The 144,179-nt window shown below is 39.7% G+C and overlaps 2 protein-coding genes across 4 annotated transcripts in view; both read left to right on the top strand.

Moving 5' to 3' along the window:
- Positions 1-992, top strand: part of LOC143026729 (uncharacterized) — a 31,760-nt gene extending 30,768 nt beyond the window's left edge. The window contains exon 3 of the mRNA XM_076187499.1: positions 1-992. This exon is cut by the window's left edge and continues 224 nt beyond it. Coding sequence (XP_076043614.1) covers positions 1-589 — 589 coding nt within the window. The 3' untranslated portion in view covers positions 590-992.
- A 37,198-nt stretch (positions 993-38,190) lies between these two features.
- On the top strand, positions 38,191-107,831 carry LOC143026985 (putative ATP-dependent RNA helicase DHX35). Of its 3 annotated transcripts, XM_076187788.1 has the most exons (14): positions 38,194-38,715; positions 40,403-40,436; positions 40,821-41,035; positions 58,152-58,388; positions 60,807-61,050; positions 64,514-64,678; positions 65,694-65,837; positions 65,949-66,090; positions 83,785-83,891; positions 98,367-98,546; positions 99,331-99,449; positions 100,919-101,102; positions 101,948-102,098; positions 107,681-107,831. In XM_076187788.1, the coding sequence occupies exons 2-14, from the start codon at positions 40,403-40,405 to the stop codon at positions 107,802-107,804; spliced, it is 2,046 nt and encodes a 681-aa protein (XP_076043903.1). In that variant the 5' UTR covers positions 38,194-38,715; the 3' UTR covers positions 107,805-107,831. The 3 variants fall into 3 exon arrangements, with proteins under 3 accessions (XP_076043904.1, XP_076043903.1, XP_076043906.1); XM_076187789.1 differs by lacking the exon at positions 58,152-58,388 and having other exon boundaries at positions 38,191-38,715; XM_076187791.1 differs by lacking the exons at positions 38,194-38,715; positions 40,403-40,436; positions 40,821-41,035 and adding an exon at positions 46,981-47,756.
- The last annotated feature ends 36,348 nt before the right edge of the window (positions 107,832-144,179 follow it).

Raw genomic sequence — 144,179 nt, forward strand, 5'->3', positions numbered from 1 at the left:
TCTCTGCGAGAGGCCAAACGACTTCAAGGGAGACCCTTACAACGAAGAGGCCTTTCTTTTCTGCGAGGAGGTAGAATCCGACCCTGTGATCTACCGGTGCCCTGAGGGCATGGTCTTCGATGAAGAGAAGAAGCAGTGTGTCAACCCGACAGGGCTTCCACCATGTTCGAGCATCGGGGTCTTTGCCAACCAAGACAACTGCACCGAATACTACACCTGCATCTTCACCACCGACGGTTGGGTCCAGAAGACGTTTACCTGCGACAACGGAAGCCAGCCATTGCTCATGTACAACGAGGACGATGGCGTATGCGAGGACCCGTGCACTTGGGAGACGGGAGAGTTCGAGTGCCAGGAAGAGGGCCGATTTCCGAACCCAAGAGACTGCCAGCGATACTTCGTGTGCATTACCGACCAGGATAGGCTTTCAGGGTTCCGCAAAGAAGAGCACGAATGCCCAGTGGGGTACGAATGGGAACAACGACTGAACACGGGGAGTGGTCGTTGTGTGAAGTTGGGAACCGGTAAGTCCGAATGCACCAAAGTGGTTGCCAGCAAGTGCCACATTCCAGACGACCTTTGCCAGTAAGTTCTTCCCTTAGCCTCCCTCCCATAGCCCCCAATACACAAATCAGACATCCAGCTAAACAAAACAGATTCTGTCGCTGCCACCACACAACAAACAGGACATAATAACAGACACCAACACACCAGATGACACATCCCTTTTGCAGGTTGCTTCACATAGTCACACACACCTTCACAAATTGTACAAAACAGTAATAGTATACAGACATGAAAGCAACATATCTCGGGTGGAGGGCCTCTGTCGAGATCCGAGGGGCCATGGAAGGTGATCGGTTTCCTTGGCGACTGGTGTCACAATCCACTGTCGCCATGGACTACTCAACAACGACACCACGACCGGAGGTATACCGCTGTGATCCAAGCCCCTTCTTACACCTTGCTGGCGCCTGCCACGTTCCTGGGGATTCCTGTGTTTACATTTGTATACTGATGTTCGCTTGCCGAGTGGGTTCGGGCGTCGCTACTAGCGACGAAGGTCGATGTGATGGCGGTTCGCACCCTGCCACCGGCGAGTTGATATAAGGGCATGGTTCATTACAATTTCACCCTACAAAGTCCTCTGAAAGGGGCACCGTCCTAGACTCTTGGTTGGAGGGTGGGGGGGGCTTTGCGACGTTAAACCGACATCACAATGGTATATTACTAGGCATTAATGGAAATAGGTAACTACAGATATGCCACATCATCGTTCAAGATTCATGCTCGTAAATTATATAAAATGCTTTCATTAATACAGAGATCGAATACACAACAAAAATGAGAAATGTGTGACTATTTGCCATAACCCCCTCCACCGTGCATCCCCCACCCCAAGATCCATTACTGCTGGAGAATACCAGAGAACTAAAACGTAATTTCAAATTTTCAGTAATTTACTTTAAAATGTTTAGACACGGTTCTCTAGTTAGGTATTCTATTGAAACCGCGATAAGGACGATCAGTGTATACAGTTCTTTCTATTGGGAATTTCTAAGATTCAGACTTCTGATATATTCGGAACGAAAACTATTTTTGGAAATATAGTAGAATTATCGAAAAGTTTCCTGATACAGATGCTAGTTGGCCGAGCGGCTCAGAGCGTCACTACTAGATTGGTCGAGGGGATGGTGGTTCAAACCTTGCCACCGGCGAATTGAGCAAAAGGGTATAGTTTATTAAATTCCACGCTACAGATTCCCCTATAAGGAGTACCATCCTAGCCTTCTGGTAGGAGGAGGGGAGGAGTTTCGCCACATTAAACCGAATTATCATCAAATCACTTCTGGTACCAAGAATTGTCTAGATTTCGTAAGTTTTCGTTCCAAACATTGGACATTCATTACAGAGATTTCCAATAGAGAAAAACATGTGCACAATGCCATACCATTTCCTTTGCAGCGAAAGTCATCAAATTGCAAAAATCAAATTCGACTTGATTCAATGAGCCATGAATACATCATCAACTTAGAATACCGATTCCAGTTGTCAGCACTGTAAAAGGAATCAACCATCTTATCAAAGGTAATTGCATAATTGAGGCGTCCAGAGAAAGGGATGCATCCCCGCCGCCTATACTGGTCTTGAGTTAAGCACGGATATATATATATAAATATATATATATATATATATGTATATATATATATGTATATATATATATATATACATATGTATATTTGTATATATGTATATATATACATATATATACATATACATATATATATATATATATGTGTGTGTGTGTGTGTGTGTGTGTGTGTGTGTGTGTGTGTGTGTGTGTGTGTGTGTGTGTGTGTGTGTGTGTGTGTGTGTGTGTATAATATATATATTCATACGTACGTCCATACGTACATGTACCAAAGGGTTTTTCCCCTTTACAAAGGAGGTAGCCAAAAACAAATGCATCAAATCCATTCCCACCCATTCCATCTCCACATATTCCATTCTCATTCACCCTCCTCCCTCTTATCTTGGCTTCTCCTGAATGACGGGTCTTCCCTGCATCTTCGTTGTGCTCTTAGGAAGAAACCTATCAGTATACTAGCCTTGGTTCTGTTACTGTGGGCACTGAAGTATTGTATGTATTCGTCTTTGTTTGAGGGTGTTCAGTAAACTTTGAATTTTGCTGTATTATTGTTTCTGATGATTAAAGTGTCAAGTTATGGGGGAGAGTCTCTTTCCTTGTTCTATTGTTAATTGTATTTTCTGGTGTGATTGGTTTAAATTGTGTAGAAGGATGTCAATGTCTGTGTCTTACGGTATGATGAGTAGATAGTCGTCTACATACCTGAACCAGGTGATTCCATCGGGGAAGAATTGTTTGTAGCTGTTTTGTTCTAAAACTTCCATTGCTAAGCAGGCGGCTATAGCACTGAGGGGCGATCCCATTGGTAGGCCGTCGTGTTGCTGGTAGGTTTTGCCAATGAATGTGCAGAAAGCGCACTTAAGGCACTTTTCTACTAATTGTTTGTAGTCTCTTTTGTTAATTAGGAGGACATTTTCGTTTATGTTATTTATGACTTTGTTGATGGCTGAAATGGCATCTTGCAGCGATGTGTGTGTATAAGGCGATAACGTCCAGACCGATTTTTTTTTTTTTTTTTTTTTTTTTTTTTAATCTATGGTGTTGAGTTTTTGTGAGATCAGTAGAGTTTTTGATGTGTGTATGTGGCTAATTGTCCCAAGAGCCGAGGTAAGGGGTTTGGCTAGTATTTTGGCTAACTTGTGATGGGAGCTGCAAATTCCGTTGGTGATGGGCCTCATGGAGATTCCTGGTTTATGGGTTTTGGATATCCCACGTATCGTTGGGGTTTTGGGATCTTCTTCTAGGAGATGAAGCAGGTATTTTCCTTTGTTGTGTGTTTAAGGATTTTCCTAATATCGCTGTTGAATCTACGAGCATCTTCTTTGGTATGTTGTTCTGATTGTGGGGTATAGGTCCTTGGGTGTGAGAGGAGGTCTTCCATTTTCTTGACGCACTCTGCTCTGTCCATTATGACGATTTCCCTTTCTTTGCAGTAGTGATAATCATGTCTTCATTTCTCCAGATTTCGCCTATATGTATGTATGTATGTATGTATGTATGTATGTATATACAAGTATATATATATATATATATATATACGTATATATTTATATGTATGTATATATGTACATATATAGATTATACGTATACATTATATATATGTATGTATATATGCATGTATATATATGTATATATATATACATATATATATATATATATATATATATATATATATATATGCTGGTACATTGTGACAAGTTGATGAAGGATATGAAAAGATGTCACAAATCTAGTTCCGAGTTTCTGAATTTATTCCTGACCGGAATAGAGCGAAACCGGTCAGGAATAAACGCAGAAACTCGGAACAAGACTCGTGACTTCTTTTTTTACCTTCATCATATATATATATATATATACATATATATAATGTATATATAAATATATATACATATATATATATATATATACATATACACAAATGCATACACACACACACACACATACACACACACACACACACACACACACACACACACACACACACACACACACACATATATATATATATATGTATATATATATATATATATATATATATATATATATATACAGAAAGAGAAAGAGAGAGAGAAAGGCTTACGTCTTTCATAATCTTTGCTAAGTAGAAATAAACAAACAGCGGGGATGCCCCTCTGTTTCCGGACGCTATCACGAAGAATCACTCTGACAACACTCACAAAAAATCTGCACAAATCGAGATGAACACAATGCAGAAATCTAAAATCGGAGGCAACATGGTATTGGTTTGTTATCCTGTTATAATTTATGAACATTTTATTTATATTCGCACAGTGGCCGTAGAGGTATTTCTACCTTCCATTCCTTTGCTACGATGATGTGTTTTGTCACTTTGTTCTGGATAACCGCAGATGGGGAAAGTTCCTGGGAAGGGTGACCCTGGGAAGGGACCAGATGCAATTATCATAATTTTACTTTATTTTATTTTATCTTATTTCATTTTATTTTATTCTCTCTTCATTTATCTATTTTGCCTGGGTTCATGTTTATTTGTTTTATTATTGTTTGCAAATGACCTGTCACCTTGCTATGGGTCGAATTTCTATCATTACGGTTTGTTATGGTATTCCAACCTAAAACTTGCCAGGCGAAAGCAGCCAGAATTTACTTTTGCACTTGTGATACTCGGTACAGAAAGATAAACTTTTTGGTTGTAAGATTCTTCCCTCGGCTGAATAAAATTGCATAGGAATAACCAGAAAAAAATAGACAAAATGTCATCATCGCAAATACAAACTTAATTTGTAGTTTCATGGCCACTGACAGCTTGTTTGTTACTGTTGGTTATTTATTGCATGTATTGTTGGTGTTTTTGTGTACTTGTTATTTGTATTATTGGTTTAAATTATATATCATACCATCTAGGTGTACATTTTTATTCTGCCTGTTTTTTCGATATTTAAATTAGTTATGAGTGAACCAGTGTGAATGCTTCACCTTAGAGTGACATTACACTCTTTCGCTGCTAAGGGGAGTGAGCTACCCTTCGCTGAATAAAATCCCTTGGCGGCAGGTAGAAGAAACGACCAAAGCTTTAGAACGAATCGAAAAGGATCAAGAACTGGTGTGCTCTTTCCCATACACACTTGGATTCATTTACAAAAACAAGTGAAAGCAATACAAATCATATCTATGTAAATACCGAGTCATACAAACAACAGAGAAATGCAAATCACAAGATAAACGTATCTTCATGTTATGTTTGTGCACAAACATAGAAATAAGGCTTCTTTTAATCTGTTTGGGCGAATTACAGTAACTTTTATGAGTCGCATTGAAGAGAAACTCCTCTCACATGATGCTGAAGCTGGTGGCAGTGGCAGTACAAAATTCACCTTACACAGATCTGGGAATGCCTCCTTATGAATGCTGAAAGTTCAAATAGGTTGTCAACAATAAGTTTCTTGTTTTTCTTCTCCACAAATCTGAATGCATGTCGCATCTCTAAATCGATGTATTCAGCGTTCACAGATCCACATTTCTTTACACATAATTTCAAAAGTCGGAGAGGTTTTCAACAACTCCTCTGATTCCACTTAAAGATGGCTGACTCTCCGACTTCAAGTTTATACCCTGTGACGGAACCGCCATGAATAGTCTGTGGGTGTAGGGTGCACCTGGGGGACACGGGCATTTAATGATGAATACGTGCACCCAAGCCTTACATGGCTATACTACAAGTCAATTATAATTTATCAATATACGTTAACTACAATAGTACTGCGGAAAAATGAACTAAGTCCACGAGGTACTGATGGATGGTGAAAAATAGATTCCAAGAATAAAGAATAAAACTAAGAAAATACCCCCGTATACACCGAAAGTTATGGGATTTATTTTTGATAAGGAAATTATGAACAATTACTTATAGGTACTCAGGGATTAGTCAACTGATGATGAAAATATCATGAACAAAATCATTAGCTTTGCCGTGTTTTTTTTCACTAGAATACATTCCATACATACATATACCAAAGCTTTTTCCCCCTTACAAGGCAGGCAGCCAAAAAGAAAAAGGCATAAAATCATTCCCACCCATTCCATCCCTAAATACACTCCACTTCCCTCCACCCTCCCTCCCATCTTAGCACCTCCTGGATGACGGGTCATCCCTGCACCTTGTCCACTGCCCTGGGTCAGAGGCAGTGTCGCAAGACACAGCACATCCACAGCAAGGCCGCTTCATTAAATCGCCGACCCCTCCCCCCTCTCCGTCCCCCATGCATAAAAGGAGAAGACGGGGAGAAATCCCTTCGGGCTGCGTCAAATTTTGCTCACACATACTACCTCACCCCCCATTCCACCTCATGCAGCACAATTGAGGCCTTTCACCACTTCTTCCCTGTAAAGGATTTCTCTGTCCATCACTCTGACGCTCCTTGGATGACACCACATATCAAACGTCTCATCAAACAACGCAACAAGGCATTTTACACCGACCGAGCCCAGTTCAGGTTCCTGAGGAATAAGGTCATCAGAGAGATCATTACCGCCAAATCCTCTTACTACCCAAACAAATTGCAACACCTCAAACAGCAACGCAATAACACTCAGTGGTTCAGCAAGATCAGGGCTCTCTGTGGCCTGCAGGGTTAACAAGACCTCCCACCTCCCTTGCATCTCGCACCTGTCACCTGACCTAGCAGCCCAGGAGATCAACTCCCACTTCGCCTCTATCTGTCAAACATTACCCCCTCTCGACCCTTCCCGCCTACCTGCCTACCTCCCTTCCCCCTCACCCCCCATTCAAGTTCAAGTTTCCGACGTAGCTACTAAGCTGGGTAAACTCAAACAAAATAGTTCCACCAACCCCTGTGACCGTCCTATTAAAATCTACAAGGAATTTTGCCCCTGAACTTGCCCTCCCACTCTCCTCCATAATTAATGCCTCTTTAAGCCAAAACACCTGCCCCAGCGACTGGAAAATATCATATGTTACTCCCATCCCCAAAACCCTCAGCCCACAATCACTAAGTGACCTTAGGCCCATCGCCATCACCCCTATCCCAAGCCTTATATGTGAAGACTTGGCTTTTTAATCCGTTTACAGCAACAAACAACACTCAATAGATGCACAACAATTTTGGCAACATGAAATCCTCCTCTACCACTCACTGTCTCATTGACCTACTCAACTTCCTTCACAGCAACCTAGACAAGCGTAACACATCCCTAGCTGTTACCTTTGTAGACTTCAGGAAGGCCTTTGACCTTGTTGACCACAATGTTGTTCTCTCCAAAGCCATCCAACTGGGGATCCAGCCCCACCTAATAGCATGGCTGGCAGATTTCCTCACCGGACGACGGCAGGCGGTCAGGTACCAAGGGTCTACTTCAACCCTCCTCCCTTTTAACTTGTGGGGTCCCCCAGGGTACCAAAATGGGTCCCCTATGCTTCCTCATCCTTATCAACGACGCCCTCATGGACACTCCTCACAGATGGAAGTACGTGGATGACAGCACCATAGGCATCCCCATCAACACCAGGCGGCCTGATTACGCACCACTACAAAACACCCTGAACAAGCTCATGATGAGGACGGAAAACAACAACGTCACAATCAACACCAACAAGACCGTAGTGATGCACTTTTGTACCTCCACCCAAGCAGTACCTCCTCCACAACTTTCATTGGGCCCCCACCCCCTCCAATTGGTGCAATCCACCAAGATCTTGGGCATCACACTCGATGCTCAATTAAATTGGAACCAACATATCACCAATATAGTCAGGACAGCGTCTTACAAACTGTAATGCTGATTAGGTTAAAATCACTAGGAAAACCTACATCTGAGATACAGGAAGTCTAAAAAACTTTCATACTCCACACCCTCATGAACGCAACAACAGCCAGGTGCAGCTCACTCACACTCACAAATAGACAAAAGCTGGAGAGTGTACAAAAGTGAGCGTGCAGGATCATCCTGGGCGTGGAGTACAGCAGCTACGACGATGCTCTTCCCACCCTTACTCTATCAAGGGTTGTCCCAGCGGCACGGGGAGGCACTAAGGAAATTTGGGAAAGCCTGCTTTCCCACCCTAGACACCGTCACCTCCTCCCTCCTGATGCTCCACCAACTCGCTACGCCACTAGACACATAAATAGACTCATACCAATCAAAGCGCCAAGGACAGACCGCTACAAAAACAGTGCTATCCCATCTATTGTGCACATAATTAACTCATTATAAAATTGCTCCACGTATATATTCCAAGTTTTATATCTTTAATCAACTTTTCCAATGTATTATTGTCAGTGTACCACTGTATATAGAAATAAACCTTTTATTATTATTATTATTATTATATGCAACCATTTTCCATTCACCCCTGTCTTCTGTCCTCTCCCGTCCTTCCTCAACAGACATCCCCCTCTTCCCCAAAGCCCCCTTCACCCCATCCATCCATCTCATTCTAGGACGTCCCCTCATGTTCACTCCCTCCACATCTGCCTTCCACACCTCTTTTACTAGTCTTTCTTCACTCATTCTTTCCATGTGTCCAAACCATCCTAATACTCTCTCGTCAACCCTATCTCCCAACTCCCTTTCCACCCATGTTATCCTCCTCACCTCCTCATTTCTCACTCTATCCAGCCTAGTAACCCCCATCATACTTCTCAGACACCTCATCTCAAACACATTCAAACTCCTTCTCTCTTCCTCTCTTATGTTCCATGTTTCTGCCCCATACAGTGCTGTTGGCACAATCACTCCTTCATACAGTCTCCTCTTAGCATTCATTCCCAAATGTCTATTCCTCATTACACTTTTTAATCCACCAAGGCATTTACTCGCTTCTCTCAATCTACATTCTACCTCCACCTTCACTCCACCTTTTCCTGCCACATTTGCACCCAAGTATCTAACACTATCCACTGCCTCCAGTCGCTCTCCCTTAATGCTCACTTCCAGTCTGATGCCACTTTCACCCCTTGTACATCTCATCACCTTACTTTTACCCACATTTATCTTCAACTTTCTTCTTTCATACACTCTCCCAAACTCTGTCACCAACTTCCTCAATCCCTCCTCCGATCCTGCCACAAGCGCAGTGTCGTTCGCAAACAACAGCTGGCTCACCTCCCACTTTTCTCCATTTTCTTTAACCATCTCCAATCCCTGACCCACCACCCTTGCATTTACCTCTCGCACCATCCCATCCATGTAAAGATTGAACAGCCAGGGCGAAATAACGCATCCCTAACGAAGTCCCACCTTTACCTCGAACCACTCACTCTCTCTATTTCCAATCCTGACACATGCTCGACTACTCTCGTAAAAACTCTTGACAGGTCCTAGAAGCTTTCCTCCTATCCCGTATATCCGCAAAACCTCCCCCAGTGCCTTCCTGTCCAGCCTGTCGTAAGCCTTTTCCAGATCCATAAAAACCCAAAAAACATCCTTCCCCTTTCCTATAGCTTTCTCACATATCTGTCTTACCACAAAAATCTGATCTACACAACCTCTACCCGTCCTAAATTCACACTGTTCCTCATCAATTACTACCTCTGTTCCTCTCCTAATCCTCTCAATCAAGATCCTCCCATACGCCTTCCCAACTACACTTAACACGGGACTGCTCGAACAGACAGTCTAGGGAACGACAACAACTACTCTTAACAAGCTAATCTCTCTGAAACTACTACACTCACACTTGTCCCCTTTTCCCTTGTAAAGTGGAACTATACAGGCACTCCTCCAGTCCCCCGGCACTCTACCATCTCTCCAGCAAACATTAGATAACCTCACCAGCCAGTCCACCATCACTGTACCTCCTTTTGTTTTTAGACATTCTGCACGGCATCCATCCAGACCAGGTACCTTACCTGCTTTCATCATCTTAATAACTGCCTTCACTTCATCCTTCCTTATTTCTCCTCTATTTTCCTGACTCATCACTCTCATTTTCTTAGCATTTCCCACTGCAACTATCTTTCCCTCCCTATCCTCCTTCACATTAAGCAACTCCCTAAAATACTCTGCCCATCTTACCCTTACTGCCTTCTCTTCCATTATTATCTCTCCATCTGCACCTTTTACCTTTTCTTCTCTACTTGATTCACCTCCTCTTCCTCTCTTAATTTCTTTCCAAAACATCTTTCTATTACTTTCAAAATTTTCTGTCATACTCTTACCCCATTTCACATCTGCTCTCCTCTTTGCCTCCTTTACCTTGTGCTTTACTTCTCTTCTCTTTTCTTTGTACCTCTCATATGACTCCCTCGTCCTATTTTGTAACCAATCTGTGAAAGCTCGCTTCTCTTCTACAACCTTCTTTGTTTCCTCATCCCACCATTCACTACCCTTTCTTCTATTTCCTCCTGTCCTTCTTGTTCCACACACCATCCTTGCACACTTTGGGACTCCCTCCTTGAACCATCCCCATTCCTCCTCCACTCCTAGCTCTACTCTATCCTTCACTCCCTCCCACTCCTCTCTCAGCCTCTTCTTGTACTCCTTCTCCTTTTCATTTTCATTTAAAGGGTTCACTCCTTTTCCTTTTCACTTAAAGAGTTCACTCGAAGCACATCCCTACCTTTTGTCCTTTTCCTCTTTCTCCATCTATCCTCCACTCTCAACTTACCTTCCACCAAAAAATTATCTGATATTCCCCCATCTTCTCCCCTTAGCACATGTACATCCGTAACTCTTCCTATTATACTCCTATCTACCACTACATAGTCCATTAACGCTATGTCTACCACCCTTCCATCCACCACCCTCTCCCATGTGTACTTATGCTTGACTGTCTTCCGAAACACTGTATTTGCTATCATCAACTCTCTTTCTAGACACATTTCCACCATCAACTCTCCACTACGATTCTTTCCTGGAACTCCACATTTCCCAACCACTCCGTCAATTGGTTCATTTCCTACCCTAGCATTAAGGTCTCCCAGTACTATTACATTAACATTTCTCCCTAATCCCTCTATGCACTCATTCAAATGTATCCAAAAACCTCCCTTTCTTCTACACTCTTCTCACTACCAGGCCCATATGCACTTACAAAAACCCACATCTCCTTTCCCAGTTTCACCTTCATCCACATTATCCTTGAGGAAACCTCCTTCCACTCCACTACACGTTTACCTATCTCTTCAATTACTAGTATAGCCACCCCTTCTCTCCCTCGCCCTCTCTTCACTCCTGATAACCTCCCACTTACACTCCCAAACTTACACTCACCCTTCCCTCTCAACTTAGTTTCACTCAAAGCCAACACATCCATCTTTCTTCTCACAAACATACTACCTATCTCTTCCCTTTTACTCTCATCTGTACCACATCCACGCACATTAAAAGACCCAAACCTTAGGGTGCTGGTTGGAAAACTCCTAGACCCTCTTATGCCTTTACTTTTTTTAGGAATGTCCCCTGTGGGGCTACAGGGAGAAGGATGCCTGGTCCCAATCCCCGTCCCTTTTTTCTTGCCTCTTACGATCCAAGTGGAAATACTTGGTGGCAGTATTCTTTTGCCCCCACCACAGGGTAGGTAGGCGAAAAAGGAAATGAATATTCAGAGAAATTGTACAGGACAGTAACAAGAGGTTGGGGGACAGCATAACGGAGGGACAGTCGTAGTATAAAAGTGTCATCATTTCTCTATGAACAGAGTTTTCCTCTATCACAGACAAAATGATGTGTGGCTCTGGTCGTTAGGGGCGCCCCATATAGACCCTAAAGTATCAACTGCATGCTACTTTGCCACAATAACATGCAGCCAATACCCCCAGACGGGATACATTCCAACCACTTTATGTAAAATAGTTACCGTTAAAGTTATTACGTTTTCTATAAAATATTTATAGTAGTGCTGGGCAGGATCCGACATTTAAGGATTCGTGGGATTCGGACCCGGATCCGAGTACCTGCAGCGCGCTGGGAGACTAACGAGAGTGAGGGATCCGCGTGGTACTCGGGTCCCGGCGGTACTCGGGTCCTGGCGGTACTCGGATCCCGGCTGGTAATCGAATCCCAACCCGCTCGCTGATCCCTGCCGGTACTCGGATCCCGGCGGTAATCGAATCCCGGCCAGTAATCGAATCCCAGCCCGCTCGCGGATCCCTGCCTGCTAGGCTCCGACGTCACACATGCCCAGCCAATCAGTGTTCTTAAAATAAGACACGCACATGGCAACACTAAATTTCTGCTATACGTCGCTAGCCAAGATATTTTTCATACGTATAACTAAAACTGTTTTTTACTCATCAATGGTAAAATCGAGTTCGTTATAAATATGATGGTCAGTACAAATAACGTTCATATTGAATATCGAAGCTATAGGGAAAAAATCCTGAGTAATCGTATGAGTATTCGTCTCAGAGAGTGGATTCGCCAATGGATTCGAGTACCAGCGTCGGTAATCGTATTCGTCAGCTCTCCTCGGATACCCGGGATTCGGGTCCGGTACTCGAATCCCCCCCCAGCCCTAATTTCTAGAGAATGTATTACTTTGAGTATTTTCTTCAGAAAAAAAAAACATTAAAAAACTATGGAAACACATAAACAGCTTAAGGCCATACAGCTCAAACAAAAATCACAAGAGACATTGCAGTATATAATGAAAACAAAAGCAAAATAAATAAACAAGAACTAGAAGAGAAAGTATAACAAAATTGGAAAGACAGTTACCAACGACACGCAAACCTCACTGAAGACGCCTGAGTGTAGAAGTTGAAATCAAATACAGAAAACAACATCAAGAGGAAGTAGAAAAGGGCGTCTTAGCCACAGACATAGATCACACAGTTAACATCCCAGACATTCTAAAAGAGCACTATGACTGTGCCTTCAATATCACTGAACTAACTACCAAACCTATGAGCTCAAGGGACATCAAAGCAAAGGAACTAACAAAACAGATAAGAAATATTAAAAATGCGAAAGGAGCAGGTCCAAACAGCTTAAGCATTGAAATGTTTAAAGAAATTATAAAAGACGCAGAAGCCACAACAAATATGTTGCAACCTGCTACTCAATAATCAAACAAAATAGAGTACCGCAAAGCTGGAAAATCTCAAAAACAAAGCTCATCCCAAAAACATAAACTCCACAAATGAAAAAAATCAAAAAAATCAAACCAATAGCCTAGATGTGATGTAGGATAATTTCCTAAAACAAGTGATTACTGATCCTACGAGGGGAGAAAATACTCTGGACTTAGTTTTAACTAATAATGAGCACCTAATGAGCAACGTAAAAGTAGGAAATAGTCTAGGCTCTAGCGATCATCAAGAAATAAGATTTAATATTATTTGGGAAGAATTAAAAAGTACGAATAACGTCCAAGTACCAGACTTCAGGAGAGCAAACTTTGACAATATAAAAACCTATTTGAAATTGAATATGAAAAGTTATACGGACTTTTCGGACGTTTCAGACATTGTTGACGGGGTCAGGTCTAGGTACTTGACCAGGGGTCAGGTCTTGACCAGGGGTCGGGTCACGGAGGGTAATATGCATACCTTGGGTCAGGTCACTTGGGGGCGGGGGCTCAACAGACAGGTCAGCAATTTGGATGAAATGTATAGCAATCTAACTGATCTAATTATTAATGCACAAAATACATTTATCCCCCCGAAGTCAATACGGAATAATAGTAATACTCCCAAATGGATGACGGACAGATTGAAACATGAGATCGAAATGAAAAGAGGTCTTTACGTAAAAATAAAAAACGGGGAATCACACCTTAAATCAAGATATAACGAAATGGCAAAGCTGGTTAATTAGAATACACGTACAGCGAAACGTAATTATGAAACTAAGGTTGCTAGTCAAGCAAGATCCAACCCAAAGGGTTTCTTTCATCTCTATAGAACAAAAAATAAAGAAAGAATAGGACCAATTAAAAACGATGAAAATGTCATGATAGAATCGGAGGAAAAATGAGTGAGGAGTTTAACAATTATTTTCTATCGGTGTTTACTAATGAGAGGTTAGATAAAGTGCATGACTGCGATCTGATTTTCAGAGGGGATAAAGAAAGTAGTCTATCTAATATCAGCATTAGTAAAGAAGTAGTCAAGCAGATTGAAAGACTGAAAGCTACAAATCCCCGGGTCCAGGCGAAATTTTTCCGAGAATGCTAAAGGAATGTAAATTTGAAATCTGCGACCAGTTAACTGAAATATTAAATAAATCAGTAGACACTGCTTTTGTGCCTACTGCTTGGAGGCAAGCAAACGTTGTTCCTGTTTTTAAGATGGGAGATAGATCGTTTATATGCAACTACAGGACAATCAGTTTGACATCGGTTATAGGAAAAATGTTTGAATCAATAATAGTAAATAGACTCAGAGAGCACATCGAAAGACATAAATTAATTCGTGATTCACAGTATGGTTTCTCCAAGGGTAAGTCATGTGTGACTAATTTTCTATACTTTTACACTAAATTATATAAGGCGTCAGATAACAATGATAGTTACGATGTTATTTACCTTGACTTTAGCAAAGCGTTCGATAAGGTGTCACACCAGAGACTACTAAATAAAATCAAAGCCCATTGCATGGGAGGAAAAGAGTTAGAATGGATTAGAGCTTGGATTAGTAACAGAAAACAGCGGGTCACCATAAATGGAGTAAAATCTAGGTGGGGCAATGTTACTAGTGGGGTCCCCCAGGGCTCGGTTTTGGGTCCCTTGTTCATTATGTACATAAATGACTTAGACGATGGGATAAATAGTGATGTTAGTAAGTTTGCGGACGACACTAAAATAGGACGTCTAATTAGGTCAGGAGACGACGCAGAGATTCTGCAGGATGATCTTAAAAAAAAATTCACATGGTCGGTGAAATGGCAAATGGACTTCAATATCTCTAAATGTAGCGTGTTAAACGTAGGGCTACACAACCCCGAAAATAGATACAGCTTAGATAACACGCTTTTAAAGAAAACTGAGTGCGAGAGAGACTTGGGAGTTCCAGTGAGTCCGGACCTTAAAACCAGGAAACAGTGCATTAGTGCCAGGAATAAAGCTAACAGAACATTAGGTTTCATTGCTAGGACGGTAACGAATAGAAGTGCAGAGGTAATTATTAAACTCTATCTAGTGATAGTTAGACCCATCCTTGCCTATGCGGTACAGTTTTGGTATCCGTCCTACAGAATGGACATCAATTCACTAGAATAAGTACAGAGAAGAATGACCAAAATGATACATGGATTCAGAAATTTGCCTTACGAAGAGAGGCTTCGGCACCTTAACTTACATTCTCTGGAAAGACGCAGAGTGCTGAGTGATCTAATAGAGGTGTTCAAGTGGATCAAAGGCTTTAACAAGGGTGATGCAAACAAGGTCATCATATTAAAACAACAGGGCAGGTCTCGCAGTAATGGTTATAAACTGGACACATTTAGATTTAAGAAGGAAATAGGAAAGAATTGGTTTACTAATAGGGTGGTCGACGAATGGAATAAACTTAGTAACCATGTAGTAAGCGCTGAAACTATCAGTTGTTTTAAGAAACGATTAGACAACTTTATGGATGGGGATGACAGGTGGTGATGGATACAGAGCTGCCAAGTGTAGGCCTTATGGTCTCTTGCAGTCTCCTTCATTCATATGTTATGTTCTTGGTAGACACATCTTACAAAATACTAATGGGTATTATCAAAGAAAAACTGGAAAAACACATCCACCACAACCAAAACCTATTTGAAACAAAGCATCACAGAAAGTTACAATAACAAAAAAACTCTGATCATCATTCCAATAGATTTCAAGAAGGCCTTTGATAGTGTGAGAAGGGAAACCCTAATAAAGGTAATAAAAATTCCAGACATTCACCCAAACATCATATCATAAATAACGAGGAAACGTGCAAAAATACAAATCACTAGTGGTATCAGACAAGAATGCAAAGGCTCCACCACACTTTTCCTTTAACATATCTGATCATCAACTACTTAGACCTCCATCTAGTAGACCTCAAAATCCATATCACACAAATTACATAATTTTGTTGTTGTTGATGACGGACTCCTAATAACAAACCCTGTAGCACTCACATTACTATCCGAGATTGGGGAAGAATGTGATTTAAAAATAAACAAGGCAAAGAGCAATATTCTAACCTACAACCTAGCAGAGTCCCTAAAAGAAATTAGTGGAACAAAAGTCATGGAGTCCATAACATAGTAATAGAAATAACGAGTAAGGGAAAAATGCCTCAAAGAACACATACATCTTCAGCAAACTAAACTCATTTGATAATCAAACAGCCTTAATAACGGCAAAAAGCTGCAACAGGATCAGCATCGGCAAAGTGTTCTGGAAAAATGTCGCCATCCTTAGTATACTCCACTCAGTTGAAGCAATCTTCTTCACAAAGAGCGAACTCAACAAAGTACAGACAATAGAAAACAAGGCATACAAAATAATATTCAGCAGCAGCCCTGAGAGCAGAGGTTGGATATTCCTCAGAATACACCAGAAACATGCAAAACAAGATGTCATACGCCAGACACATCATTGGAGATGGGGAAAGCTAGTCAAGCTCATTTTTCAAGACCTATATGAAAGAGAAGGAAATTACTGGGCCAAGCAACTACGAATGTACTTGCAAAAGTTAAACTTAAACCTAGAGGGTTTCAAAATGACAAAAAAAAATCAAAGCTCGGATAAACGATATTGACACAGGAAAGCTGAATTGGCAAGTAAACCCTCTTTACCTTGAATTTACCTTGAAGCTCTTCTGCCTCAAGAGGGTGTTGCTCCCCCGATGGAACTTGAGGCAAGGCCACGGCGTAGCCGCCACCTTTCAGTTTGTTGTTTGTAGTCCAGCTGGTCAGTAATGGAGTTGGAATTCGCTGGACGTGATGCTGCATAACCTGGGATGCCCGGCTGATCTGGTAGGGTTGACAGGAATTTGTCAAGCTCCCTTTTGAAAACTTCCGTTTTAACACCTGTAATGTTCCGTAGATGTTTAGGTAAATGATTGAACAGTCGGGCCCCCTTTCTTGAGATGCTGTTGTGTTGGAGCGTCCTGACTTTTAGCGGGCACTCTGATGGCAGGGCCAATTGGGTGCATTTTCTTCCGGTTCTATTTTCTTTTGGGGTGATATGGGTTTTTACTGGTTTAATAGGTTCTGTTTTGGGTGGAGTGATCTCTCCTTCTAGGATTTTCCATGTATATATTATCAGATATCTCTCTAGTCTCCTCTCTATTGAGTAGAGTTCATTTTCAATCAGTCTTTCCCAGTAATTGTGTTTGTCCACATCTTGGTGAGCTGGGGTTCTTTTGATTGTTGAGGTAAAGGTTCTCTGCAGAGCCTCCAGCTGCATGATGTGGCCTTGTTTGTATGGAGCCCAAAGTTGTGAGCAGTAGTCGATGATAGGGATGACTAGGGCTTTCCATAAAGTTAGCAGGGTTTTTGGTTCTCTGGTGTGGAAGGTTCTAAGTGTGTATCCCATTCGTTCTCTGCATTTTGATACTGTTTTTTCTATGTGTTGATCAAAGGTAGCATCATCCGAAAGTATAACTCCTAGATCTCTTACAGATGTTTGTTGTGTGATATGGTTTCTTTTTTTGGATCTTTATAAAAAGTTTCGTGTTCGTTCTTACCGAACTTTATAAATTCAAATTTGTCCTCATTAAATTTAATGTTATTCATTTCTGCCCATTTGTATATTTTATTTAGGTCTTTCTGTAGTTGGGAGCTATCTTTTTTGCTAGAGATTGTTTTGAATACCCGAGTGTCGTCTGCAAATGATAGTAGTGGGCTGGAGATATCGGTGTTGATGTCGTTGATCATAATCAAGAATAGTATAGGGCCAAGGACAGTACCCTGCGGGATGCCACTTATCACTGTTTGATGCTATTCCCTCCACATAGGTAATTTGTTTCCGATTTGTAAGGAATGACTGAATCCACTCCCCAAGCTTGCCCCTTATCCCTAGTGATTTGGTCTTTTGAATGAGGATCATATGGTCAACTTTATCATAGGCTTTTGCGAAGTCTAGATATATTGCTTCGACATTTTCGTTCTCTCTAATGGGTTTTAGGATGAATTGTGGAAGTGCATCAATACTGTTAGGCATGAACGTTTGCTTCTAAAACCGTGTTGGAAGTCTCTTATTAATTGTTTTTTTCTCTGGGAAATGTATAATATGGTTTTTTATGATTCTTTCAAAAATTTTAATGATATCTGAGGCAAGTACAATTGGCCTGTAATTTTTCGGTTCCTTTTTGGATCCTCCTTTATGTATTGGAGTAACATTGGCAAGTTTGAATATTTCTGGTATTTCACCTGTGTCCAGGGACTTTCTCCACAGTGTAAGGAGGGGAGTTGATATTGTCTTTTTACATTCTTTGCATCCTTATCACACTACAGGCCATGGACAAAAATTAATAAAAACGGAAGAAGAAATTTATGAAAATAACCTAGAATCTGCCATTCTACTCCGCGCCAGGACAAGCACCCTGAAACTAAATCGGAGAAACCGTCACACCAACCAGGACAGTAACTGTCTCCTGTGTGGTCGGAGCGAAGAAAACCTCAAGCATTTCTTGCTAGAGCGCAACGAGCTATCATCGATCAGAGCCCGAGACCAGAGATCGAATCTTCCTCATCATACGCAAGAGCAGTGGTTCTTAATCTTTTTTAGTGCCCGTATCCCGTGATTATCTCAGAAAAAAAATTCGTACCCCCATCCATTATAAATACAATGCAAACATATGAAAATGATTAGTGATACAACCTTGTTGAGAAATGATTAGATATATTCAATTACTGAACAAAGGTACTTTTTTATTTCAAATCAGATATGTCAATTAGTATGATACAATGAATGCACGTTATGCTTTCTCATGGTAAATATACAGTACCATTACACTGGCTATCATGTCTCGTACCCTCCAGGATTAAGGTTTCGTACCCCTTTGTGGTACAGGTACCCCATGTTGAGAACCACAGCACTAGAGATATGCAAAACAAGCTCTCATGCGCCAGACACATCATTGGAGATGGAGGGAACAAGCTAGTCAAGCTCATTTTCCAAGACCTATTTGAAAGACAAGGAAGTTACTGGGCCAAGCAACTTCGATCGTACTGTACTTGCAAAAGCTAAACTTAAACCTAGAGAACCACAATGGAAATAAGCTTACATGCTTTTTTGTGTTATCCTTGGCAATTGTAATTGTTATTTCGAACTATGTGTTCTTTTCATTATCTGCACTTCATGTATATTGATTCAATGCCAAATAAACTTACTTAAAACGATAAAAATCCTCAAACCCCGGCTAAACGATATTGACAGACATGGAAAGCCGAACTGGCAAGTAAACCCTCCTTATGATACTACAGGCGATGGAAATCAGAAATAAAAACACAAGAAGGAATTTATGAAAATAACTTACACTCTGCCATTCTATTCCGCGCCTGGACAAACACACTGAAACTTAACTGGAGAAACCGACACACAAAGCAAGACACACGCCGTTCGTCAAAGTGACAACACGCATAAATTGGAGCTCCTGAAATACTTTAAAAAGCGAAACGTCTTAACAGTGATACAATTACAGAATACCTAGGGTGTGATATATGGGAAGGGGAGTGCTCGTGAACACCCGAAATGGTTAATTCACAACGTAGTGTGAAATTGAAGTAAAATAGAAGAAAACGATGATGGGCCATAGAAACCACAAGATGGTTGTCCGTCGCGTTACAGTACAAACATGTTCCCAGAGCCATCTATCGGCGCAAGGGCGAAGCAAAATGCAAACATAGGTATCAGATCACCGAGAGGCACGAAAATGTTTCTGCTTAATGTTGGTGACGAGGGTAATTCCTCTAGATTTAGTGGGTACAAAAAAGACTCTTTAGTAGAGTTATAGATATAGAGAGAGACATGAGAAATATGAACGAATCATGGAAGCGAGAAATTATCGATCTATGGAAGACGAATAAAGACCTAAACAAGGAAGTGGCATAAAAAAGTAAACACGGGAATAAAAGAAGAGTTAAGTGCACTAATAAAGGAACTGGCCGAGTTGAAATGTGAAAACGAAAGGTTGAAAAATAATGAAAATACAAATAACGAGACCTTAAGGAAAGAGGTGGATGAACGGATGAAAGTAATGACCGTGGAAGCGGGAAAAAGTATAAGAGAAGACAATTTATTATTTTTTTATTAAGCATATTTAAGCATATTACGCAGACCAGTCGAGGAGACGACTCTTCGCTGCGCTCACAGGATAAACTTAAACGCTTGTGGCTCTGGCGGAGTGGCTGACGGGTCAAATCTAAGTTTGAAGTCTCTCCAGTGGCAGTCCAAGCGGTTTTTAAAAGAGCTAACAGTCCCTGCCTCGACAACCTCAGACGGTAGCCCGTTCCATATCCTGGCTACTCGATGGTAAAAGCTATTATGATGAGCACCATACATCCCATCATTAGGACGATGTCGGAATAGTTGTTTACTATGTAGTCGACTTGGTCTGACAGTGGGCCTGAAGGAAGCTGGGAGGATTTCTCTCTGGTATATATTAAAGTGCTTCCACATCTCGATCATGTCCCCACGTAATCGCCTGTATTTGAGTGTTGGTAGGTCGAGATGCTTCAGTCGATCAGAATATTTCATCTCTCCAAAACCATCTACCAAACTAGTTGCTCTTTGTTGGACTTGTTCGATTTTTGTTTCAAGGCTCCTATACCTAGGTGACCATGCAGATTGTGCATATTCTAGGTGGGTTCTTACAAATGTTGTATACAGGGGCTTGAACATACTTGGGCTGAGATAGGAAAAGACTCTGCGTATAAGGCCTATCATCGAGTTAGCCAATTTTATCTTCCCATGAATATGCTCTTCAAATTTTAATGTAGAATCTACTGTAATGCCAAGGTCCCTTTCGCTTTCCACATGTTCAAGTTTTTGTCCATAAATAGTGTACCGGTGTGCATACATAATATTTTCAAATGTTCCCAGAGTGATAACCTTGCATTTGTTGGGATTAAAGCTTAACAACCAATCACTTGACCAATCCTGTATTTTATTCAGATCTTGTTGCAGTAAGTAGGAGTCCTCCCGACTGGTGATTTGTCTGGTAATCTTTGTGTCATCAGCGAACATGTATATGTTGGAGTCAATGGTCTCAGGCAGGTCATTGATGTATATGATAAAAAGTGTGGGCCCGAGGACACTCCCCTGGGGGATTCCGCTGAGGACCGGAGCTCTTGAGGACCTCTCCCCATTGACCACAACAGTCTGGTACCTTCCAATAAGGAAGCTCTCCAACCACGAATATAGCTTATCCCTTATTCCATAGCTCTCCAGTTTAGCCAGGAGTCGACGATGTGGAACGGAGTCAAATGCCTTAGCATAATCCAAATAGATAGCATCCAACACTCCTCCCCTGGTCATAATCTCAGAACAATAGTCAAAATAATGCAGCAATTGTAATACTGTTGAACGTCCATGTATGAATCCATATTGCTTAGGGGAGATGGCACTGATATCTGTAAAGTGGTTCATGATTGCCTCCCGAATAAAGAACTCTAGATTCTTACACAAAATTGAAGTTAGGCTTATTGGGCGGTAATTAGATGCAATCTTCTTTGACCCCTTCTTGTAAATAGGTGCAACCAGGGCCTCCTTCCAGTCCAGAGGCAGTTCCCCATAATCTAAACTTTTCTGATAGAGGACAGTGATAGGCTGTGCGATCAGGTCTGCTAACTCCTTGACAAGTCTAGGGTGTATTTCATCTGGGCCACAACTCTTGCTAGTATTTATGGAGCTCAATTTTTTGAAGACTTTAGCTCTATCTAGATAGGGTGCAACAGCAACAATATCGGTATGCCCAGGAGGTTGTGGGATAGGCCCGATGGGTTCGCTAGTGAATACCGATACAAATTGCTGCTGCAGTATCTCTGCCTTATCCTTATCATTGTGACAAATGGTTGAGGGGTCCTCTGAGTTTGACAGCAAGGGTGCTACTCCAGACTTTGTTTTTAATTTGTTATTAGCAAACTTCCAAAATTTCTTGGGCTGTATCTTTGATTGTCCTGCAACTTTGCTTTCATACCTACGCTTTTCTTTACGGCTAATTTGTTTGCATTTATTCCTTAGTCTTACATACTTTAATCTAAATTCCCCAGCATCCCCCCTGTACTTGTTGGCCATCCACTTGCGATTTGCTTGATCTTTACTTCTAATCAAGGCCTTGAGTTCATCTGAAATGGGGAATTCATATTTCCACTTAGGTTCATCTACACCTGATAGTATAGGTACATATTTAGCCCGTAAGTCTAGTAGTTTGTCTTTGATTATCTTCCAGGTGTCCTCCGTGTTCAGGTTGCTCACGTCATTCTCAAAGTTTTGTGTCCACTCGGATTCTAGGAGTGCTTCTCTCATTGCACTGTAGTCCCCTCTGCTATATAGGTAAACTCTTTTATTTGACCCAAAATCTGTATAACAGTGGTAATTAAACACCAGTAGTGCATGGTCACTAGATCCAAGTGGTGCAAGATACTGTAACTCAGAGACCATATGTTCTTCATTGGTAAAAATTAGGTCAATCACTGAGCGTGCGTCAGTTCCCCGAGCTCTGGTTGGTTGGTCCACATGCCGGTACAGGAAACAATCTTGGACTGTTTGCAAGAAAAGGGCTTCATTTGAATTCTCATGGTCTGGTGTATTAAGTATACTCCAATTTGTGTTGGGGAAATTAAAGTCACCCAATATGCACACATGGCTATAAGAATTTCCACAGATAGAATAAAATAAGTTGTTAAGAGCATCATTATTTGTATCATGCGAATCCAATACGTGAGCGGACGTGCTTCCTTGCTTGCTCTTGAAATTTCGTGATACTTATCATAAGTTAGCAAATTGAGGCAATTATTACACTCTTACATATACTATTGGAAGAGAAAATCGCAGTGGCATTCAAAATAAATCAGAAATGAGTGCAAAAAAAGAAAATATGAAAGCTTATAAGCTGTCCAAATCACCGGCAGTGAGTGGGAGCAGCAGTGTAAACAAAGATGGAAGGTCGGTACCATCAGGAATTTCGGGAATTCTAGGAAGGGACTCTGTTGGCCCCTCATCTATGGTAACAACACGCAGGGGTAGCAAATTAAATAAGAACCAGACCGTAAGTACCCCAAACAAGGATACAGTAGACCAACAAGAGATAAATTCACCTAAACACATTATCGGTTCTAGTGGCGGGCATACATAGGCCTGATTCAAATCATTCAGCCCAACTGTCTATATGTACTAAAGTAACTAGTGAAAAGAATACCAACAGGCAGCCAATATACTATGACAGTGATACTGTAGAGAAGGATAACAAATCTGAGGGGGCAATAGGCCTAGACAAAGGGTTTCTTGATAAATGTGGCATGTGTAATCAAGAAGTAACAGACAATGATCAAGCTTTAGGATGTGAAATATGTGAACTATGGTACCATATTGCATGTGAGGACTACCCAGAAGAGGTATATTTATTTATGGCAAATAAGGAGAAAGGTAAACAGTTGAGTTGGCATTGTAGTTCCTGTGCTAAGGGGCGTGCAAATATATATAAGTATGTGAAGAATATTGCAGACAGGTAGGTAAGAATTGATGCAAGACAAACTGCCATGGAGGATGATATAGAGAAATTGAAGGTTAGCATAGAGGAAAGTAAGTCCATAAATGATAAGATTGAGGCTAGGTTAGGGACTTTGGAAGCCAAGATGTTCGAGAAAAGTGAGAAACTGGAAGAAATATGGAACGTAACTGGAGAATTTCAAGGTCGAATCCAAGCAAATACCTAGCATGGCATCGAAACGTATCTGGAGAAATCACAAAATATTAAGCAAACATTTAGTGAAGTAGTTAAGGAAGCAATGGGTAATGACAGCAACATCAATGCAGTTGTTAAGACAAAGGTCAACGAAGCCATTGGAGAAGCAACCAGTAGACCCAACCTGCAGGATACTCTCAAAGAAGTGAGGCGTCATGTATATGACCTAAAGCAGGAAGAGGGAAGGAGGAATAATCTAATAATACACAACCCTGAGGAGTCATTGCAAGACGAAGATTTGTTAAAGGCCGCGGATAGAAAGGATTTTTTGGAGATCACTAAAATTTGTGTTGCTTTCACTGAGAATGACATATTGGATTGTTACAGGATTGGGAAAATGAATGCTATAGTCAGCGCAACGAGAAATGACCGCTAAGGCGTGGCTAGGAGATTTCCCGGTGTTGCCACACATGGGCATCCATGGCGAGAACGTGCGTGTGGATGTAATGTTTTCTGAATGCAGTGTGAGGGGGGCGGGGCCAGAGATTAGATGTAGCGGCAACGTCGCTCTCTCTTCCTCATATGCCATGTCTAGACTCGAGGAAACGAAACCTTTGTATAGAAAACATTGCTTTGATTTTTACTTCAGTGGTGGTGTGTGACAAAAAATTATAATATAATTATATGTGGCAACATTATAAAATCATAAAATAGTATTATAAAATAAAATAAAATTATGAAATAATTATATGTGGCACCACAAGGGAACTCCCAGTGCTCCGCCCTAACGGCCATTTCTCAATGCAACGGGTATAGTACTAGTGATGGCGCGACTAGGAAAATGAGGCCAGTTTTGATCAGATTATCATCAGAAGAAAAGAAGAGGAAGTTGCTCTCAAGGCTAGGAGCATGGAGGAAATATCAAGAAGAGAACCGTGGACCAGAAGATGCCGCTAATAATAAACCATTTATTAATATAGATCATGACATGATACAGGAGAGGAGAGCTGAAAAAAATGCCCTACTACAGGAGGCAAAAAACTTGAACTCCAAACTTCAGGACTCCCAAGTAAAATGGCTAGTCAGGGGCCCACCATGGAACATGAGGCTGCAGAAAGTCTCTCTGTAAGTCAGCCAATAGATCAAAACATCCCTGCAGTAAAAAACTTTGGTATACAGCACGCACAATCTGGTAGGTCCAAATGTAGGAAATGTGAGTCTGCTATTGGTTTGGGGGAAATACGAATGTACAAACAGGTTTGTAATAGTAAACATAAGTGCTTTATGAAACATTATTACCATGTTCCCTGTCTATTCATGACATTTAAGACTGCAAGAATTGCATCCAATATAATTTCTTTATGTGATGACATTGAAAATATAGATATGATGAGCCATTCAATACAAGCCTCTGTTATAGAACTGATTAATGAATGCAGACGTGATGTTTTTCTCAATAAAGATACGTCCAATACGAAAAAAAAACTAGGTCTACGCCTAGGAGTGATGTTCCAATGGTTTGTCTCAACCCCTCCAATGTAAACATAAATCAACAATTACTAAATTTAAACATGTCTCATATAACATTAGTTTACACAAATGCAGACACCTTGACACCCAATGAGTTATTTGAACTCCAAGCCAGACTTCCCACAATAAAGCCCCATATCATAGCCATAAATAAAGTTAAACCCAAACATTTTAAGGAGAGATTAAAAGAAGATTTTGCTCTTGAAGGCTTTACCAGCTATGTCTGCGACCCTGACCCAGGTACTGGTAGGGGTACAATAATGTATGTACACGAAGCTCTTAATAAGTCAGTCTCCCAAGTAAATTTCTTGCCAGCATTTAATGAAGCAACCACGTTAGAAATAAAGCTGAGAGGAGACAAATTATTACTAGGATGTGTGTACAGGAGCCCAAACTCGCATTTGTAACAGCTTAGGAATTATTGGAAAAAAGACAAAGAAGAAGATAAGGTAAATGCAGGAGAAGGCCGAAGATGCTGTCATTAAGGTAATTAAGGACAAAAGAAAATCTAGTAAGAAATATAGTAGACAAAAAAGTGTGTAGTAATATATGGAAAAACATAACCCTGAGAGATAAAGAGAACAAAGAATTGGCACGAAATGTTCTAAAAGTAGTACAAAATAAGGAACAAGAATTAGAAAGGGAAATAGAGAAAGTGCGCAGAATGGGTAAATATGCAGAAGGAAATGGAAAAAATCGACCACTAAAGATCAAATTAAGGTCCCAAATGACAGCGAAAGAAATCTTAGCAAGAACAGGAAAATTAACAAAATACGAACACTATAAAAGTATATCGATAAAAAGAGACATGAACGATGAGGAATGAGAAAAAAATAAGATAAGAAACGAAGAAAAACAAAACAGAAAAGAACTGAGATCGAGACAACGCAGTTCTATTGGAGAGTGTTAGACTAGAAAAAAAAAAAACGAAAGGTTTAGAGAACGAGATGGAGGAAATAAAATTAGTTTATGCCAACATAGATGGATTAATCTCAGGATTAAACAGACTAAATGATTACCTATCAGAAGCAAAACCAGACGTAATGGGAAACGTGGAGACAAAATTTAGGAGTCCACTAGTACCAAACAGTGTTGATCAGGGATTATATAATCACTGGCTTAGAAATAGGGAGGAGAAACAAGGTGGAGTCGTGTTCCTGGTTAAGAAAAACCTAAATGTGACGAAAGTTACATATGAAAAGAACAGGGTAGAGATGATCTCAATAAGAGTTAAAGATAGCGACATGAAAAACAGAAAGTTTGCAGTGATTTATATGCCTCCAAAGACGAAGTCTTGGAGAGAGAGATTATTCCATAATGTTAGAGGATACGATAACTTCATTAAACGAGATGCTGAAGGATGGAAATAAAACGGTACTCATGGGAGATTCTAATTGCAAAGAAATATGTTGGGAAGAGATGACAATGAAAGGTGGAGAGGATCAATGGAGAAATGCATTACTCGACATGACTATAGAACATTCAATGACACGATGGGTAAAAGAAAAAACTAGATTTAGAAATAAGGGAGAACCGTCGAGACTAGATTTATTATTTACGTCAGAACCTGAAATAGTAGACACAATTGAATACAAGACATCAATTGTGAAGAGTGACCATATACTACCCGAGTTACAACTAATGGAGGAAATATATATAAAGAGAAATGAGAAACACAGAAAAAGAACACTGATGTATACTAAAACGGACTTTGAGAAACAGGATTTTTTTCTTAAAGCGAACTAGGAAAAATTATACAAGGAAGAAGCACAAGTGAAAGAAAAATTTATTATTCTAATGAAAATCTACAAAGAAAAGGAAAAGGTGTATATTAAGTGCTGGTTTAACAGAAGGTGCAGCGAAACGAAAGATGGGGAAACGATGTAGCCAAGCCCTTCCTTACTTAACCCATTCAACTCCGATGACAAGATGTCTTGTCATTTGGTCAAATAAAACAAAAAATCATAATAAAACAACAAAATGTTTGATGATCAAACAGCACCAGAAAAATATGACGTCGTCAGTCCTCCTCCTCGAGGAGGACTGATGACGTCATATTTTTCTGGTGCTGTTTGATCATCAAACATTTTGTTGTTTTATTATGATTTTTTGTTTTATTTGACCAAATGACAAGACATCTTGTCATCGGAGTTGAATGGGTTAATTATTGTATATATTTATTGTATATGTATCTCCTTTAATGTATATGTCACACTTCTTTATTATACATGAGTACTTAATATCAACATATATCTATTGTAAATGTATTGTATAAGTAAGCCTATGTAGTCATTACATTATATAAGTGCACTATACATAATTATATAACCGAATATATATACGTCATTAGGCGTACGCTAAACGCGTATGCGTCTATGCCAATTGTACACGTCGTAGAATTAAGGAACTAAATATATGTTACCCTTAACCATTTTGCATGCATATTCATCATTATATGTAATTGTTCTCTTGTTGCTGTATATTTCTATGTATATACCTAGATATGTTAGTATGTATTGTTTTGCCCAATCTTTTTCCCGCCTAGCAACAATGTAACAGAAAGTAGGCCACGGGCGCGTCTTAATGCCCCGCTAGACCCCCCAAGCATTCGCTTGTGACAGATCACTTCCTGTATTACTTGTGTGTAGACCTCCGCAATAAACTCCTACCAAAATACTGCGTTTGGCACTTACCACAACGACAAAAAACATTGAAATTGGCGAGTATACAGTATATTAGCAAAGGAACGGATATGTAGAAAAACGCAGGGAAGAAAAAAGAAACTATGAAAAAGCCATAATAGAAAAATGTAAGGATCAGCCAAAACTATTCTATAGATATGTAAATGATAAAAAAAAAAAGGAAATGGTGAAACTACGTCAAGGAATATGGAATAAGAACATAAGAATGAAGGAGACTGCAAGAGACCATAAGGCCTACACTAGGCAGCTCCGTATCCATCACAACCTGTCATCCCCATCCATAAAGTTGTCTAATCGTTTCTTTAAACAACTGATAGTTTCAGCTCTTACTACATGGTTACTAAGTTTATTCCATTCGTCAACCACCCTATTAGTAAACCAATTCTTTCCTATTTCCTTCTTAAATCTAAATGTGTCCAGTTTATAACCATTACTGCGAGTCCTGCCGTTGTTTTAATATGATGACCTTGTTTGCATCATCCTTGTTAAAGCCTTTGATCCACTTGAACACCTCTATTAGATCACCCCGCACTCTGCGTCTTTCCAGAGAATGTAAGTTAAGGTGCCGAAGCCTCTCTTCGTAAGGCAAATTTCTGAGTCTATGTATCATTTTGGTTATTCTTCTCTGTACTGATTCTAGTGAATTGATGTCCATTCTGTAGGACGGAGACCAAAACTGTACCGCATAGTCAAGGATGGGTCTAACTATCGCTAGAGTTTAATAATTAAGTCTGCACTTCTATTCATTACCGTCCTAGCAATGAAACCTAATGCTCTGTTAGCTTTATTCCTGGCACTAATGCACTATTTCCTGGTTTTAAGGTCCGGACACACTAGAACTCCCAAGTCTCTCTCGCACTCAGTTTTCTATAAAAGCGTTTTATCTAAGCTGTATCTATTTTCGGGGTTGTGTATCCCTACGTTTAACACGCTACATTCAGAGATATTGAAGTTCATTTGCCATTTCACCGCAGAATCTCTGCGTCGTGTCCTGACCTAATTAGGCGTCCTATCTTAGTGTCTTCCGCAAACTTATTAACATCACTATTTATCCCGTCGTCTAAGTCGTTTATGTACATAATGAACAACAAGGGACCCAAAACCGAGCCTTGAGGGACCCCACTAGTAACATTGCCCCACTTAAATTTTACTCCATTTATGGTGACCCGCTGTTTTCTGTTACTAATCCAAGCTCTAATCCACTCCAGAACTTTTCCTCCTATGCCATGGGCTTTGATTTTATTTAGTAGTCTCTGGTGTGGCACCTTATCGAACGCTTTGCTAAAGTCAAGGTAAATAATATCGTAATTATCACTGTTATCTGATGCCTTATATACTTTAGTGTAAAAGGATAGAAGATTAGTCACACATGACTTACCCTTGGAGAAACCATGCTGTGAATCACGAATTAAATTATGTCTTTCGATGTGTTCTCTGAGTCTATTTACTATTATCGATTCAAGCATTTTTCATATAACCGATGTCAAACTGATTGGCCTGTACTTGCATATAGACGATCTATCTCCCTTCTTAAAACAGGAACAACGTTTGCTTGCCTCCAAGCAGTAGACACCAAACCATTGTCTACTGATTTATTAAATATTTCAGTTAACTGGTCGCAGATTTCAAATTTACATTTCTTTAGCATTCTCGGAAAAATTTCGTCTGGACCCGGGGATTTTGTAGCTTTCAGTCTTTCAATCTGTTTGACTACTTCTACTTTACTAATGCTGATATTAGATAGACTACTTTCTTCATCCCCTCTGAAAATCGGATCGCAGCCAGGTACTTTATCTAACCTCTCATTAGTAAACACCGATAGAAAATAATTGTTAAACTCCTCACTCATTTTCCCTCCGATTCTATCATGACATTTTCATCGTTTATTGGTCCTATTCTTTCTTTATTTTTTGTTCTATAGAAATGAAAGAAACCCTTTGGGTTGGATCTTGCTTGACTAGCACCCTGAATTTCATAATTACGTTTCGCTGTAGGCCCACGTGTATTCTTTTCAACCAGCTTTGCAATTTCGTTATATCTTGATTTAAGGTGTGTTTCCCCGTTTTTTATTTTTACGTAAAGTCCTCTTTTCATTCCGATCTCATGTTTCAATCTGCCCGTCATCCATTTGGGAGTATTACTATTTTTCCGTATAGACTTCAGGGGGATAAATGTATTTTGTGCATTAATAATTAAATCAGTTAGATTGCTATACATTTCATCCAAGTCGCTGACCTGTCTGTTGAGCCCTCGTCCCCAAATGACCTGACCTCTAGTCATGACTCAACGATGTCCAAATCGTCCGCATGACATATCATATTCAATTTCAAATAGGTTTTTATATTGTGAAAGTTTGCTCTCCTGAAGTCTGGTACTTGGACGTTATTCGCACTTTTTAATTCTTCTTGATGATCGCTAGAGCCTAGACTATCTCCCACTTTTACGTTACTCATTAGGTGCTCATTATTAGTTAAAACTAAGTCCAGAGTATTTACTCCTCTCGTAGGGTCGGTAATCACTTGTTTTAGGAAATTATCCTGCACCACATCTAGGAATTTCTTTGTTTCCTGATCTCCTATTAAAGTTTCCCAGTCAATGTTTCTATAATTAAAATCTCCCATGATCACAACGTTTTTGTACTGGGACGCTCTGTGAATTTCATGAATCAGGGGATCAGTCTGCTCAATGCTGAGGTTAGGAGGTCTGTACAAGACGCCAATAATAACTTTCTTATTCTTGCCTATAATCTCTACCCAAATGGATTCCGTACAGTCCTCTTCCTTAATCGAATTGTTGATAATAAAGTTTATTGTATTTTTGTATTTTTAATGAAAAGTGCTATACCTCCCCCACTCCTGCCAACACTATCCTTGTGAAAAAACTTATATCCTTCTATTTCGATTTCCGGAAGGAAATGTATATCAGCCATGTTGATCCAGGAATCAGTAATAGCTATAATATCGAAGTTCTCTACGCATGCTTTACCTCGCAGCAAATCGATTTTGTTGATTATGCTTCTGCTATTTGTATAGTAAACTTTAAGTTTATCTTCCCTCCACCTGCTTTGGTGATTCTTTTCACAGTCCCTCTCTAAGTTGTTGCTATTGCCAAAACAAATGGCTGAAGTCATGAGCAAACACTTCAAGTCTGTTTTCACTAGAGAAAAAAATGCAATATCGGAATGAAGTGACCCCCCCCACACACACACACACACGAGGGAAATAATAATAACACGGAAAGAAATAATGGATCAAATAATGAACCTTGATGTCAGGAAATCGCACGGCCCGGGTGGAATGGCAAATTGGTCATTAAAAGAATGTAAAGAAGAACTAACAAACAAAATATATGACATAAATAGTTGCTTACCCAAAGAGGGAAAATACCAGAAGATTGGAAAATGCTGATATCGTACCAATAAATAAAGGAGGCAATAAGGAAGACCCAACAAATTACAGACCTGTTTCCCTTAGAAGCACGGTGGCTAAAATTTGTGAAGAGGTTACAAAAAGTAGATGAATAAAACATCTGGGGGAGAACAGTGTCCTAAATCCGAGACAATTCGGATTTGGACAGGAAAGATCATGTACCACAAATTTGATCTGTTTTTACTCAAATTTGATTTATTTTTACTCAAGACTACTAGAAAGGAACGGATGGGCTGAGTGTGTGTTCCTAGATCTTCAAAAGCCTTTTGATAAAGTACCTCACAAAATATATTAAGAAAACTGGAAACCATAGGAAGGATACAATGTAAACTACTGAAATGGACGGAGGACTTTTTACATGGAAGAAAAATTATAGTAGTGCTCAGAGATAAGAGTTTTACTTGTGAAAAGGTAATTAGTGGAGTTCCACAAGGATCAGTATTGGCTCCAATGATGTTTGCTATGTGATTGACATGGACGAAGGTGTGAAATGATACATGAACTTCTTTGCAGATGACGCAAAATCGTTAAAGGAAGTGAGTACTGAAAGGGACTGACTCACTACAGAGAGATCTGAACAGGGTTTGGAAATGGAGTCAGATGTAGGAAGTGGACTTCAACATTAAGAAATGTAGCATAATGGAATTTGAAAAAAAGGATATCAGGAGAACATAAAATTGGCAAAAAGGAAGTAATGAAAGTGGGATTGCAAGAAAATATGTCCCCTGATAAACATATGACGTCATCTACTAGCAAGTATGGAATCTAGACCTGACCATAAAATGATAAACATATAAGCAAAAATTTCGGCGAAACCTATAACTTGCTAAGATTAATAAAAGTGGCTTTTACTTACTTGGATGAAGAAATGGTAAAGAAAATACTAATCAAATAGATAAGGCCTAAATTGGAGTACGCAGTGACACTGTAGTGGTTTGGTTCGAACAAGCCAAGGAAAATGAAATTCACTTTGGTCTCTTATTCTAATCTCTTTGGTAAAACCACAATAGCCACTGGTTAGTGGATCTGATCAGTCGTAGCTGGACGGTGAGCCTAACGTCAGAGGCGGTGGCGGCTGATGACGGCGAGGCTCGATGGAACTGCTACAAGACTGGACGAGATGTTGTTGCTGCTGCCGTGGCTATTACCATTCTGTCCTGACTAGCCGCCGCTGCCCTATTTAAGGGTCGCTCGCGGCTCAGCGTAGTTGGCAAGAGAGGTCGCTAGCCGCTCGAGAACCATTTGCTGGCTCCTGATTGGCTAGCTCATATTCACCTCTTGCCAACTATGGGAAGTGTGTGACCGCCTGTGGCTGCGTCACTACACCACTCCCCCTCTCTTCGAGAGCGGGCGTCGAGGGAGATAGGGAGCGACGCGCGCGACGTGGTTGAATAGGTGTGGCCTTCGTATCACTCGCCCAAAACGTGTGGTCATTCCATCAGGGGGCATGTCTGGCGAGGAGGGCCTTGATGGAGGGGGGCTCGAATGCAGGGTGGTGTGGTCGAAGTCAGATGCCTGGCGAGGTGGGGTCGGTTGAGTATGGAGCTGTGGAGACATAAGGTTGGGTGAGAATTGTTGCCTTGCTTGGTGGAGTGGGGGCGGAGGGGGGGGAGGATCTTGCGGGGTGCCGGGAAGAGTTGTAGGAGGCGGGGGTTGCGGGGGGGGAGGAGGTGTGGGGTTCGCTGTCGTGTGCGTGTGATCTGTGTATGGTGAAGAGTCAGGGGCAGGAGGGGAGTGTTGGTTTGGAAGGGAGAGTGTTTCGGGGGGTGAGGAATGACTTGGTTCGGTGGTGAGGATGGGGTTAGGACCATGTTGTAAGATGTATTGTAGTGGCCCTGGAGGGGTGTGTTGGTTTGGAAGGGAGAGTGTTTCGGGGGGTGAGGAATGACTTGGTTCGGTGGTGAGGATGGGGTTAGGACCATGCTGTAAGAGGTATTGTAGTGGCCCTGGAGGTTTGGTAGGGGGATTGATGGGGAGATGGGCCGGCTTGAGCCTGTCGATGGAGACGCTATCCGGTTTGGCACCTCGGTTGATCACGAAGTACTTTGGTGATCTGCTGAGGACTCGGAAGGGGCCGTCGTATGGGCGCTGAAGAGGAGCTCGTGTGGAGTCTTTCCTGACGAAGACGTAGTCACTTGTAGACAGGGCCGGGGGAAGGTGCTCCGGCTGTGGTTGTGGTGGACGAGGGGGTGTTGGACGGGTGTTGGCGAATGTGTCCTTGATGAGTTGGAGGAGGGCGTGACGATCCGGATCGCCGACGGTAGGCGTGGCAATTTCCCCAGGGAGGCGAAGGTTCTCAGCGTAAAGTAGCTGCGATGGGGAAATGTCATTGTCGACCTTAGGTGTGACGCGGATCGTGAGAAGCACCAGGGGAAGGGCGTCGACCCAGTCGCATGAGGGTTGTGCCTTCAGCGACTCCTTCAGTTGGCGGTGGAACCGTTCCACGAGTCCATTGGCTTGGGGGTGGTAAGCGGTGGTCCGGTTACGTTTGGTGCCAAGGAACTTGAGGAGGCTGGACCATAGGTCAGATTCGAACTGGGAGCCCCTATCGGTGACAATGATGTGAGGTGCGCCGAATCTGGATACCCATCCAGAGAGGAAAGCACGGGCGGTCGTCTCGGCGGATATATCCGGAAGGGGGATCGCTTCTGGCCACCTGGTGTACCTGTCGATACACGTAAGGAGGTAACGCATGCCGCGAGAAGGCGGAAGGGGGCCCACAATGTCCACATTAACTGACTGGAAACGTGCCGTTGGTGCAGGAAAACGCTGGAGTGGTGCGTGGACGTGGCGCGTAACCTTGGCCGTCTGGCAGGGGAGGCAGGTCCGGGTCCATTGTCTGACATCCTTGTTGATGCCTGGCCAGACGACTCGATCCGTGATGAGGCGTTGTGTCGCGCGGATGCCCGGATGACTGTGGTCATGGAAGGAGGAGAAGACGTCCTTACGGTGACAGGCGGGGATGTACGGACGGGGTTTGCCTGTGGAGATGTCACACCACAATGGTACGGGGTTGTTGGGAAGCTGTCTTAGCTGTAGGGACGAGGTGTCGTGCATACGTAGGAGGCGGAGTTCACCGTCGTTGTTCTGAGATGCGGCGATGCGTACGTAGTCTATGTTGTGGTTAGGGAGGATGCTGGAGGTGATTCTAGACAAGGCATCGGCTACCTGGTTATCCTCTCCCTTGATGTATTCAATGCGAGTATCAAATTGGGAGAGGAAGGACAGCTGCCGGGAGACTCTTGGGGAGTGATGGTCGGAGACTCTGTCTAGGGCATGGGCGAGTGGCTTGTGGTCTGTAAGGATAACGAAAGGCCGGCCTTCCAGGAAGTAAAGGAAGTGCTTGACAGCCGAGACTATGGCTAGCAGTTCCCTGTCAAAGGCGCTGTAGCGAATTTGAGGAGGGTCCAGACGTTTGGAGAAAAAGGCGATAGGCTGGAGCTGGCCGTTGATCTTCTGTTGGAGGACGGCGCCAATTGCTGTGGAGGAGGCATCAGTGGTAAGGAATGTGGGTGCGTGAGCTACTGGGTAGGACAAGCGGGCGGCTTCAGCGATTGCCGCCTTGGCTTGTTCGAATGCCTGGGTCGCTTCGGAAGACCATCTCACAGGTTTGACCGACCGCTTGGAATGGTTCTTGGTGAGGTCGTTCAAGGGAGCGAGTTTTGCAGCTGCGTTGGGGATGAATCTGTGGTAATAATTGACGATTCCTAGGAATCGTCGGAGCATCTTGATGGTTGTTGGCTGTGGGAAATCTTGGATTGTGTCTACTTTCTGAGGGAGAGGATACAGACCTGCTGTTGAGATGCGGTGTCCGAGGAAGTCGAGAGATGAAACTCCGAGGAGACACTTGGACGGATGTACCCGGAGGCCATAATCTTGGAGGCGGCGGAAGAGGAGGCGGAGGTGTTGGCGGTGTTGGTCGTGGGTATGGGAGGCTACGAGGATGTCGTCGATGTAAACGGTGATGAAGTCGAAGTCTCTGAGGGCATGGTCTATGAACCTCTGGAACGTCTGGGCGGCATTCCGGAGGCCAAAGGCCATCATCTTCCACTCGAAGAGGCCGAACGGAGTGGCTATGGCTGTCTTCTGGACGTCTTCCGGCGCTACAGGGATTTGATGAAACGCCCTGACCAGGTCAATTTTGGAGAAGACCTGCTTCCCGTGAAGCTTGAAGTGGAAGTCTTGAGCGTGAGGGATGGGGTAGCGGTCGGGCTTCGTGATGCAGTTAAGTTGACGGTAGTCACCGCAAGCCCGCCATTGGTTGGGCGGTGGGGGTGGCTTGGGAACCATGTGGAGTGGTGATGCCCAAGCACTCTCCGATGGTTGGATGATGTCCTGGTCTAGGAGTTCTTGGAACTCCTGTTTGGCAGCGGCCAACTTCTCTGGGGAAAGTCGTCGAGGCTTGCTGTGTACTGGCGGTCCAGATGTCTGGATGTGGTGCATGATGTTGTGAGGGGTGGTGGTGGTGTTGGTCTTGTCTGGCGATGTTAGCTGGGGAAACTCCTGCAGGATGCGTACATAATCGCCAGCGGACTGGAGGGACGATATCTGGTGGGATTTGGCGTTAGTGGTGGTTCCCGGTATGCTTGTCGTGCCGTGGTACAAGCAGTTATCCTTGGCGTTTACTACCATATTGTAATGCTGGAGGAAGTCGTAGCCAAGAATGGGGTGCTGGACCGCTGCTATGACGAATGTCCCAGGGAACTTGACATCGTGGAGGTCCAGGACGCTGTGGTGGCTGCCGTACGTTGCAATGGGCGTACCGTTGGCTGCAAGCAGGTCGTAGGATGGCCACCGTGTACCGTGGTTGGGTTCTTCCGTCGGGGGTATGATGCTGACGGCTGAGCCCGTGTCTACCAGGAAAGAGAGGCCAGAGTGGCGATCACGCACTGAGAGGAGGGTGTGAGTATGGTTAGCGGGGGTAGGAGTGCTTACCGACCCCCGCGTTTGGCGTTTCCCTGCGACCAGCTGCATGGTTGTGTGCATCTGAGCGCCTTGGCTCCGAAGCGGGTATGGTACCAACAGGAGGCAGTATCCTGTCGTGGAGCGGGGCTAGGTGGTGGTTGAGGGGGGTTCCCTTCTCGGCAAGCAACTGGTTGAGCAAGGTCTTCATGTCGGCGACTTCCTGCCGTAGTTGCTGCATACTTTGGTCACTGGCACTATATGACATGGGAATGTTTTCACTCACAGCACTATGGTCGGTAACACCTGGGTTGTCACTACACTTTGCACGAACACTATGCACTGGTTTGTGTACCGAGGTATGTCGCTGGAACAACCTATCTGCTATTTCGCAGTATTGTTCGTCGTCCTTATCGCCGGCTAAAGCTTCCAGGTGTAAGTGGAGGGCGTCCGGCATCTTGGAGAGGTGAATGGAGCGGAGGAGTTCCTTGGGCAATGCCACCTTTGCACGGGTGTTGAGGTTGGCCATACGGGTGTATAGCTGTGAGGGGGTGGTGTCGCCGAGTTCGCTCTGCTGGATATCTCGGTAGAGCTGGTCGTCAGGCCTGGCGCATAGCTTCCGTAAGGCAGTCTTGAGGGCGGCACACTTGCCTTCTTCCGGAGGAGAAGAGACGGCGTTACGGACAAGGTCGATGACGTCCGTTGGTAGAGCGGCGATGTACGCGCCGAAGGCTTGGTGGTCTGGAACGTCACCTTGAGTGGCTAAATAGGCTTCTGTGTGAAGTAGCCAGCTCTCCAAGTCACGGGAGAAACTGGGAAGTTTCACTTGTGAATTTTCCATAATCCTGGTTGTCTTTCATAGGGGTCACCAATTTGTAGTGGTTTGGTTCGAACAAGCCAAGGAAAATGAAATTCACTTTGGTCTCTTATTCTAATCTCTTTGGTAAAACCACAATAGCCACTGGTTAGTGGATCTGATCAGTCGTAGCTGGACGGTGAGCCTAACGTCAGAGGCGGTGGCGGCTGATGACGGCGAGGCTCGATGGAACTGCTACAAGACTGGACGAGATGTTGTTGCTGCTGCCGTGGCTATTACCATTCTGTCCTGACTAGCCGCCGCTGCCCTATTTAAGGGTCGCTCGCGGCTCAGCGTAGTTGGCAAGAGAGGTCGCTAGCCGCTCGAGAACCATTTGCTGGCTCCTGATTGGCTAGCTCATATTCACCTCTTGCCAACTATGGGAAGTGTGTGACCGCCTGTGGCTGCGTCACTACAACACTATGGTCACCTAGTACTAAAAAGAATATAAGGAAGATTGAGAGAATCCAAAGAGCAACTACGAAGATGGCCCCAATACTATAAAAAATGTCATATGAAGAATGATTCTAAAAAATAAAACTACCTACTCTGGAACAATGAAGAGAAAGAGGTGACTTGTTGACCATTTACGGAATTATGAGAGGTGTGGAAGTTCTTGATAGAGATGACTTACTGAATTGGGATAAGAGAAACACAAGAGGACGTGGAAAAAAAAAAGGACAGTTATAGAAGAGACCTGAAAAAATAGTTTTCCCCTCAGAATGGTGGATGTATGGAACATACTAGACGAAACAATAGTGTGCAAAAACAATACAAGAATGGGCAAATTAGATTTGGCGAGATACAGAGACGGGACACAACGTGCGTTATTCACTTTCCCGTAAGATATAACTAGGTAAATACAAGCTGCCCCCTATGCGGGCAGAGCTAAGAAATCCTCGAGTATTTCTTTCTAGAGTGCAACGACCTGTCATCGATCAGAGCCCGAAACAAACTACTCCGACAACAACAACAACCCTACCGGGAAAACAAAGTAAAAGACGACGTTCTGAAGTAACTATTAATGTTCGATGTTAAAGCAGAAGACCTGGAAGCGAACTGACAGACAATATATATCCCCTGGAAACACAGAACAACCTAAGTCCGAAATTAAACGAAGCGAAACCCAAAACGGACTAAGGGTGAAGCCTGCATTTATTCCACTGCTACTGCTGCTGCTGCTGCTATGCTGAGGCAGAAATCCTGAATACGAACCGCCAAATGATTATGATATATAACCTCCGGAAATACAGAGCAACTAAAGTCCGAAAATAAACAAAAGGAAACCCAAAACAGACTAGTTTAGGCGTGCCGAAGCCATTGATTGGAGGAAAAAATACAAAATATCAAAGTATCCATGGTACTTGGGTAAACTTCTCTATTTACTATTACTGTAAGTAGATTATCATTATACTAGATAGATGGCATGGCCCAATTGTTATTTTATAATCATATATGATTTAACAGTGGGAAACATTGATGGGTAAAATTCCAGAATCACGCTAACACAGATATTTAACGTGAAACATCCATTAGCTCCTAACCTAACCTTACAATGGAAAAAAAAAACAAAAAAAAATTTGAAATGCAAAAAAGAAAAATGTGAAGAATTCATGTATGTAATTTTGGAATAGAACCCAGTTATGTGGTTGGGGCATTGTTTCATTCTTGCACTCTTTTCTCGTGCCTTTGGTCTCTCACACAGAATGTAACCACTGGAAAAGTGATCAAGCCTGTTCACAGAATAAGAGGAACACTCAGTTACAACTACAAAATAAATATAATCAGGAAGCCAATGCTGGCATCTCCATATACTCACTCACACCTCATGATGCCTATGTAGGCATCATATGATCATTGTATTCAAGGGGTTAATACTTGCTTCCAATTTGCTGACATCCTCTCCCCTTATACATCTCATCACCTTACTTTTACCCACATTTATCCTCAACTTCCTGCTTTTGCACACCTTCCCAAACTCTGTCACTAACTTCTTTAATCCCTCCTCTGATCTTGCCACAAGCGCAGTGGCGTCAGCAAACATCAACTGGCTTATCTCCCATTTTTCTCTATTTTCTTGAACCATCTCCAATCTCTGGCCCCATTACCATTGCATTTACCTTTCACACCACCCCATCCATCTATAAAATTGAACAAAAACTTGAGGCTTTCAGGTAACTGGCAACATCCACTAGAAGGGACCATTAGTTAGTCAGGGAAGATATGTTGTGCTAGTGTGGGGCATTGTAATGTTCTTTGATTTCTGTTCAATAATTTCCACAGAGTTCTATCATATACATATTATTTCCATTCTGAATTGGCTTGCTCTGTAAATTACACCAATGTATCTTAGGTGAAGATTTTCATAAATTTATACTTTTTATGATAGACATCCCTCTAAAAGAGAGTATCCTTAAATGAGAGGTGTCTTTTGGAATACAGATCAGATCATCACCCAAGACTAAAATGACAACAATGTAGAATTGGCTGGGCAGCCAACACTAAGTGTGTGAAACAAAAAGTAGAGAACTCAATGTACACTAAAGTCCAGAACCACTGCCATTCTTCACCTAGGTCTCAGCTCACCACTCACCTCAGCAGGGCTGGTATGGCATCTCACGGTCTCCCCTTCTGAAGCAACCCTTAGCTTCTTGGGGGGACACACCTCCCCCTGGTGGTTCTTGAGGTTGAGGGGTACCCTCCCATCCTGATCTGTTCTGGACCACCACAAAGTTGAGGTCCAGGCGGGTGACAGCATGACAAACTTAAAAGAAAAATGTATTAATTTTACTGGAAAGAGATGAGACCCATAAGCATTGCTCATTTCCTATGCACTACATTTAGGTGAATACATTGTCTTACACTGCCCTCCAGTCACTCCAGACAACTCATAATCTCTTCAATAATAGACTTTTGGGCTTAAGTGATGGCTGTAGCCAGTTTACACAGCTCTTTTGTAGGAGAGAACCATAGCAGAGCACTGATTGATTGATTGATAGACATTTAAATATGATGGGTCCATTTTAAGTATGTTTATGCATATTTGTTCCTGTGCTAATGTTAATATTTTTTCATTTTAGATGTCGTCACTGCGTGGAAGATTCCTCAAACCAAGTAATGTACCAAGTGAACAATAATAGAATGTCAATAGTAAAAATTTAAGTTATTTCTGTAGTTTCTTTCAACTATTACTAAGGTGTCTCATGCTTGAGAGGATTCAGATGTCTGGTTTTGTGTGTAACTGTGTTTATAAATGTATGGATTGGCTGAGGTCTTCTCCTTCTTCTCCTTTCCTTTTTATTTTCTTTTTTGTCTTTTGCTAATGCCATATGGTTTTATAATGTTCACAGGTTAAAAACTGTATAAACTACCTTGATTATTGTATTAGTTTTAGCTCTTTATTTATTAATTTGATTTGATTTTATGATATTAGATGGTATAATCTGGTTGATGTACATTAATGTTTATGATATTTTCAAATGTATGTTCTGTTTACAGATGATGAAGGATTTACATATGACCGCAGTGATGTGGACCAGACTTCAGGCACATCATTTGTGTTTAATCCACATGTATCTGCAAGCATTGAAAAACAGAGAGAAAGATTACCAATTTTTGCTGTACGCAAGCACATACTCTACCTTCTGGAAAAATACCAAACCCTTGTGATTGTTGGAGAAACTGGATCTGGCAAAAGTACCCAAATACCACAGGTGTGTTTCACAACACTTTGTCTTAAATTACAGATAAAGGGTTACATGTCTAGTTTGCATGGAATATGCTAATATGGTAACTGAAATGGGTTCATTTGATAGGTATATGCCTTTTGACTTTGGCTACCTCCCTGGTAAAGGGGAAATGCCCTTGGTGTATAGATGAATTGATTTGTGTGTTTCTCCTATTAGAACACACTTCAGAAATTTTTGATAACATTGTTACCACATTTTAAAAGGAATTAATTTTTGTTTTCCTCTGAAGGTAACTGATCAGTCTCATTTCCTGAACACATAATTTGTTAACTCGCACAATTTACAAAGCAAACGTCTCTCGGACCAAACAGATCCATCTAAATATAAGTACCCTCCATTCAGAGGTGGGCACCATTAACCAAAAAGTTAACTTCGTTGATCTGTTAACAAAAAGTTTACTTCGTTAATTGTTACTCCATTATTTTGAGAAGAATGTAACAGATTTTACCATTAATCCATCATGCCACTGGCAGTAGCTGTGATGCTAAAAGGCTCCCCAAAGATTTGCTGGCATACTTTCTTGGGAGATAGGGTGAAAATGAGCTCTGTGAACATGGTTGTGTGGGTTCTCTTCATGTGCTGTTTGAGATTGTTCAGACTTGACAAGTGCCTTTAAATTAGAACTTGCAGCTGGAAATTAATTAACAGCTGCTCTTCCTTGTAAATGTGGATCTGGAGTCACAGATGTAAGCCTCTTTCAGGAAGTCTTCTTGAGCCTTCTTGAGCCTTTTTGAGCCTTAAGTTAAGAAAGAAGTAGTCCTCGAGTTGGGTTTCAAATCCCTTGTTGCTGAGGTCGAGTAAAATTGATATTTTCAACAGATTCAAATTCTTGAGATAACATATTGAATGACAGACAAGGGGCATCATAATGTATATATCGCACAACACTATTTCAAAGCCCATAGTTACAAAGCACAACTCAGCCACTGGGTCCAGAACAGAAGGTAGTTTTGTGTGAGGTAGTTTTGCCTTATGATGTCTTAACTGGTAAACAATCACAGGAGGCAATACTGTTTAAGGCTGATTTTCCCTGAATCTGCAACAGCCCCTAGTGAACTAGATATAAGCAGAGTCTAGATATTCATTGAATTTCTAAGTAGGCCTGATTATCTGAATAGAAATAAGTTATTTTTCTCTTGCACATAACTACTTTTTTTCCTTTCTTTCTTTTCTTCTAGTTTCAACACTGGTCAGGGTCTTAACACGTGTCTACTCTTAAAAGTCACCACCAAATTCAAAACTTTTTAAACAATTTAATTTTATTTACTAGGGGTCCTCACACCGAGTTTTTTCTTTGTACTTTTCAAGAATCCTATGTATCCTAAAATGGGTACATTTTAAATTTTACAAAGTAAAAGTCTATGAAACTTGCATAAAAAGTTTTTAAGACATTGTAGATGTTTTCTAACCTAAGTAATACTCAGTAGTTGTTGGTTTTTCTACCTGTGATACATGATGTTAACACATTATGAATCTGTACAGAGGAAAAGGGTATGTCCATGTATGCATTTTTTTGTAAAAACAGTATTTTAGTAATAAGCTGATCAAATAGCTGACTGTTTTTCAGTTTTCCTTTTTATTTATTCTGTTTGAAGTATACTAATATCTGTTGAGCCTTGAAGCATGTTAAATTATGTAAATAAGGCATGTTTTACAAAGCTTGGTACATACATATACTGACAGGTTTTTTCCCCTTACAAGGGAGGTAACCAAAGTCAAAGGCATAAATCCATTCCTAACCATTTCATCCCCACATACTCCACTCCCATTCACCATCCCTTCCTCCCTTTTTTCTTGGCTCCTACTGGATGATGGGTCATCCCTGCATCTCACCCACTGCCTTGGGTCAGAAGCAAAATAGCAAGGCCACTTCATTTAATTAGCAACCCCCCCCCCCCATCTCCATCCCTTCATGCATAAAAAGAGAAGATGGGGAGAAATCCTTTCAGGCTGTGTCAAAATATCATTCACACATACTTCCTCACCCCCCCATCCCCCACCCACTCCCATGCATCATGGCATCATCCATACACAACCATTCTCCACTCACCCCTATGTTCTGTCTTCTCCCTTCCTTCCTCAACAAATATTTCCCTCTCCCAATGCTTGATAATATGCAAAAATAGCTGAAATTAATACATTACTGGAATGAAAAAATAAAAACCATATTGATGGCATACATACATACAGGTACTCCTCGTTTAACGACAACAATTGGGACCAGCGCACCGTCGTTAACCGAATTGGTCGTTAAGCGAAAGTGTATACATATACGTACATGTACTGTATGTACAATGTCCAGCAATACATGTATCTTTATTTTCATGTATTTTCCCTCTTTTATACAGTACATTAAAGCTTTATTTACTGTTTATTTACGGTGGTTAGGTTCCTAAAATTACCGTATATGACCAAATCCGCGTATGCTGACATTCTATATTGAATACCGGGGTATTTTTTTAGTTTCGATCATGGGCGCAATATAGCAATAGAAAATTAATTATCAATTTTGTAAATTAAAATGTATCAACGTAATATGCAATTTTGTCGGCGGAAATGAAAGTAAAAAATACCATGCTACAAGAAAATATGCTAATGAACGAAGTCAGTAGCATAGGCTCGGGACGCCATCTTGTCGTCTGCCAACGTCTCTCACGATGACGACAACGAGGACGAGCCGGATGACATTTAATTTGCAGGTAATGATTTATTAAACACAGGTTAGGTTAGTTTAGTTTAGGTTAGACGAATTAATTTATCATCCTTTCATTTCTTCGACATTGGCATCTATCATAACAAACATGGTGTACCATTCGTCCGACATGACTTCGTTACTTACGAAATCTGTTTTAGCATTTTTTTTTTTTTTTTCCGCTCACAAAATTGCATATTACGTTGACACATTATAATTTACAAAATTGATAATTCATTTTCTATTGTTATATTGCGCCCATGGTCGAAACTAAAAATTTACCACTACCGGTATATATTGTACCCCAGGTAGTTTTTGCAGCTTGCAGGATGGTAATGTAGACCTAAGCTTCAGAACACTTTACCTCACAGCTAATATCCACCGTACAAGTTCATTTATAACATCATACAAATTTGCCTCAGCCAACTTAATTATCGTACACGACGTCGTAACTTCAGGAGATTTACGTTAAACGACGTCATAAAGCCCGTCGTTACTCCGAGTTGTCGTTAACCGAGTAGGTTGTTAAACGAGGAGTACCTGTACATACATACATACATATACCAAGGCTTTTTCCCCCTTACTAGGGAGGTAGCCAAAAAGGCAAAGGCATAAAATCATTCCCACCCTGAAAACACTTCACACCCCTCCACCCTCCCTCCCATCTTAGCACCTCCTAGATGACGGGTCATCCCTGCACCCTGTCCACTGCCCTGGGTCAGAAGCAATGTCGCAAGACACAGCACATCCACAGCAAGGCCGCTTCATTAAATCGGCGACCCCCCCTCTCCGTCCCCCCATAGAAAGGAGAGGACGGGGAGAAATCCCTTCGGGCTGCGTCAAAATTTTGCTCACACACACTACCTCACCCCCCATCCCCCCGTCCATTCCACCTCATGCATCACAACATCTTCCATATACAACCTTCATATTCTGGTTCGAATTTTATCTGTATAAAGATCTAAAATGAACATCAGTTGGAATTATGTTTCCTAATAGTGACCATTGCCTAGCCTTAATGGGTGGAATCAGACAGGTTAACTGCATTTCTTTGTTTTGAAATTAAATATGTATCACTTGAGTACATACATATACCAAGGCTTTTTCCCCCTTACAAGGGAGGTAGCCAAAAAGGAAAAGGCATAAAATCATTCTGTAGAACAATGGTAACATACAGGAAATCTCGTAGGCATGAGATCGAATCCACATGGAGCATTGATCACTTGAGTAACAACATAAATCAGATAAGAAACTGGTCTCTGTCAGGTAAAAAAAAAAAAAAACATGAGTGGGGTACAAACTCAGTATCAGTCGGATAGGAAAAAACATTGTTTAGGCAGAAAAATTAAATCACTACAGAGTGATAGACCCCAAGGAAGTTTTTGGTTTGCACAAATACAAACCACAATAGAAGCATGCATTTGAGCAAAACTCCCCCAATCCCCCTATTAGCATAGCTACTGTACATCAACATTAAACCTACTATATATATACTGTATATACTATTGATGAGCTTGTGTCAGCAAAAAGGAAACATTTCATTTGTTCTGACAGATGTATATTTATACTCCTTTCATTTATTCATTTTCCGAAGCACAGTTTTTTTTTATATATATATAAGATATATACATATTCCAGGTGCTTTTTCCCCCTTACAAGGGAGAAAGGGAGATGGCCAAAGTCAAAGGCATAAATCCACGCCCATCCATTTCATCTCCACATACTTCACTCCCATTCACCATCCCTCCTTCCCTCTTTTCTTAGCTCCTTCTGGATGATGGGTCATCCTGCATCTTGCCCCCTGCCCTGGGTCAGAAGCAATGCAGCAAGACACAGCACATCCACAAGAAAGCTGCTTTATTTAATCAGCAACCCCCCCTCCCACATCCCCTCTTGTATCATAGCATCATCCATAAACAACCATTCTCCACCCACCCTTATCTTCTGTCTTCTCTATTCCTTCCTCAGCAGACACCCCCCTCTTTCCCAATGCCCCTTTTACCTCATCCATCCATTTCATCCTTGGTCACCCCCTTCATGTTCATTCCTTCCACCTCTGCCTTCCACACTGCTTTCACTAATCTTTCTTCGCTCATTCTTTCCATGTGTCCAAACCATCCTAATACTCTTTCATCAACCCTATATCCCAACTCCCTTTCCAAAAACAATTACAGGCTGCACAAATACAACACCTACAGACCATTTACACCATGAAACAAAAGTCCTCAAAGTCAAGGACCACCTCGACATGAGAGGCACACAAACACTTGCCGCAGCCACCACAAACACATTACACCTGCTACACTACATAGCAGAACACCCACACACACCAAGAAACATTAAAACAACACCCAAAGACCTTTATCACGCACAGATACTCTCTTCTCTTCCTCCACAACCACCAAATACCAGCCTCTGGAAACATATTCATAATCACTCACCGCTCCATTAACACACTGAAAGACAACACACTGCTGCATGCCAGACCCCCTGATATCCACCCTTCTGAATCCTCTCTCCCACGAAAGGACAGAGTCCACTTGGCCAGACTGCGGTGCGGTCACCACCCAGCACTTCTAAGCTACCAGAAGAGGCTGGATGACCGCGTTGTGAACAGCTGCCCAGGATGTAACACTTCACCCCATACCATACAACACATAATGGAAGACTGCATTATACACAATCATGCACGCAAACAACACAACATACGCTCTATAAAGGATTTGTGGGAAAACCCAGTTTCGGCTATGGCATTCCTTGGGGAGACGGGACTGCTCGGACAGACAGTCTAGGGAACGACAACAACAACAACAACTCCCTTTCCATCCCTGCTCTCCTCCTTACTCCCTCATTTCTCATTCTGTCCAGCCTATAGTGGCCCCTACTATACTTCTCAGGCACATCTCATCTCAAACATATTTGAGCTGTTGGCACAATCACCCCTTCATACAATCTCCTCTTAGCATTTACTTGCTTCACTCAATCTGCATTCTACCTCCACTTCTCTCTTTCCCTCCACATTCAACCTCAAGTATCTAAAGCTATCCACTTCTAGTCTTTCTCCCTTAGTACATACATAAACCAATGGCTTTTTTTCCCCTTACAAGGGAGGTAGCCAAAGTCAAATGCATGAATCCACTCCCACCTATTTCATCCCCACATACTCCACTTCCCTTTACACCCCTCCCTCCCTCTTCAACTTCCTTCTTGTACACACCTTCCCAAACTCAGTCACTAACTCCTTTAATCCCACCTCTGAACCTGCTACAGATGCAGTGTCATCAGCAAACAACAACCGGCTTATCTCCCAATTATCTCCATTTTCTTTAATCAACTCCAATCCCTGGCGCATTACCCTTGCATTTACCTCTCGCACCATCCCATCCATGTATGAATTGAACAGCCAAGGTGACATAACACATCCCTACCAAAGCCCCACCTTTATCTCAAACCACTCTCTCCATTTCTAATTCTAACACAGGCTCTACTACTCTCATAAAAACTATTGACCACTCTCAACAGCTTTCCCCTTGTTCCATATATTTGGAATTTACCTCCCACAGTGCCTTCCTGTCTACCCTATCATGAGCCTTTTCCAAATCCATAAAGGCCCAAAAAACGTCCTTACCTCTTCTTAAATCTTTCTCACATATCTGCCTTACCACAAAAATCTGCTCCACACAACCTCTGCCCTAAAACCACACTGTTCCTCACCAATTACTCCCTCTGTTCCTCTCCTAATCCTCTCAGTCAAAACCCTCCCAGAAGCCTTCCCAACTACACTCAACAAACTGATCCCTCTGAAACTGCTACACTTACACTTGTCCCCTTTTCCCTTATAAAGCGGAACTATACAAGCACTCCTCCAGTCCTCCATCACTCTACTCTCTTTTAGACAAACATTAAATAACCTCACCAGCCAGTCCACCATCACTGTGCCTCTCTTTTTAGACACTGCATGACACACATCTAACCCAGGTGCCATTTTTTCAGGTAGGTTGTGTATTTAATGGCAAACTTGCGTGTGGTACCACTGAGCATTGGTGGTTAGTTAAACACTTCATTTTGCTCTTGGGCATATATTGCTATGATAAATTACACTTCATAGATCTTAGTGGATCTATGTTCACCTACTGACTGTCAGTCCTCCCCTCTCTCAGTTCTGGTTTTATATCAGTTGAAATGCTGACATAACATATCTGCTGGGAGGTTGACAGTCTTAACAATCATTTACATCAAAATTTAATAACAGGGAGATTAGTCATTTGTACATGCTATAGTATATTAGTGTTTCTGTTGTGTAGTTTTTTCTTGTGATTTAATTTGTGTCCGTATTCATTTGGATATGGAGTATAACGTGTGTTGGAATAAGTATCCAACTCTAATTTTCTTTATAACCGGTTCACACTTAGTTCCATTTATTTTTTATTTCTCTCTTTTCTGGGAGATCCTCTGAACATTATTATTGTCAGTTTTGTTCTATTGTGATGGAGCTAAACTCCTTTCTGTGAGTTGCACTTTATTCACTGTCATTTCTGGTGGAATGGGACTTTTTTCTGTGAGTCGCACTTTATTCAGTGTCACTTCTGGTGGAACGGGACTCTTTTTCTGTATTTACCTAGTTGTATTATACGGGAAGGTATGCTCATGGTGACCCGTTTTTGTATCTCGCAAGATAAAGTTTGTTCTTAAATTCTTGTATTGTGTTTGCACACACTATTTTTTCATCCAGTTTGTTCCATATATCTATCACTCTGTGGGAAGCTGTTCTTTTTTTCAGGTCTCTTCTGTAGTTATGCTTTTTGAGTTTCATTGCATGTCCTCTTGTTTTTCCTCTGTCCCACTTTAATAAGACCTTTCTATCAAGGCGTTCTTTTCCTTTCATAATTCTGTAGATGGTTAGTAGGTCCCCTCATTCTCTTCTTTGTTCCAGAGTTGGCAATTCCAGTTTGGCCAGTCTTTGTTCATATGTCAGGTTTGAAAGTGTTTGGGCCATCTTTGTCGTTGCTCTTTGTATTCTTTCTAATTTTCTTATATTCTTTTTTGTACTGGGTGACCATATCAGTGTTTGTAATATTTTCTTAATCATTTCCTTATCCAGGTATTTAACCCGCTAAGACCGACAGGCCTTAAATAGGGCTGCATCGCAAACGTCCGACAGGCCTTAAATGGGGCAGCTACTTTCAGCGCTAATAAAAACCGCGCTAAAATTGGTAGCACTGCTATATTTGGCCATGACGTAGTCCTATGGTAGTACTGTAGGCTAGCAGGAAGTAAACTGCTCTCGCCAGCCAGTGTGCCGCAAAATTTTGTGAGAGGCGTGCGCATCGTGTCACGGCGAGAATTTTTACGTATTTACGTATTTACTTATTTACGAAACTATTATTTACAACTATGCATCTGGTGGTGACCATAAACGTGCCAAAAACGGCATCAACAACCCCTGTTGTTAGTGCACGAGGTCGGGCAAAGCGGGATTCTGTGAAGCCAATCGTGTCCACCCAGCACTGCGTGCCACCGCCAGAGAGGCGGAGAGTTGCCGCTACCACAATCTTCTCCAACTCTCGGTAATTATTCCGAGACAACTATGGTGAGTAGAGCAATAAAAACTTGTAGGATGATGCATTGTCATGTCTACTAACAGCAGATTTTTTTCCAGAGTAATTCATAAGAGTTGATTTTTTGATGATAATTGCGGTACTGGGAGATTGCTAAATTTTCGGCCGTCGGTCTTAGCGGGTTAAAGGCCACCTGTATTGATCTCAACAAATTGTACATTTCTCCGACTATTTTGTTTATATGTTTATCTGGCAACATGTCTTTGGTGATGATTACTCCTAGGTTCCTTTCAGAATTTACTTCCTTCTTTTCCATCAATTTTATACTGTCCTGATATTCTCTTGCTTTTTCCAAATTCAATTATACTGCACTTCTTGATATTGAATTCTAACTCCCATCTCTTGCTCCACTCTGAGACTTTGTTCAGATCACTCTGTAATGAGTTACAGTCTATTTCAGAGTTTATTCTCTTTAATAATTTTGCGTCATCCGCAAAGCAGTTCATGTAATTTTTAATGCTTTCGTTCATGTCATTTACATATATATCAAACATTATCAGAGATAGTACTGACCCCTGTGGGTTGCCACTACTCATTTCTTCCTATTTTGAATATTTGTCTCCGAGCACCACTCATTTTTCTTCCATGTAGGAAGTTCTCCATCCAATTCAATAGTTTTCAATGTATGCTTCCAATTGTTTCCAGCTTATAAAGTAATTTTCTGTGTGGTACCTCATCAAATGCCTTTTGTAAGTCCAGGAAGGCACAGTCTGCCCAGCCATCCCTTTCTTGCAATATATCTATTAATCATGAATAGAAACAAATTAAATTAATGGTACATGATCTTCCTTGTCTGAATCCAAATTGCCTTTGGTTCAGTATATTATTCTCCAGATATTTTGTCCATCTATTTTTGATGATTCTCTCACAAATTTTAACTACACCCACTCCTCATTTAACGACCTACTCGGTTAACGACAACTCGGAGTAACGACGGGCTTTATGACAGACCCATATTTGTTTAACGTAAATCTCCCGAAGTTACGACGTCGTGTACGATAATTAAGTTGGCTGAGGCAAATTTGTATGATGTTATAAATGAACTTGTACGGTGGATATTAGCTGTGAGGTAAAGTGTTCTGAAGCTTAGGTCTACATTACCATCCTGCAAGCTGGAAAAACTACCTGGGGTACAATATATACCGGTAGTGGTAAATTTTTAGTTTCGACCAAGGGCGCAATATAGCAATAGAAAATGAATTATTAATTTTGTAAATTATAATGTATCAACGTAATATGCAATTTTGTGAGCGGAAATAAAAAAAGAGGTGCTAAAACAAATTTTGTAAGTAACGAAGTCATGTTGGACGAATGGTACACCATGTTTGTTATGATAGATGCCGATGTCGAGGAAATGAAAGGATGATAAATTCGCCTAACCTAAACTAAACTAACCTAACCTGTGTTTGATAAATCATTACCTGCAAATTAAATGTCATCCGGCTCGTCCTCGTTGTCGTCGTCGTGAGAGACGTTGGCAGACGACAAGATGGCGTCCCGATCCTATGCTACCGACTTCGTTCATTAGCATATTTTCTTGTAGCATGGTATTTTTTACTTTCATTTCTGCCCACAAAATTGCATATTACGTTGATACATTTTAATTTACAAAATTAATAATTAATTTTCTATTGCTATATTGTGCCCACTGTCCTGTGACACTGCTTCTGACCCAGGGCAGTGGACAGGGTGCAGGGATGACCCGTCATCTAGGAGGTGCTAAGATGGGAGGGAGGGTGGAGGGGCGTGGAGTGTTTTCGGGGATGAAATGGGTGGGAATGTTTTTGTGCCTTGTCCTTTTTGGCTACCCCCCTGGTAAGGGGGAAAAAAGCCTTGGTATATGTATGTAATATACATGTATGTATGTATATTGCGCCCATGGTCGAAACTGAAAAAATACCCCGGCATTCAATATGGAATATCAGCATACGCGGATTTGGTCATATACGGTAATTTCGGGAACATAACCACCATAAATAAACAGTAAATAAAGCTTTAATATACTGTATAAAAGAGGGAAATACACGAAAATAAAGATACATGTATTGCTGGATATTGTACATACAGTACATGTACATATATGTATACACTTTCGCTTAACGACCAATTCGGTTAACGACGGCGCTGGTCCCAATTGTCGTCGTTAAACGAGGAGTGGTTGTATTGTACTCGTTAGGGACACTGGTCTATAATTTGTTGGGTCTTCCTTATTTCCCCTTTTATATATTGGCACTATATAGGCATCTTTCCAGTCTCCTGGTAGTTTTCCTTCTTTGAGTGAGCATTCAATTATTTTGTAAATTTTTCCTTTTAGTTTGTTTATACATTCCTTCAGTATCCAGTTTGCAACTTTGTCCAGGCCATGTGACTAGGTAACGTCAAGCTTTAATATTTGAATCCTTATTTCATTCTGAGTAATATTTAATTTCTTCAATGGAGGAAATCTTACTTCAATTCTTTGATCACAGTTTTGTAGATTTTTTCCTCTTTTATTCACTGTTACTTCTGGTGGAACAGGGCTCTTTTCTGTGAGTTGCACTTTGAAGTGGTAATGAGATACAAAGGGGTGGAAAATAATTCTAACATCTCTTGGTGAAAAATGTTCCCTTGGTTTACATAAGTTTTACTAGATACTATAGAATGTGAAAAACATGGAAAGAGGCAAGGTTGAGTATATGTTTGGCCTCGAAGTAAAATTAACTATTAATTTTTTACAGCTCTATGGTAAAGATATGGTTACATTATTTAATGTTATCAGTTACAGGTTTTGGTTGACCCAGCAAGTTTATATAATTTTTACCATGAACTTGCATTGGTGAGACATAATGCTAGGAGGGGTTAAACACTATATGTGTGGGGTGGGGGGTTCTAGTCTTATCTAGCGTGTTGGATTGCAAAGACGTAGACTACAGTAAACCCTTGATATAAAGGACAATATGGGGACGGGTCTGTCCGTATATCTGAAGATCCATTATATCCTATGGAAATACTGAACAGATGCGTTATATCCCGAAGTTTGTCCAGTATTAAAAATTAGTACATACATATACATACATATACCAAGGCTTTTTCCCCCTTCCAAGGGAGGTAGCCAAAAAGGGAAAGGCATAAAAACACTCCCACCCATTTCATCCCCAAATACACTCCACACCCCTCCCACCCTCCCTCTCATCTGAGCACCTCCTGGATGACGGGTCATCCCTGCACCCTGCCCACCGCCCTGGGTCAGAAGCAGTGTCGCAAGACACAGCACATCCACAGCAAGGCCGCTTCATTTAATCGGCGACCCCCCCTCTCCGTCCCCCCTTGCATATAAGGAGAGGACGGGGAGAAATCCCTTCGGGCTGCGTCAAAATTTACTCACACATACTACCCCACCCCCCGCCCATTCCTCCTCATGCAATCACAACATCATCCATATACAACCATTCTCCACTCACCTCTGTCTTCCGTCCTCTCCCTTCCTTCCTCAACAGACATTCCCCTATTCCCCAAAGCCCCCTTCACCCCATCCATCCACCTCATCCTAGGACGTCCCCTCATGTTCACTCCCTCCACATCTGCCTTCCATATCTCTTTTACTAGTCTTTCTTCACTCATTCTTTCCATGTGTCCAAACCATCCTAATATTCTTTTATCAACCCTATCTCCCAAATCCTTTTTCACCCCTGTTCTCCTCCTCACCTCCTCATTTCTCATTCTATCCAGCCTAGTAACCCCCACCATACTTCTCAAACACCTCATCTCAAACACATTCAAACTCCTTCTCTCTTCTTCTCTTATGTTCCACGTTTCTGCCCCATACAGTGCTGTTGGCACAATCACTCCTTCATACAGTCTCCTCTTTGCATCCATTCCCAAATGTCTATTCCTCATTACACTCTTTAATCCACCAAGGCATTTACTCGCTTCTCTCAATCTACAGATTAGAAATTATGGTAAACCCTCGATATCATGGATGACATGGGGACATATATTGCTATGTTAACATGTCTGCCGGGGGGTTGGCAGTCTAACAATCATTTACATTAAAATTTGATAACAGGGAGGTAAGTCATTTGTACATGCTATAGTATATTAGTGTTTCTGTTGTGTAGTTTTTTCTTGTGATTTAATTTGTGTCCATATTCATTTGGATACGGAGTATAATGTGTGTTGGAATAAGTGTCCAACTCCAATTTTCTTTAAAATCAGTTCACACTTAGTTCCATTTAATCAGTTCACACTTAGTTCCATTTATATTTGATTTCTCTCTTTTCTGGGAGATCCTCTGAACATTATTATTGTCAGTTTTGTTCTATTGTGATGGAGCTAAACTCCTTTCTGTGAGTTGCACTTTATTCACTGTCACTTCTGGTGGAATGGGACTTTTTTCTGTGAGTCATGCTTTATTCACTGTCACTTCTGGTGGAATGGGAATCTTTTCTATGAGTTAAACTTTATTCACTGTCACTTCTGGTAGAATGGGACTCTTTTCTGTGAGTTGCACTTTGGAGTGGTAATGAGATACAAAGGGGTGGAAAATAATTCTAGCATCTCTTGTGATATGTTCCCTTGGTTTACATAAGTTTTACCAGATACTATAGAATGTGGTAGATAGAGGTGGTAGATAAAGCATTAATGGACTATGTAGTGGTACATAGGAGTATAATAGGAAGAGTTTAGGATGTACATGTTCTAAGGGGAGAGAGTGGGGAATATCAGATAATTTTTTGGTGGAAGGTAAGTTGAGAGTGGAGGATAGATGGAGAAAGGAAAAGGACAAAAGGTAGGGAGGTGCTTAAGGTGAACTGCATGATAAGGAAAAGGAGAAGGGGTACAAGAAGAAGCTGAGAGAGGAGTGGGAGGGAGTGAAGGATAGAGTAGAACTAGGAGTGGAGGAAGAATGGGGATGGTTCAAGGAGGGAGCCCCAAAGTGCGCAAAGATGGTGTGTGGAACAAGAGGGATGGGAGGAAATAGAAGGAAGGGTAGTGAGTGGTGGGATGAGGAAACAAAGAAGGTTGTAGAAGAAAAGCAAGGTAGTATGTGTGAGAAAAATTTGATGCAGCCTGAAGGGATTTCTCCCCGTCTTCTCCTTTTCATTATGAGGGGACGGAGAGGGGATGGGGTTCGCCGATTTAATGAAGCGGCCTTGCTGTGGATGTGCTGTGTCTTGCGACACTGCTTCTGACCCAGGGCAGTGGATAAGAATACAAGATGCAGGGATGATCTGTCATCCAGGAGATGCCAAGATAAGAGGGAGGGTAGAGGGTGGAGGGGAATGGAGTGTATTAGGGATGGAATGGGTGGGAATGGTTTTTTATGCCTTTGTTTTTTGGCTACATCCCTTGTAAGGGGGAAAAAGCCTTTGGTATATGTATGAGATTTTTTCTATCTTCCTCATGGATTAAGTGCATAGTAAGTTTACACTGTGTAGTTTTCTATGGTGTATAGTGGGGGAGGGGGTTTCTCCAGTACGTCATAAGACATATGGAGGGGTTGGCCAAAGATGATAGAGTGTGGTGTTTTCTTTGTTACTGAGTTGATGGAGCCATTAATGCTGGCCTGTACTTGTAGAAGCCAGTCCTCCCATGTGTTGCAAAGACACTCATGTAGAGGATGGAGGACTTCAAGGATCTTTCTGTTTGCCCTTTCTACAAGATCATTTCCGTGGGTATGATATGTTGTAGAATATATCCTGTCGATATATAATTTAGCTATGTTTTGGAAAACCTCATTTTGAAATTCAGTGCCATTGTCTGAAAGTATCTGATGAGGTATGTTGTATTTGTAGAATATGTGGTCCACTAAGGTTTGGGCAACTGTTTCTGTTGCTTCATCTGGTAGGGGTACCAGGATTGTGTACTTGGATAAGTAGCCTACTGCAGCCAAGACATTATAGGAACCTTGATGACTTGGTGGTAGCTTCAACAGGTCTGCACTCATGGTATCCCAAGGTTCTGAGGGGATGGGTGCTTCTCCAATCTGGAGTGGTCTGGGGTCCATTCCATAAAGTTGGCTACAGGTAGTGCAATGTTCTATGTGATGAGTGATGTTGGTGTGCATCTTGGGACAGAAATAAACGCGGCTTGTGTTTGCCAAACATTTGTCTCTACCAGGATGTCCTGCAATTGGGCTCTCATGGACCATCGAAAGCACTTTAGGAATCAGGGAATTTGGGATCACTGTTTGGGATGTTCCAGTAGTGCTTCTTCCAAGAACCCCATCCTTCAGATGCAATTCCTGAAGGGGGACAAGAGGCTTTCTTTGAAGTGTGACTCCTGTTTCTAGGTGGAGTATTACCTGTGACCAAATTGGGTAATTTCCCTGTTCCTTTCGAAGTTCTTGGGAGCGAAATACAGTAGGTGGTTGGTAATGTTGCAATCAGGTATTGTAGATATATGGAATGGGAAGAAAGCTGTTAAGAGCAGTCAAGAGTTTTTACAAGAGTAGTAGAGCCAGTGTTAGAATTAGAAATGGAGAGAGTGAATGGTTTGAGGTAAAGGTGGGACTTCACCAGGGATGTGTGATGTCACCATGGCTGTTCAATTTATGCATGGATGAGGTGGTGTGAGAGGTAAATGCAAGGGTAATGGGCCAGAGATTGGAGATGGTTAAAGAATATACATATATATATGTATATATTCCATTTTTTTTTCTTCTTACAAGGGAGGTAGCCAAAGTCAAAGGCATAAATCCACTTCAACCCGTTTCATCCATACATACTCCACCCCCATCCACCACCCCTCCCTCCCTCTTTTCTTGGCTCCTTCTGGATGATGGGTCATCCCTGAATGGTGCCCACTGCCCTTGGTCAAAAGCAATGCAGCAAGGCACAACACATCCAGATCAAGGCTGCTTCATTTAATTGGTAACCCCCTCTCTGACCCCTTATGCAGAAAAAGAGAAGATAGGGAGAAATCCCTTTGGGCTACATCAAAATATCATTCACACACTTAAAGAAAATTGAGAAAAATGGGAGATAAGCTAGTTGTTTGTTCATGACACTGTGCTTGTAGTAAGATCAAAGGAGGGATTAAGAGGGTTAATTATGGAGTTTGGGAGTGTGCAAAAGAAGGAAGTTGAAGATGAAAGTGGGTAAAAGTAAGGTGATGTGATGTACAAGGAGAGAGGATGGCAGCAAATTGGAAGTGAGTATTAAGGGAGAGAGACTGGAGGAAGTGGATAGCTTTAGATACTTCAGTGCAACTGTGGTGGGAAAGGGAGGAGTGGAGGTGGAGGTAGAATGTAGATTGAGAGAAGCAAGTAAATTCCTTTGGGGATTAAAAAGTGTAATGAGAAATAGACATTTGGGAATAGATACTAAGAGGAGATTGTATGAAAGGGTGATTGTGCCGACAGCACTATATGAGGCAGAAACATGGAACATAAGAGAGGAAGAGTTTAAATGTGTTTTAGATGAGATATGCCTGAGAAGTATGGTAGGAATTACTATGCTGGATAGAGTGAGAAATGAAGGGGGTGGAAAAAGAGTTGGGAGATATGGTTGTTGAAAGAGTATTGGGGTGGTTTGGACACATGGAAAGAATGAGTTAAGAAAGATAAGTATAAAGGGTGTGGAAGGCAGAGGTAGAGGGAGTGAACATAAGGGGGTGACCAGGGATGAGATGGATAGGTGGGGTAATAGGGGCATTGGAAAAGAGGGGAATGTCTGTTGTGGAAGGAAGGGAAAAGCCAGAAGATAGGGGTAAATGGAGAATGGTTGTGTATGGATGATGCTGTGATATATGGAAGGGAGTGGGTGGGGGATGGTGGGGTGAGGGAGTATGTACTCACCCAGCTGTATCCCACAGGAAGAGAGCTATGCTTTTAGTGACCTGCTTTTATTTGATATTTTGATAGCCTGAAGGGATTTCTCACCATCCTCTCTTTTTCTGCATGAGGGGTGACCAGGGATGAGATGGATAGGTGGGGTAATAGGGGCATTGGAAAAGAGGGGAATGTCTGTTGTGGAAGGAAGGGAAAAGCCAGAAGATAGGGGTAAATGGAGAATGGTTGTGTATGGATGATGCTGTGATATATGGAAGGGAGTGGGTGGGGGATGGTGGGGTGAGGGAGTATGTACTCACCCAGCTGTATCCCACAGGAAGAGAGCTATGCTTTTAGTGACCTGCTTTTATTTGATATTTTGATAGCCTGAAGGGATTTCTCACCATCCTCTCTTTTTCTGCATGAGGGGACGGACAGGGGATTGCCGATTAAATAAAGTGGCCTTGCTGGGGATGTGCTGTATCTTGGTGCATTGCATCTGACCCAGGGCAGTGGGTGACATGCAGGGATGACCTGTCATCCAGGAGGAGCCAAGAAAAAAGGGAGGGAAGGATAGTGAATGGGAGTGGAGTATGTGGGGATGAAATGGTTGCGAGTGGATCTATGCCTTTGACTTTGGCTACTTCCCTTGTAAGAGGGAAGAGGCCCTTAGTATGTGTATTTATGAATGTATACTTTTTTTTTGGGGGGGGGTCATGGTGTCACCATGTAATGAAGCAATGCCTCATCTTTGATCTGAATAATGTGGTGGGACAGGGATGACTCTTTATCTATAAAGTGCTTAGATGGGAGGGGCAATGAATAGGTTTAGGTTGGGTGTATTTTATTTGCTTGGCCATTACCCATATAAGGGGGAAAGGCCTTTTGGTATACATGTATGAATATAGAACCATTTTAATTCTTATTCAAATTCTGTATATGTGAATTGTGAAATTTTAACTTGTGCACTATCATTGTACAATAATTGGGAAGTTAGCTACAATTGTGTTATTTTTGCAGTATCTGGCTGAAACTGGTTGGACAGCATCAGGAATGGTTGGTGTATCACAGCCAAGACGTGTCAGTTGCACTGCCCTTGCACTAAGAGTTTCTGAAGAGTGTGGGGTGCCTTTGGGCAGTGAAGTGGGATATTCTATACGCTTTGATGATTGCACAACCCAAGGAAAGACAAAAATTAAGTTCCTAACTGAAGGAATGCTCATTCGAGAAATGATGGCTGATCCTCTTTTAAGACAGGTAATAACTTTGTTTTTTGTTTGTAGAATTTCCTTATTGTAATTGCATTACAAGCAGTAGGTAGGAGATAGGGTTGGACCTTTGTCTACAAGGAGCTAACATAAAAGGGTGTGGGATGGGTGAAGGGTGGGTGCATGCCTTGGCTAGCTACCCCCCATATAAGAGGGAAGATTGCAAAGATTGCACCTCAGCATTTTCCCAGCATTACTGCCATTTCGTCCTTGCTGCATTCCTGTCATGGAATAGGTGGTTGCCTTAATGTGCATTTTCAATTCTGTCACTCACACACATCTTCACTTGTTCAGTATCCTAACTGCATGCTCATATAGCTTTATTCTCCCCATCTACCCACCTGTTTCATGGTTTTCAATTTGACCTTTATCCTAACATACATATACCAAGGCTTTTTCCCCCTTACAAGGGAGGTAGCCAAAAAGGAAAAGGCATACAATCATTCCCACCCATTCCATCCCTGAATACACTCCACACCCCTCCACCCTCCCTCTTATCTTAGCACCTCCTGGATGACGGGTCATCCCTGCACCTTGTCCACTGCCCTGGGTCAGAAGCAGTGTCGCAAGACACAGCACATCCACAGCAAGGCCACTTCATTAAATCGGTGACCCCCCCCCTCTCCGTCCCCCCATGCATAAAAGGAGAAGACAGGGAGAAATCCCTTCGGGCTGCATCAAATTTTGCTCACACATACTACCTCACCCCCCATCCCCCCACCCATTCCACCTCATGCATCACAACATCATCCATATACAACCATTCTCCATTCACCCCCGTCTTCTGTCCTCTCCCGTCCTTCCTCAATAAACATTCCCATCTTCCCCAAAGCCCCCTTCACCCCATCCATCCACCTCATCCTAGGACATCCCCTTATGTTCACTCCCTCCACATCTGCCTTCCACACCTCTTTTACTAGTCTTTCTTCACTCATTCTTTCCATGTGTCCAAACCATCCTAATATTCTTTCATCAACCCTATCTCCCAACTCCCTTTCCACCCCCGTTCTCCTCCTCACCTCCTCATTTCTCACTCTATCTAGCCTAGTAACCCCCATCATACTTCTCAGACACCTCATCTCAAGCACATTCAAACTCTTTCTCCCTTCCTCTCTTATGTTCCATGTTTCTGCCCCATACAGTGCTGTTGGCACAATCACTCCTTCATACAGTCTCCTCTTAGCATCCATTCCCAAATGTCTATTCCTCATTACACTCTTTAATCCACCAAGGCATTTACTTGCTTCTCTCAATCTACATTCTACCTCCACCTTCACTCCACCTTTTCCTGCCACCTTTGCACCCAAGTATCTAAAACTATCCACTTCCTCCAGTCGCTCTCCCTTAATGCTCACTTCCAGTCTACTGCCACTTTCACCCCTTGTACATATCATCACCTTACTTTTACCCACATTTATCTTTAGCTTTCTTCTATTACATACTCTCCCAAACTTTGTCACCAACTTCCTCAAACCCTCCTCCGATCCTGCCACAAGCGCAGTATCGTCCGCAAACAACAGCTGGCTCACCTCCCACTTTTCTCCATTTTCTTTAACCATCTCCAATCCCTGACCCACTACCCTTGCATTTACCTCTCGCACTACCCCATCCATGTATAAGTTGAACAGCCAGGGCGACATAACGCATCCTTGACGAAGTCCCACCTTTACCTCGAACCACTCACTCTCTCCATTTCTAATCCTGACACCAACAATTTATTCAGACAATAAAACAAATGGTTTGGAGGGTTGTGGTTTGAGAAGAGTTGGATGGGGGAGGAGAGTAACTGAATGGTGAAGTAAGGAACTGAAAAAAATGTGATGGGGAAGAAGATAAGGAAATGCATTTGTGGATAGAGTAAACTGTAGGAGAATAGAGAGGAGTTCAAGAGATATAGAAATTAAATGAGACAGAAAGTAGCACAGAGAAACAGGAAAATGGTGTGAGGTAAGGACAGAATATCTGAAGGTCAATCAATCAGTTGTTGCCTTGAGTTTCACAAAGTGGAAAACCCATAGCCCCATCAGTGGCTGGCAGCAGTCCTCAGAACTTCCCATAGATCTCTCTGGGAAGAAGCTTTGGCTGAAAGTTGTAGGGAGAGGAGATCAGTTCCAGGTTGTAAGCTCTCCATGTGTGAAAAAGTGTAAGAAATAGTGGACCCAGGGGAACCCAGTCTGGAGACAAAGGGTCAGCCCCTCAGAGTTGAGGGGTTTTGAAAATAGCCAACTTATCTGTCTGTCTTGCTGGACTACCACATGCAGGTACTTGTCATTATAGATTTTAAAAATAATAAACTCCTGGAAGCAGGTAAATGAAATTAGATAACCAATAGAGGGTGGTGTTAAAGACAGGAATAGAGGCCAGCCATTGAGTATATTAACATATATGTCTTTTTCTTTTTTTCCAGTACAGTGTTATAATTATGGATGAGGTTCATGAAAGGACACTGTACACTGACATCATCCTTGGCTTGCTGAAGAAAATCATATGCAGACGAAAAGATTTGAGGATAATTGTATGCTCTGCTACAGTTGATGCAGATCATTTATTCAATTTTTTCAATTCTGACAACAGTAGTAAAAAAGAAGACTCTGCATATATATTAACAGTTTCAGGGAGAACATTTCCTGTGGAAGTGTTTTACAAGAAAGGTATTTTTTTCATACATTTTATAAAATCTAGTTTACCCATTCATTCTACTGTTCTGGCTCACAGGTTCACTCTTACAGGTCTGTGAGCCCCTCAAGAAACTTACCATAACCATTGGTTTAGCTCATAAACCACTCAATTAAGAGGTTTTGTATTGCTGTTTAGAAAATGTGAGTGGAAGATAGCATAATATAAGGTGGTCTGTGTCTTTTTTTTTTTTTTAAGTTGCACACATATACCAAAAGGCTCCCTCCCTATTATAAGTGGGTGAACAAGTCAAAGCATACACTTACCCTACACCCATCACACTCCCATCCATAAAACAATATATTGTCCCTCCTATCTTAGCTCCTCATGGATAAAGGATCATCCCTGACTCCTGCCACACTACTCAGGTCAGAGGCAATGCAACATGACACAGCACTTCTATAACTGGATCCAACAACTAGATCTTGCTTATCCCCACTACTCCATTCATTCCTGTCTTTTGTACTCTTTCTTCCTTGCCTGATAGATATTTCTCTTGTATGCAATACCCCATTCATCCTGTCCATCCATCTCATTTTCAGTCTTCCCCTTAAGTTCTTTTTTTTTCCATCTTTCCTCACTCAGTCTTTCCATATGACCAAACCATCACAGCATTCTTTGATTAACTCCATCAATCAGCTCTTTCTACCCCCAACCATACTTCTTAAAACACTTTATCTCAAACATGTTTAGACTCTTTATTTTTTGCAGAAAGATGGGAGAGGACAGAAGACAGGTGAATGGAGAATGGTTGTATTTACCTAGTTGTACCTAGTTGTAATATACGGGAGGGAAGCTATGCTCGTGGTGACCCGTCTTTGTATATCTCCGCATCAAGTTTTATCTTAAAATCTTGTATAGTGATAGCACATACTGTTTTGTTGTCTAATTTGTTCCATGTATTTATCGCTCTGTGTGGGAAACTGTTCCTTTTCAAGTTTTTTCTATAACTATCCTTTTTCAATTTTTTTCCGTGTCCTCTTGTTTTACCGTTGTCCCACATTAATAGGTCGTTCCTATCTAAAACTTCCATTCCTTTCATCATTCTGTAGATACAAATCTCCTCTTTCTCTTCTTTGTTCCAGAGTTGGTAGGTTCAATTTGGATAGTCTTTGCTCATATGTTAGTTCGGCGAGTGTCGGTGCTAGTTTTGTTGTCGCTCTTTGTAATCTTTCTAGTATCTTTATATTCTTTTTGGTACTGGGTGTCCAAAGTGATGCTGCGTACTCGAGTTTTGGTCTTATTAGTGTAGTAAGTATTTTCCTTATCATTTCTTCGTCCATATAGGTAAATGCCGCTTTGATTGCTCTCAGTAAGTTGTAGGTTTCTCCGAACATCTTGTTTATATGCTTATCTGGTTTCATGTCCTTTCCAATCGTCACTCCAAGATCTTTTTCATAGTTTGTTTTATTTATTTTTTCTTCTCCAATTCTGTAATCTTTTGATATTCTATTTTTACTCTTTCCAAATTCCATTATGCTGCATTTCTTAATATTGAATTTTACTTCCCATTTTTGAGTCCAATTCCATATTGTGTCCAGATCTTGTTGCAATGAGTTGCAGTCCTCTTCCGTTTTTACCTTCTTAAGTAATTTTGCATCATCTGCAAAAAATTTTATATAGCACTCACGCCTTCATTCATGTCATTAACGTATACAGCGAACATGATCGGTGCCAGTACTGATCCTTGTGGGACCCCGCTTTTTACTTCTTCCCAGTTGGAGAATTTTTCTCTAATTACAACTCTCATTTTCCTCCCAATCAGAAAGTCTTTCATCCATTCCGATAATTTTCCTCTGATGCCACCTTTTGACTCTATCTTATTTATTGGTTTCCTATGAGGTACCTTATCGAATGCCTTTTGCAGGTCCAGAAAAGCACAGTCTGCCCATCCATCTCTTTCTTCTATTATGTCTACTAATCTTGAGTAAAAGCAAATCAGATTTGTTGTACAGGATCTCCCTTGTCTAAATCCAAATTGATTTGGGTTCAGTATAGATTTTTCTTCCAGGTACTTAACCCATCTGTTTTTGATCACTCTTTCACAAATTTTTGCTATTGTGCTTGTTAGTGAGACCGGTCTGTAGTTAGATGGATCTTCCTTATCACCTCCCTTATAAATTGGTACAATGTTTGCTTTTTTCCAGTCCAATGGTACTTTTCCTTCTTTAATTGATGATTTAATTATATCATATATTTTGTCAGTTAATTCTTCCATGCATTCTTTCAGTATCCAGTTTGCTATTCCGTCTGGGCCATGTGATTTTCTGACATCCAGGGTTTTAATTTGATCACTGATTTCTTTTTGTGTTACGTTTATTTCTTTCATTGCTGGGGATAATTCTCTCTCTCTAACTTCACTGTTAGGCGAGTTTTCTATTGTGAATACTGATCTGAAGTGGTTGTTCATTATTTCAGCCATTTTCAGTTCTTCTGTAAATTCTTTTTTATCTTGGTGCAGTTTTTCTATTTCTTGTTTGTTTTTCAGTTTTCCATTTACATATTTGTAAAATAGTTTGGGTTCTTCTTTACATTTGTCTATTATCTTTTTTTTTCGTAATTTCTCTTTTCATCTCTGTGTATGGATGCTGCTGCGATGCATGAGGTGGGATGGGGGATGAGTGAGTATGTGTGAGAAATAATTTGATGCAGCTTGAAGGGATTTCTCCCCATCTTCTCCTTTTCTGCATGAGGGGAAGGAGAGGGCGGGTCACTGATTTTAATGAAAGAGCCTTGCTGTGGATGTGCTGTGTCTTGTAACACCGCCTCTGACCCAGGGCAGTGGGCGAGATGCAGGGATGACCTGTCATCCAGGAGGTGCCAAGATAAGAGGATGGAGGGGAGTGGAGTACGATAGGGATGGAATGGGTGGGAGTGGTTTTTATGCTTTTGTTTTTTGGCTACTTCCCTTATAAGGGGGGAAAAACATTGGTATATATTTGTATGTATTTCTGCCTCCCTTAAATTCCAAGTTTTAGCCTTGTACATTGTTGTAGGCATATAAGACATTAGCCCCATAGAAAAATCCTTCCCAAGAGAAACAAGAACCACTCTAGAATAACTGTTTAGGTCACAATCCATTACTAAATGAGTGCATTCACCGAATAGCCCTAGCCACAGAAACAAACTGCCCTAGATGCAGTTTCACACAGAAGACACTGAACACCTTATCTTATATTGTCCCACTGTCTCTTGCAAGAGACCTGGGGCAATGGATTGATTGATTTATGTGAGTGCTTTGATGTACTCAAGGTTTGGGATAGGAAGATCATGTTAGAATAAGTTTATTAGCATTGGTAATAGTGTTACTCTATGAGGGACTTTAATTTAGGGATTATTTTGTGTTATTTTAGTAGTGAAAGAACCAATGATCATAAATCAGATTTATTTAAATCTAATTTGAATATTTCATTACCACTGCACTTTCAATATTCACAGACCCATGTCCTGATTATGTGAAAGGAGCAGTGGAAACTGTAATCCAGATTCACAAACAGGAACCAGCTGGTGATGTACTGGTTTTCCTAACTGGTGTTGAGGAAGTGGACACATGTGTTTCTCTTCTTCAGGAACACACAGCTTCAATGAATAGTACCTCTTCTGGTAAGAATTATTGCTTTTATAGTACAAAGTAGCTGGCATGGGCTGACCTAGGAGTGGATAGTGATCTGTAATTAATGTTCACACATGATTCTTGCATTGAACTTTCTTTTGCTTATCAATCAACTGTTTTAAGTTTTGGTAATTGGAAACCCACAGCCTTACAGCAAGTGGAAGTGTTACATGGCCCCTCCCATAGATCTCTCTGGGAAGAGGCCTTGTACTGGTGTCGGAATTGTATTAGTGTGGAACTGTTTCTGTCACCAGCTGAGAGTAATAGAATGAGAGGAGCAATTGCCAGGTGTCAGCTCTCCTTGTGTTCAAGTTTGAGGAAATATAATTAAGTGAATAGAGATCTTGGGCCCAGCCTGAATACAAAGCATAATCCCTTTCTGGCTGAACCTCAAAATGGGAGTGAAGAAATTTATGGCATATGAAGATCAGCAGCAGCTCTCTCTCTGATGTTCTTCTTGCAGAACCACTTCATGGAGGTACCCATAGTCAGTTCCCCTTCATATAATACTTAACAAGAAAAGTATATAGGTTCTCATGTAAACCTGCAACCCACAGTACCTGTCAGTAGTCCATCAGCCCTCCCATAAATCTCTCTGGGTTCATGTTGGACTATTTCTGTATCACTAGCTTGAAGGAGGAGGAGGAAGAGGAGGTTGTCAGCTCTCCTTATGTAAAAGATGGAGGAAATATAAAATTGATAAAGAGAAATCTTGGGACCTGTCTGGAGACAGAATGTCAGCCCCTTAGGGCTTCACCACTAGTTGGAGGTGTTTTGATGGGTTTTAATGGTGGGTAAGAGGGAGATGATCCTCTTATGTCTGTCTCGCATGATCACCAGTTGCAGGTATCACTCATTGGTCCTTTAGTTGGTGTTGGTGTAAGTTTAGGAGAAACATAATGAAAGAATTGGACAAGAATTTGTTGTGTTTATCACAGACTTTAATGGTAAAACATAGACTTGCATATTTTACAAGGTACCATATTGAACTTTGTACATTTTCAGACATCATCATTTTACCAATGCATGGGTCCCTTACAAATAGTGACCAACTGAAGGCTTGCCAGTCAGTTCCACCACATATACGAAAGGTTGTTGTTTCTACAAATGTAGCAGAAACTTCAATAACCATACCTGGAGTTGTATATGGTAAATTGACATTGTATTTTGAGATACTTGTGATGAACATGACTTATATTGTGATTGATATTGCTTTTTCCAGTTATCAAAAGGACTCATACATATAATATTCTTTTGCAGTTGTTGATTGTGGGTTTGCAAAGTTAAGATGGTATAACCCTAAAAACCACATGGAAGCTCTAGTTGTAACACCAACATCACAGACCTCAGCCATTCAGAGGGCTGGGCGTGCCGGAAGAACTCGGGCTGGGAAAGTTTACAGGTAAATACATGAATGATAGATCGATGGGATGAAGGGACCTTAAGTAAAAGGGGAATGTCTGTTGAGCAGGGAAGTGAGTAGGCAAGAGATACATGTGAGTGGAAAATGGTTGTGAATGGACCATAAATTGATGCAGCACGAGAGGATTTCTCATCTTCTCTGTTTTCATATGAGGGAACAAGGAGGGAGGGTTGCCATGTAAAGTAAGTGGTGGGGCCCAACTGTGGATGTGCTGTGTTTTGCCACAAAGCTTCTGACCTGGGAAGTGGGCTGACCCTTCATCCATAAGGAGCTAAAAATAGAAGGGAAACAAATAGGTGATGGATGGGAGTGAGATGGGTGGGAGTGGGTGCATGTCTTGGCTGGCTACCTCCCTTATAAAGGTAGAGAAGCCTTTTTGATATAGAAGGGAAAGCAGGGAAGAGAGGTGAGAATGGTTGTGTATGGATGATATTTTGGTACAGCCCAAAGGGATTTCTTCCTGTCTTCTCTAATTTCTGCATGAGAGGATGGAGAGGTGGGGTTGCTGTGTAAGTGAAGTGGCCCTACTGTGGATGTGCTGTGTCTTGCTGCATTGCTTCTGACCTTGGCAATGGGCAGGAGATCGGGATGACCCTTCATCCATGAGGAACTATGATGAGAGTGAAATAAGGGTAGTAGATAGTGTAATGGGTGGGAGTGGGCGCATGCTTGGCTACCTCCTTTATGATGAGGAAGAGGACCTTATTATATAGATAGGTAGATGTATGTATGTATATTATGGAACAAATCAGTATTTACAGTGAAGTCTTTCAAATGATTAGATATTACCTTTGAATAATTGTGGATGGAAAATTAGAATATAAATTTTAACTTGTTCTATTGTAATTATGATCTTATATTTCAAGAACGTCCGAGAACTTACCTGGTTGAGTTCTCAGACAATATGTCTGAATTTGAAGTAAATCTTGAGGCTTCATTCGAACAGTAAGAATTCCTTTGCTGAGGTTTCTATTGAAGCGTCTGGTACCAGCGCTGAAGGTGATCTGGCGTTCAGTTCACGAAACATAGTCTCGTTTGGCTGGGATTCTTACGAGTTCGTAAAAAGGCTTCGAAGCCACGGGACAACTTATACTTTAAGTAAATTCTCAAAGTTCCCGATTTATTAATCAAAATTACAACATAGGTTTGATAAAAATAAAGAGGGAGGGGAGTTTAATAGTATCTTAAATAAAGTTACGATAGTGTGGTATGGAGTTTCAGGTAAGGTTCCTGATTCGAAAATAAACAAGCCTTCGGGAAATCACCGTAACTCAAGGTAAACAATGTAATTCTCGTAACAACAATTACCACAGCCTCCCCGACAACAAAAAGAAAGTGTTTAACCACTTCAGTACGGAACTTAAATCTCGCGGGCAGCAGCCAATGCCAGCCGTACGACGTGTCGTAATAATACTCGCATCATAAAATATAGTCACCGCTTATATCGATCGTTCTCTCTTTCACCCGCGAATTTTGAAAACCACAGAGAATGGGATTCAGGGCACATTTGAGAGAATGTAAAAACACAGGGGCGACTACAATAAATATAATCAAGACGCCGATATGGCAGCGTCGCGAATCCACTTGCTCCTCATGACGCCTACGTGTGCGGCACCGTATGGAAGGGGTTAAGAAATATAACACTTTCGAGCAAAATTTACAACAAGTTTTTTGTTTGCTAGAGACCTTACTAGGTCTCTAGAGGCTAGCGCAGTCTTATGAGTTGGCCTCAAAGAGGTAGGTTCCAGAGAGACACAATCGTCTTGTAAAGAGTTAACCTCCTCTAAGTCTGAGACCTCTTCAAAGGGCTCCGACTCTCTAGCCTGAACATTAGGATTCCCAGGGGATTCATGCTCAAGACTGGAACTCAACTCAGCATGGAGCTCTAGAGGGATTAAAAGTTTAATATTGAGTTTAATAGAGTTTCCATTAGGCTTAATGACAGAGACTGTACGTATCACCTTGTCTTGATCAGGAAAAGTTTCCACAATATGAACTAAGGGCCAGAAGGGTCTGGTCTTAAAGGGGAGTTTCAAAAAGGCAATATTACCCTTTTTCCAGTTTCTAGAACTGTGGTATGCAGGTCTATCCCTTTCCCTTAAGCTGACCAAGTACTCTGTCAACCATCGTTTCTTAAACTCTTCATAAAAATAATCCCTACAGTCCATGACCAAGTTGAGAAGAGAAGGATAGTCTTCTCCTGATTCCCATTCAGGGACTTGTTCCAAGTCTCCAAACATCAAGGAAGGAATGGTCCTTCCAATAAGGAAATGATTTGGGGTAATTACATCTACCTCATTTTTACAAGAACGATAAGTTAGTGGTCTATTGTTCAAATTTTTTTGAACATCGGACAAAAGAGTGGTAATCTCTGTCAGGGAAGGAACAGACCTACTCAATACCTTATACAAACATTGTTTCACTGTCTGTATTAACCTTTCCCAAGTGGCACCATACCAAGCAGCATAAACAGGAATGGTTCTATGCTGAACAGGGGAAGTTTTAAATTTCTCTTCAAATTCAGAAGAAGACAAAAGTTGTTCAATGACATTTCCCACTTGTACAAAAGATTTAGCGTTGTCAGAATAAACAGCAGAAGGAATTCCATACCTGTTAGCAAACCTAATGAAAACCAAAATGAACTCAGGAGTGGACATAGTATCCACAACTTCTAAATGAACTGCTCTAACAAGTAAAAATTAAATGTATGCCTTAACCTTCTCTCCATTCCTGTCTCTGACCCATAAATGCCCTGTGTAATCTACACCAGTATGGACAAAGGGCACACTTAGATTAACTCTAGAGGCAGGTAAAGAGGAAGGAGAAGGATAATTAACTGCACGGGGATTGTATTTCCTACAAACTATACAATCCTTCAAAATGCTTAAAACAGCTTGTCTGGTCTTAAAGATCCAGAATCCGTGCATACGAAGGAAATCAAGTGTGGCCTGTAGTCCCATGTGCATAACTTGACAATGAGCAAAGAAAATTAGAATTTTAGTTAAATGATGAGATTTGGACAAAAGAAAGGGATTGACAACCTCATATTTGAGGTTAATGTTCTTGTCAATCCTGCCCTTGGACCTAATCAAACCATTCTTGTCCAAGAACAAGTTCATTTGACTTACCAAAGGAGGTATGTCATTAGTGTTGGAGTTCTGCAAATAAGCCAATTCAGCAGGAAAGGAATCCCTTTGCATAATACTTATTAAATAATTAGATGCTGCCTTAACAGGGTCAGCATTAGACTTCTTGAACAGAAAAACAGCCTTAAAAATCAAAGAAGTGTGATGAAGAAGTTTGCTATAAGAAGAAAACTTAGAGACATCTATTAGAGGAGGAGTGTCAACTTGTACAACAGCCGCATTGACAATGTCTCCCTTGAAACAGGAGGGAATACATCCCAAGTGACCCTTTGGCCAAGTATGAGGAGGCAACAACAACCATTCAGGTCCATAAATCCACCAATTAAATTTTTCCTTGAACACCTTAGCACTACAAGGTTTAGTTAGGAAATCAGCCATATTATGTTCAGAAGGAACATAAGTAAAGGAAATGGGTGTGAACTTGGCCTTGAAAATTTCCAAAAGATTGGAAATTTCCTTTAATCTGTTATTAACAAATATATATATTTTTTTAGGAGCCTTGTTGGTCAGGATCCAAAAAAGGGCAACTTGACTATCAACAAAAAGAACCACAGATTCAACCAGTGGGGCAGACACCAGTCCTTCCTCAAAAATAGTGTTGAGGCATTTCAAAGATAGAAAAGTTGCCATAAGCTCCAAAGATGGTAAAGTTCTTTGTTTAATAGGAGCCACCTTGACCTTGGCAAATAGAAGAGAGGTATTAGACTCCTTTAATTCTCTTCTTTCTTGCCCCACATAGATGGCACACCCATAGGCTTCCTTGGAAGCATCAGCAAATATAAACAATTTAAGGGGAAATTCTGTAGAGAAAGTTTTCCTTTTAAAGAATAGGTTATTAACCTCCCTAAAATTTTCACATAGCTTGTTCCATCTAGCAAGTAACTCGCTATCTAATTTCCAATCCCAATCCACCATCTTTTGGCACATCTCTCTAATAAGGATTTTTCCATGCAACAGCACAGGAGAGAAAAGCCCTAAAGGATCAAATACAGAAGACAAGGAAGACAAAACTTGTCTTTTGGTCGAGGCATCTTTGTCAAGGGAAACATCCTTGATTCTCAAAGTATCATAATCCTTATTATAAATATAACCCAACACTTTTACCTCCTCTTTATTGCAAACTACTTCTTGATCAAGAACAGAAAGAACAGAAGTCAAGTTGCATGTCCACTCCCTGAGAGGTAAACCTCCATTGAGCATGATCTCATTAATCTTCTCGACCATTGCAGGGAGGGAACAAAGCTCATTGGTAGTGTAGACCAAATTGTCTACATAAAATTTATCTTTGATTAAGGAGGCAGTTAGAGAGTCAGGCTGCAAAGAAAGATGGTGTTGGATAATGAAATTCAGAATGAAAGGAGAGCAAATGAAGCCAAAAATGATAGTATTATACCTGAAGGGTATATACTGGTCGTTAATCCTCCTAAAGAAACAGAACCTGATGATCAGCCTCATCCTTCAAACGGATCTGCAAGAAGGCTTTCATAACATCAGCCAAAATGACATGATTATTGGTTCTGAAATACAATAAGAGAGAGAGGAGGTTGTTCATTAAATCAACTCCTGGGAATGCAGCTTCATTTAAAGAAGGAGCTTTTCCTACTTTAAGAGAGCAATTGAAGACTGGCCCTATTCTAGAAGTGGCAAGATCATCATCCTTCAACACATGTCTATGGGGTATAAAGATTTGTCCAGGGACTCTTTCAGTTACTGGCTCAATAATACCCAAGGCCTCTTGCTGGTCAAACACAGCTTCATATTCCTCTCTAAGCCCCTTTTGTTCTAGTTTGTCATAAACCCTTTGAGCCACAGCTAGTGCAATCTTTAGGTTAGAGGGAACAAGATCCACCAAATCCTTTTTCCATGGGATCTTCACATAGTGTTCATTCTTGAAGGAAATGGACTGATTAAATCTATTAACTTCTAAATTATTAATATCCAGGGTCTGTTCCTCTTTAATACCAATGGACTCTAAAGAATAGAAATTGTCAAGACCATACTCAACATTAGAATTAATAAAGACTTCCTGCAAAGGATCAAATTGAGAACTTACAGGTTCTAAACAGAAGTTGACAAGAAACTTTTCCTTGCCTAACCTTTTGGGAGGAAAGTATTTAACAGTCCTATTAGACTGAGTAAGGGAAGTGCCCTTCTCAGGTTTCTTTAGAGAAACTCTATTGGTCTTGAAAGAAGAATTATAAAAAACAAGTGAATCTCCATGATATTCCTCTATACAATTAAATGAATCCACTCTAAGGTCAGAATCTGGTTTTATCCTCAAAGGCCTCTCCTTGCATTTGAAACTATCAACATTTTGTATTTCATTAGAGGGCCTTTCAGGAATCCCCCTTATCATTCTCTTTAAGTAGAAAGGCTTCTCACTAGGAGGGATATATTGAGCCCCAGTCCCATATGGAATGTAACCATCAGCAAGTTTGATAACCTTGCATGATGGGCTACCATACAAGGGGGCACTTTCAATTGAAAAGTTTGAGAAGTTTTGAAGAATATCATTTCCTATTATCCCTAAAACGTTCAGTTGGTCTCCCTTCACTTTGGGAAAACTTGGTGAAACAAAAAATTGGTGGTCATTCATACTAAGTAGTACAGAAGATAAGGAAGGAATTTGTAAGGATAAGTTGAATCCTGGGATGGCAAAGAACAAACTAAACAAATTCATCCCTGAGGGGAGTTTTAAGTTAGCAGTGTAGTTAAAACCTCTTTTATTCATTAGAGGTAAACCAAAGGAAGAAACTAACTTGTCCATAGGAGGACTTAAACAAGGTCCGACTTTGTCCTCTACAAATTCCTTGTTAATGATAGAAAACTGGGCTCCAGTGTCCAACAAAAAGAGACATTGGGCAGTTCTCTTACCTCTGCTAATAGGAAGGGAAACCAAAGGAACAATTGAATCTGTTGAATTATGAAAATTAAACACTTTCCCTTCAGAAAGTGGTGACTTATAAACCATAGGACACATGGCTGCATTATGCTCGGGTTTGTTGCAAGCAAAACATTTGTAAGGCAGAGCAGCCTTTAACCCAGGGCATTCCAAAGAACCATGTCCATGATTTAGACATCTATTGCACAGTCCTAATTGAGCTGCTCTAGCTTTCCTGTGCTCAAGGGATTTATAAGAAGTACACTTCGAACTAGCATGGTCGGAAGCGGGGCAAAATTTACATCTACTGATAGACTTCTTAATGGGATTAGAATTGACCTTAAAGGAGCCATCATCTCCCTTACTGGAATCAACAGGTTTTTTCAAGGAAATTTCCTTGAAAGCAAGGGAGCTGGTAGTAAGACTTCGTTTAGGTTTGACATCAAGATCATCTGATCACATTTTAAGTCTGACTAAAACTGACTGGTAAACTTCTTTGAGTTGATTGAAATTGGGGTAATTAGAATTAATCACTTGAGACAATTCAATTAGAAAAAATTTAGGTAACTTATTTAAGATTAATTTGCCTATTAAAAGAAGCCCCTCGCTTCCTGGCCTAGTGAAATCTACTCCCATTCCCTAAAGGTCTTGTAGCTTGGAATCTACAGACCTAATGTGACTTTCTAGGTCTCTCAAGAACGAGACCTCCGGTGCATTGATAATGGAAATCAACACCTTATGTAAAATTTCTTCTTTGTTCAAATACAACTCATCAAGAAGAAGGAAAGCAGAGTCATAATTTGAATCATCCACTGGTACATTCTCCACTAAATGGAAAGCCTCCCCTCTGAGATATCCCTTCAAATAAATTAACTTCTGACTATTAGTCAGATTGGGGATACCAGCTAAGGCATTCAGAAAACCCTTTTTAAAGTTGAAATAAGCAAAAGGATTGTTGGAATTGTTCTCGAAATGTTGAAGAACAATAGGAGGAAGAGGAAGTTTTACAGAATTAACATCAGTGGACTTGCTGGATTTTTCACCTATTTTAGAGTCAAGAACTCCCTTTAACTCTTGTCTCCGTTCCTTAAAATGAGACAAATCAAGAAGAATGGACAGGTGATATGCTCTGGATTTCTTCATATCCTCATCCTTTTCTTCTTCGGGAAGTATTTCGAAAATTTGCTCATCAAAATTTTGGATTTTCGTAAGGAAATCATCTAATTGACACAACATGGTGTCAAGAACTGAATAAGAAAGTTCATTGATGTTAGAACCCTTTATAGCCTTTAAGGGGACCGGCTGGTCAAGAATCGATGAAAATTGGGGGAAAAAATGAAAAACTGGGAAAAAATTTCTACATCTGCGTATGGCAATCGACAGTCTGTATGTGGAGTATTTAATCAAAATTCGCCTTATTTTCGTAGTTATGGCAAATAAACCCCCTCCTCCCCCCAACTCGACCCCATCTCGGCCCTATGATACGTATTGGTCACTACAATATATATATTATTGCAATAAATAACAATAATTTGTAATGATTGAGTGCTATTCCTAGTGACTTCTGGCAACTCTGTCTCTGTACCAGAGGTTATATATAGACCCCAGAATGGGTAGATGCCTCAGAAAGCGATAAACAGTAGACAAAAATTGAGTGATACGCTCCACTGCAAGCCACCATCAATCCTTTTGTCATTTGACAAGCTGTTATACTATTTTTGAGATGCCATGTCCTCGCAAGCAAACCAAACACCTTCAGGAAGCTAGGAAAAGGCAAGAATTACAAAGTAAGCAAGCTATGACACCCTAATGTAATAACCTGCCTAAAATGCAGGTGGGGACCAGGAGCCAGAAGACAGAGGATTATATGACTGGACATCAACATATATGACTGAATATGAATAAATTTTATTCTAAATATCATCAACATTCAAGCCTAAAAAGCTAAATAAGGAAATGCCATGATATCCCTTATTTATATTAGTATGTAGGGGTTCAAAGTTAGTGAAAACTTTGACGGCCCGTATCTCAAAACCTAAGTTTTATACCTTCAAACTTCTACTCCTCCATAACTTCTTAATCAATTTCAATGAAAATTCACACATAATATGTCTAAATCTGCCTGATTGATGAAATAGAACGTTTTTTTTAATATTTGAAAGGGTTAATTTTTGCAAAAAAAAAATTCCCCTATTTGAAGGGGGACGGGGTGGGAAAAGATATAAAAATTAAAATTCCACAAACTAATTACTTTAACAAAAATTTCTCTCTATTAGTTTAAAGGTCTGGATAAGGTCCTTCCACCATATTAATTTCATTCATGTAGAGCAATTATTATAGGAGGAGTAGTCATTTCAAAATTATCAATTTTTTTGAGAGGGAGATGGGGGGGCAAAACATGAAAGGGTTGCAGATTAGTTTTTTTGGGTTAGGAAAGATGTATATGGTGTCCTTAACTCCTGGCATAAATTTCTATGCAGTAACCCAATTAATAAAGATTTTCATCTTTTGATCAGCCGGTCCCCTTAAGTCCTTCGAGATAAGACCCTTTTTATGGGCTCTCTGTCTTTGGAGTTTTTTCAAAACTTCCGAATCGGACACTGTCTTATCGTAGCTAGTCATAATGACGGCAACCCAACAAACTCGTCACTAAATACACGAGTAAAACCGTTGTTCAAAAAACAGTCTTACAGACTAAGCAACAACTAAGACAAATTAAGAAAAAATCATCAATTTGATTTAAATACAAGTTTAAATTGACAAAAAAAGCAAACAGATCAAAAGAAACCATGACAATATAACAATAGAGGCCACCAAGAATATAGAACAATTTGATAAATTTCAAATGTTCATGAGACTGACAAGGTACCCAAAGCCGGCAAAAAATTTCCCGAAAGACAAGGTCCTCAAACGAGGAAATTACTAAAACCGAACAAACTCGTAATAACAAACAGGAAACCAGACTTCGTAACCAACCTATTGTAACTTTAATAAAGTGCTTACATAGCAGCTTACGACACAAAGGGGAAATAAGTAAATGTCAAAATCGACTACAAAAATTAAATTTAAATATTAAGATTAAATTCTCAAATTCAGAGATATTAACCACTAAATCTGAGAATTCTATATCGTCTGAGAATTAAGATCCTATTGTAATTATGATCTTATATTTCAAGAACGTCTGAGAACTTACCTGGTTGAGTTCTCAGACAATATGTCTGAATTAAGTGAATTTGAAGTAAATCTTGAGGCTTCGTGCAAACAGTAAGAATTCCTTTGCCGAGGTTTCTATTGAAGCGTCTGGTACCAGCACTGAAGGTGATCTGGCGTTCAGTTCACGAAACGTAGTCTCGTTTGGCTGGGTTTCTTACGAGTTCGAAGCCACGGGACAACTTATACTTTAAGTAAATTCTCAAAGTTCCTGATTTATTAATCAAAATTACAACATGGGTTTAATAAAGATAAAGAGGGAGGGGAGTTTAATAGTATCTTAAAGTTATGATAGTGTGGTACGGAGTTTCAGGAAAGGTTCCTGATTCAAAAATAAACAAGCCTTCGGGAAATTGCTGTAACTCAAGGTAAACAATGTAATTCTTGTAACAACAATTACCACAGTTCATAATATAACTTATTCATGAAATATATGGTTTGAAGTAAAGGTGGGATTTTGCCAGGGGTGTGTTATATCACTAGACTGTTCAATTTATATGTGGATGGGGTGGTGTGAGAGGTGTTACCACTGTTACCTCCATTGTTGTTACTGTTTACTACTACGTCTACTGTTCCCTTCTATGGTCCCCTTTCACTTTCAACTTTCTTTTCATCAATTTGATCACTAGGTCAGTTCGCATTGACATCATGACTTCTTTAGTCCAATGCTGTTTACTCTTACATCTAAGTGCCTCCCCTGAGGGCATGACTTTACTCCCATGAACCAATTGAATTTTCTCCTCCTCCACCCTTTCTCTAAACAGAAAGATTGTCTTCAGCAATACTGCCTAATCAAGCAATCTCAAAATCATTGCATCAGTGGCCTAGTTTACATACTATTACATCAGTATAATACAGCAATAAAATCAGGTCTCCAGCAGGTGTTTATAAACTAGATGAGGAGGGAGAATATGCAACTCCTTTGCAGCTGTTTACCAAACATCCAACTCATAAAAATTAAATTCTTGCCACCTACCCCTCTATCTACCTTATTTGTCAAATAGTATTCAATGTCTCTCTCTTGATTGTGAAATTTGATTGAGAACAGCAACAATTGAAATAAGACAATATTAGAATAATTGTGTTAGATCTCAACGGAGAATGATTTCACCTTTTCAAAGATGGTGAGTTGTGTATCAATGAGATACACATTTGTTTCATACATATTTAATTTTTTGTCTAGGACGCATACTAGTGAAGCTGCATAATAATTTTCAATGCTTCACAAAAGAAAATATAGTTCAATACTTATTGGCACTGCCCTTATATTTTGGCAAGGGTCCAAGTCTTCATGACTGACCAAGACTCCAGGTCTTCATGACTGACCAAGGCTCCAGGTACCACATCTGTCTGACACACCAAGGTTCCAAGTAGTTCAGGTCTCCCATCTCAGGCATCCACCATACACATCAACAATATGAATACTATCTGTAAAATGTATTTGGATTAATACTCGGCTCACATATGATAATTCAGTAAATCCTTAATATAACAGACATTATGGGGACAGCTCTGTCGTTATATCTGAAGATCTGTTATAACCAAGGATCCATTATATCCAATGGAAATACTAGACAGATGCGTTATATCCCAAAGTTTGTCCAGTATTAGAAATTAGTAGGATTAGAAATTACAGTAAACCCTCAATATAACATGACATGGGGATAGGGGTCTGTCATTATATCCGAAGATCTGTTATAACCTTAGATTCCTTGATATAACGGGTGAAAATCCGTTATAGCGAGGGTTTGTCCAGTCAGATTTTTTGTCCGTTATATCCAATATCCGGTATATTGAGATCCGTTATGTCGAGGGTTTACTGTATCAACATACTCCCTATACTTCTCTGGATTAAGTTTCAATTACTACACTAATACTTTGAGAATCTTTAATCTCAGTGTCACATGTATCCTCATCCTCAAATACTAACCTAGTTTTTTTACTCACCTCTACATGTCTAATTGATACTTCCCTAGTTTCTAAGTGTAAGATCTTGTATTTATTTCCACCTGCAAAATCAATTATCCTATATGGACCTGAGTACCTCGGTGAAAGTTTATTATGAGGTGTATGTAATTTGACCATGACTAAATCTCCTATTTTTAATTCTATTTTATGTGCTATTTTGTGTTGTTGCTTTTTCATCTCTTGTGTATACTCCTGCATGTGTTCCCTAACTCTTTGATGTATAGCTTGAAATGTATGTATCCTATTTGAGATTTAATCATCTGTATTATAGGCCTACACAGGTTTTTGCTCTCCAATCAAGATTTCATATAGGAGAATTTTGTCCTCTCTAAAAATAATAAAATGGGGTGTTTTTCCTGTAGCTGTATTAATTTGGTTGGTTAGGGTACATTTAACACAAGGAATCCAAGTATCCCAAGTTATACTATGAGGACTTGTCATACCTCAAGACATGTAATAATTTTCTTATTTAACCTCTCTACAACTCCATTGCTCTGAGGATGATTTACTAAAATGTTGACTTTGTGAATCTTAACCTACATAATTCTTCCAAGATTTTTGTTATTAAATTCAGTTCCATTATCTGAAACCAAGATCTTAGATGTAGTGAAATTACAGATTATCTGATCATAAATTACTGAAGCAATTGTTTGAGTTTTCTTATTTGGAATGGGTTGTAAAATACAAAATCTTGAAAGATAATCAATAGCAACAAATATATATTTATATCTATTTTCAGACATAGGGAACTCCAATGTATCTATATCAACTCTTTCCCAAGGTTTCCGCAGGATGGGATATGATAATCACATATATCTTTCTTCATACCTGGCCAAAAGTATTTAAGTTGTGCTTGTCTATAAGTTCTATCTTATCCTGGATGTGAACTACAATCACTATCATGAAGTAACTTTAGTACTTCTTGTACAAGAGTTTTGGTAGTACCAAGTACTGGGCCCCTAGAAATATCTTTCCCACTTACAACTGTTTTTCTATACAAAATTCCATTAGTCAAATGATATTCCTCTATCTTATACCCTTTTGGTAGTTTTGGAGGATTTCCTCTTGGGTTCATCAAATACTGGGCTACTGATTCCCATGTCTTATCATTTCTTTGTTCCATTATTATCATTTCCTCATCCAAGGTTACTAGCTCATCTATACTACAGACAAAATTTATCAACCCTGTCATTGGTTGGCTAATATCTCTAGGTAGTGCATCTGCTGAAATTAACAACGGAGCATGGGCACCATGAATAAAACCGTTTACATTTTCATACATTTTTCTAAATAAAACATTTTTTAAATTTATAATATAATTTTACATGTCGTGAGTGGAACTATTTTTTCTTCGACATAATTACACATATGGACATGTATGTATTGCTGCAACATTCTTTCTACCCAGAATATATTCAAACCTAACCTCATAACATTGAAGTATAACCACCTGGCTATTCTGCCACTAAGGTTCTTGTGCTTAATTAAGTTCTGAATAGCTGATCAGTCCACACTCTGGATATCCCAGTATCTCTAAAACTTTCTAATGAGTATATCATTCTGTTATAGAGTAGTTTCTGCACTATTACACAGTCTAGATGTGTAAGCTATCAGTTTCAAAGTTCCATTTCTCTCTTAACCCTATATCAGACACATCAGTGCAAAGAATTAACTCCTTATCAAGGTCTGGAGAACTAACAAGTTTATCTTTCAACTTGTCAAAAGATTACTATTGTTTAGGTCCCCACATGAACATTGAATTTTTCCTCAACAAAGAACTTAATGGATTAGCTATGTTTGCATATCCTTGGATAAATTTCCTATAATATCCTGTCAATCCCAAGAAACTTCTAACTTTTTCTATATTGTTTAGAACTGAATAATTCTTTAATGCTTCAGCCTTTGAATTCACTGTACTATATCCATACCTGTCTATTTTATGTCCCAAATAACACTGTCCTGCAAAAACGTACATTTTTCAAGTTTCACTTTCAATCCTGCTTCAACTAGTCTTGAGAATACCAAATCTAATTTCATAAAGTGCTCAGCCATTATTTGAGAAACTATTAAAATATCATCTAGAAATACACTAGCAGTGTTTCCTAACAACCCATCAAGAACTGTATTCATTAATCTCATGTAAATTAAAGGACTAATTACATAACCCAAATGGCATTTGTTTGAACACATAGTGTCCCATTGGAGTAGAAAATGCTCTGAATTCTTGTGAGTCTTTATGCAACTCAATCTGCCAGAATGCAGACTTGATATCTATAGTGCTGAAATTGGTTGGGTATGGTTTGCTTATTCAATTCCCTATAATCAATAACTGGACCCATGGTACCATCCAATTTTGGTACCAGAATCAGAAGGAAGTTCCACTCACTTTTACGATGTTCAATAATATCCTGCGATAACATTTCAGGGATTAATTTATCTACAATGGCTAGTTTGGAATGTGGTAACCTGTAGGCAGGTAAATAGATAGGTTGAGTCCCTGATTTTGATTTGATATGATGTTTTAAAACAGTTGTTTTGCCAAAAGCGTCCCCTGGCAAAGCATTTACTTTATTGTGTTTCAAGAGCAAAGCAACTAAGCTTTCATCCAACTCAAGACAAATAGTAGGTTCTAGTTGATTCTTGTATTTCTCTCCCAAATCTGTTTCTTCCTGAACTGAACATATTGATGAAATTGGTGATTCTACCTCCTCAGTACTCTCTTTTAAAATCTTAATGGATTTTGTACAAACTTGAAAACATCCTATTTGTGTACCTTTTCTCAAGACTATGTCTTTATTCAAAGTACTAATCACTAATATTTCTACCATGTTCTTGCTAGACTAAATCCCTGAATCCAATTTCAAACCTTTTAATCTAATTGATTCTGGGATAATTAAAATTTAAGAGTACGGTGATTCCTTTCAACTGCACCTCTACCCTGTTAATAGCTCTAGAGTGTAATAATGTTGACTTTATTATGCCACCTTCTACAATTAGCAAAGCTTCATTTAAAGTTGATGAATTAGTCATTTTTGGAATTTCTTGAACATCTGAGTTGGATTTACCATATGAGACTTTATTTTTCTGTTAGTCTGGACTGCTCTCTCCCGCTATCTAAAATATCATTGTTCTCTTTCCAATCTATTTCTAGAGATTTTCTTATTACTGATACTGGTTCTAAGTCTGGTTGATTTAAAAATGGGATTAACTGTAATTTCACTAAGATCCCTGACTGAGCAGGACATACAACCATGCTCTCTATTCTCATAGTTTGCTAATCCTATCAATAAATCTCCTGGGAAAACAGATTCTCCTACAACTATCACTGGAATGTGCAAATGCTCATTTTATATAAGATGACCTCTAATTCAACCTTACCTAATGTTTTTAACTGACTTCCAGTTACTCCTTGCAATGAGTAATGGATTGGTTCCAAGATTTTCACTCCTGGTTTCAACTGGTTTAAAACTCTACTAGTTATAACATTAACTACAGATCCTGTATCAATAAATATTTGAATAGGTTTATTGAACACTCTACTCATAATGAGAGGTCCTACTGAAGTCCTTCCAATTGTTATAGTATACAACTATCTTTGATGTTGGGGTTGTCTTTCACCCTTCTATCACTCTTGTCCCTAACACAATGCTGTCTGTGTATTTCCATGGGTAACTCTGTAGTGTTGTTTTATTTTGTGTCTGGGTTTTTCCTCTTGTTTCTGGGTGAATATAAAGATTTGGTTTTCTACACTCCTGTGTTCAATGTCCAATCTTCTGATGATGCAAACAGAAAGGTGGGTTTCATCATGACCTTCATATTTGCAATTTCTACAAATAGTTTCATTGCAATAGTAATTGCAATAGTAACATTCAATTCTAGCATTTCTTGATGTGCTTCTATGTTCAGATCCTCTGTTTCTATAATCACTTCTAAATTTTCTAGTTTCTGTTGTTGCATTCCCACTGTCATCACATATGGACTACTTTAGATTCAATATACCCTTGAAGAAGATAATCTGTCTCCCCAAATCCATTGTTTGCTTAAGATCTTTATACAGCTTTTCTGCAGTTATTTCATCAAAATTATATATAGTCATACCTTTAGATTTCAAAAGTTGATTTGAATCAACTGCCTCCTCATAGGCTTCCTCCACATACATCAACCTCATCTTCCTTGGTTCACTACCTTGTTGGCCCTTGTTCACTTGTAGTAGTAGCTCATCCCCTCTTTCACTAATAGTAGTGGCTCATTGAAGACCCCCCTCATTCACTCTTTTTTGTAGTTGTTGTAGACCCCCTTGTTCACTGTCTTGTCATCCCTCATATTCAGCATGGCTGACTGCTTGTGGTTGCATGGCTGTGTGCTTGTGGTTGCATGCACTGCGTGCTTGTGATTGCATGCACTGCGTGGTTGTGGTTGCGTGCACTGTGGTTATGCATCATAGATTGGTGTACCCATACACTCATAGCCATATCATGCACTAACTCCTGTAGTTTAATGCACCAGTCCTGTCTCTTTGGAGACATTGTCTTTTCACACATTCTGTACCTAGCTGCTCATCACTGTTACCACTGTTACCTCCATTGTTGGTACTGTTTACTACTCTGTCTACTGTTCCCTTCTATGGTCCCCGTTCACTTTCAACTTTCTTTTCATTACTGTCTTACATAAGAGGGTGATTAAACTGTTGAATTTTTTTCTTGATTTTCTTCACTAATTCTTCTACAATGTTATTGTCTTAGTTACACCAGAGGACTCCCAACTGGAATCCTCAGTTTGATCACTAGGTTAATTTGCATTGACATCATGATTTCTTTAGTCCAATGCTCTTTACTCTTACATCTAAGTGCCTCCCCTGAGGGCATGACCAATTGAATTTTCTCCTCCACCCTTTCTCCAATCAGAAAGACTGTTACAAATTTCTTAAGCAATATTGCTTACTCAAGCAATCTCAAAATCAATGCATCACTGGCTTAGTTTACATACTGTTACATCAGCATAATACGGCAATGAAATCAGGTCCACAGCGGTTGTTTATAAACTTTAGATGAGCGAGATTATGCAACTCCTTCATGGCTGTTGTTTACCAAACACCCAACTCTTAAAAATTAAATTCTGGCCACCTACCCCTCTATCTACCTTGTCTACCTTTATCTACCAGCCTCTTACAAGAGGTAAATGCAAGGATAATGGGCCAGGGATTGGAGATGGTTAAAGAAATTGAAAAAAAAATGGGAGATAAGCCAGTTGTTCTTTGCTGATGGCACTGTGCTTGTAGCAGGATCAGAAGAAGGATTAAGGAAGTTGGTGACAGTTTGGGAAGGTGTGCAAAAGAAAGAAGCTGAAGATAAATGTGGGTAAAAGTAAGGTGATGAGATGTACAAGGGGAGAGGATGGCAGCAATTTGGAAGTGAGCATTAAGGAAGAGAGACTGGAGGAAGTGGATAGCCTTAGATACTTGGGTATGAATGTGGCAGGAAAGGGAGTGGAGGTGGAGGTAGAATGTAGATTGAGAGAAGCAAGTAAATTCCTTGCGGGATTAAAAAGTGTAATGAGAAATAGACATTTGGGAATGGATGCTAAGAGGAGATTGTATGAAGGAGTGACTGTGTTGAGAGCACTGTATGGGGCAGAAACGTGGAATATATGAGAAAAGAGTTTAAATGTGTTTGAGATGAAATGCCTGAGAATATAGTAGGGGTTACTATGTTGGATAGAGTGAGAAACGAGGAGATGAGGAGGAGAGTGGGCGTGAAAAGGGAGTTGGGAAATAGGATTGATGAAAAAGTATTGGGATGATTTGGACACATGGAATAAATGAGTAAAGAAAGATTAGTAAAAGAGGTGTGGAAAGCAGAGGTGGAAGGAGTGAACATAAGAGGGTGACCAAGGATGAGATGGATAGATGGGGTAAAAGGGGCATTGGGAAAGAGGGGAATATCTGTTAAGGAAGGAAGAGAGACGGAAGATAGGGGTGAGTAGAGAATGGTTGTGTATGGATGATGCTGTGATGCATGGAAGGATGTGGGTGGGGGAATGGGGAGGGAGTATGTGTGAATGATATTTTTATGCAGCCCAAAGGGATTTCTCCACATGTTCTCTTTTTCTGCATAAGGGGACAGAGGGGAGTGGTTGCCAATTAAATAAAGCAGCCTTGCTGGGGATGTACTGTGCCTTGCTATATTGCTTCTGACCCAAGACATTGGGAGAGATGCAGGGATGACCTATCATCCAGGAGGAACCAAGAAAAGAGGGAGGGAGGGGTGGTGAATGGGAGTGTAGTATGTGGGGATGAAATGGGTGGAAGTGGATCTATGTCTTTGACTTTGGCTACCTCCCTTGTAAGGGGGAAAAAGCTGTTGTTGTATGAATGTATGAAATATACAATTTCTTTCTTAGAAATTGTTAGGAATTTATAAATTTGTGTAAATACAGTACTTATACTTTTTCTTATTTATACTCATGCAGATTATACATGGAGAATGACTATGAAAAATTACCACTGGTTACCCCCCCAGAAATTGTACGAACAAATTTGACCCCTGCAGTACTCAGCCTTATGTCCTTGGGTATTGGTAAGTAATCATTTCAACAAATCTAACACTGTACTTTAATATCAACTCCTCAGAGAGATGGGACTGCTCAGCCAGACAGTCTAGGGAATGTAATCATTATCAACTCCACTATTTAAGATTCTAAACTGGCAGTGGCTTCTGACGAGAAGCATATATTTATAGCGTGATATTACAAAAGTCATTGTTTTGGGGTAACATGGCAAAACATAAGACACTTTACAAACAATACAAAATAAAGCTGGAGCTCTGAAGGTCCTGATGAAAGCCTGTCATTCCTATCATATATATATTGTTGCACTCACAATTATCATAGAGTAGATATACACTCGAATCTCCATTTAATGGACAAATATGTGCAAGGACTAATCCATTTCTGCCAAATGTGAACAGAACGGACAAGATTGGTAAAAAACGGACAAATGAGCATTGTTGGCATTTTGGTACTGGATACATTTATGAAATAATATAACAATATCGTATTATTGATAAGTTTTAACACACACAGTAGGTAAATATTTTTAGAGCAGAATGGACTGATGCCAACACTCCTCCCACTTCCCTCCCTCCCTCTCACGTGGGGTCTGACGTCACCACCTGGCCCATCACCACCACATCTGGTGTTGGTGGCTTGAACTTGGATCAGGCAACTATATGCAGCAACAGATGATTGGGCCATTGTCCAGCTCTACAGTGGACGGAATTTTTTGTCTGCTAAATTGAGGCTCCGTTGCATTGAAGTCCATTAAATGGAGGGTCGAGTCTAATTATCAAACAAATAAAGAAAAAAGGGTAATCATGTATTTTTTCAATTTGAGAAGTTAAAACTACTTAGTGCTTAACAGAGTTGATGGAGTGGTGCTCTGATGAACTCCGGCAGCACTGCACCCCTACATCCACCTCATTGATGACCTCCCCTTCAAATTCCCTCTATCCACTTCCATCTTCCATACCATTTGTTAGTCTTTCTTCATTTATTCTCTCCATATGTCCAGACCATCCAAGCATTCTTTGGTCAACTGTATTCACCAGCTCTCTTTCCACTCCTACTCTTTGCCCAACATTTCTCACTTATCCATCCCCCTACCATATTTCTTAGACATTTCATTTCCAAAACATTTAGGTCTAATTCATATTCCAATTCTCTGCTCCATACAGTGTCATGGGCACAATTACCCTTTTATATAGTCTTCTTGCATTTATCTCCTTTCTGTCCCTTACATTCCAGGTTTCCACACTATACAGTGTCTTAGACATGATCACCCCTTCATGTAATCTTCTCTTTGCACCTATTCTCAGATGTCTATTTCTCATGTCACTTTTCAATCCCTTAGGACATTTACATCCTTTCAATCTACAATTTATCTCCATTTCCTGCCGCATGGGACCCCAAGTACCTAAATTTGTCTACTTCCTCCAGTCTCTCTCCTTTAAGACTTACTTTCAACTTTCTGGCATCCTCTCCCCTAGTACATCTCATCACCTTATTTTTACCCACATTTACTCTTAACTTTCTCAGATACCTTCCCAAACTCAGGCACTTAAGGGGATCATCAGAAAATCACGAGGGAAAAAAAAAAAAAAAAAAAAAAAATCTGAAAATATTTCTTCTAAAAGTGTTGCTCATAAGCTATCTCATGGCTGAGTATGGAAGCTGTATCTTGATTTTTACTATCTAAAAAAAATATAATACAGTACCCCCCCACCCTACTGTGGCTGGGTCATGTGCGCTGCGTACTGCATATTACGTTTTCTGTTGTTACATATATTTGCTAACAAAAGAAGCTGTGTATTTTGCACAATATTTATGCTTTTGTATGATAAATAATAGCATACGATATGGCAAGAGGGACCTGACTGCATACCGTGCAGTATGAATCATCCATCAGAAAATCACGAAAAAAAAAAATTCTGAAAACATTTCCTCTAAAACAACCAGTGATGCCATAAAACAGCTTAGGATGGCAAATAAAGATCGTCTGTTGCCAAAGATGCATCGCGCCAAGAAAAGGAAAAGTGCACGCTTGGAACCTGAGCAATTAAACCTGGTGGATACTAACTGGATTCATCATATAAACCTGTAATTAATCAAAAGCTGGCAACAAAGTGTAAGGTGGTGCCTATGATACCCTTTCAACACCATAACATCCTAAATAATGAAAGGGGACCAGTAACCATGAACAAAAAAACTATGACACTCATTCCTGAAAAACTTGATTTTTGCAAATTTAACTTGATTCATATCCAAAATGCCTTTACTGATTTTCAACTGCAAATCCTTTTCAGATTCAGCATAATTGGGAGAACATTTGAAGGCAGATTTATGTCCTTCTGTCAAGGACTAGTAGGATTTTTTTATATATACTTTTTTTTTTTTTTTTTTTTCATCAACTTTGAATTTTTTTTCTCATAACAGACTGATCAGAACATCATAATTCTGCCTCCATTTCTTCATCTATCTTAGCCCATTATAAAGACAAAAAATAATCAATATCCAGTCAAAGGTCTATCCTCTGAATCAATTTCAAAATTTTCAAAAATTACCCCTCAAAAATAGAAAAAAAAAATCACAATAAAAAAAGTATAAGCTTAAATGACTTGAAAACTCGGTGGTATGTTCTCTGAGACAAGACAATTACTAGGAAAAAATCTCAGCCACTTTCACCCCAAACTAAAAAAGTTCAATTTTCTAATGGACAATCCCCTTAAGTTCTCTGACCCTTCCACAAGTACAATGTCATCTGCAAACAATAACTGGCTCACCTCCCATTTCTCTCCATTATCTTTAACTATCTCCAATCCCCTGCCCATTACCCTCACATTTACCTCCCGTATCACCTCATCCATATTGAACAGGCATGGCAACACGACACAGCTCTGATCCAGCCCCACTCCTCAAACCACTCACTCTCTCCATTTTCAATTCTAACATAAGCTCTAGTACTCTCATAAAACTCATGACTGCCCTTAACCTCTTCAGTATAAGTCAAATTCTTGCAGGCAGCATTGCTACCTGATGTACAGGAGTCCCTCAAATAACGCGGATTCGAATAACACGGATTCAATCATACGCGGATTTTATTTCAAAACCATCTCAAATGTAGAGAACCATTTTAAAATTCGCGCCGAGTCGGGCACGCATACACACATATGCGGCAACATCGCAAACATTTGTGGTGACTGCTTTCTATTTTACCATATACAGTCGATCCTCATATAACGCGGTCATTATGTACACTGGGAACTGCTCAAACAAGGGTGTGGGATAGGGGATAGCCGTGGGTGGCTGCCTGCGGTTACGTGTCAACCTCCGGGTACTGATGCAGGAGGGAGGGAGGGGAGGAGAGGGAGAGTAGGGGGTGGTAGGGGGGTAGCCAACAAGCTTTAGCTTGTCGCTTCCACCACCTGCGCCATGCTACCGTGAAATTTTACCACCCTAACCTGTTGAAGTGTAATGTTTCTTTTGTTTGGAACACAACTAATGAGTCTGATAATGACTGCGCTTGTCGTGTCTTAATTTCTCTTATGAGGTTCTTGTTGTTACTGGCAGTGGTGGTTTGGGAGATCAAAAACAGACATATACATGCTTACACACGTGTAGACACGCACACGTAGACATGTTAGACAACCAGTGTATGTTGTGAATGCGCGTGCATGTACACACAAATACGAACACAGACACACGCACGTACATGCTCACTTGTACATGTGAACACAGACACATACATGCATGCACGCACGCACACACACATGCCACACACACATACATATGCCACATACACACACATATACATACGCCACATACACACACACACGTCTATACGCCACATACACACATATATGTATATATGCCACATACACATATGCATATACGCCACATACACACACATGTATATACACACAAACACATTCGCCACAAACACCACATACATGCACCGCATACACGCGCGCGCACACACACACACACACACTTCAACGAATGGACGGCTTAGAAGACGTTCTGAAGAAAAGTGAAGTCTGTGGATCCCAACGCAAAGAGAAGTGCCTAGTGTTTTTGCAGGGTGGGGGGGAAATTGCTCGTGGAGTAGTGGGAACGTAGGGAAAGAGGAAAAGGGGAGGGATTACTGAGGGAAATGGAAGGAAATGAGGAGGGAGTAGACTTTGACCAGCCAGACAAGCGGAAGGTAAACAAAAGACTTAGCGAGGATCAAATGTCTAATAAAAATGTAAAGATTAGAAGTATAGAGAGGAGCAATACAGAAGAAAGTGACGAGAATATGTTCCAGGGATTTAAAGAGGGTGGGGGGGACACAACCCCCCCCCCCGACTGATGAGACTAGAGGAGAGAGTTGATAAGGTGATCGAGGACTTGGAGCGTAAGTTAGGTAACGTAGACTCCATTTTTCAAAGAATTGAAAGGTTGGAACAACTAGAGAAGGCTAACAGAAACTTAACTGAAGAAATAGAGGACCTAAAAAGACAGTTAGGAAATGTAAAGGAGGAGAATGAGAAATTGAAGAAGAATAGTAATGAAAACAGAGAGAAACTAGCTACAGAAGCTAAAAATTGGAGAATAACTCAAGAAGGGAATAAGGTTTCATTCACTGACATAGTCAAACAGCAATTGAAAGAACATAATGAAGACTCAGTTATTAAAGTGATGAGACAGAAGGAGAATATAGTAAGAGAATTAGCTGACAAAAAGAAATGTATAATTATATTAGGAATGGAAGAGAAACATAACCCAGATAGAACTGCAAGAATCAAGGAGGAAAATGAAAGAGTAAGCAGTTTATTAAAATTAGTCCAGGAAGATGAACCAGAAATTATAAAGGAAATTGAGGAAAAATTCAGACTCGGAAAATATAGTACAGATAAGACCAGACCAATTAAGATTAAATTCAGGTCACAAACAACAGCAGAGAAAATTCTATCCAAGACAGGGAAACTAGCAACAAATGATCAATATAAAAAGGTATGGATAAAAAGAGAAATGAATAAGGAGGAAAGAGAGGCAGAAAAGCAGAAAAGAATTGAAGCTAAGGCAAAAAACGAGGAAAGAACGGAGTCAGAGAAAGAGAGATTCTATTGGAGAGTAGTGAACATGAAAATAAAGCAGTTCGACATACTAAAGAAAAACATAAGGGAAACAGAGAATACAATGGAAGTGGCAGAAAACTAAGAGTGTCTTACACAAATATAGATGGATTGATAACAGGATTGAATGAACTGAATGATTATTTGAAAGAAAAAGAACCGGACATAATGGGAATTGTAGAAACAAAATTAAAAGGCCCACTACCACCCAACAGTGTAGGACATGATACATACAATTATTGGATTAGAAACAGAGAGAAAAAACAAGGGGGTGGAGTTATGTTCCTGACTAAGAAGGATATAAACGTGAAAGGTGTCATATATGGAAAGAATACAGTAGAGATGATTATGATAGAAGTGGAAGACCGAGATAAGAAGAGCAGAAAATTTGTGATCAATTATGTGCCTCCGAAAACAGCCTCATGGGAGGAGAGTGAACATAAAAGTATGTTAGAGGACACAAAGATAGCATTAACTAAAATAATGGAAGACGGAGGAAGAATAGTTATGATGGGCGACTTTAATTGCAAAGAAATCTGCTGGGAAGAAATGACAGTAAAGAGTGGTGATGACTCATGGGGAAATGCTCTACTTGAGATGATTACTGACCATTCAATGACACAATGGATACAAGAGAACACTAGGTATAGAAATGAAGAAGAACCATCGAGGCTAGACTTAATAATTACATCTGAACCTAGAATAGTGGACAAGATTGAATATAAAACACCAATAGGTAAAAGTGACCACATATTGATTGAACTGGAACTTAATGAAGAAAAATATATGAAAAGAAATGAACAATATAGAAAAGGAAGAATGATGTATGAAAAAACAAACTTTGATAAAATAAGAGAATTCTTCCAACAAGAAAACTGGGAAGAAATATACAAAGAAGAAACAACAGTGGAAGAGAAATGGAATATTTTGACAAAAATTTACAAAAAAGGAGTGGAAAAGTATGTCCCAAGACAAAAACAAGAAAAAGAATATGTAAAATGCTGGTACAACAAAAGTTGTAGGGAGTTAAAGGACAAAAGAGACAAAGCCTGGAACAGATGGAAAAAAGACAGAAGACCTGAAAAATGGAAAATATATACTGGTTATAGAAATGAATATGTACAAAAGTGCAGAGAGGAAAAAAGAAAATATGAAAAAGATGTTATAGAAAAGTGTAAAGATCAACCAAAACTATTCTACAGATTTGTAAACAATAAACTGAAAAACAAACAAGACTTAGAGAAATTAAGACAAGGAGGAGTTGAATACACTGAGGAAATGGAAATGGCAGAAATTATGAACAAACATTTTAAATCAGTGTTTACAAGAGAAAATATACAACCTGAAGAGATTGAGTGGAAGGAAAAAGTCCCCCCTATGGAAGAAATAGAAGTAACAAAGAATGAAATATTGACACACTTGGGTAATTTTGATGTCAGAAAATCGCATGGGCCAGATGAAATAGCAAACTGGATTCTGAAAGAATGCAGGAATGAACTGGCAGACAAAATACATAGCATAATAAGCAGTTCCTTAAAAGAAGGAAAAGTTCCAGAAGATTGGAAAAAAGCAAATATAGTACCTATATATAAAGGAGGAAATAAAGAAGAACCTACCAACTATAGACCAGTCTCTCTAACAAGTACAATAGCAAAAATATGTGAAAGAATTATCAAAAGTAGATGGGTAAAATACTTGGAAAAAAACAACGTACTAAATCCAAGGCAATTTGGATTCAGACAAGGACGATCATGCGTCACCAATTTAATATGTTTCTATTCAAGGCTAATAGATATAATACAAGAAAGAGATGGATGGGCTGATTGTGCATTTCTAGACCTAAAAAAAGCTTTTGACAAAGTACCACAAAAGAAGTTGCTTAAGAAATTAGAATATGAAGGAGGAATACAAGGTAAATTGCTAAATTGGATGGAAGACTTTTTGCAAGAAAGAAAAATGAGAGTAGTGATAAGAGATCAGCACTCAAAATGGAATGAAGTAATAAGCGGTGTCCCGCAGGGAACAGTTCTGGCCCCAATAATGTTTGCTATATATATTAATGATATGGATGAAGGAATTGAAAGCTATATGAGCTTCTTTGCAGATGATGCAAAATTACTGAAAAGAGTGAAAACTGAAGAAGATTGTGAATCACTACAGAGAGATCTAAATCAAGTACAAGAATGGAGTAGGAAGTGGGAGATGGAGTTCAATACAAAAAAGTGTAGTATAATGGAATTTGGAAAAAGCAAAAACAGAATAACAGGATCATATAATTTGGGAAAAGAAGGAATAAAAAAAGTAGAAAATGAGAAGGACCTGGGAGTCATTGTTATGAATAATATGTCACCTGAGAAACATATAAATAAGATTTTTGGAGAAACTTATAATTTAATAAGAACAATCAAAGTGGCATTTACATACCTGGATGAAGAAATGGTGAGGAAAATCCTAATCACCCTGATAAGACCAAGATTGGAATATGCAGCAACGATATGGTCACCAAGTACAAAAAAATGTATAAAAAAACTTGAAAGAATACAAAGAGCAATTACAAAACTGGCACCAACACTCTCAAAACTATCATATGAAGAGAGACTACAAAAACTTAAACTACAGACACTAGAGCAAAGAAGAGAGAGAGGAGATTTGATAGCTATTTACAGAATCATGAAAGGCATAGAAATTACTGATAGAGAGAATCTGATAAAATGGGATGACAGAAATACAAGAGGACACGGAAAGAAAATAAAAAAAGACAGCTATAGAAGAGATTTTAAAAAGAACAGCTTTCCTCACAGAGCAATAGACAGTTGGAACAAGTTAGATGAGAAAGTGGTGTGTGCAAAAACAATACATGAATTTAAAAATAGTTTAGATAAAATGAGATATGAAGACGGGACCCCACGAGCATAGCTCCCCTTCCCGTAAAATACAACTAGGTAAATACAACTAGGTAAATACACACTTCAACGAACGGACGGCTTAGAAGACGTTCTGAAGAAAATTGAAGTTTTGTGGATCCCAACGCAAAGAGAAGTGCCTATTGTATTTACAGGGTGGGGGGAAATTGCTCGTGGGGCAGTAGGAAAGTAGGGAAAGAGGAGAAGGGGAGGGATTACTGAGGGAAATGGAAGGAAATGAGGAAGGAGTAGACTTGGCCCAGGCAGACAGGCGAAAGGTAAACAAACGGCCCCCCGACGACGATGAAATGTCTAATAAAAATGTAAAGATTAGAAGTATAGATAAGAGCAATACAGTAGAAAGTGATGAGAATATTTTCCAGGGATTTAAAGAGGGTGGGGGGGACACAAACTGACTAGACTAGAAGAGACTAGAAGAGAAGGTCGATAAGATGATCGAGGACTTGGAGCGTAGGTTCGGTCATGTTAACAATATTCTACAAAGGGTTGAAAAATTGGAAGAACTAGAGAAGGCGAACAAAAACTTAACTGATGAAATAGAAAACCTGAAAAGACAGTTAAAAGAAGTAAAGGTGGAGAATGAGGAATTGAAGAGGAATAGTAAAGAAAACAGAGAGGGATGGAAGTTGATAAAAGAAAACAGTAAAGTTGCATTTACTGATATAATTAAACAGCAAATGAGAGAACAAACTGAAGACTCAGTTATTAAAGTGATGAGACAGAAGGAGAATATAGTAAGAGACTTAGCTGACAAAAAGAAATGTATAATTATATTAGGAATGGAAGAGAAACATAACCCAGATAGAACCTCAAGAACCAATGAGGAAAATGAAAAAGTAAGCAGTTTACTAAAACTAGTTCAGGAAGATGAACCAGAAATTATGAAGGAAATTGAGGAAAAATTCAGGCTCCCGTATAGTACAATATAGTACAGATAAGACCAGACCAATTAAGATTAAATTCAGGTCACAAACGACGGCAGAGAATATCTTATCCAAAACAGGGAAACTAGCAACAAGTGAACAATATAAAAAGGTATGGATAAAAAGGGAAATGAATAAAGAGGAAAGAGAGGAAGAAAAGCAGAAAAGACTTGAAGCTAAGAAAAAAAACGAGAGCAGAACGGAGTCAGAGAAAGAGAGATTCTATTGGAGAGTAGTGAATATGAAACTAAGGCAGTTCGACATACAAGAGAAAAACAAAAGGGAAACAGAGAACACAATGGAAGTGACAGAAAACTAAGAGTGTCTTACACAAATATAGATGGATTAATAACAGGATTGAATGAGCTGAATGATTATTTGAAAGAAAAAGAACCGGACATAATGGGAATTGTAGAAACAAAATTAAAAGGCCCACTACCACCCAACAGTGTAGGACATGATGCATATAATTATTGGATTAAAAACAGAGAGAAAAAGCAAGGGGGTGGAGTTATGTTCCTGACTAAGAAGGATATAAACGTGAAGGGTGTCATATATGGAAAGAATACAGTAGAAATGATTATGATAGAAGTGGAAGACAGAGATAAGAAGAGCAGAAAATTTGTGATAAATTATGTGCCTCCGAAAACAGCCTCATGGGAGGAGAGTGAACATAAAAGTATGTTAGAGGACACAAAGATAACATTAAATAAAATAATGGAAGATGGAGGAAGAATAGTTATAATGGGCAACTTTAATTGCAAAGAAATCTGCTGGGAAGAGATGACAGTAAAGGGTGGAGACGGCTCATGGGGAAACGCTCTACTTGAGATGATTACTGACCATACAATGACACAATGGATACAGGAGAACACCAGGTATAGAAATGAAGAAGAACCATCGAGACTAGACTTAATAATTACATCTGAACCTAGAATAGTGGACAAGATTGAATATAAAACACCAATAAGTAAAAGTGACCACATATTGATTGAACTGGAACTTAATGAAGAAAAATATATGAAAAGAAATGAGCAATATAGAAAAGGAAGAATGATGTATGAAAAAACAAACTTTGATAAAATAAGAGAATTCTTTCAACAAGAAAACTGGGAAGAAATATACAAAGAAGAAACAACAGTGGAAGAGAAATGGAATATTTTGACAAAAATTTACAAAAAAGGAGTGGAAAAGTATGTCCCAAGACAAAAACAAGAAAAAGAATATGTAAAATGCTGGTACAACAAAAGCTGTAGGGAGTTAAAAGACAAAAGAGACAAAGCCTGGACCAGATGGAAAAAAGACAGAAGACCTGAAAAATGGAAAATATATACTGGTTATAGAAATGAATATGTACAAACGTGCAGAGAGGAAAAGAGAAAATATGAAAAAGATGTCATAGAAAAGTGTAAAGAGCAACCAAAACTATTCTACAGATATGTAAACAATAAACTGAAAAACAAACAAGACTTGGAGAAATTAAGACAAGAGGGAGTTGAATACACTGAGGAAATAGAAATGGCGGAAATTATGAACAAACATTTTAAATCAGTGTTTACAAGGGAGAACATACAACCTGAAGAGATTGAATGGAAAGAGAAAGTCCCCCCTATGGAAGAAATAGAAGTAACAAAGAATGAAATATTGACACACTTGAGTAATCTTGATGTCAGAAAATCGCATGGACCAGATGATATAGCAAACTGGATTCTGAAAGAATGCAGGAATGAACTGGCAGACAAAATACATAGCATACTAAACAGTTCCTTGAAAGAAGGAAAAGTTCCAGAAGATTGGAAAAAAGCAAATATAGTACCTATATATAAAGGAGGAAATAAAGAAGAACCTACAAACTATAGACCAGTCTCTCTAACAAGTACAATAGCAAAAATTTGTGAAAGAATTATCAAAAGTAGATGGGTAAAATATTTAGAAAAAAAACAGTGTTAAATCCAAGGCAATTTGGATTCAGACAAGGACGATCATGCGTCACCAATTTAATATGTTTCTATTCAAGGCTAATAGATATAATACAAGAAAGAGATGGATAGGCGGACTGTGCATTTCTAGACCTAAAGAAAGCTTTTGACAAAGTTCCACATAAGAAGTTGCTTAAGAAATTAGAAACTGAAGGAGGAATACAGGGAAAACTACTAAATTGGATGGAAGACTTTTTGCAAGAAAGAAAAATGAGAGTAGTGATAAGAAACCAGCACTCAAAATGGGATGAAGTAATAAGCGGTGTTCCGCAGGGAACAGTTCTGGCCCCAATAATGTTTGCTATATATATTAATTATATGGATGAAGGAATAGAAAGCTATATGAGCTTCTTTGCAGATGATACAAAACTACTGAAAAGAGTGAAAACTGAAGAAGATTGTGAATCACTACAGAGAGATCTAAATATAGTACAGGAATGGAGTAGGAAGTGGGAGATGGAGTTCAATACAAAAAAGTGTAGTATAATGGAATTTGGAAAAAGCAAAAACAGAATAACAGGAGCATATAAATTGGGAGAAGAAGGAATAAAAAAAGTAGAAAATGAGAAGGACCTGGGAGTCATTGTTATGAATAATATGTCACCTGAGAAACATATGAATAATATGTCACCTGAGAAACATATGAATAATATGTCACCTGAGAAACATATGAATAATATGTCACCTGAGAAACATATAAATAAGATTTTTGGAGAAACTTATAATTTAATAAGAACAATCAAAGTTACATTTACATACCTGGATGAAGAAATGGTGAAGAAAATCCTAATCACCCTGATAAGACCAAGATTGGAATATGGAGCAACGATATGGTCACCAAGTACAAAAAAAATGTATAAAAAAACTTGAAAGAATACAAAGAGCAATTACAAAACTGGCACCAACACTCTCAAAACTATCATATGAAGAGAGACTAGAAAAACTTAAACTACAGACACTAGAGAAAAGAAGAGAGAGAGGAGATTTGATAGCTATTTACAGAATCATGAAAGGCATAGAAATTACTGACAGAGAGAATCTGATAAAATGAGATGACAGAAATACAAGAGGACACGGAAAGAAAATAAAAAAAGACAGCTATAGAAGAGACTTGAAAAAGAACAGCTTTCCTCACAGAGTAATAAACAGTTGGAACAAGTTAGATGAGAAAGTGGTGTGTGCAAAAACAATACATGAATTTAAAAATAGTTTAGATAAAATGAGATATGAAGACGGGACCCCACGAGCATAGCTCCCCTTCCCGTAAAATACAACTAGGTAAATACACGCACGTACACACACGTACACATACACATACATACGGTTCTCAGTATTTGATATGGAAAGTCAGCATACGCGGATTTGGTCATACGCGGTAATTTCAGGAACCTAACCCCCACGTTATTTGAGGGACTCCTGTATGATGATTCAATGATGTACCACAATACTCACATTATAAAATACAAAGTTACAGTCGTATCAATTGTTCTTTTTCACTCTGAATAATAATAACCACAGAAAATATGATCAAGCCAGTTCACAGAAGATGGGGGTCACTTAGCTACAGCCACAAAGTAAATATAATCAAGTTGCCAATGCCGGCATCCTCACATACCCACTCACACCTCATGATGCCTATGTAAGCATCAGCTTATGGAAGGGGTTAACAGCTTTCCCCCAATCCCATATATCTGCAATACCTCCCACAGTGCCTTCCTGTCTACCCTGTCATAAGCCTTCTACAAACCCAAGGCCCAAAAAAACATCCTTACCTTTATCCTAAGCCCTCTCACAAATCTGCCTTACCACAAAAATCTGATCCACACATCCTCTACCTTTCCTAAACCCACACTGTGCCTTACCAATTTCTCCCTTTATTCCTCTCAATTAAAACCTTCCCATAGGCCTTTCCATCTGTTTATACTAGAATGCATGTATACATGCTGAATACATGTGTATACATGTAAATAAGTGTATATATGCTGAAGCAAAAAAAAGTCATGTCTATGTTCACTTATAAAGGGATGTAGCTATGCTTATGAGGTCCAGTCATATTCTCCAGTTATCATACCTATTTTTAAATTCATATATGTATTTACCTACTTACCTAGTTGTATTATACAGGAAGGGGAGCTATGCTCATAGTGACCTGTCTTTGCATCTCTCAGCATCTAGTTTGTTCTTAAATTCTTGTATGGTTTTTGCACACACTATTGTTTTGTCCAATTTGTTCCAGACATCCATCACTCTGTGTGGAAAACCATTTTTTTCCAGATCTCTTCTATAACTATCCTTGTTTTTCTTTTATCCCACTTTAATAAGTCTTCTCTGTCAAGGACTTCCATGCCTTTCATGATTCTGTAAATGGCCAGTAGATCTTCTCTTTCTCCTCTTTGTTTTAGGGTTGGTAGTTCCAGTTGATCTTTGTATGTCAATTTTGAAAGTGTTGGTGCCGTCTTTGTCATTGTTCTTTGGATTCTTTCTAATTTCTTTATATTCTTTTTTGTGCCGAGTGTCCATAGTGTCGCAGCGTACTCCAATCTTGGTCTTTAACAGTGTGTCTAATATTTTTTTTTACCATTACTTCATCCAAGTAATCAAAAACTACCTTTATTGATCTTAGTAAATTGTAGGTTTCTCCAACTATTTTATTTATGTGCTTGTCTGGTGACATGTCTTTGTTAATAATTACTATTAGGTCTTTTTCTGAACTAACTTATTTGACTTCCTTTGTACCAATTTTATATTGTCCTGATATTCTTTTTTTTACTTTTTCCAAACTCTATTATACTACATTTCTTGATGTTGAAGTTCACTTTCCACTTTTGGCTCCATTCCCAGACTTTGTCCAGGTCTGTAGTGATTCACAGCCTTTTTCTGTACTTACTTTCTTTAATATATATATATATATATATATATATATATATATACATAATTTCTTAAGTAGTTTTGTGACATGTGCAAAGAAGTTCATATAACATTCTACACCTTCATCCATGTCATTTATATAGCTAACATTATCGGAGCTAATACAGAACCTTGTGGGACTCCACTTATCATTTCTTCCCAGGTCGAGTTTTTATCTCTAAGTACTACCCTAATTTTTCTCCCATGCAAGAAATCTTTCATCCATTTCAATAACTTTCCTTGTACACCTCTTGTTGTTTCAAGTTTTCTTAATAGCTTTTTGTGTGATACTTTATCAAATGCCTTTTGTAAATCCAGGAAAGCACAATCTGCCCATCCGTCTCTTTTTTGCATTATATCTATTACCCTTGAATAAAAACAAATCAAGTTCGTGACCCATGATCTTCCTTGTCAAAAGCCAAATTGTTTTGGATTCAGTATATTGTTTTCTTCTAGATATTTAGTCCATCTACTTTTGATAACTTTTTCACATATTTTAGCTTTTGTGCTTGTATACATAACCATGTGAAAATGCTATTATGTACACATGCTTGTTGATTTTACATCATCAATTAAAAAAGTATTAGATATATATTCTATAGTGAATGTCATTCTGTTAGCATATTCAAAATTGTTTTTTATTTACAGAGAATATGCTGCGGTTTGACTTCCCTTCACCTCCTCCTGCCAGAAATGTGATATCTGCACTCGATGAACTTTATGCCTTACAAGCACTGACTGACCAGGGAGACCTTGCAAAACCAATTGGCCAGGCCATTTCAGAATTTCCTCTTTCACCTCAGCTTGGGAAGGCTCTTTTGGCTTCAGGTAAGTGGACCTAAGAGAAGGCTTAGGGACTACCAGCTGTCACTTGGTGAAACTTAACTAAGTCACTATTCTCAGTCCTTTATGAATATTGAGATTATGCAAATTTCAACTTTATGAGACATACATTACCTTGTTACCACATATCTTCAGGACCTGTCAACTTCCTTGCCTATCTAGAAGTCCAACTCCAAAGGGCTAATATTTATTCTTTGGACTCATTCTATCCCCACATACTCCACTCCCATTCACTCCAACTCCAACATTCTACCTATACCTCCACTCCTCCTTTCCCACCATATTCGCACTCAAGTATCTAAAACTATGCACTTCAAGTCTCGCTTAATACTCACTTCCAGTCTGCTGCACTTTTCTCCCCTTGTACATCTCACCACCTTACTTTTACCCACATTTATCTTCAACTTCCTTCTTTTGTACATCTTCCCAAACTTCCTCAATCCCTACTCTGATCCTGCTACAAGTGCATTGTCATCAGCAAACAGCAACTGGCTTATCTCCCACATTTCTCCATTTCCTTTAACCATCTCCAATGCCCAACCCGTTACCCTTGCATATACCTCTCACACCACCCCATCCATGCATAAATTGAACAGCCAAGGCGACATAACATATCCCTGATAAAGTCCCACCTTTACCTCAAACCACTCGCTCTCTCCATTTCCTTAATTAATTTGGTAATAATTAGACTGACCATTTGGTAAAAAAGCAAGTTTGGGTATATATTCATTTTGAGTGTATAATTTAATTATATGTTATAATTGTACAGGAGAATTTGGTTGTTCTGAGGAAATGCTGAGCATTGCTGCAATGCTACAAGTGCAGAATGTTTTTGTTAGACCATCTAGCAAAGTTCAGCAGTCAAAGATTATGCACAGGAAGTTTGAGGTAATTTTTTTCTTTCTTTCTTTCTTTCTTCATCCATACCTTACACAAGGGGAGGGGTAAGGGTGGAGGATACAGATGTACAAATGTTGATGGGGCTGGGGGCAGTGAGGAGAGGATGGGTGAAATGTTTCAGAGTTGTTGATTGTGTAGAGGTTGGGGAAAGATCAATTGTGACAGTGGGAGGAGCTAGGACGGTGGCTTTGATGGGACAGGAGAGTGGCAGGGATATAGGAAGGAATGGGGTGTGGGGAGTGTTGAAGGTGATGAAATCTAGACACTTGGGTTAGATGGGTGTCATGTGGAGTGTCTGACAAAGGGAAGAGCAATTATAATGGATTGGCTAGTGAGGTTGTTTTTATGTATGTTTACAAGGAGGGGAGTGTGCCATGGGATTGGAGCTCTGCTTTGCAGGGGAGAGACAAATGTTAATGTAGTAGTTTTCAGGGGATCAGTTATTTGAGTGTGGTTGGGAAATAATGTGGTTGGGGATGTTGATTGCAAGGGTTAGGGGAGAAACAGAAAGAATAATTGGTGAGGAGCAATGTGGGTTTAGGAAAGGTGAAGGGTATGCATGGATCAAGTTTTTGTGGTGGGGTTTGTAAGAGGTTTATGGCAGGGGGTGGTGATGTTGTTTGGGCCTTTGTGGATTTGGAGAGGGCTTGTGATAGGCTGAATAGGGTAGAGGGATTGTGGGAGGTATTGTAGATGTATGGGGTGGAGAGAGGGCTGTTAGGAGCAGTCAGGGGCTTTTGCATGAGTGGTGGAGCTTGTGTTAGGTTTGGGAGTGGTGTGAGTGGGTAGTTTGGGGTAAGGGCGGGGCTGCACTGGGGTTGCATTAACCCCTTCCATACGGTGCCGCACACGTAGGCGTCATGGGGAGCGAGTGTATTCGCGAGGCTGCCATATCGGCGTCTTGATTATATTTATTGTAGTCACCCCTCCATAATGACATTCTTTCTAATTCTTTTGTAATTGCATTTTCTATGGTTATCAAAATTCACGGGTGAAGAGAGAACGATCGATATAAGCGGTGACTATATTTTATGATGCGAGTATTATTATGACACGTCGTACGGCTGGCATTGGCTGCTGCCACCGAGATCCAAGTCCATGACGCCTACGTGTGCGGCACCGTATGGAAGGGGTTAAGTTGACATGGCTGTTCAGTGTGCGCACGGATGGGGGTAGTAGAGGAGGTGGGTGGAAGGTTAGTAGGCAGAGGGTTAGAGAGAGTGGAGGGAAGTGGGAGTTGTTGAGTCAGTTGTTTGCTGATGATACTTCACTTCTGGCTGGGTCAGAGGAGGGTCTAAGGTAATTAGTGATAGTTGAAGGTATGTGATTGGAGTATTCATTGTCATCATAAATATTATCATTATCATCATTAACACAGTACTGTACAGGTGATTATATATGTGTGGGTATACTGTATACATAAGATGTGAAAGATAGGTTATTTTTCTCCCTTAAAGGTTGAACAAGGAGATCTGTTAACTGCACTCACTGTTTTTACTGCATATTTGCAACACAATGAGGACAAAAGATGGTGTTTAGAATATTTTTTAAACTACAAAGCTTTGAAGCGGGCCTCCCAAATTAGAGAAAGTATGAAGAAACAGCTTCTGAACTTTGGAGTATCACTTCAGTCTTGTAAAGGTAACTTAATCATATTTATTTCTCATTGATTGGAGAGTTGAATCCATTTAATTAAATTTTGGATTGATTTTGTTGACTAGAAGCTTGAAGTGCCATCAAAACAAATTAAACATTAACAGACAACATAGAAATAATCACAGTCCAAATACAGATGAAGAAAACCACATGCAATATCACATTTATATACCATCCAACACATAAGCACCCCTGAAGTTATGTCCTTCATCTCTAAACTTTCAATCCACATACTCAGGTGATCTGAATTTGTACCAACCAGTTTGGATAAATACACAAAGAGTTAATAAAATACTAAAACAACTCTGCAATTTAAACATATTAAAGTCCACCATTCAGACAACCTTCTTGATCTCACCAACAAACAGCTGAGTGAAATTCAACTGAAAAGGAAAAATGAGTTTGAGTGTGGTAAGTATGGTGTTTGGAAAAACTAACAAAGGAGGACTTGTAATACCTCCATTACATCCTATTTAGCTGCTGTCTACTACACACATGGGAATAGTGTTATAATTCTTATCCCAACCGCAGGATTATAAAAACATGAAGATGTGGAGATGTAAGAGTGGTAAAGAATAGATTCAAGGTATATACGTACATACATATACCAAAGGCTTTTTCCCCCTTATAAGGGAGATTAGCAGTAGAAAGAAGAAAAAGCAAAACTAAAGAAAAGCTGCTCAACATTCCTGAGAGTGGATAAGATGAATGCTTTGTGTCTCTGGTCAATAGGGTTGCTCCTAAAATAGGTTGTATACGTGTATAACAATGCTGAACAGTAAAGATCTTTGTATGTACATATATGACAATTGTTTATTATACTCTGACAGATGTAAAGACGATTTGTAAGTGCATCACTGCTGGTCTCTTCACCAATACTGCATACCTGTCTGCAACAGGCTCTTATCGTACAGTCAAGAGTAATGAACCATTGTTTATTCATCCATCATCATGCTTGTATACACAGCCAAATCCTCAGTGGTAAGTACACCACTTGTTTGTAAAATCTTTATCCTATTTATGTTTGTACCATTCTCTATCTCTTTCTCTTTTTTCTTTTTTTACCCCCTTTCTCATTGAATTATGTTAAACCAGACATCCACAAAATGGGTTATAGTATGCCATCATGACTTTACCATTAATCAATCAATCAGCCATTTTAAGTCCATTTTTGAACAAAGGCCTCTTTCATGGTATTCCATGACTCACACAACTGTGCCACCCTGTCATGTCACTCCTGAGAACTTCTCTATCTCATCTCTCCACATTCCTCTTACAAGCTTCCCATCTTGCAGCATCCACTCCGTAACACACTTACTCCATCATTCTTTACCACTGACAGTGAGTTCACTATTATGCATTCAGAGACAGAGGAGAATTTGAAGAGGCACCTACATAGACTTGGAGGTGTATGATAGGGTTGACAGAAACTTAGTGAATGATATTGCAAATATATGGAATAAAGGTAAATCTGTTAAAGTAAGAAAGCATTTACCACTTCCCCATGTGTGAAAAGGTGGAGGAAATACAGTTGAAGTTGATAGAAGTCTTGGGCCCCATCCAAAGAGTTCGTTTCTCTGGATTGCATCTCTAGATAGAGGCTTGGAGGTTGACAGGTTTGGAAGATGAATGGCAGGGAGACGAATTTCTTTGACATCCTCTTGCAGGACCACCACTAGCTGGTATCAGTCATTGATTCCTTACGTTTTATTTGAATTCCTTTTTAATACATATACATATGCCAAGAGCTTTTTCCCCCTTACAAGGGAGGTAGCCAAAGTCATAAATCCACTCCCACCCACTTCATCCCCACATACTCCTATCCCATTCACCACCCCTCCCTCTTTTCTTGGCTCCTCCTGGATGACTGGTTATCCCTGCATTACACCCACTGCCCTGGGTCAGAAGCAATGCAGCAAGACACAGCATATCCACAGCAAGGCTACTTCATTTAATTGGTGACCCTCTGCTCCGTCCTTTCATGCAGAAAAAAAGAAGACAGAGAAAATTCCCTTTGGGCTGTCAAAATACCATTCACACACTCCATCAACCCCGCCATCCCCACCCACTCCCTCCCATGCATCACAACATCCATACACAACCATTCTCCACTCATCCCTATCTTCTGTCTTCTCCCTTCCTTCCTCAACAGACATTCCCCTCTTTCCCAATGCACCTTTTAACCCCATCCATCCATCTCATCCTTTGTTGCCCCCTAGTGTTCACTCCCTCCACCTCCACCTTTCACACTTTTTTTTACAAATCTTCATTTGTTCCATATGTCCAAACCATCCCAATACTTTTTCATCAACCCTGTCTCCCAACTCCCTTTTCACCCCTGCTCTCCTCCTTACATCCTTGTTTCTCACTCTATCCAGCCTAGTAACCCCTATCATACTTCAAGCATTTCATCTCAAACACTTAAAATCTTCCTGTCTTTTGTTCCATGTTTCTGCCCCATACAGTGCTGTTGACACAATCATCCCTTGATACATCTCTTAGCATCCATTACCAAATGTCTATTTCTCATTACACTTTTTAATCCCCCAAGGCATTTCTTGCTTCTCTCAACCTACATTCTACCTCCACTCCTCCCTTTTCTGTTACATTCACTCCCAAGTATCTAAAAATCCACTTCCTTTGGCCCACTGTTGGCAGTTTTTCCTGGGGTCGCTAAGACATCTTGTATCATGAGGATCATATTGGGGTTACCTGAAAAAAAAGTTGGGAAACACTGCTCTAGTTTCTCTCCTTTCATACTCACTTCCAATTTAATGCCATCCTCTTCCCTTGTACATCTCATCACCTTTTACCCACATTTATCTTCAACTTCCTTCTTTCGTACACATTCCCAAACTCTGTCACAATTTCTTAATCCCTCTTCTGATCCTGCTACAAGTGCAGTTTTGTCAGCAAACAACAACAGTCTTATCTCCCATTTTTCTCCATTTTCTTTAACCAACTCTAATCCCTGGCCCATTACCCTTGCATTTACCTCTCGCATCACCCCATCCATGTATACACATTCTTGGCAAAGTCCCACCTTTACCTCAAACCACTCACTCTCTCCATTTCTAAATCTAACAGAGGCTCTACTACATACATACATACATATACCAAGGCTTTTTCCCCCTTACAAGGGAGGTAGCCAAAAAGGAAAAGGCATAAAATCATTCCCACCCATTCCATCCCTGAATACACTCCACACCCCTCCACCCTCCCTCTTATCTTAGCACCTCCCAGATGACGGGTCATCCCTGCACCCTGTCCACTGCCCTGGGTCAGAAGCAGTGTCGCAAGACACAGCACATCCACAGCAAGCCCGCTTCATTAAATCGGCGACCCCCCTCTCCGTCTCCCCATGCATAAAAGGAGAAGACGGGGAGAAATCACTTCAGGCTGCGTCAAATTTTGCTCACACATACTACCTCACCCCCCATCCCCCCGCCCATTCCACCTCATGCATCACAACATTATCCATATACAACCATTCTCCATTCACCCCTATCATCTGTCCTCTCCCGTCCTTCCTCAACAGACATTCCCCTCTTCCCCAAAGCCCCCTTCACCCCATCCATCCACCTCATCCTAGGATGTCCCCTCATGTTCACTCCCTCCACATCTGCCTTCCAAAAGGTAAAGGAGGCAAAGAGGAGAGCAGATGTGAAGTGTTACGGGTAAGAGTATGACAGAGAATTTTGAAAGTAATAAAAAGATGTTTTGGAAAGAAATTAAGAGAGGAAGAGGAGGCGAATCAAGTAGAGAAGAAAAGGTAAAAAGTGCAGATGGAGAGATGATAATGGAAGAGAAGGCAGTAAGGGGAAGATGGGCAGAATATTTTAGGGAGTTGCTAAATGTGAAGGAGGATAGGGAGGGAAAGATAGCTGCAGTGGGAAATGCTAAGAAAATGACCGTGATGAGTGAGGAAAATGGAGGAGAAATAAGGAAGGATGAAGTGAAGGCAGTTGTTAAGATGATGAAAGCAGGTAAGGCACCTGGTCTGGATGGATGCCATGCAGAATGTCTAAAAAAAGGAGGTACAGTGATGGTGGACTGGCTGGTGAGGTTATTTAATGTTTGCTGGAGAGAGGGTAGATTGCCGGAGGACTGGAGGAGTGCCTGTATAGTTCCACTTTACAAGGGAAAAGGGGACAAGTGTGAATGTAGTAGTTTCAGAGGGATTAGTTTGTTAAGTGTAGTTGGGAAGGCTTATGGGAGGATCTTGATGGAGAGGATTAGGAGAGGATCAGAGGGAGTAATTGGTGAGGAACAGTGTGGATTTAGGACGGGTAGAGGTTGTGTAGATCAGATCTTTGTGGTAAGAGATATGTGAGAAAGCTATAGGAAAGGGGAAGGATGTTTTTTGGGCTTTTATGGATCTGGAAAAGGCTTATGATAGGGTAGACAGAAAGGCATTGTGGGAGGTTATGCAGATATATGGGATAGGAGGAAAGCTTCTAGGAGCTGTCAAGAGTTTTTATACAAGTAGTAGAGCTTGTGTCAGGATAAGAAATGGAGAGAGTGAGTGGTTCGAGGTAAAGGTGGGACTTCGTCAAGGATGCGTTATGTCGCCCTGGCTGTTCAACTTATACATGGATGGGGTAGTGCGAGAGGTAAATGCAAGGGTAGTGGGTCAGGGATTGGAGATGGTTAAAGAAAATGGAGAAAAGTGGGAGGTGAGCCAGCTGTTGTTTGCGGACGACACTGCTCTTGTGGCAGGATCGGAGGAGGGATTGAGGAAGTTGGTGACAGAGTTTGGGAGAGTATGTGATAGAAGAAAGCTAAAGATAAATGTGGGTAAAAGTAAGGTGATGAGATGTACAAGGGGTGAAAGTGGCAGTAGACTGGAAGTGAGCATTAAGGGAGAGCAACTGGAGGAAGTGGATAGTTTTAGATACTTGGGTGCAAAGGTGGCAGGAAAAGGTGGAGTGAAGGTGGAGGTAGAATGTAGATTGAGAGAAGCGAGTAAATACCTTGGTGGATTGAAGAGTGTAATGAGGAATAGACATTTGGGAATGGAGGCTAAGAGGAGACTGTATGAAGGAGTGATTGTGCCAACAGCACTGTATGGGGCAGAAACATGGAACATAAGAGAGGAAGAGAGGAGTTTGAATGTGTTTGAGATGAGGTGTCTGAGAAGTATGATGGGGGTTACTAGGCTAGATAGATTGAGAAATGAGGAGGTGAGGAGGAGAATGGGGGTGGAAAGGGAGTTGGGAGATAGGGTTGATGAAAGAGTATTAGGATGGTTTGGACACATGGAAAGAATAAGTGAAGAAAGACTGGTAAAACAGAGGCTCTACTACTCTCTTAAAAACTCTTGACTGCTCTTAACAGCTTTCCTCCTATACCATATATCTGTAATACCTCCCACAGTGCCTTCCTGTCTACCCTGTCATAAGCCTTTTCTAAATCCATAAAGGCCCAAAAACATCCTTACCTTTTGCTAAAGATTTCTCATATATCTTGCCTTACCACAAAAATCTGATCCATACAACCTCTACCTGTCTTAAACCCACAATGTTCCTCACAAATTACTCCCTCTGTTCCTCACCAATTACTCCCTCTGTTCCTCTCCTAATCCTCTCAGTCAAAACCCTCCCATAAACCTTCCCAGCTACACTCAACAAACAGATCCCTCTGAAACTACTACATTCACACTCGTCCCCTTTTCCCTTGTAAAGCGGAACTATACAACCACTCTTCCAGTCCTACAGCATTCTACCCTCTTTTAGACAAACCTTAAACAACCTCACCAGCCAGTCCAACATCAATGTACCTCCCTTACAAAGGATTACAAAGGCGGAGCATGCCGACAGGAGACCCTTTGGTCCATATCTAGGTCGGATGCGAAAAAAAATCATAATAATAATGAATTAATATATAAAAACTATAATACCCATCATGATACCCATCTAATCCAGGTGCCTTACCTGCTCCCATCATTTTAATAACTGCTTTCACCTCATGTTTTTTATTTCTCCATTTTCCTCATTCATCACTCATTTTCTTAGCACTTCCCACTGCAACTACCTTTCCCTCCCTATCCTCCTTCACATTTAGCAACTCCCAAAAATATTCTGCCCATCTTCCTCTTACTCATCTCTTCCATTATCATCTTTCTATTTGCACCTTTTACCTTTCTGCCTCTACTTGATTCACCTCTCCTTCCTCTCTTAATTTCCTTCCAAAATCTTTTTATTGCTTTTAAAATTTTAGTACTTTATTTCTTAATAAAACACATAAATTATAAGACATATGTATATGAATATGCTTTAAGGGAGTGTGGTGGCTGAGTGAACTAGAATACCAGCATCCTAAGGCAAGAAATGAGTCCTATAAAGAGCAAACATATGACTGCAGTAAAAACATTGTCATGTTGTTTAAATCTGTGAGCTCCAGCAAAGGCATTCAGTGCCTAGCAACCTCACAAAGCGAGTAACTGAGGAAAAAAATTGTGTGGATGTGGTTTATATTATGTAGTATATATGGTGCATTTTCTTTTCTATTTTTGCAAGTTGCACTAAGTAATAGATATATATATATATATTTTTTTTTTGCAGGTTGGTATTCCATGAGGTCATTCATACAGACAGATGTTATATATCTGATGTTTGTGTCATCGAGTCTGACTGGTTACTTGAATTGGCTCCTCATTATTACAGAAGAGGAGTACATACTATGTAAATTTTATATGACAGCTTTAAAGAGAAAGTAAAAGCTAAATTGTGTTATTTAACCTTTTCATCTTTATCATCATGGGCACTGATATGACTTGCCCTGGTCCTATATCCTTTTGCTTTATTATGGAACATCAGCAAGTGCGTGATGATCTGGTTAGGTTACAGTATTTAAGTCTTTCTTACTCAGTTGAACAGTAGACATCATTCAGTTCAGATCAAACAGGTAGCTGCTTCAAACAGTGAGATGGCAAGTGGTTGTGTTTCAGTGATCACCAATGAAGAGGTACAATCTCTACATAGTAGAAATGCAGCTTTATAGAAGACTGTTGAGGGCCTTATAATTGAATTCTTCTCTCAAAGACCCAAAGCATGGACAACAAACCATGTTTGAAACTTGGGTGCAAAACAGTGACCAAAAAAGCATGGATAGTAAAAAACCCTCACCAGGCCTGCTTAAATGCAGAAATTCTTTTCAAGCTCTCACAGCGGGTCTACAAGAAGAAATGAAGAAGATGCATGAGAAGAAGGGTAGGGCAGTTGTTAAATCCCTGCCCACAGGGAGAGCCAGGTGAGATATTTAGATAGGGCCTTCTATAACAAAGATAAGAAGCATAGGATCTAGGTGTGTTTCCCCAGGGTGGGGATAGGTGATATTAGAGACAGAATTGAAGAGTGTACTGTGGTAGCAGAAAGTTTGGGCACAAAATTATAGGAGTCCAAATTTTTTGCTAAACTCAAAACGCACAAAAAATACCCATTTCCAATCAAACTTTTTCCTATTTTTCAATGCTAGCATCTGTACCATTATTTAGACAAGGCAATTTGCACCACTTGGCAACTCTGTTTAGTCACTCCTGAGACCACGTAGTGTCAGTTTGTAAACCTCTCTCATGTGGACTAGTCGATTTTTTGGGATGGCCTCTGTTTTTGTGCTTCGATATCTCTGTAATGGGAAGTGGTAAAGAGCTGGGAAGAGACAATTGTTGCTATTATAACCTTCTATAAAGAGGGTTATTAGTGTAAAGATGTAGCCACTCATGTGGGAATTGGAGTGCAGCAAGTGCAAAAGTGGACCAAGAAATTTTGAGACAGAGGAGATGATGCCATTCCTACCACCAAGCCTTACTCTGGTCGTCCAAGGAAGATATCAAATAATACTTCTAAGCTAGGAAGCTTGCTGGCTGAGTGGGTTAGGGCATCATTACTTGCTGCGAAGATCGATGGGATGGCAGTTCGAATCCTGCCACTGACAAAGTTGAACCAATGGCATGGTTCATTAAATTCCATGCTACAAACTCCTCTGTGAGGGGCACTGTCCTAGCCTTCCAACAGGTGGGAGTTTGTGATGTTAAACCATATCACTTCTAAGGTTGTTAGGAGGCAATTGGATAAAGATCCAACAGTCACAGCTCAAAAACTAAAGGAAAATAACTGCAGTGCTACAGGACATGTCTGTAAGATGTATTTCTGATCATTTAGCCTCTGTCTTGAAATTTCTTGGTCCACTTTTGCACTTGTCGCACTCCAATTCCCACACGAGTGGCTATATCTTTACACTTATAACCCTACTTACAGAGGGTTATAATAGCAACAATTATGTCTCCAGCTCTTTACCACTTCCCATTATGGAGATATTGAGGGAAAAAAAAGAGAGAGACCACCACAAAAAACTGAGAGATGTTTACAAACTGACACCACATGGTCCCAGGAGCAACAAAACAGAGTTGACAAGTGGTGCATATTGTCTCATCTAAATAATGGTACAGATGCTAGCATTAAAAAATTGAGAAAAGTTTGATCAGAAATAGGTATTTTTTGTGTGTTTTGAGTTTAGCAAAAAGTTTAGGCACCTGTAATTTTGCACCACCACTGGTCAAGGAAGGTGAGAAACCCATTGTTTGCTTGAGTGCAGGAGGGAATGACATAGGTAAGTTAGGGAGTGAGGAATTATTTGCCTGGTTCTGGGATGTGCTAGATAAGATTAGGGATAAGGGAGAGGTTCCTGTTGTAAATGAAATCCTTCTGAGGCATAGAGTTGGAGGCATGTGGCATTCCAGGGCTATTGCAATGAATTGCAGGCTGGCAAAACATTTAGTCCAAAAGCTGGGGGCCATTTATTTTCTGGAGAGTACCAAATTTCTTATGGGTGTTTTTGGAAAGGGTCTACCTTAGGACATCTGAAAATGCGGTTCTTAGATTTGGCCAGTGGTGGGTCTAGGTTTTATTAACCCTTTATGCTCGAAAATGGACTTGCCAAATGTACCGAAAAAATGGGGGTAGGGGATACGAAAAGGGCCGTTACACAATTACCTCCTGGTGGTATGGTAACAAACTATATATCAAATTAAAGGTCTTTAAATGCTCTTTAAGATGATATATGACATATGCAAATTAAGTCCATATCTAGGTCACCAGGGGTCAAAAGGTCATGGACAATGCTCAAAGTCCGTCAATTTGGAATGGTTCCATATGTTGGCTAATTATCAGCCCCAGATCAGTAAATAGCCACTAGCTACACTTGAAATGTAAATATTAGATATCTAGGCAGTTTTTAAAACTGATATGATGCCAATAATGCCAATATATGCAATACAATAGGGCTTTGTATTGATCACTTAATTGCAGCGCCACCACATCAAGTTCAACATTTCGCCACCAGATGGCTATACTATCATGTGGCGTGGATGGAATTCACAGGTCACTAAAGACAGTCTTCCACTGCAGCAAATTGGTTATATGGAGAATATTGAACTCCCTCCCACCAGGTTGGATGTGGTCAAAGAAACCTTAGTCAGGTCTCAGAAGGTTGCCTCTGATTGTGGTGAGACACGCAATCATCACATATGATCTTGCTATAGCAAAGCCAGCACTTCAGATTCAAGCTCAAGAATCTCCAGCATTCGACAATGTTTTTGTCTGCTTTGGCGCTTTTCATATTGCAATGGCATTTTTCAGTGCCATAGGTCATATTTTGGAGTCTTCTGGTTGTACTGAGGTTTTGTGTTCAGCTGATGTCTTGGCACATGGTTCTGTGCGTGGCTTCCTTGGAGGAAAGCATTACAACAGGTGTAAGCGGATCCACCCTCTCTTTGCAGCTGCCATGCAGATTCTGCACTTCAGGTAGTTTCTCGAGTCTTCTGAAGGAATTCCTGAGGATTGCATTGCCCTGCTTAACTCATTCAGAACGTCACCTTCAGCTAGTAGTCTCTCCACTCTTCTGGAGTCTGAACCAATTTGTGGTCTTCTTGCGAGGTATGATAAGTATTGTGAAGAGACACGTCGGGGAGATCATGGGGTTACAGCTAAGTTTTGGTTCATGTACATAGACCTAGTGCACATCTTTCTGCTGTTTGACAGGGCCTGCCGAACAAATGATGTAGCCCTCTTCATCTATGCTTTGGGGTTAATGTGTCCAATGTTTTTCTCAACCCACAAGCCTAACTATGCTCGTTGGATGTCACTTTACTATTTGAATCTTCTCAACATGGAGACAACACATCCTGGAATCACTGCTAGTTTTGAGGGAGGAGCACTCTCGGTTCGAAGGTCTAGGCACCCCTTCTCTAGAAGCGCTGTTGACATCACACTGGAACAAACAAACAAACCGTGATGCGGCATCTAGGCATGGTGGTATTGCTTCTTTCACGCAGAACGTCAGTGCCCGCAAGAGGTGGACAGTAACAAGATCTTTCAGAGGGGCAGTCGTAAGCTGTCTGCTGGAGAAAGCAGGTATCATCCTGACTGATGATTCCGTGCAAGAGATGAAGCCATCCAGGATCAATAGGGATGATGGTGACCTTAGAAACACAATTCACCAAATAGAAGACACCCTGAACCCTTTCAGCATTGATACCGATTCCCTCTACTGTCTCAGTACAGGGAAAGCAGCCTCCAACAGTGTAAAAGATGATGATCTTCACTGCGTTGACAAGGGAACCGCCTTGCACAAAGAGTTTGTTGATGCCTGCAAAACAGATGGTGGGCGATTTGAACGCCCCATAAAACGCCAAAAGGTGAAAAACTTCAGCCAAGATGCCGTCAAATTCAAAGTGACCACCAAGGACAAACAAATCAAAGAAGCCAAGTGTACACGCGATCTTTTTGGACGTATGTTGTACCTGGCAGTTTCTCAGAAACTCAACCTTGCCTATGTCCTTTCTTACCCCCTGACCCCTGTTCCACTGTCTTTGTGCCATATCACGGGCGATATGAACAAGACATCCAAGAGCAATTTCTGGGCGAACCTAGAGGCGACCGGGACATCAGATGCTACACCACCAGATGAACCTGATGCATATATAATAGACTTCATGTTTTGGCTGAGAACCCTTAGCATGCCACCAACCTTTGCAGATATGGCCAGGACAATTCTGCAACAAGCCTGCAAAAATGCAGCTGTGGTGCATATTGTGGCTGACACGTACCCCGAGGGTCCTAACATCAAAGATGTTGAACATGATTTGCGGGAAGAAAATGCGTCACCTAGTTGTTCTTCATATTGCATAGGGCCATCTCAAAAGAGACCAGCTGACCTGAAAAGTGCTTGGCGTTCTCCTCAATTCAAGAAAGGCCTCTTCATCTTTTTGAGAGACGAATGGATGTCTCAGGCGTATGCACCAATCATTGCAGGGCATCAGCTCTACTTTGCCCTTGAGAATGAGTGTTACCTATACACATCTGATGGGAAAGTCATAAGTAGGACCCAAGTGCGCCCACTTGAGAGTGGTCACACTGAAGCTGACACCCGAGTTATATTTCATGCCCAATTTGTTGCACAAGTACATAAGCCCCCTGTAATTGTCATTCGCAGTGATGACACAGACGTCTTCATTCTTCTTGTTTACCATTGTAGGTTCATCTCGTCTCACCTTTGGATGGACGCAGGAGTGGACTCTAAGAATACTAGGCGGATGATAGATGTGTCACATCTTGCAAACATACTCACATCTAGAGTATGCGATGCCCTCCCCAGCTTCCACGCGCTGACGGGGTGCGATTATACTGCATCCTTCATGAGAAAGGCAAAATGGAGACCATTTGAAATAATGAAAAAGAGTGAAAAATTCACTGCTGCTATTAGCAAACTTGGGGATACCGATGTGATTGACCAAGATGTCTCAGCAGTTGTAGAAGAATACCTGTGCTCAGTATATGGGGCTCGTAACGTCAGTGGTGTCAATGAAGCAAGGCTTCAACTATTCAATAAATTGTATGCACCTAAACGTACCAATGACCCCTTGAGAAGCTTAAAACTAGCAATCCTTGCTGCATGCCACCTTGTGAGAAGGTTCTTCAGCAAAAGCTCCGAAGAACCAATTTTGTAGCGTTTGTCTGGAAGAATGCTAGAGAGGCTAAACCAGTGGCTTTTGGTCCTGAGGGCCAGGGATGGGAAGTTGAGAAAGGCAGAATGAAATTTCTGTGGTTTTCAGGTCCAAGTGTCCCGGCAAACATAGAAATTGAAAGTTCTGACTTGCTATCGGAGGAAGATAATGAAGAGGAAATTGACATCCAGGAGTCATATTCCTCCGACGAAGAAGAAGACCCAGACTTTTAGGTAGCTGCTAACTTTCTTGCAGAATCATAATGTGGCAGTGCCAACCTGACAAAAATATGTTCATGAAACTCAGGCTTATACGTTGTCAATGACTGCTGTTTGGATAGATTTTCTTTATTGAATTCATTTATACAGGATACATGTAGTGTAGAATATGTTTAGGTCTGGGTTTGTGATGGCAAATAAATAATATTCATCAAAAATAAAGCTTATTTGCATGAAAAAATGTTTCCCTAACGTATAGCTATCTGGTGGCGAAATGTTGAACTTCATGTGGTGGCGCTGCAATTAAGTGATCAATACAAAGCCCTATTACATTGCATATATTGGCATTATTGGCATCATATTAGTTTTAAAAACTGCCTAGATATCTAATATTCACATTTCAAGTGTAGCTAGTGGCTATTTACTGATCTGGGGCTGATAATTAGCCAACATATGGAACCATTCCAAATTGACGGACTTTGAGCATTGTCCATAACTTTTTGACCCCTGGTGACCCAGATATGGACTTAATTTGCATATGTCGTATATCATCTTAAAGAGCATTTAAAGACCTTTAATTTGATATATAGTTTGTTACCATACCACCAGGAGGTAATTGTGTAACGGCCCTTTTCGTATCCCCTACCCCCATTTTTTCGGTACATTTGGCAAGTCCATTTTCGAGCATAAAGGGATAAAACCCAGACCCACCACTGGCCAAATCTAAGAACCGCATTTTCAGATGTCCTAAGGTAGACCCTTTCCAAAAACACCCATAAGAAATTTGGTACTCTCCAGAAAATAAATGGCCCCCAGCTCTTGGACTAATTGTAAGGCCAATGGATGGGCATTTGTCAACAACTGGGATCACTTTTAAGGTAAGAATCATCTATATTCAAGGGATGGGGTGCATTTGTCACCCAAAGGATTTCAGCTCCTTGCTGAATCTCTTGAGCAAGAAGTAGGCTTCCTGCAAAGTTTTTTTGGGTAGACTACATGGGAGTCTGGGGTTAAGTATAGGAATATAGTTTAGGCAATAGAAACAGCTCAGAAAGGGACTGTGAAAAGAATCACCTAATCAGGTAGAGGGAGGATACACTAAAAGTTAACTATACAAACAGGGCTCTCACATGGGGGGAGGTTGGGGGGGGGGGCATATGCCCTGGGGTGGCACATTTAGGGGGGGTAGCAATTCTAGTCTGGGCATGCTGCCCACAAGACTGACAAAATAATCATAATAAGAAAAGGTCAAAGGAGCCCTGAATTATCACAATATACAAATTTTGCGTTAGGATGAACAGAATATGAAATATTTTTCCCTTATCCTTTCTGCAATAGGGACATTAAATAATTTTTTCGAAAATCTGTTTAATTATTTCACAAGACAATAGCTACAACAGGCTGTAAGGGATGGTGGTGTTGGGGGAGGGGGACATCACTAAGAACTTTGCCCCGGGGTGGCACTTAGGCATGTAAGGGCTCTGTATACAAACAGTAGAGCATAATAAAATTTATTTGCTGCAAGGTATAGCATGAATTGAGATATTTGATATTATAGCTATTACTGAATCCCTGATCAATATGGCTGAAAGACATTTCCTCTTGGAAATCAAGATAGAAGGATGTAAGCTTTTTCACATGGATAAGGTTGGCAGGAGTGGGGGAAAAGTAGCACTTTTCTTAAAAATACAATAAATTGTATTATCATCTGCTTGATTAAGGAAGAGGAAAGTATGGAATCTATTTGGGTGGAGATTATAAGCAAGAATAAGAAACTTATTATTGGCGTCCTGTAAAGACCTAACCTCAGCATCAAGCAGACTGATCCCCTGATTCATGAAATTTGCTATGCATCCCAGTACAAAAATGCTGTGATCATGGGAGATTTTAATTATAGAAACATTGGAAAAATTTAGTAGGAGATCAGGAAGTGCAAAATTTCTTAAAGAGTTGATGCAGGATAATTTCCTAAACCAATGATTACCAATCCTACAAGGGGAGAGAATACTCTGGACTTACTTTTAACTAACAATGAGCACCTAATGAGAAACGTAAAGTGGGAAATAGTCTAGGCCCTAGCAATCGTCAAGAAATAAGATTTAATATTATATGGAAAGAATTAAATGATACAAATAATGTTCTAGTACTGGACTTCAAGAGAGCCAATTTTGATAAGATGAGAAAGTATTGAACACAACTGGTCACAAGACTGACCCAGGGAACTGTGACGGGGTATGATACACAGTCAGTCCAGATGTCATTAGCACAGTCAGGTGTCAGGTCATGAATGGTAATATGTGGGTAAAAGTAAGGTGATGAGATGTACAAGGGGTGAAAGTGGCAGTAGACTGGAAGTGAACATTAAGGGAGAGCGACTGGAGGAAGTGGATAGTTTTAGATACTTGGGTGCAAGTGTAGCAGGAAAAGGTGGAGGTAGAATGTAGATTGAGAGAAGCGAGTAAATGCCTTGGTGGTTTAAAGAGTGTAATGAGGAATAGACATTTGGGAATGGATGCAAAGAGGAGACTGTATGAAGGAGTGATTGTGCCAACAGCACTGTATGGGGCAGAAACGTGGAACATAAGAGAGGAAGAGAGAAGGAGTTTGAATGTGTTTGAGATGAGGTGTCTGAGAAGTATGGTGGGGGTTACTAGGCTGGATAGAGTGAGAAATGAGGAGGTGAGGAGGAGAACAGGGGTGAAAAAGGATTTGGGAGATAGGGTTGATGAAAGAATATTAGGATGGTGGTGGATGGATGGGGTGAAGGGGGCTTTGGGGAAGAGGGGAATGTCTGTTGAGGAAGGAAGGGAGAGGACGGAAGACAGAGGTGAGTGGAGAATGGTTGTATATGGATGATGTGACTGCATGAGGAGGAATGGGTGGGGGGTGGGGGTGGGGTAGTATGTGTGAGTAAATTTTGACGCAGCCCGAAGGGATTTCTCCCCGTCCTCGCCTTATATGCAAAGGGGGACGGAGAGGGGGGGTCGCCGATTAAATGAAGCGGCCTTGCTGTGGATGTGCTGTGTCTTGCGACACTGCTTCTGACCCAGGGCGGTGGGCAGGGTGCAGGGATGACCCGTCATCCAGGAGGTGCTCAGATGAGAGGAAGGGTGGGAGGGGTGTGGAGTGTATTTAGGGATGAAATGGGTGGGAGTGTTTTTATGCCTTTCCCTTTTTGGCTACCTCCCTTGGAAGGGGGAAGAAGCCTTGGTATATGTATGTATGTATGTACTTACAAGCATGAGAGTGATTTGGTTGAAATATTCAGTAACCTAACAGCTTTAATTCTAAATGCACAAAATAAATTTATTTCCCTGAATTCAATACGGAAGAATAGTAATACTCCCAAATGGATGACGGACAGGCTGAAATATAAGATTGGAATGAAAAGAGGACTTTATGCCAGGATAAAAAATGAGGAAACACACTTTAGATCCAAATATAATAATATGGCAAGACTGGTTAAAAAGAACATGTGCACAGTGAAATGTAACTACAAAATTAAAGTTGCCAGACAAGCAAGATATATTGGCTTTACACAAAGGGTTAATAGGGTTAACTTGTGTTGTTTAGATTAGGGTGTCTGCCAGAGTCATTTGAGGTTTAGCTTGTCAAAATGAGCTCTTAATTCTAGTTCTGTTGTTAGGTATCTACTTGGGACCAATGTCATAGTTGATTTTATATTGGTTTTCAAATTCATTATATATTCTCATAGAGCATTTCTTTGTCATCATTTTATTGTTGATAGGTTTTGGAACCATGAATCTCAGGTAGCCCAGTTCATCTTGGTATGGGTCAAACTAATGGTTAGCAGGGCCTAGTAAGCTCTACCTATGTACAGACCCAGAGACTTCTTTCTCATATTTTTGGTAGCCTGCTAAGACACCCAACAAAAGTGCAGAGGTAATCATTATTCTTCATCTGGTGATAGACCCATCCCTGTCTATGTGGTAGTTTTGGTCTCTACTCCATAAAATGGATATTAATTCACTAGAATCAGTACGGAGGAGAATGACCAAAATTATACAAGGGCTTAGAAATTGATCATACAAAGACTGGCTTAGCACCTTAACTTACACTCAAGAAAGACAGAGAGTGCAAAATTATCTAATATAGGTATTCATAAAGGTCAAGGGCATTACCATGGGTGATGCAGGCAAGGTCATCACATTAAGACAGCAGGGCAGGACTCATAGTAATGGTTTTAAGGGACCGTGGGAAGTCTTATAGGTGAACGTGTCATAAAAGTTGTTCAATTTCTTTGGTAAACTTATGTATACTTACTCTATCAGAAAGAGTATTATTGCATACTAAATTGTTTTAGTAACATGTATATATTACATGTAGTTATTATTATTTTTTTTTTTTATGATGGTATATGTGATCATTGAAGTATCCATAGGCATAGGTAATCAGCCTACTATATAGGAAATGAAAGATTAGAGTCTTGGGAATAACTTCACTAAATTAGATTTTTTCCTACTCTCTTTTATTCTTTATGATTTTTTAATCTTGAATAGTAGAAACTTCAGTGAAAATCTGCTATGATAAATGAAACAAAAAAATAAGTTACAGTTTCCTTTATTTTTTTTTCTTGCCAAATTAAAGAATTACTATTTCTCTTTACAAATTTGAAAGAATAAAATCGAACAAAAAGAAACAGAGATATGGCTATTTAGATATAAAAAACATAAACTTTTCAGGAGAGGCATTTAAAGTTTAAAGGAGCGCACCGGCATTTAAGATCCTCCGGCCGCGTACTCACTCATGACATTGTCTATTTGTTTACGTTTCCGTTTACAACTTAAACAAAATTGAATTGGCTATCGAAAATTGGACTTTATTTCAATATACAGAATGCTTTTTTCATGCAATAGGGTTGCCAGATGTCGCCAATAATTTATCTATTTTATTTTATATATAAGAAAAGAAACGGAATTGAGCTGTAATATTTGGTCGAAGTGTTACCACCATCATAGAGAATCTTTTGAATACTTACCTGTTGGTAGAATAAAAGATGATACGATCACGTGCGTGACTGGTAGACTGACAGATACGCGACAGGGCGACTTCCTTACTGAGATCCTTGTGGTGATTGATGATTTAGTGTTGGGCAAGTTGCCAGATATCTCCATAAATAGTAATTATAGTAAACAAAACAGAACTGGATATCAAAATTTTGACTTTATTTCAATATACAGAATGTTTTTTATGCAATGGGGTTGCCAGAAGTCGCCAAAATTTATCTACTTTATTTTATATATAAGAAAAACGGAATTGAGCTGTAATATTTGGTCGAAGTGTTACCACCATCATAGAGAATATTTTGAAATGTTTACCTAAAATTCGTTAATTTTCCAGAATTTTTCGTGTTTTCGCCCCCCACAGTCCCTTAAATTGGACAAATTTAAGGTTGAGGAAAATATTGGCAAGAACTGGTTTACCAACAGAGTGGTTAACAAAATGGACTTAGTAACAATGTATGTACTAAAACAATTAGTTGTTTTATTAGAAAATCAAGTAACTTTATGTACAGGGATAAAAGGTAATAAGGGACATGGTCTTGTAGTGACGTGACGCATCCCACGACCCGTCACACACATAGTTGGCAAGCGTAAGTCGCAAGGACGTCCCGACCAGCCAGCGGTCAGCCAATCAAGAACTTGCAAAGCTCCTCACGTTCCCGCCAGCCTCCTTTAAAAGGTCGGCGTTTCGCCGAGATGACCAGAACTACCTGGACGACAGGTCAATAAGAATAAAGTGGCGGGGCTGTCTGTCCCAACCTTTTGTGCCGAAGGCTGGAGTACCGCAAGGGTCAGTCCTTGCCCCCACTCTGTAAATCTATATACAAATGACCTGCCAGAGCCAGCTTATCCACGCAACCAGGCTCTAACTCTTTCGTATGCGGACGACACTAACCACATAAGCAGACACAAAACGCTGCAGGGAGCGTTACACGTAATGCAAAACATCTTAGACGGGGCACACGTGTGGGAGCAACAGTGGCGCATTAAGACCAACGCGTCGAAATGCAATGCTGTATACTTCTGCTGCAAACGAACCAACAGAACAATTACAAACACTCTTAAAATAAACAACACAAACATCCCAGTGAAGGACCATACCTGTGTGCTGGGTAGCACACTTGATAGTGGCCTTACCTGGACCCCACACTTCCGCAAGCAGGGAGCGAAGGCTAGGGCTGTGCTGGGTAAACTAAGACGCTTCAAAACTGCAACACTGAGAACCAAACGTCGATTGTACCTGGCCCTCGTCAGACCGATTCTGTGCCAGTCCCCGGGACTAAGCCAGCTGACATGTCCCACTAATAACTACGAGCATCAGAAGGTTCAGAATGCCGCTGTCCAGTTCATCACGGGTTCGCGATGGAGCGACTTCAGAACCACTGAATCTCTACACCAAATTTCCAACATCCGTCCACTCAACCAACACAAACACAAACTTCACTCAAGACACCTAGAAAAACTGCACGACAAACACAAACATCTGATACAACGCATGTAGCCCATTAACTGGCAGACTACAAGAATATACAAACAGCTCAAACCCAACCTGGGGTAAAACAGGAGTTCTCATGCCTTACCTAGGGCTAATCAGGAACGCCCTCTACACGCGGGAAGTGAAATCTACTCACTTCCCGTAAGTTACACACACACACCTCTCACGAACATAGCCACGTCCCACGCACAAACATCTACACTTACTTTTTCTTCGACTAAAATTCGCTTCCTTTCTAACTTTCTCTTATACTACATCTCATTTCAGTTTACCTCCCACTAAAGATTTTTCCGTTTTTCCACCTTTCTCTCCAACTACGTCTCCTACCATTTTCTGAACTTCTGGTGATATAATCTGCTCTTCCTCCCGGCATTGACGCCGCCGTCCAAGCTCCCAGTCCAGTTCTCCCGAGCCACGACCACCAACAAGCCCCTAATCGCTCGCAATTCGCCCGGTGGCAATAGCCCTCTTTTATACGCTACTGTCTTTTCATTTTCTTACAGACATTCTTCCCCTCCCACAAAAACGATCCCGCGCAAGCGAGGTGGTCTTTCCTAGGAATCCAGAATCCAGAACTGTGACTACCAGCACACACAACAACATCTCTTCGTCCAGCCTTCTAGCCGTCCCATCGAGCCTCGCCGTCATCATCTGCTACCGCCTCGCTGACGTTAGGCTCCACGTCCAGCTACAACCATAAGCTCCACTAAGCAGTGGCCTTAGTCCGAGCTTCACCTATATTTCTCATGTGACACTTCTAGTGTCGCACCTTGTGGCTATTTACCAAAAGAAAGAGATTAGATAGTTTGTGTTGATTTTCATTTGTCCTGCCGTTGTTCCGAACCAAATACTACTACAGTAGACCACTTGGAAAAAGAAACTAACGAAGCAGAGCGCTTTCGTATATTACATCTTCAGTGCAAAAAGTTCATAGTAATAGAAATACATAGATTATATATACATGAAAAAGGAACAAGGACAGTTTTGATAAGGGTAGCGGACAATTTTATATATATACATATATATATACATATATATATATATATATATATATATATACATATATATATATATATATATAAAATTATTTCAGACAAATGAGAGAGAATGTGGGTGGGGAAGGGCAAACGAAGATGTGTTAGGAATAGAGTTTAATGTCCTAACGTTGCGACCAACTTGGTCTTCTTCAGAGGACTACAGCATTACAGACGGATCACAATTCTTATATTCGTAGTGAGAGGGAACCCGCCAAGGTATGAGCGTCATGTTTTCCCTTTGGCTAACGATTTAATTATTAGGACACTTGCTGCTTTCGAGAGGCATTTAAATCCGTCTCTGTCGTTGTTGTTCTTGTTGGCGGCGATATGTGCAGCTTCCACAGTTTTTCTCATTTTCTTCTCAAATCCCTCGTGTAGAATTTCTGCGTTGTTCCAATCAGGTAGATGTCCACATTTGTCCAGGTGACGAACCAGGGAGTTAGATGTTCTATGAGCCCTGAGATCGTTTTTGTGCTCATTCAAGCGTTTATTGAACCCTCGACCTGACTCACCGAAATAAGATGATGGACAACCGTTGCATGGAATACGGTAAATGACACTGAGATTATTACGCATATTATTATGTTTCTTAAATATTTTTCCTATTTTATTGGAAGATATTTTTGCTATATTTATTCCACCTTTTAACAAATAATCATCAATATCTATGGTGTTTATAGAATTAGGGACAGAAATAAAATGAGACTTATCCTTTCCCGGGGTCCGGACGTTTGAGCCATCGTAGATCTTCTTGGCTTTCCTCGTTGTCCTGGTGATCAAACCTCCGGGGTATTTCAGCTTCCTAAAGGTATTCTTGATGTAAGTAAGTTCATCCTCTAGGAATTCTTCACTGCAGATACGAAAAGCTCTGAGAAAGAAACCTATTAGAACACCCGTTTTAACACGTCTGCTGTGTGCTGAAAAATAATGGACAAAGTCGTCCCTATTGGTGGGTTTCCTGTACACCGAGAAACTTACCTGTTGAGAACCTCTGTGTATCAACGTGTCTAAAAATGGTAAATTACACTCTTTTTCTAGTTCAACTGTGAATTGGATGTCTTTATTCACAGCGTTGAGTCTTCTCAACTTATTTTCTATATTAGTTCTTTTTGGCATCACCACGATTATGTCATCCACGTACCTTAACCAAGTGGTACCTCTATGTTATTCCCAAAAGATTTAGAGAAGTCCTTCAGACTTTGAGTAATGATAATGACATTATTATCACCCACGCCGACAAAGGCGGCGGAGTAATTATTTTAAATAAAATTGACTATCTGGACAAAATGTCCGATCTTTTGAATGATGAATCAACATACGAAAGACAACCGGCCGGCAACGCTGATATAGAATCAGCAAGATTTAACACAGAAGCGAGAAAAATCCTACGTAAATCAACCAGGGGAAAAAAGTTGTTAGGATTACTAGAAGAAGCTCCAAAACCCCCGTTAATGCACGGTCTACCTAAAGTACATAAGGTAAATATCCCCATGAGGCCCATAACTTCAGGGATTGGTAGCGCTCCGCACAGGCTAGCGAAATGTCTGGCAAAACCCCTTTCCAACGTCATCGGTTCCATCAGCGGGGCCCATTTAAGAAATTCTTCCGACCTGATCCAGAGACTTAAAGATCTAAATGTAAGTGATAAAAAGTTGGCAAGCTTCGATATAACAGCGTTATTCACAAATGTTTCTATTTTTGATGCCCTAGAAGCAGTGAAGAAAGTAACAACAGATATCGATGATGATATCCTTCCTGTCCCAAGATCTGATTATATAAAACTTATTTCCATGTGTGTCAAATTTGGATATTTTATGTTTAACAACATTGAATTTAAACAGATTAGAGGTCTCGCAATGGGGAGTCCATTATCTGCTGTCATGGCATGTTTATTCATGGAAGTATTAGAAATGGACAAATACATCAACATCATGGGAAGAGGTACCACTTGGTTAAGGTACGTGGATGACATAATCGTGGTGATGCCAAAAAGAACTAATATAGAAAATAAGTTGAGAAGACTCAACGCTGTGAATAAAGACATCCAATTCACAGTTGAACTAGAAAAAGAGTGTAATTTACCATTTTTAGACACGTTGATACACAGAGGTTCTCAACAGGTAAGTTTCTCGGTGTACAGGAAACCCACCAATAGGGACGACTTTGTCCATTATTTTTCAGCACACAGCAGACGTGTTAAAACGGGTGTTCTAATAGGTTTCTTTCTTAGAGCTTTTCGTATCTGCAGTGAAGAATTCCTAGAGGATGAACTTACTTACATCAAGAATACCTTTAGGAAGCTGAAATACCCCGGAGGTTTGATCACCAGGACAACGAGGAAAGCCAAGAAGATCTACGATGGCTCAAACGTCCGGACCCCGGGAAAGGATAAGTCTCATTTTATTTCTGTCCCTAATTCTATAAACACCATAGATATTGATGATTATTTGTTAAAAGGTGGAATAAATATAGCAAAAATATCTTCCAATAAAATAGGAAAAATATTTAAGAAACATAATAATATGCGTAATAATCTCAGTGTCATTTACCGTATTCCATGCAACGGTTGTCCATCATCTTATTTCGGTGAGTCAGGTCGAGGGTTCAATAAACGCTTGAATGAGCACAAAAACGATCTCAGGGCTCATAGAACATCTAACTCCCTGGTTCGTCACCTGGACAAATGTGGACATCTACCTGATTGGAACAACGCAGAAATTCTACACGAGGGATTTGAGAAGAAAATGAGAAAAACTGTGGAAGCTGCACATATCGCCGCCAACAAGAACAACAACGACAGAGACGGATTTAAATGCCTCTCGAAAGCAGCAAGTGTCCTAATAATTAAATCGTTAGCCAAAGGGAAAACATGACGCTCATACCTTGGCGGGTTCCCTCTCACTACGAATATAAGAATTGTGATCCGTCTGTAATGCTGTAGTCCTCTGAAGAAGACCAAGTTGGTCGCAACGTTAGGACATTAAACTCTATTCCTAACACATCTTCGTTTGCCCTTCCCCACCCACATTCTCTCTCTCATATATATATATATATATATATATATATATATATATATATATATATATATATATACATATATATATATATATATACAATCTCTCTTGATGGAGCAATGGATTAAGTCACTACAACACATGTTACGCGCTAGCCAGGTTCGAGTCCTTGGTCGTACCACGTTTCAATTTCTGTATGTTGCCTCCACGGAACACCCGATGTTGATGGCTTAGAATTAAAGTGCATTGTGGTTGATAAAAATGTATCGCTATTCACTGGGACCCATATATATGGTTTGCAGTCGTGGGCGTTGCGATAAGTAAAGCGATAATATCGCTTTAATTGAAAATTTATCCCTTATCGTTTATCGCAAGACCGGAAAAATTTATCGCTTATATTTATCGCTTTCAAATTTCCCGCAATAAATCCAGCGATAAAGTAGAAGACGAAAAACCGTTACGGCGGGAGGTTACAGGCTCATTGTTACGCGGCAAACAGATATGGTGTTTCAAGTGTAAAAAAGAGGTTTTTAAATGCATAAGTAGCAAAAATAGTTTTTTTTTAATTTATCGCAGGATTTATCGCTTTAAGGTATATTGGAAATTTATCGCTTTATCGTTATAGGACTTAGCGGAAAAAATTATCGCTTTATCATTATCGCTTTCTCGCAAAATTTATCGCTGCCCACCACTAATGGTTTGTGGTTCTGAGATGCTTCTTTGTTTGATTTCCTTAGCTTTGTGTAGGGCTCGGGCGATGATTCCTGTTGGGAAGTAAAGTGTTTTGAATGTAGTGGTGATGTGGTCTATTTCGTCTTGAAGGTATTCTGGGCTGCATATACCTGGTTCAGGTATGTAGATGACTACCTTCTCATCACACCAAAAAACACAAACACTGACATCCTTCTACACAATCTAAACAAATCACACCAGAAAATACAATTAACAGTCGAACAAGAAAACCTGGACTCTCTCCCATACCTTGACACTTTAATCTTCAGGAACAATAATACAGAAAATTCAAAGTTTACAGAAAACCCACTAACAAAAACGACTACATACACTACTTCAGTGCCCACAGCGACAGAACTAAAAGTGGTACTGTATACTAATAGGATTCTTCCTGGGAGCATAAGAATATGTAGCCCAGAATACCTTCAAGACGAAATAGACCACATCACCACCACATTCAAAACACTTCACTTCCCAACAGGAATCATCGCCCGATCCCTACACAAAGCTAAGGGAATCAAAGAATATATATATATATATATATATATATATATATATATATACATATATATATATATACATATATATATATATATATATATATATATATATATGTATATATATATATATATATATATATATATATACATATATATATATATATATATATTGGAAGGAGGCCATTTATGATGCATGCGTTGTTGAAGTCAACAGCTGCGATAGCATTATTATGCTTGTAGAAATGTTTTTCTAAGTTGCGCACCAACGTGCGGTCGTCTGGAAGCAGGTTCTTAAGCAGATTGCTGAAGTCCATGGTGTATATCTCTCGAGACGTCTTTCGGCCTTAACTGGCCATCTTCAGGAGGTGTGGGCTGGTCAAATTGATGACGGAGAATGAATCGAAGTGGCTTTGGGACGGTATATAGCGGTGGGGAGTGGATCACCGGGCAGCGCCCGGGGCGGTGGCGTCAGCCAATCAGCGCACGGGAATCATTCTCTGCCTTCTGGTTGGTAAAGACATTTCGGGCTGTTGCTGGATGTTGATAGCGGGTTTTTGGTTGAAAATAAGGATGACGAAAAAGCCCTCAGGAATATAATCTACAAGAATGTCACACCCACCGACCCGGCTTTAAAAATTGACCTCGTCATCTACTACAAGACACGGAAGACATCCAACTTGGTCATAAAGAACAGCTGCCTACCCAAGACAAGTGATATGCAAGAGGTGAATACGGTGTACGAACACACATGTTCCAGTGGCAACTGCAGTCGCCCTAACTCCAAGTACATCGGCGTAACCACCACAACACTGTCGAAGAGGATCTCAGCCCATTTGCAGGACGGCGCCATAAGGAGGCATTACCTGTACGAACATGGGCTCGTACTCAAAAGGCACCACATGGAAAACAACACCACCATCATCGAGAGAAACAATGAAACCAGACGACTAAGAATGACAGAAGCGGTGCTCATTTTCAACCAAAAACCCGCTATCAACATCCAGCAACAGCCCGAAATGTCTTTACCAACCAGAAGGCAGAGAATGATTCCCGTGCACTGATTGGCTGACGCCACCGCCCCGGGCGCTGCCCGGTGATCCACTCCCCACCGCTATATAACGTCCCAAAGCCACTTCGATTCATTCTCCGTCATCAATTTGACCAGCCCACACCTCCTGAAGATGGCCAGTTAAGGCCGAAAGACGTCTCGAGAGATATACACCATGGACTTCAGCAATCTGCTTAAGAACCTGCTTCCAGACGACCGCACGTTGGTGCGCAACTTAGAAAAGCATTTCTACAAGCATAATAATGCTATCGCAGCTGTTGACTTCAACAACGCATATATATATATATATATATATATATATATATATATATATATATATATATATATATATATACATATACATGTAAGAGGCCAGTAATTGTACGAATGGAAATGAGCCTGCCTGCTCGCCTGCTGTTTTGATAACATTGAGGTGACGCTATGTCTATGTAAACACACCGACGGTGGTGACTGTTTTATAATCGATGATGTAATCAAAACTCTGTAAGCGCAGGTTAGCTTCGTTTGACTAATGCTGAGGTAAACGATTGGTGCAAGGTGGAGAAGGAGAAAAAAACTATTGGTGCATGAATTCAAAGTCACGCCCATAAGGAGTGACATTTATTTGAAAAGTCGCCGGAGATTGGATTAGAAAAATTAGTGACGTCAGACGAAGGTAGCTTAGCGTAGGATACGGGATCTCGTCAGAGGATCAAGAGACGATCTAGGGAGACGATCTAGAGAGACGATCTAGGGAGACGATCTAGAGAGACGATCTAGGGAGACGATCGAGAGAGACGATGTAGAGACGAGAGAAAGAGATCCTGAGTGTAACAAGAAGGTGAAATTACAGTGAAAGAAGAAAGAAAATTCACCACCCTTTTATTAACCCAAAGGACGAGAGAACTAGGCACGGGGCCTAGAAAATAGTGAGACTACAGGAAATACAAGGCATTGGGCCTACTGCTTAAGAGGAACTTGAATATTTAGTGAAACTCACGTAAAGAAGGCAAGGGGCCTTGAGACGAGTGGTATTACAAGTCAAAAATACGTGTATGGTCGACGACCGACAGCGGTGGTGACAGTGGTGACGAGGGGTGGTGAAAGTGGTGGCAGCGGTTGGATGAACTGAGTGTTAAACACCTCCGAAGAGAAGTGGCGCAAGAAGTCTACGGGAACAAGACAACCAAAATCAAGAGTGTATTAGTTCCAAGGACGAATACGAGAGAAATCTACAACTTCAAGTAACTGCTACGATGGGAACAAGCATTCTTCAAGATTCTTCAAGGTGATCATCATCTACAAGGCGGTCTTCAAGGCAGAGTGTGTGATGGAGGAGGAACAACGTCGTTGACGAATGACAAGACCGTAGAGGACGTCAAGAGAGAAATTGACATCACGAAGCGACATCGCAAGCAGCCAGGATAAAGCAAGGTATTAGTATGAGTACCTCTCAGAATTCTAACGTGTTGAGACACGAAATTCACACATCAAATACAAATATTCCAAAATTCACAGGAGAGTCTAACACATATGGGGTTAACAAATTCCTCAACCTCATAGACACTCTTATAGTAAGTAAAAACATTACCAATGATATCCGTAAGATTGAGATTCTTAAGGAGAATATAGATCCAGAGCATGGAAGGGCGAGGTTTGTCATTAACTTCCAGCAAATGGAAAAAATTAATCAATATGATAATTACAAGAAGGCCTTTCTCAAACATTTCATGTCCAAATGTGATCAGGATCCTATTAGATCATTGGTAAAAATGATTAAGGAAGTTAGGACAAGTGAAACTGACACAGAGTACTTAGCTAGATTAGATAGATGGTCAAAAGACATGAATTCTATCTTGAAAGATTCAGACTGGATAGAAAGATCTAGCGAGAAGATGAAAATCTCACAGGTAATCAAATTGATTACATTTAGCTTATTGGCAAAGAATTCTGATGACTTAACAGCAGAAAGGCTGTACAAGGATCTAAAATCAAATATAAGTTTAGGAGAAGTAGATTATCTTCTTCAAGGATACAGTGAGACCAGAACTATAAACCCATATGTAATGCCTATAAATCAACATAGCCAATATAGGAACTCTAGAGAGTTTAAGAAAACAGAAGTAGGACATAGGCGACATGCTAGAAGTCCATCTAGGGATAGGGATACCAGAATCCTATGTTTTAATTGTAATGCATGGGGACACAAAGCACAAGAATGTTTTTATGGGATTATTTGCAGAAATTGCAAATACGAAGGTCACAATGAGTATCAATGTAGGAACCCTCCATTCTGTATTTATCATAATAAAATCGGACACAGAACTCATGAGTGCCGGAATTTTCGGGTACCCCCAGGGCTAAGAGGAAAACCCCCAGACACAGAATAAACAATTTCAGACCTCCCCATATATATACCGATAGGCGGTATTGTGTTAAATATGGGAATGCAAGAGAGATGAAAGAAACTGACAAACTGATAATTACTGTTGGTAAAACTTCTGTAGGACCTCTCATTGCGGGTAAAGTGTTCAATAAGCCTATTCAAATTTTTATTGATACAGGGTCTGTAGTTAATGTAATTACTAGTAAAGTTTTAAACCAGTTGAACCCAGGAGTGAAAATGTTGGAACCAATCCGTTACACATTGCAAGGTGTAACTGGAAATCAGTTAAAAACATTAGGTAAGGTTGAGCTAGAAGTTGCCTTGTATACAAATGAACAATTGTACATACCAGTGATAGTGGTAGAAGAGTCTGTTTTTCCAGGAGATTTATTGATAGGATTTGCAACTATGAGAAAAGAAAACATGGTAATTTGTCCTGCTGACTTAGGAATTTTAGTGAAGTCACAGTTAATCCCATTCTTAAATCAACCAGACTTAAGACCAGTGACAGGAATCAATGAATCCTTAGATAACATTTCTATCCTAGATAGCGTGACCGAGCGGTCCAACCCTACAGAAAGTAAAACAATTTGTGAACCCAACTCAGAAGTTCAGGAAATCTCAGAGATTACTAAATTATCAACCACAGATGCCTTGAGAATTGCAGATTGCGGATTGACAAGGTCGACATTGTTACATCCCATGTCAATTAATAAGGTTGAAGTGTGTTTGAAAGGAATCAATGTAGACTCTGAAGTAATTACAGTCCCAGAATCAGTTAAAATTAAAGGATTGAAGTGGGACTCAGGGATTTATAAGACAAATAAGAACAGAGTAGAAGTATTAGTAATTAATACTATGAATAAAGAGATAGTTTTAAAGAAAGGTACACAAATAGGATGTATTCAGGTGTGTACTAAACCTATTAAGATTTTAAATGAGAATAGTGAGGAGATAGAATTACCAACTTCATCAATTTGTTCAGTTCAAGAAGGCATAGACTTAAGAAATAGATATAAAGAATTATTACAATCAACTAATTGCCCTGAGTTGGATGAAGCTTTATTTGCTTTGCTTATGAAACATAAAAAAGCAATTGCTTTGCCGGGGGACGCCTTAGGCAAAACAACTGTTTTAAAACATCACATTAAGTTAAAACCAGGAACACAACCTATCTACATACCAGCTTACAGAGTTCCTCACTCTAAATTAGGTGTAGTAGATAAACTCATCACTGAAATGTTATCACAGGATATTATTGAACATAGTAAAAGTGAGTGGAATTTTCCGTTGATCTTAGTACCAAAGTCTGATGGGACTATGCGACCAGTTATTGATTACAGGGAATTGAATAAGCACACAATTCGTGACAGGTTACCATTACCCATTATCGTTGACATTTTGAGAAGTTTGGGAACTGAGAATAGATATTTTAGTACTATAGATATCAAATCAGCTTTTTGGCAAATAGAATTGCATGAAGATTCAAGAGAGTTCACAGCATTTTCTACTACAACAGGACATTATGAGTTCAAGAGAATGCCATTTGGGTTATGTAATAGTCCATTAACTTACATGAGATTAATGAATACTATTCTAGATGGATTGTTAGGAAACACTGCCAGTGTATTTCTAGATGACATTTTAATAGTTTCTCAGACTGCAGTGGAGCACTTTAAGAAATTAGATTTGATATTCTCAAGACTAGGAGAAGCTGGGTTAAAAGTAAAACTTGAAAAATGTAAGTTCTTGCAAGACAGTGTCATTTACTTAGGACATAAGATAGACAGACACGGGCTGAGTACAGTAAATTCAAAGGTGGACGCTGTCAAGAATTTTCCAGTTCCGATCAATGTAGACAAGGTTAGGAGCTTTTTGGGATTAACAGGATATTATAGAAAATTCATTCAAAGTTATGCTAACATTGCTAATCCACTAAGTTAATTGTTAAGAAAGGACTCAAAGTTCATATGGGGACCTGCGCAACAGCAAGCTTTTGACAAGTTGAAAGATAAACTCACGAGTTCACCTATTTTAATTTTTCCCAACTATGAAAAAGAATTTATTCTTTGTACTGATGCGTCTGACATAGGATTAGGAGGCATACTAATGCAAGAGAGAAATGGAACTTTAAAACCCATAGCTTACACATCCAGACTTTGTAATAGTGCGGAGAGAAACTATTCTATAACTGAAAGAGAAACTTTAGCAGTAATTTATTCTTTAGAAAGTTTTAGGGATATGATACTAGGGTATCCCATCAGAGTTTGGACTGATCACACAGCTATTCAGAACTTATTTAAGCATAAGAATCTTAGAGGCAGACTTGCTAGATGGTTTGCGATACTTCAGTGATATGAAGTTCAATTTGAATATATTCCGGGTAGAAGGAATGTAGCAGATCCACTTTCTAGAAACATTAGTCAACCAATGACTGGGACTGGGTTGATTAATTTTGTTTGTAGTATAGAAGAATTAGTAACTTTAGATGAAGAAATGCTAATAAGTTTTACTTTTGGCCAGGAATGAAGAAAACTATATATGATTATATAGAGAAGTGTGTAAAATGTGTAAAGGTGAAGGGAAATACACCAAAACCTGCTCCTATACTCACCTATCCCATTCCACAGAAACCTTGGGAAAGAGTTCACATGGATACATTGGAATTACCAATGTCCGAGAACGGCTTTAAATACCTATTTGTTGCTATTGATTATTTTTCAAGATTTTGTATATTGCAACCCATAATCAATAAGAAAGCTGAAACTATTGCTTCCGTAATCTATGACCAGATAATCTGTAACTTTACTACACCTAACATCCTAGTTTCAGATAATGGGACTGAATTTAATAACAAAATCTTGGAAAATCTATGTAATGTATTCCACATCAAGAAAGTCAATATACTCGTTAACCATCCCCAAAGTAATGGAGTAGTAGAAAGGTTAAACAAAAAGATAATTATATGTCTTAGAACCCTAATAAGTCCTCATAGTGTAACTTGGGATACTTGGATTCCTTGTGTTAAGTGTACCCTGAACAATCAAATTAATGTAGCAACTGGTGATACACCTCATTTTATAATTTTTGGGGAGGACAAAACTCTGCCATATGAAATGTTGACTGCAGAGCAAAAACCCATATATAATATGGATGATTATATATCCAATAGGATAAATACTCTTCAAAGTATTCACCAAAGAGTTAGGAAACATATGCAGGTGTATTCACAAGAGATGAAGGAACAACAGCACAAAATAGCTCATAAACTAGAACTGAAAATTGGAGAATTAGTAATGGTCAAACTAACCTCACCCAATAATAAACTTTCACCAAGGTACACTGGTCCATATAGGGTAATTGATTCTGCAGGTGGAAACAAGTTTAAACTTAAACATTTAGAATCAAGAGAAGAATTGATAGGACATTTAGATGACATAAGGAAAATTAGCTTGCAGATCTATGAAGATGATTATAGTAATACTTTGTGCATAAATATTAATAACCCTGGAGTATATGGAGAATATTATAATGATATTTTCAAGAGTTGAACATTAATCTTGATGTATTTTACATATAGTATTGTATTTGGGATGGGAGACCTAAACAACTGGAACTTGGTGTCAAGCAGATAAATGGAAACCTAAAACCTAGGATCTGCTGTGGTCAGACTTGGAACCTTAAGGACTTAAGGACCTCTCATCTGAGTACACACATGAGTATTGTGATAATTTTAAAGTAATAAGACTGTTTTTGAAAATGAAGTGTGTTGGAAATAATATTGAACAAGAAGAGACACTCAAACTCTAGATTAGTGTGTTTTGCAAATTAATTGCTATTGAAAAGATGATAAACCATTCAGAATTTAAAGTTAGTGCTCATAGTGAATTTTCTAATCAATTACATCCTTTCTTTTGTGTTCCGAGAAGCTTCGCATGAATTCTCTGGTTAGGAATATGTCTGTTATGAACAATTGTCATTACCAACGAATTTTGGTAGACCAGATCCCTCATTGTAACATACAAGGATCTCATTACCTGTTTTTCCCTAACAAGACCAAGGTATCAATAAATTGTCCCGGGTTGAGTCCTAAATTGGATTTGGTTGAAGGTCTTGTCTCTATTCAAGATAACTGCGAATTGCATGCAGACACTATTTCCACCATTTCTAATACCCTTAATACAATGCATATAACCGAGGACACCTATATTTCAACCTTCAACTTCACATTGCCTGAAAACTCTCCTCCCATGAAAATTAAGAGAAGACCATTGTCAAGATCTCCCTCAATTGATTTACATATACTACAAATCCTTATCATACCCTTACTTTCAGTGTTAGTGGCAGCACTGATTACCTTTGTTGTATTCCGGAGATTGGCTCTGTCAAAGCAAATCAACCATGTAACCGCTTAATTCAATACCTTATATATATTGACATGCATGTTATTCACATTTATAGGTATTATGTTTATGTATTATTCCCAATTTATTGCATGAATGATGTATTTTGGAGGGTAGCTTAACAATTACGCAAGGGTAGATTAGCTTATTCTAGAAATATATTAGCAAGCCCTGTAAGAGGGAAATAAGAAATTGGTCGGGACGACCAAGGGTAGCTGCCGAGCCCTGTAAGAGGCCGGTAGTTGTACGAATGGAAATGAGCCTGCCTGCTCGCCTACTGTTTTGATAACATTGAGGTGACGCTATGTCTATGTAAACACACCGACGGTGGTGACTGTTTTATAATCGATGATGTAATCAAAACTCTGTAAGCGCAGGTTAGCTTCGTTTGACTAATGCTGAGGTAAACGATATTGCTAGTGGCATTGTAATGGCTTTCCGGATTGGTGCAAGGTGGAGAAGGAGAAAAAAACTATTGGTGCATGAATTCAAAGTCACGCCCATAAGGAGTGACATTTATTTGAAAAGTCACCGGAGATTGGATTAGAAAAATTAGTGACGTCAGACGAAGGTAGCTTAGCGTAGGATACGGGATCTCGTCAGAGGATCAAGAGACGATCTAGAGAGACGATCTAGAGAGACGATCTAGAGAGACGATCTAGAGAGACGATCTAGGGAGACGATCGAGAGAGACGATGTAGAGACGAGAGAAAGAGATCCTGAGTGTAACAAGAAGGTGAAATTACAGTGAAAGAAGAAAGAAAATTCACCACCCTTTTATTAACCCAAAGGACGAGAGAACTAGGCACGGGGCCTAGAAAATAGTGAGACTACAGGAAATACAAGGCATTGGGCCTACTGCTTAAGAGGAACTTGAATATTTAGTGAAACTCACGTAAAGAAGGCAAGGGGCCTTGAGACGAGTGGTATTACAAGTCAAAAATACGTGTATGGTCGACGACCGACAGCGGTGGTGACAGTGGTGACAAGGGGTGGTGAAAAATATATATATATATATATATATATATATATATATATATATGTACATATATATATATATATGTATGTATATGTACATATATATATATATATATATATATATATATGTATGTATGTATGTATACATATGTATGTATGTATATATATATATATATATATATATATATATATATATATATATATATATATATGCTAATAAGAACACGGGTACGTGTGTTCACTTGAGCAAAGTAGACCACTTGGAAAAAAGGAAACTAACGAAGCAGAGCGCTTTCATATATTACGTCTTCAGTGCATTATGTACGAAGATGTAATATACGACAGCGCTCTGCTTCGTTAGTTTCTTTTTTCCAATTTATCTATTTTGCATATATATGTGTGTGTGTATTTACCTAGTTGTATTTACCTAGTTGTATTTTACGGGAAGGGGAGCTATGCTCGTGAGGTCCCGTCTTCATATCTCATTTTATCTAAACTATTTTTAAATTCATGTATTGTTTTTGCACACACCACTTTCTCATCTAACTTGTTCCAACTGTCTATTGCTCTGTGAGGAAAGCTGTTCTTTTTCAAATCTCTTCTATAGTTGTCTTTTTTTATTTTCTTTCCGTGTCCTCTTGTATTTCTGTCATCCCATTTTATCAGATTCTCTCTATCAGTAATTTCTATGCCTTTCATGATTCTGTAAATAGCTATCAAATCTCCTCTCTCTCTTCTTTGCTCTAGTGTCTGTAGTTTAAGTTTTTGTAGTCTCTCTTCATATGATAGTTTTGAGAGTGTTGGTGCCAGTTTAGTAATTGCTCTTTGTATTCTTTCAAGTTTTTTTATACATTTTTTTGTACTTGGTGACCATATCGTTGCTGCATATTCCAATCTTGGTCTTATCAGGGTGATTAGGATTTTCCTCACCATTTCTTCATCCAGGTATGTAAATGCCACTTTGATTGTTCTTATTAAATTATAAGTTTCTCCAAAAATCTTATTTATATGTTTCTCAGGTGACATATTATTCATAACAATGACTCCCAGGTCCCTCTCATTTTCTACTCTTTTTATTCCTTCTTCTCCCAAATTATATGATCCTGTTATTCTGTTTTTGCTTTTTCCAAATTCCATTATACTACACTTTTTAGTATTGAACTCCATCTCCCACTTCCTACTCCATTCTTGTACTTTATTTAGATCTCTCTGTAGTGATTCACAATCCTCTTCAGTTTTCACTCTTTTCAGTAATTTTGCATCATCTGCAAAGAAGCTCATATAGCTTTCAATTCCTTCATCCATATCATTAATATATATAGCAAACATTATTGGGGCCAGAACTGTTCCCTGCGGGACACCGCTTATTACTTCATTCCATTTTGAGTGCTGATCTCTTATCACTACTCTCATTTTTCTTTCTTGCAAAAAGTCTTCCATCCAATTTAGCAATTTACCTTGTATTCCTCCTTCATATTCTAATTTTTTAAGCAACTTCTTATGTGGTACTTTGTCAAAAGCTTTTTTTAGGTCTAGAAATGCACAATCAGCCCATCCATCTCTTTCTTGTATTATATCTATTAGTCTTGAATAGAAACATATTAAATTGGTGACGCATGATCGTCCTTGTCTGAATCCAAATTGCCTTGGATTTAGTACGTTGTTTTTTTCCAAGTATTTTACCCATCTACTTTTGATAATTCTTTCACATATTTTTGCTATTGTACTTGTTAGAGAGACTGGTCTATAGTTGGTAGGTTCTTCTTTATTTCCTCCTTTATATATAGGTACTATATTTGCTTTTTTCCAATCTTCTGGAACTTTTCCTTCTTTTAAGGAACTGCTTATTATGCTATGTATTTTGTCTGCCAGTTCATTCCTACATTCTTTCAGAATCCAGTTTGCTATTTCATCTGGCCCATGCGATTTTCTGACATCAAAATTACCCAAGTGTGTCAATATTTCATTCTTCGTTACTTCTATTTCTTCCATAGGGGGGACTTTTTCCTTCCACTCAATCTCTTCAGGTTGTATATTTTCCCTTGTAAACACTGATTTAAAATGTTTGTTCATAATTTCTGCCATTTCCATTTCCTCAGTGTATTCAACTCCTCCTTGTCTTAATTTCTCCAAGTCTTGTTTGTTTTTCAGTTTATTGTTTACAAATCTGTAGAATAGTTTTGGTTGATCTTTACACTTTTCTATAACATCTTTTTCATATTTTCTTTTTTCCTCTCTGCACTTTTGTACATATTCATTTCTATAACCAGTATATATTTTCCATTTTTCAGGTCTTCTGTCTTTTTTCCATCCGGTCCAGGCTTTGTCTCTTTTGTCTTTTAACTCCCTACAACTTTTGTTGTACCAGCATTTTACATATTCTTTTTCTTGTTTTTGTCTTGGGACATACTTTTCCACTCCTTCTTTGTAAATTTTTGTCAAAATATTCCATTTCTCTTCCACTGATGTTTCTTCTTTGTATATTTCTTCCCAGTTTTCTTGTTGGAAGAATTCTCTTATTTTATCAAAGTTTGTTTTTTCATACATCATTCTTCCTTTTCTATATTGTTCATTTCTTTTCATATATTTTTCTTCATTAAGTTCCAGTTCAATCAATATGTGGTCACTTTTACCTATTGGTGTTTTATATTCAATCTTGTCCACTATTCTAGGTTCAGATGTAATTATTAAGTCTAGCCTCGATGGTTCTTCTTCATTTCTATACCTAGTGTTCTCTTGTATCCATTGTGTCATTGAATGGTCAGTAATCATCTCAAGTAGAGCATTTCCCCATGAGTCATCACCACTCTTTACTGTCATTTCTTCCCAGCAGATTTCTTTGCAATTAAAGTCGCCCATCATAACTATTCTTCCTCCGTCTTCCATTATTTTAGTTAATGCTATCTTTGTGTCCTCTAACATACTTTTATGTTCACTCTCCTCCCATGAGGCTGTTTTCGGAGGCACATAATTGATCACAAATTTTCTGCTCTTCTTATCTCGGTCTTCCACTTCTATCATAATCATCTCTACTGTATTCTTTCCATATATGACACCTTTCACGTTTATATCCTTCTTAGTCAGGAACATAACTCCACCCCCTTGTTTTTTCTCTCTGTTTCTAATCCAATAATTGTATGTATCATGTCCTACACTGTTGGGTGGTAGTGGGCCTTTTAATTTTGTTTCTACAATTCCCATTATGTCCGGTTCTTTTTCTTTCAAATAATCATTCAGTTCATTCAATCCTGTTATCAATCCATCTATATTTGTGTAAGACACTCTTAGTTTTCTGCCACTTCCATTGTGTTCTCTGTTTCCCTTATGTTTTTCTTTAGTATGTCGAACTGCTTTATTTTCATGTTCACTACTCTCCAATAGAATCTCTCTTTCTCTGACTCCGTTCTTTCCTCGTTTTTTGCCTTAGCTTCAATTCTTTTCTGCTTTTCTGCCTCTCTTTCCTCCTTATTCATTTCTCTTTTTATCCATACCTTTTTATATTGATCATTTGTTGCTAGTTTCCCTGTCTTGGATAGAATTTTCTCTGCCGTTGTTTGTGACCTGAATTTAATCTTAATTGGTCTGGTCTTATCTGTACTATATTTTCCGAGTCTGAATTTTTCCTCAATTTCCTTTATAATTTCTGGTTCATCTTCCTGGACTAATTTTAATAAACTGCTTACCCTTTCATTTTCCTCCTTGATTCTTGCGGTTCTATCTGGGTTATGTTTCTCTTCCATTCCTAATATAATTATACATTTCTTTTTGTCAGCTAATTCTCTTACTATATTCTCCTTCTGTCTCATCACTTTAATAACTGAGTCTTCATTATGTTCTTTCAATTGCTGTTTGACTATGTCAGTGAATGAAACCTTATTCCCTTCTTGAGTTATTCTCCAATTTTTAGCTTCTGTAGCTATTTTCTCACTGTTTTCATTACTATTCTTCTTCAATTTCTCATTCTCCTCCTTTACATTTCCTAACTGTCTTTTTAGGTCCTCTACTTCTTCAGTTAAGTTTCTGTTAGCCTTCTCTAGTTGTTCCAATCTTTCAATTCTCTGGAAGATGGAGTCTACCTTACCTAACTTACGTTCCAAGTCCTCGATCACCTTATCAACTCTCTCCTCTAGTCTCATCTGTCGGGGGGGGGGGGGTTGTGTCCCCCCCACCCTCTTTAAATCCCTGGAACATATTCTCGTCACTTTCTACTGTATTTCTCCTCTCTATACTTCTAATCTTTACATTTTTATTTGCCATTTCGTCATCCGGTGGTCGTTTCATGTTGACCTTACGCCCGTCTGCCTGGGCCAAGTCCTCCACATCCTCATTTCCTTCCATTTCCCCAGCAATCCCTCCCCTTCTCCTCTTTTCCTACTTACCTACTGCCTCACGAGCAATTTCCCCCCCCCCCCTGCAAATACAAAAAGGCACTTCTCTTTGCGTTGGTATCCACAATCTGCACTTTTCTTCAGAGCGTTCGTCAAGCCGTCCGTTCGTTGAAAGTGTGTGTGTGTGTGTGTGTGTGTGTGTGTGTGTGTGTGTGTGTGTGTGTGTGTGTGTGTGTGTGTGTGTGTGTGTATTTACCTAGTTGTATTTACCTAGTTGTATTTTACGGGAAGGGGAGCTATGCTCGTGGTGTCCCGTCTTCATATCTCATTTTATCTAAACTATTTTTAAATTCATGTATTGTTTTTGCACACACCCCTTTATCATCTAACTTGTTCCAACTGTCTATTACTCTGTGAGGAAAGCTGTTCTTTTTCAGATCTCTTCTACAGCTGTCTTTTTTTATTTTCTTTCCGTGTCCACTTGTATTTCTATCATCCCATTTTATCAGATTCTCTCTATCAGTAATTTCTATGCCTTTCATGATTCTGTAAATAGCTATCAAATCTCCTCTCTCTCTTCTTTGCTCTAGTGTCTGTAGTTCAAGTTTTGCTAGTCTCTCTTCATATGATTGATAGTTTTGAGAGTGTTGGTGCCAATTTTGTAATTGCTCTTTGTATTCTTTCAAGTTTTTTTATACATTTTTTTTTGTACTTGGTGACCACATCATTCCTGCATATTCCAATCTTGGTCTTATCAGAGTGATTAGAATTTTCTTCACCATTTCTTCATCCAGGTATGTAAATGCCACTTTGATTGTTCTTATTAAGTTATAAGTTTCTACAAAAATCTTATTTATATGTTTCTCAGGTGACATATTATTCATAACAATGACTCCCAGGTCATTTTCATTTTCTACTTTTTTTATTCCTTCTTCTCCTAATTTATATGATCCTGTTATTCTGTTTTTGCTTTTTCCAAATTCCATTATACTACACTTTTTAGTATTGAACTCCATCTCCCACTTCCTACTCCATTCCCATACTTTATTGAGATCACTCTGTAGTGACTCACAATCTTCTTCAGTGTTCACTTTTTTAATAGTTTTGCATCATCTACAAAGAAGCTCATATAACTTTCAATTTCTTCATCCATATCATTAATATATATAGCAAACATTATTGGGGCCAAAACTGTTCCTTGTGGAACACCGCTTATTACGTCATCCCAATTTGAGTGTTTGTCTCTTATCACTACTCTCATTTTTCTTTCTTGCAAAAAGTCTTCCATCCATTTAAGCAGTTTGCCCTGTATTCCTCCTTCGGTTTCTAATTTCTTAAGCAACTTCTTATGTGGTACTTTGTCAAAAGCTTTTTTTTAGGTCTAGAAATGCACAATCAGCCCATCCATCTCTTTCTTGTATTATATCTATTAGCCTTGAATAGAAACATATTAAATTGGTGACGCATGATTGTCCTTGTCTGAATCCAAATTGCCTTGGATTTAGCACGCTGTTTTTTTTTTTTTCTAAATATTTTACCCATTTATTTTTTATAATTCTTTCACAAATGTTTGCTATTGTACTTGTTAGAGAGACTGGTCTATAGTTGGTAGGGTCTTCTTTATTTCCTCCTTTATATATAGGTACTATATTTGCTTTTTTCCAATCATCTGGAACTTTTCCTTCTTTCAAGGAACTATTTATTATGCTATGTATTTTGTCTGCCAGTTCGTTTCTGCATTCTTTCAAAATCCAGTTTGCTATTTCATCTGGTCCATGCGATTATCTAACATCAAGATTATTCAAGTGTTTCATTATTTCATTCTTTGTTACTTCTATTTCTTTCATAGGGGGGACTTTCTCTTTCCATTCGATCTCTTCCGGTTGTATATTCTCCCTTGTAAACACTGATTTAAAATACTTGTTCATAATTTCCGCCACATCTATTTCCTCTGTGTATTCAAGTCCTCCTTGTCTTAATTTCTCCAAATCTTGTTTGTTTTTCAGTTTGTTGTTTACAAATCTGTAGAATAGTTTTGGTTGATCTTTACATTTTTCTATGACATTTTTTTCATATTTTCTCTTTTCCTCTCTGCACGCTTGTATATATTCATTTCTATAACAAGAATATATTTTCCATTTTTTAGATCTTTTGTTTTTCTTCGATTTGGTCCAAGCTTTGTCTCTTTTGTCTTTTAACTCTCTACAACTTTTGTTGTACCAGCACTTTACAAATTCTTTTTCTTGTTTTTGTCTTGGGACATACTTTTCCACTCTTTTTTTTTTCAAAATATTCCATTTCTCTTCTACTGTTGTATCTTCTTTGTGTATTCTTTCCCAGTTTTCATTTTGAAAGAATTCTCTTATTTTATCAAAATTTGTTTTTTCATACATCAATCTTCCTTTTCTATATTGTTCATTTCTTTTCATGTATTTTTTCTCATTTAGTTCTAGTTCTATCAATATATGGTCAATTTTACTTATTGGTGCCAGGTATTCTATCTTTTCCACTATTTCAGGTTCTGATGTGATTATTAGGTCTAGTCTCGATGGTTCTTCTTCATTTCTACACCTAGTGTTCTCTTGAATCCATTGTGTCATTGTGTGGTCAATAATCATCTCAAGTAGAACATTTCCCCATGAGTCTTCTCCACCCTTTACGGTCATCTCTTCCCAGCAGATTTCTTTGCAATTAAAGTCGCCCATCATAACTATTCTTCCTCCATCTTCCATTATCTTGTTTAATGTTATTCTTGTGTCTTCTAACATACTTTTATGTTCACTCTCTCCCCACGAGGCTGTTTTTGAGGGCACGTAGTTTATTTCAAACTTTCTGCTCTTCTTATCTCTGTCTTCTACTTCTATCATAATCTCTACTCTATTCTTTCCATATGTGACACTCTTCACGTTTATATCCTTCTTAGTCAGGAACATAACTCCACCCCTTTGTTTTATCTCTCTGTTTCTAATCCAATAATCATATGCATTGTGTCCTGTGCTGTTGGGTGGTAGTGGAGCTTTTAATTTTGTCTCTACAATTCCCATTATGTCCGGTTCTTTTTCCTTCAGATACTTGTTCAGTTCATTCAGTCCTGTTATTAATCCATCTATATTTGTGTAGGACACTCTTAACTTTCTGTTATTTCCATTGTATTCTCTGTTTCTTTTTTGTTTCTCTCTGTTATGGTCCATTTCCTCAATTTCATATTCACTACTCTTCATTAGAATTCTTGTTTTTCTGACTCCGTTCTGGTCTCGTTTTTTTCTTTAGCTTCTTTCCTTTTCATTTTTTCTTCCTCTCTTTCCTCTTTATTCATTTCTCTTTTTATCCATACCTTTTTATATTGTTCACTTGCTGCTAGCTTCCCTGTTTTTGGTAAGATGTTCTCTGCTGTTGTTTGTGACCTGAATTTAATCTTAATTGGTCTGGCCTTATCTGTACTATATTGTCCGAGCCTAAACATCTCTTCAATTTGTTTCATTATTTCAGGTTCATCTTCCTGAACTAATTCTTTTTTCCAACCCTGTGCTTCTTTTGCAGTGGCCTCTTTATTGTCTTTATTATTCCTCTTTAATTCTTCATTCTCCTCTTTTACTTCTTTTAACTGTCTTTTTAATTCTTCTATTTCATTAGTTAAGTTTTTGTTCGCCTTCTCTGGTTCTTCCAATTTTTCAACTCTCTGCGCAATGTTAGTTACGTTACCGAACCTGTCTTCCCAATGTTCGATTATCTTATCAAGTTTCTCCTCTAGTCTTGTCAATCGGGGGAGGTTGGTATCCCCCCCCCCCGACCCTCCTTAAATCCCTGGAAATTATTATCCTTGCCTTCCATTCTGCTGCTGTTATCTATATTTCTAATCTTTACATTTTTGTTAATCCCATCACCAAAATCATCGGTCCTCCATTTGTTTACAAGACGTCTGGCCTCTTGGACCAAGTCGTCCCCTTCCTCATTTCCTTCCATTTCCCTCAGTAATCCCTCCCCTTCTCCTTTTTCCTCACTTTCCCACGACACCACGAGTTATCCCCTTCCCTGTAAATACAATAGGTACTTTGCGTTGAGGTTCACGAAAATTTCACTTTTTCTTCAGAACTCTAATCCTCGCCGTCCATCCGACAAAAGCGTGTGTGTGTGTGTGTGTGTGTGTGTGTGTGTGTGTGTGTGTGTATTTACCTAGTTGTATTTACCTAGTTGTATTTTACGGGAAGGGGAGCTATGCTCGTGGTGTCCCGTCTTCATATCTCATTTTATCTAAACTGTTTTTAAATTCATGTATTTTTTTTGCACACACCACTTTCTCATCTAACTTGTTCCAACTGTCTATTACTCTGTGAGGAAAGCTGTTCTTTTTCAGATCTCTTCTATAGCTGTCTTTCTTGATTTTCTTTCCGTGTCCTCTTGTATTTCTATCATCCCATTTTATTAGATCCTCTCTATCAATAATGTCTATGCCTTTCATGATTCTGTAAATAGCTATCAAATCTCCTCTCTCTCTTCTTTGCTCTAATATCTGTAGCTCAAGTTTTGCTAGTCTCTCTTCATATGATAGTTTTGAGAGTGTTGGTGCCAATTTTGTAATTGCTCTTTGTATTCTTTCAAGTTTTGTTATACATTTTTTTGTACTTGGTGACCACATCGTTGCTGCATATTCCAATCTTGGTCTTATCAAAGTGATTAGTATTTTCTTCACCATTTCTTCATCCAGGTATGTAAATGCCACTTTGATTGTTCTTATTAAGTTATAAGTTTCTACAAAAATCTTATTTATATGTTTCTCAGGTGACATATTATTCATAACAATGACTCCCAGGTCCTTCTCATTTTCAACTTTTTTTATACTTTCTTCTCCCAATTTATATGATCCTGTTGTTCTGTTTTTGCTTTTTCCAAATTCCATTATACTACACTTTTTAGTATTGAACTTCATCTCCCTCTTCTTACTCCATTCCCAGACTTTATTTAGATCACTATGTAGTGATTCACAATCTTCTTCCGTGTTCACTTTTTTTAATAGTTTTGCATCATCTGCAAAGAAGCACATATAACTTTCAATTTCTTCATCCATATCATTAATATATATAGCAAACATTATTGGGGCCAAAACTGTTCCTTGTGTAACACCACTTATTACTTCATCCCAATTTGAGTGTTTGTCTCTTATCACTACTCTCATTTTTCTTTCTTGCAAATAGTCTTCCATCCATTTAAGCAGTTTGCCCTGTATTCCTCCTTCGGTTTCTAATTTCTTAAGAAACTTCTTATGTGGTACTTTGTCAAAAGCTTTTTTTAGGTCTAGAAATGCACAATCAGCCCATCCATATCTTTCTTGTATTATATCTATTAGCCTTGAATAGAAACATATTAAATTGGTGACGCATGATTGTCCTTGTCTGAATCCAAATTGCCTTGGATTTAGTACGTTTTTTTTTTTTTTTTTTTTTAACATTTTACCCATCTACTTTTGACAATTCTTTCACAAATATTTGCTATTGTACTTGTTAGAGACTGGTCTATAGTTGGTAGGGTCTTCTTTATTTCCCCCTTTATATATAGGTACTATATTTGCTTTTTTCCAATCTTCTGGAACTTTTCCTTCTTTCAAGGAACTGCTTATTATGCTATGTATTTTGTCTGCCAGTTCATTCCTGCATTCTTTCAGAATTCAGTTTGCTATTTCATCTGGTCCATGTGATTTTCTAACATCAAGATTACTCAAGTGTTTCATTATTTCATTCTTTGTTACTTCTATTTCTTTCATAGGGAGGACTTTCTCTTTCCATTCGATCTCTTCCGGGTGTATATTCTCCCTTGTAAACACTGATTTAAAATACTTGTTCATAATTTCCGCCATATCTATTTCCTCTGTGTATTCAAGTCCTCCTTGTCTTAATTTCT

The sequence above is a fragment of the Oratosquilla oratoria genome, chromosome 7, assembly GCF_046742065.1.
Source record: "Oratosquilla oratoria isolate Oo_2021 chromosome 7, ASM4674206v1, whole genome shotgun sequence".
Taxonomy (NCBI): Eukaryota; Metazoa; Arthropoda; class Malacostraca; order Stomatopoda; family Squillidae; genus Oratosquilla; species Oratosquilla oratoria.

Coding starts and splice junctions, on each gene's coding strand:
- LOC143026985 (XM_076187788.1), top strand. CDS start 40,403: ATGTCGTCACTGCGTGGAAGATTCCTCAAACCAA. Junction 58,389..60,806: donor CTGATCCTCTTTTAAGACAG/GTAATAACTTTG, acceptor CTTTTTTTCCAG/TACAGTGTTATAATTATGGA. Junction 66,091..83,784: donor CGGGCTGGGAAAGTTTACAG/GTAAATACATGA, acceptor ATACTCATGCAG/ATTATACATGGAGAATGACT.